This window comes from Schistocerca serialis, chromosome 5 (genome assembly GCF_023864345.2).
Source record: "Schistocerca serialis cubense isolate TAMUIC-IGC-003099 chromosome 5, iqSchSeri2.2, whole genome shotgun sequence".
Taxonomy (NCBI): domain Eukaryota; kingdom Metazoa; phylum Arthropoda; class Insecta; order Orthoptera; family Acrididae; genus Schistocerca; species Schistocerca serialis.
This window is the reverse complement of record NC_064642.1, coordinates 121,980,709-122,105,749: the sequence shown is the minus strand read 5'-3', so window position 1 is coordinate 122,105,749 and position 125,041 is coordinate 121,980,709. Positions and strand designations below refer to the sequence as shown.

The following is a 125,041-nucleotide window of genomic DNA, read 5'->3' as shown; positions in this document are numbered from 1 at the left end:
TGCAATAATTGCAATACCGAAGACAGCAGGTGCTGACAGTTGTATTACCAAACTATCAGTATAATGTCATGTTTGCAAAATAGTAACATTAGTTATTTACTAAAAGATGGTAGAAAGCAACCTAGATCAGTTTGGCTTCTGGAGCAATGTAAAAACATGTGAGGCACACTGGCTATATGACTTATCTTCTAAGATCATTCACAGTAAACGAGTCATAGGACGTGAAAGGAAGTCTGTAGTTGAGAAGGCCTGTGTTACTCAATTTTTCCATCGTGCAAACAATTACAGATACCTCGCAGAAATTTGGAAAGGGAATTAATGTTCAGGGGGCAGAAATAAAAACTTTGAGGTTTGCTGATAATGATATAGCAGTCAGAATAACAATGGACTTTAAATATATGTGGAACTGATGGTTTCTTGAAAGGAGGTTATACCGTGACACCAACAAAATTAAAACAAGGGCCAAGTGTGTTCGAATTAAATTTTATAATACTAAGAAAATAGACTAGTAAACAGAGCACAAAAAGTAGTGCATACCTTTTGCTATTTGGGTAGCAAATTAACTGCGTATAACAGAACAGTACATAAAATGAAGATGGGCAATAGCAAGAAAGGCTTTTCTGAAAAAAAGAGAACTATGTTAACATTGGAAATACAATGACAAGCCCCAGCATTGTGACCATCTGCTCAACAGTGTGTTGGTCAACATTTTGAATGCAATACAGCAATAACTCCGGATGACATTGATTCGAGAAGTCACTGGTGGGTTTGGAGAGGTCTGTGGCACCAGATGTATATGTACAGGTCACACAATTCCTGTAAATTATGGCCAGTCATTTGTGGGTGCAGAGCTGGCACCCAATAGTGTGTCATCAGGTTCAAATCAAGGGAACTTGGTCGGAATGCCATCAATGTTCATTTTCCTGCGCCTTCAGCCAGTGTACCACAGTTCTCACCTTGCGGCACAGATAGTTACCATGCTATACAATGCCGTCTCTGTCAAGGAAGACAATAAGCCTGAAGAGATGTAGGTGGTCTGCAATAATGTTCATGTAGTACACAGCTGTTATGGTGCCTTTGATTAATATCACAGGTCCCATGGAAGCACAGCAGAACATCCCTTACAGCATATTACTGCAAGCACGCACTTCTGTCCGTTGCATGGTTCCACATTTCAAATCACCATTTTCCTAGGTGAAGGAGTACGTGGACGCAACCACTGACCTGGTATAACAAACCACGCAGATTCATCTTCTGATACAACCAAAAACCTTATAGAAAATCTCAGGTACTTGTAGGCACATTCCCCAGTCAATGTAATCAACAGTGGTGATGTTAATCATACACACTCAACTGGAAAAATTAACAGTTTTGTGATATGACAAGATATCCCATGAAACATTTCCAAATGCTTTCTTTGAAAACTACCTAGAACAGATAGTTCAGAAACCCACTCATGATGGAAATACACTGTTGGAGAAAAAAAAATCTAATGGCAACAAATAGACCTGACCTCTTTCAGAATATCCACATTGAAAATGGAATCACTGACCACAGCACAGTTGTGGCAACAATGATCACCAAAGTACAACTAGAACAAGCAGAAAGATATATATGTTCAGTACATTAGATAAAAAAGCAGTAGTATCATGTCTGAATGAGGAACTTTGAATGAAAGCTTTGGATCAAGGTGGTCAAGTAGATGCATTATTTCTTGATTTCTGAAAAGCATTTCACTCACTCAGTACATCTACACTTACTGTTGAATGTACGATAAAATGGTGTAGCAAGACAAATCTGTGACTGGATTGAGGAGTTTTTGGTAGGGAGGACATAAAAGTTATCTCGGATGGAGAGTCATCGTCAGATGTAGACGTAACTTCAAGTGTGCCCCAGGGAAGTGTGTTGGGTCCCTTGCTGTTCATAATGTATATTAAGTGATCTTGTGGAATACAGTAACCTCAGATTTTTTCAGATGATGCAGTTATCTATAATGAAGTACTGCCAAACAGAAGCTGCATAAATATTCAGTCAGATCTTGATAAGAATTTAGAGTGGTGCCAAGATTGGAAACTTGCTTTAAATGTTGAAGAAAATATAGTATCCTATGATTTAATATCAATGAATCACAGTTTAAGTCTGTCAACTCATATAAATACCTGGTTGGAACACTTTGTACAGATATGAAACAGAATGAAAACTTCCTAGCAAATGAGAACTGTGTGCCGGACCGAGACTCAAACTCGCAACATCTGCCATTTGCAGGCAAGTGCTCTTGCCTGCGAAAGGCAAAGTTCCGAGTTTGAGTCTTGGTTCGGCACACAGTTTTAATCTGCCAGGAAGTTTCATACCAGCACACACTCCACTGCAGAGTGAAAATTTCATTCACGAGACAGAAAGATCACATAGGCTCAGTTGCAGGAAAAGCAGGTGGTAGATTTCAGTCTATTCACAGGATACTTGGGAAATGCATTCGGGCTACAAAGGAGAGTGACTCATGCAACCCATTTTACAATACTGCTCAAGTGTGCAGGACTTGTACCAAATGGGACTTACAGGTGATATTGAACATAAACAGAGAAGGGCAGCACAAATGGTCATAAATTTGTTTCACCAGTGGGAATGTGTCACAAAGATGCTGAAAAAAAAAAAAAAACTGAACTGACAGGTTTTTGAAGATAGACAAACTATACTGAGAAAACTTACTTGCAAAGTTTCAAGAACCATCTTTAGTTACAGACTATGTACATATGGGTACTACAACCCCCAATATATCACTTATACATGAATTGTGAGGAGATTAGATTCATTACAGCACGTACAGAGGCACTTAAACAATCATTCTATCCATGTGTCATACATATAGGAAGAAACTTAATAACTGGTACAATGGGGCATACCCTCCACCATGAACTTCAGAGTGATTTGTAGAGTACAGACGTAGATGAAATGTGATACATCTAACCAGGCGATACATTTCTATTAACCACAGTCTGATCTTGACAATCCCACGCCCACTGCAATCTTAACTCACAAAATCATTGGGCGGACATGGAAAAATATAAGGTTTATCTGCTGGTCACTTATGTCACTGTATTTCTCTGCTTGTGTACGGTATTATTACCAGTAACATTATCACCATTCATCTCTGCTCCACTATGTACTTTCCTTACTGCCAGTTGCATGCTCTGCCCCCACGCAGCAGCCATTCTCCCACTGAGCAGTGGTTGTAACGATTTTGCCTCAAGAGTGTAATTTAAATAATAGGAAGTCTTTCCTGGATGTATTTGTCTTGAAGAGTAGCTCCATATGGAACTGAAATGTGGATGATAAAAAGTACAAATAAGAGGAGATGAGATGCTTGGAAATGTGGGGGGATTATGGAAAAATGCTGAAAATTAGGTGGGTAGATAGGATACGATAACTAATGAAATTACCACAATATGGCTAGAAGAAGGGATAGGTGTACAGGACACATCCTGACATATCAAGTTACAGTTAACATATGGTGTGTGTGTGTGTGTGTGTGTGTGTGTTTGGGGAGGGGGGGGGGCAATTATTGTAAAGAGAGATCAAGGTTTGAATATAGTAAGAAGGTTCAAACTGATTTAGGTTGCAGTAGTTCTGCAGAGACCAAAAGACTTTCATAAGATACTCCAGGGTGGAGGGCTGCTTCAAACCAGTCTTCTAACTTAAGACTATATAACAACAAGACTTATTTCATTCCTTTTCCTATCCGATATAAGACTGGGTAAACAAAAACCTGGCAATGCCACTAATCAGTTAGCCTTTTAAAACAACAGCTGCAGCTATGTCAATTAAGGTCGCATTTATTGAAATGGTCTACATAACTAGACATCTATGTATTAAGTGAGAATATTACTCTTCAAATAGTTTAAAGCACTGAAATGAGCTTGAGCTGTTTGCCAAACTGTTGCTGAGCTATACGAAAAATGAAGCGGACTACACAAATCAGCTGGGGTATAACACTTCCCACAAAATACGCGGATATGTATGATGTTCTTGGTCCCTATTTAATCATACTGATTCATTTACTTTGAACGAATTTAATAGACTTATGTTATTTACAATGTGAGTTCTGGATGTAGACTGAGTGGAGCATAGAACAGGTTCAATATTTAAAGGAAAGCAGGAATGGTAACGCCAGTTCACAGATACCACAGATCCCCAATGCTGCAGAACTGCCATTCATTTACCAACTAATTAGTGAATGAGTATTTTTCAGTTCACTTTTAAGAAGTTTTGAAGATTTCTGTACTTAGTTTGTAAAACAAGCAGATTAAAATAACTCCTGTCTGAGATGGCAGCCACAGTACTATATCTTCACTCAGAGAAAGGTATTGCTGAGGTGGCATATGGGAGTAGCAGAATCACTAGAAACTGAAATTAGTTGACTGTCTCCAAATGCTTGCCAGCCACTATCAACTTCAGTTGGCATACAACACAGAGTATTATACACCTAGAACATCAATAAATAAAACTATTTTGAAATAAATTACAAAAACATTCAGCAGTCATTTATTTAACATGTCACTTCTGTTTTCACAAATGCAAAGCCACTAAAAACAGTTTGTCTGTTGATTCAGTTTGGCATCAAGCAGAGTGTGCTGGTACTGATTACCAACTTATGTCAGTCAATTTTCACTGATTCAACTATTACCATCAGTCAACTCGTCAAGAATCTTCTTCGAATTTGCATATGGTCAACAGCTGTAGGTTGTAGTTTGCTCTCAAGCCCATGACTGTTTTCACACAACATTCATTATAGTATCAGCACTGCAATAAAAACCAAGGAAAGTTTTTTATCAGTTTTTATTGACATGCCTTCTTACAAAAATATTAGATAATAAATAATAAAACATAAAGCAATATGTAGGAAGCGTGTCATTACCTGTTACCTTTGATGGACAGTCCTGTACAACTCTCATTAGAACTGACTCCCATGTCCAACGATTACAATTCTTCAACTGTTGTACAACATGACATTTATAATTCTGCAACTTGCACTATTAATGCATACAGAAAGTGCAAGACACACAAGTTCATATTTACACATTTACGTCAACACTTTCTGTAGTTATATCTTCTATCACTTTCAGAAATTTCAACCAGCAGCTTGATATTTCTAACTGTAGGCTATTGCACACATTTGTAAAATATGTAGTCTCTATAAATTGGTCTTTTGTTAACAGTTTTAATACTCATACACTTAAATAATTTAATCAACAAAATATCAAGGCACTGTCATGTATGACTGGTTCAAGAAGCTGATATCTTTTTACTACGATAATCGAATATATGAATAAATAGATCCCTATATAAAGTTTTTTCTGATGCAATTGTATTACAAAATAATTCCTAAATTATAAAAGAAAAATCTACTTACATCAACATGTACAAATTTTATAACAAACAGAGCCAATGAATCATTTTCATTCATCTTAAATAAAAACAGATCAAATATGCTCCAAGAATTATGAAAAAAATAGTAAATTAAAAAAAACAAGAAATATTTTACTTTGTCATTTTAGCGCCTATGTCTTAAGGTGCACAAATCTGAAGATATGGCATTTGTGATCTTTTGAAATTAACAACTAAAACATGTGTCAGTATTTTTCTACACAAATTGGTAATGTCAGTTTCTCAATGGAGAGGAGTATACATAAGACCATGGCACAGCCTGGCTTTACAAGCAACTCCCTATGCATATTATATTTTTCATCTCAGTCATGGAGATACGTTAAAACTCCAGGTTACATTAAAGTCACACAAACAAAAGAGCTATTTACAGTCCAATACATTGCAACTTGCCTTCATCTGGCTTACAGCTATATATTACCTAGCTATTGTACAAAAATAAGCTACTAAAATTTATAATACATGCAAGTCCAGACAAAATAACTGATGCACAAAAATATCTCTGCAGTACGCAGAGTTCATTTCAGCAATAAAAAAACAGCATCAGGCTTGAACTGAGAGTTGTGTCTTCACTACACAGTACAAACACAATTGACATAATCATTCTAAATCACCATCCTCATAGTCAAGTGAGATAAAATCATCAGCTCCAACATCTTCTGTGCTTCCAGAGGCAGAGGATGCAGTACAAGAATGTATTCTCCTCTTGTATGGCATAGAACTCACATCCACGGACACATTCAATTCGGGCAGCGTTGCGGACTCCCTGTAAAATTAATTTAAACGTAAACATTTTCTTCTCTCAATAAATATATGGAGGTTGTCCATGAAGGAAGTCAAAAATATGCTCTGTACGTAATGGTTTTAAGATAGTCCATACACAGTTATTTTATTCCTATTTTTAACTAAACAGCTAGCGACGTTCAGTAGCCATACGGAATGCTGCACTGAACTTCCAACAAGATCAAGCTCTTCCACGTTCTCCCATGAGTGTAAGACTATACCTCAAATGTACCTTCCCTTATCAGTGTTCGCTGTAGGGCCATTTCTTGAAAACTTAAACCAAGAAGGAATTTTCTTTCTGTAAGTGAAGGTCAGTATGTGTTAAATTTGAAGTAAAATGGACCTAACTCTGTGAAATTGTATAAACAACATGTGGAAACACTGTTACATATTTATTATTGTTATATTACTGCATGGTGACAATGATTACAGAACAGCAACGCCCTGTGCGAGATTAATGATTTAGTCAAGCAATTTTATCAAAGGCTCCTGGGAAGAAGGATACTGTGACAATAAGAGCAAATGAAGAATAGAGAAAAATTTTAGGAGAGATTTATGTACAAGACTATTTCAGACGCATATGAAATATTTAAAAAGGAAAACCCTGACAAGAAACTGGAGAAGTAAAAATCCTTTTCACTGTGACCAAAACTTGTCCTTCGAATCAGTGAAATACCTCACCACAGTTGCTTGTGTCACTATCATGAGAACATCAATTTGCTCTTGACTGTTCTATGTGGATATAAGGAGGATTTTCCTAAAATGTCATCAGAACTAATCCTACATTAGTATGCAATCCTGAAAATCATATCTCCATGTCAAACACATGTGGTAGTTGTGGTATCAGAAATCTGCTGTCACCTTAATTCCTTAACAGTTGATACAAATGACTTAGCACGGTTTGTTTGGAAAACTGTTACTGGAAAAACTGAAAAGTTCCGGAGGAAAACACTGTCTCTGAAGTATTTGAAGAACTTGTTGAAAAAATACCCCAGTTCTTAAAACACTGCTTCTTGGTAAGAACTCAGGGTACATATCTTCAAGACAACAAAGGTGCTGTAGATGGTAAAGCAATCTTAGTACAGATTGATTTCGCCAAAAACTACACAGCCAGATTTCAAATCAAAATTCAATCTGCATACTGGAACTCTCAACAGTTTACAAATCTTCAGATCAGTTGCCTGGATAAGTCCTGAAACGGTACAAAGCTATGCAACTGTTGGTTACGAAATATCACATGATAAATAGGCTGACTGCACATTCCTTCGAAGACTGATTTCTGTGATCAGGGAGAGGCATCAACAAAAAAAAAATTTTCAGACAGTGCTGCAAGCTACTTTAAACAGTGTTATTCTCTCTGTAATTTAACTCACCTTCAGGAAGAATTTGAAGTTCTGTTAAGATGGAACTTTCTAGCTACAGGTCATGGGAAGGACAGTGTTGATTGTGTTGGTGAGGAACTGAAGAGATTAGTAAGCATTCAGTATTAAGTGGAAGACATCTGGTTACCGATGCAGATTCATTTTACTAATGTGTCAAGAAAGTGTCAAAATCACTGGAGATGATATTTCGTTCTAAAGATGAAATGGATCAACAGAAACCACAATTTGATGCCAACGTTAAAGACATTAAAGTGATACCTGCACTCACTCTAAACACTACACTGAAATTGTATCCCCATATAATGTGACTGACAAAGAGCATGCTTTGTCCAAAAACATGTTTCAACTTTAATTTTATGATAGGCAAATGTGTCCAGATTGAAACACTGGAACTACATTCGAACATTCAAGTATGTGCTTTTATAGTGATGGAGTTTATGACAAAAAGACAGCTAAAAATGTCAGAGGACAAACCTTAAAACTTGACAATACTGAATGTGAAATCCGTTTTATGAGAAAAAACAACTCTGATCTCAAATTTGCACTCAAAAGCAATGAATGTCATCAGTTCCACTTTCTGACACATTGAAAGTACTTCCGGTTCCTGGTATTGATAATCGCCAGAGGTCTTCATTTCCTGGTGTAGACATCACTTATACATCATAATGTGAGTTCCGATAAAGAATACTGACACTGTGACACCAGTAATATAATTATTTTATATAAGTTTTCATTTGGTATCCGTCCCTTTCTGTCACACTGTCACCTTCCACCACACAAACAAAAAACGACAACAAAAAAACCAATGATTTCCGTATAATTCTCCATACATTAATACTTCATATGTAGCTATTAATTACTGAAATCACGAGACAGCGCATTTCTATAGTTTCATAGAACTTCAGAGATGTTTTAACTCAGACAAAAATTTCATTTTGTATGACTCCCTTTCCGTCACAGGAGTAGTATTTCAAATTTTTAGTTCAGTTAACAAGATATTTTACCTTTTACACTTCTTGTATCAGCCTTAGGATTGAAGTTATCTGTTAAGAACAAAAGATTTATAATGTGTTTTAAGTGTTATTTTTGTAACAATACAGAAGGGAAAAAAAAACCATCCAAATGTCCCATACCGTCACACGGAAAGGCCCTGTAACACCATTAGCTGGATAACACAAAATCTTCGTAACTACAACCATTAAAATGTACTGTGATCTGTTGCAAATGTGATGTATACAGATAAAGCATATAGAAAAGTAACACAATGCAGATTGGTAAAACCACTGACATTAAAGAACACTCATTTAATCTTTACCATCAAGAAGTAAGAATCCTCATATATAAAGGACAAAATTTGAATACCAATAATGGAAAACTAAATGGTAAATGGAAGGTCAAAACATGTCTTTATGAGAACATTACACAGAAATGATTGAATTTAACAGGTACATACATATGACGGCAAGTTAATATCCTACTTTAGAAACAGTAAATGTGGAAGTGGCATTGTACACAAAAACTGAAGTCAAGTCCCAGACTCTACCGGTTAGCAATATAGTGTTGAAGAGCTCTCAAAGTGATTTCAGAAATTTTTTCAGCACCCAACTCATTGATGGTACGTTTCCACGTATACCACCAAACTGACCATTTCATATTTGTATGCAACTTTTTGACGAGTAACCAAACCAATTTCTTCAAGTTTTTTTAGTGGTAGTTTTGTGTGCGCTTTCTGCTTCGATTGTTGAATTACTTGTAGCGTTACAGAAATAACAAGTCAGTCATTGAGTATTGTGTCCAAACAAGGAATAGTCTGGCTTTCAGAAAATCCAAAAGGATACCATCTGCTCAACTGAAATCAAATTATTGTAACCATTCAGATTTAATGACCTACGGAACCTTAATCTCTAAGACATGGTTGAGGTGTGTGTTCACTAGTTGGCTCTGGGAATAGCATCAACAGTGGAGCATTGGAATCTATTTCCATTCAACTGATCATCTTATGGAGAGCAACAAGAGTTTTTGTTCCCTCTTGTGCTGCTAACTAGTTTGCCTGTTTGTACCTGGTTATTTTCAAGTTACCTCTGACAAAAGTAATGTTAACCAGTACTAAGCAGAGTGTAAATTGTCTACTTGGATGTGATTAATGCCACTATATACTTCCAAACACTAGTTGAGGAATAAATATTTTATATGCAGCTTAAAATTATTTGCTTGAAAAAACAAAACAAAAAAAGTCATAACAATGGGAAGGACTATACTGTTAAACTGGCAACTGGATTTAACACACTCATACCATCACAGTGGTTGCTCCTTGAAGTGAATGTTAAGTATGTGATCTCTTCTACTACATGATCTTTGGTTAATGTTGTGCACTGAGAGCCTGATATTTAATCTTCCTCAAAAATTAGTAAGATAATTTTGCAACAGAAACTCCAAAACAATAACACACGCATCCATTAACAGTATTTAGCATTTTAAGAGATATTTTAAGAAATTTTTTAAGGTTATCCTTTTTGTATTGAGACAGATAATAAGAATCATTTCAAGATACCCTACAAAATAAAACAAGAATTTGAAAACCAGATCAAGTTCAATAGCAGCATTCTTTTCAGGAAGGGAAACAAATAATCTTCCTTGAACAGATTTAAATTTAAACAAAAACGTAATGGAGTCTTCGACTGAACTGTTAATTCACTGCTCACTACATCAGCTTGAAAAAACACAGCTACTGAACTTTGCCAAAGTTACTAAGTTGTAACCAGCAAAGTCAACTGAACAGGTTGGGGAAGTCAATATCAAAATGTTATTTCCAGGCAATTCACAAGGACAAAGCAAAATATCAATAATCAGTACACAAATTGTTGTGCAGGGATAACTGCAGCTGAGATTGGGAAAAACAGGTCGTAAATATAGATCCTCTCAGATGATTGTCAAACACTGTAATCATCAAATGTTTATTGCACATGGAAATAGTCACACACTGAGTTTCAAAACTCATTTCTTAAAAAATGATTTCTACCCACAGCCTAAGTTAATACAGGGAATGACCCATAGCAATTTGTTACTATTTTAAGAAGTAGATTAGGTGATACATACATACTTTATTTTACACTCTTGTGCATACAGCAATATACTAAGCTTAAGACCAGGAAACTGAATAGTGCGAAATAGTGAGCCAGTAACTGTGGCTGAACAACAACTTAATACAAATGTAAAAAAGAAAGGAACTGTAGTTATGATGGTGGTGGTGGTGGTGGTGGTTTGTGGGGCGGCACTCAACATCGTGGTCATCAGTGCCCATACAAGTTCCCAAACTTCCCTTTTCCAGTCTCGCCATGTCTCGAATGATGATGAGATGATGATGACAATACAGGTGATGAAAGGGAAAGCCACACCATACTTGGCAGGGTGCAACACAAATAAACCAGGAATGTGCTGAACTGAAGCTTGCCAATAACACAGAATGTGTTTGGCAACTGTGTGATCATTGAGTTACTTCTCAGATGGCACATAATTATGCAGCAAAATTTACTTGATATTATATTGTCATTTGAACTGAATAATATGAGTGATTTTCACTGAAAATCTGACATAAGGTTATCAGTTTATGAGTTTGATTCCAGTAAGATCATTCCACACAGAAATTGATGCATTTTTGCAGAAGTTTATTGAACATAAAATGTAAAAGAGAAATTAATCATCAATAGTTTATTCTCCAACACTGTCCAAAACAGTCTCATTATGCTCAGGTAGTTAACCAACTCCACGCTTGCAGGAACATATTGGTTCTGAATTAAAAATGTCATCGAGACAAATTTTAAGGCCCCCCAGAAAGAGGACTTCTTGATGGTTAATCGATAAGGAAAGGCTAGCATTTGAGATTTGAGGGCATAAGATCAGGAGAATAAGTGTGTAAGGGATGACTAACCCAAACGAACTCCTGGATACTTTTGTTTTTGAAACCAGCACAGTGCGTTGTCATAAAGCAACAACACCTGCTGCAGTTTTGTTAAGTCATTTTTCTTACACAGCAACTGAAAAAGGTCTCAGCTGTTGGCAATAAATACCAGCTGCTGTGGATATACACCTGGGGAGGAGTTTGTGGTGTACAAAACCTTCTTGAGCCACCAAATGCAAATTATATTATCTGCAGACACTGCCCTTTGCTTGGGAAGATGTCTTTTGTTAGAGTTCGGCCATTTCTTCCAAAAAAACTTTAATATTAAGGCACCATAGTTTGTCACTACTAACAATATTGCACAGGAATACTCAATGAATGAACAGTGACTTTAAAGAAGAACGCAGTAATAGTCGCCACTTTGATTTTTGTTGCTTTTAATTAGAGCATGCAATACCTCTACATGCAACTTATGAATCTGCCTACTGAAAGGAAATGTCACACAAAGGTTGAATAGTTACTGTTATTCATCGAACAGTCACATTCATTATTAAAGTTTTTAATTCCTAAACAAAATAATATTCAATACGCCCCTTATCTTTTCATATAATCTGACCCTCCTTCATACAGATTATAACAAGATTTTTGATGATAAGTACTGTAGCTACTGACAACATTCCTATAGACACATCAAGATTGGTAAACAAAACTGTGTATATACTTGAAGTTAAACTGTAAGGTTAATGAATGAAAACTGAATTTACGGTTAATAAAAGAAATATGAACTGTATTAACAGAGTGGAAAGATGTACACAATACACTCGCCATCAGTGATAAATTATTCTGTAAGTAACCCACAATTCCCAAAACAAGTATTTCGAAACTAGTTCAAATGTAAGTATTTGTAGGGATACAGTGATACACTGTGACTGCTGCTAAACATAGCAGTTCCTTTTCATAGCAGATCTTTTCAACACAGTGCCATTTGTAATATTGGCTGAAAAACGTCACATGTGATGGTTCGCTGCCATCTGCTGCTTGTATGCGGGGCACTTAAGAAAAATCAGTGGTCTTCCTGTGTATTTATGGGAAAACAGCTATCAGAGTTCCTCACAGAGACATGAGATTCTCTGATAGTCCCCTGCAAAGTTGCCTGAGACCTAGCATTTGCAGGATACCTAAATGACAACACATTTCAGTTATGATTAGGCTGAAACAACTGTAACCTGTACAGCTGTTCACACTGACATTTTTGGCAATACATTACTTTTAAATGTGATATTTGTCAAAAATAGGGAAAAAATTATTTAAAAAATAACCTTAAATGATAGTTAAAAGCCTGAGATGAGAAATATACAGCTTTAGAAAAAAAAAAAAACATACCATCCTTAACCTAACATGTAAAATGTTTAGTGGAGAACGAAATGCTCAATCATTTCTTGAAACTTAAAACTCTGGGAGCACAGCTTATACAAATATTACAAGTGCTATCTGAAACTTACTTGTCATCAGGAGTAGGGTCCCAAGCATGTAACTGTTGTCTCCAGATTCTCACCATGCCGTCCCAGGCACGTCGGCTATATTTTACGTGCTTAGGTGGAGTCCGTGGATCCCTGTTGGTACGCTTCTCCCTAAAGAGAACAAAGAAACAGAATCAACGCTCAAGGATGTGCTTTCATTAACTGCTATAAAGTGAAACTTCCTGGCAGATTAAAACTGTGTGTCAAACCAGAACTCGAATCTGGGACACACGTCTTTCACAGTCACGTGCTCTACAAGGGAAAGTCATTTGCAAAGGCAAGGGATCAAAGGAACAGTCTGATAAATGGAGTGGAAGGACAGAGAAATGACGTCTAAGAAATGGTCATTCACTGTTCCCTTCAGGTCGGTCTCACTCCAGTTCAACCATTCTTGCTTCAATCTCGTTCTTTTCTGTGTGGTCACTCATTCCTCATTCAGAGTTTACTGTTCGTCATTCATTTGTGCTCCCTTTCATTTCCTTCTGGGTGGACTCCACAGCCTCAATAAATTTGAGGACATTATTCCACCAGGCTGCGTTTCACTCACTGTGTTCACCCTTTCTTGTTTAATTTTATTTTATTTTTTATTTACTCATCAAGTTCTGTAGGACCAAATTGAGGAGCAAATCTCCAAGGTCATGGAATGTGTCAGTACATGAACTTACAACATAAAAGTAATAACACATAAAAATAAATGTTCATGAACCTGAAAAAAAGTTGTCCATAAGTTTAAGTAAACACTATCAGAAATACAATAAGAATCAGCTTAATTTTTCAAGTAACTCCTCGACAGAATAGGAGTGACCCATGAGGAAACTCTTCAGTTTCGATTTGAAAGCGCATGGATTCCTGCTAAGATTTTTCAATTCGAGTGGCAGCTTATTGAAAATGGATGCAGCAGTATACTGCACACCTTTTTGCACAAGAGTTAAGGAAGTCCGATCCAAATGGAGGTTTGATTTCCGCCGAGAATTAACCAAGTGAAAGCTGCTTATTCTTGGGAATAAACTAATATTGGTAACAAGTAACGACAATAAGGAATATACATATTGAGAGGCCAATGTCAAAGTACCCAGACTCGTGAACAGAGGTCGACAAGAGGTTCGTGAACTCACACCACTTATTGCCCGAACTGCCCGTTTCTGAGCCAAAAATATCCTTCTGGAATGGGAAGAGTTACCCCAAAACATAATACCATACGACATAAGTCAATGAAAGTAAGCAAAGTAGGCCAATTTACTCGTCGAAGTATCACTCACTTTTGATACCGTTCAAATAGTAAAAATGGCAGTATTAAGTCTCTGAACAAGATCCTGAACATGGGCTTTCCATGACAGCTTACTATCTATCTGAACACCTAGAAATTTGAACTGCTCAGTTTCACTAATCATATGCCCGTTCCGTGAGATTAAAACGTCAGGTTTTGTTGAATTGTGTGTTAGAAACTGTAAAAACTGAGTCTTACTGTGATTTAATGTTATGTCCATTATAATTATCTGGGCTGTTATGCCGTGGTCGGTTGATGAATTTTGTTATTTAATGTTAGTTTATTTTCTACACGCCATGAACTGAGGTCATGTACTGCACTATTTGAAACCGAGTCAATGTTGCACACAACATCCTTTACTACCAAGCTAGTGTCATCAGCAAACAGAAATGTTTTAGAGTTACCCATAATACTAGAGGACATATCATTTATATAAAGAAGGAACAGGAGCGGCCCCAATACTGATCCCTGAGGCACCCCCAACTTGACAGTGCTCCGCCCAGATCCCACATCACAGCTGTTACCAACATTGTAAATAATGACCTTTTGCTGCCTGTTGATAAAGTAAGAGGTGAACCAATTGTGAGCTACTCCCCTTATTCCGTAATGGTCCAACTTCTGGAGCAATACTGTGAGATCAACACAGTCAAATGCCTTAGCCAAATCAAAAAATACGCCAAGCGTTCGAAACTTTTTGTTTAGCCCATCCAGTACCTCACAGAGAAAATAGAATATAGCGTTTTCAGTTGTTAAACCACTTATAAAGCCGGACTGTACATTTGATAGCAAACCGTGTGATATAAAATGATCAATTAACCTTACATATACAGCCTTTTCAATAACTTTTGCAAATACTGATGGCATAGAAATAGGTCTAAAATTATCTACAGTATCTCTTTCTACCTTTTTATAAAACGGCTTTACTAGTGAGTACTTTAATCGCTCAGGAAACTGACCATTCCTAAAGGAAAAATTACAAATATGGCTAAAGACAGGGCTAACATGTGCAGCACAATACTTTAATATTCTGCTAGACACTCCATCATAACCATGAGAGTCCTTAGTCTTCAGTGATTTAATTATTGACTCAATCTCCATCTTGTCTGTATCACAGAGGAGTATTTCAGACATCAATCTCGGAAAGACATTTGCTAAGAAATTTATATGATTTCCTCTAGAAACTAAATTTTTATTTAATTCACCAGCAATGCTCAAAATGATTTTAAATACTGTACATATATCTGATTTATCAGTAACAGAAATGTTATTACTGTGAACTGACGTTCTATCATCGATCTTGTGCTGCTGACCAGACACTTCCTTCACAACTGACCATATGGCTTTAATTTTATCCTGTGAATTAGCTATTCTATTTGCATACCAAATACTCTTTGCCTTGCTAATAACATTTTTAAGCACCTTACAATACTGTTTGTAATGGGCTACTGTAGCTTGATTGTGACTACTTCTAACATTTTTATATAATTCCCGCTTTGTTCTACGTTATATCCTTATCCCACTAGTCAGCCAACCAGGCTGTCCATTACTGCTAGTACCCCATTTAGAATGTTCTAATGGCAAGCAACTCTCAAAGAGCATGAGAAATGTGTTATGGAAAGCATTGTATTTATTATCTATATTATCGGCACTATAAACATCTTGCCACTCTTGTTCCTTGACAAGTTTTAAAAAACTCTCTATTGCTGTTGGATTAACTTTCCTACATAGTTTGTAATTAAATATGACATTGATTTGAGTACAAAAGCCTTTTAGTGTTAAAATTTGTGCATCATGGTCTGAAAGGCCATTCATCCTTTTACTAACAGAATGCCCATCTAGGAATGAAGAATGAATAAAAATATTGTCTATGACTGTGCTACTGTTGCCCTGCACCCTAGTTGGAATAAACACAGTTTGCATCAGATCATATGAATTTAGGAGATCTGCCAACATCCTTTTTCTTGCACAATCATATACAAAATTAATACTGAAGTCACCACATATAACTACGTTCTGGTACTTCCTACAAAGTGAATCAAGAACTCTCTCTAGCTTAAGCAAAAATGCTCTGAAGCCGGAGATAGGAGACCCATAAACAACAACAATTAAAAGTTTAGTTTCACTAAATTCAACTAATGCTGCACAACTTTCAAATATCTGTTCAGTGCAGTGTCGTGATATGTCTATGGACTCAAATGAAATACTATTTTTTACGTATAGAGCCACTCCCCACCCCACAAGGAACTCCTTGAGAAACAGCCAGCTAATCTGTAGCCTGAATTATCAAATTATTTAAGTGGTGCTCTGATATACCAATAATTTCAGAGTTAACATCTATTAGCAGTTCACTAACTTTATCTCTAATACCTCTTACATTTTGATGAAATATGCTAATTCCTTCTCTACTTGGAAACACTACATCCTCTGACGGTGAGCCCTTTGTTAGAGGAACTTCCTTTAAGCAGGTATACCTATCAGCTGACTTCAACGTAAAAAAGGTGCAGCTCTAACACCAACTACTACAGGAATTTTTCCATGAGTGACACCACTACCACCACCACCAACTACACTGTCACCTATAAGCTTAGCCAGCCTCCCCTTCCCATACCTATTGAGGTGCAGGCCATGCCTAGTGAAACCCCATCTACTGATGGACCCAACTGGCACCACTGAGATGTGATCCATGCCCTCCGCCATCAGTGCCCTCGCCAGCCCCACATTAACATGCCTAACAGCCGCATTAAGGTGAGGCCGATCATGACGCTGAAACAGTTGCACGAAATGCACATTAGCGCCACCAGTTTGAGTAGCTATCATAACCAAGTCACCACTGCCATCATATTCCCCGTCCCTATCGAGACTGTTCCCTGCTCCACCCACCATCACTACCTGATCCTCCTTCATAAAATTCTTACATTACTCCCCTATGCTTTCAGTCACCTGAGCCAACCCTGCACTAGGCTTCACAATGCTGGTGACCTGGTACTCACTCCCCAACACTTCCTGCAACTGCTGGCCCACATCTCTACCGTGGGAACTACCTAGCAGCAGAACCTTCTTTCTGCTAGGCTTTGCAACTAACCTAGGCCTCCTAATTGCTGAGGACTGCTGCAAGTTCCCTACATCTACAGCTACATGAGGCTCCTCTCCACTCAACTCTGACAGTTGGTCGTATCTATTGTATGTATGCAAAGTAAAACTGTCTGAATACCTCCTCTTCCTACTTCTTGCCAACTGCCAGTTCCCATTCCCCACCACCCTCCACCCTCCTCAGCCAATCTAGTTCCTCCTTTGGGCATTGTAACTGCACCTGAAGGGCGCAGATCTTACGCTCCTGCTCCTCTATTAACTTGCTTCTACTACAGATTCCACATTCCCAGGAGAGGATCTCCCTAAAATGACCACTGGCTACCCCACTGCATTCCCCCAATAAAAATACTTTGAACAAATCCCACACCGTAATCCACTACTCACAAACCTATGACAGAGCCCACACTTTTCATTCACGGTAAAATTTTACAGTTACTGAAAAAAAACTATAGTCTATGTTACCAAAGTTCAGTTACACCAGTAGAACTATTTAAGAACTAACAATAATGGTCTCGAAATTCTCTGCCTACTAAGAAAGCACCTACTTGTATTAATACTACTACGACACAGCCAATACCAATACCAGCAAAAATTCACAAAATTACTAGCTAAAACCAAAAAGTTAAAACGGCCACTGTAACACTAAGTGAAGTTTTATTTTACTAGAAAGAAAAATAAATGTTAGTTGAAAACTAAAGCACGAAATTTACTAAACGACTTCAACACAATGAAAACTCTAAAAAACACAGCGAGTGATTACAAAAGTTTATTAAGTCGTTATTTCGCCACAAACGGCATGCAACACCGCTGAAATCTATTAAATTTAATAATTGTATTACAGAGCACAAATAAGTTTGTCACTACTTAGCTTATAACCGCTACAGCTGCAGTGCACGCCGCAAAATGTAAACACACTACTGAGGCGCGAGGCTTAGACGAACGACGAAAGCACACTCACAAATAATAGACCACTCGAGTCAATAACACAGGAAGAAAGACTGAGATTAATGAAAATCCACTAATAAGTTACTTTTATGGCAAATATTTACACAAATAAATGTTAAAATAAGTAAATGAAGTCTAAAATTTATAAAATATTAACGAGCTATTTCAATAGCAGTGCAGCACACGTGACATCACACCTCAGCATCAATGGCTGGTAATTTATAACTTTGCTGTACTTACACATTGTATTAAAATTAACACACACACACACACACACACACACACACACACACACACACAGAGAGAGAGAGATAAATTTTGGTAATCCTTTCAAGGGATTACAGGGTAGTCAGACTACTTGGAGTCCATCATTCAACTCACAAATTTTAGTCTGAATTTCTAATACCACTTGAGTTTCACATATATACAATGTTTACTTAAGACGGGAGCTTTACAGAGTAGCCCTCTTCAAAATTCTTGATATTTTTTGGAAGTATGGTGGAGTTCTCAAAAAGACTTTGTAGTGATTCGGGAATTTCTGTGTAAATTCTAGAACCACTCAGCCTTCTACCATCTCGAACACACGATATTCTAGATATAAGTGTGGGATGGTAGAATCCTACCTACTGTGCATCACATGTTTGTGCATGCAGGTTTACAATCAGTCGCGGAAGAAAGTAGACGCGGCTGTTGAAGGGCACCAACAAGTAGGTGTCGGGCAATCCATAAATGTGGTAGTGATTGTGTACGGAAGAACCATGGAGTTTATATGCAACTCTGTGCATATTGTGTCACTGACTATTGTTATGCGAAACAAGAATAGTACTCTTGTAGACTCTTGACTGCCTCGTTACAGGCAAGATGTATTTTCAGACTCTTTTTCTGAAAGTCATGGTGTCCAAGCAGACTTTCTTTTGAATGTAAAACAATTTGTTTCTAAAGCACAACTGTACGAGAGACTTGCTGTAAGTTACATATTTTGTTGAAAGTGAGAATTTGTTATTGTGCTTGAAAGTCAAATACATCGTTGATTGACGAAAAGTAAAGTTTATATGTCTACTTTCACACTTTAAGTCGTCAAAGCATTAGAACGTGGCGACCTGTGTGAAAGGACCAAAAAAACATGAATTTTCAGTTGAAAATGAGAAAAAAAGTAGTTGTGTGTTGCCATAGCAACCAAACACAATAAGACAAGGGACTTACCCTGAGACATTGGAATATGTTCAAGTATCCTATGGAGCAAAATTTGAATGTAAAATGGTGAAGACTTGAAAAATTCACAACAATAAAAACAGCAAAGAAGATTTTGACGTATTTGTCTAAGAAGAAGTTCGACTAGAACACTTCAACCAAAACAATCCAGTGTGGGGAGTATACAGCTCTCACACACATTGCGGGGACGCAGACACGGAAACCAACCTACATCCGACGCTGCCGGCACCAGCTGCTGTTCACTGGTGCTCACCTGCCGCCACATCCGCTCACCAGCACAATGAGAATTCTACGCCAGGCGAGTGTGAAACAAAACTCTATTACTTTAGTACGAAGTGATACGCACTGTTGAGTGGAAGTTTATTGTGTGATTACAGTATTTAAAGTTAGTTTTAAAGACTTACAAGGGGTAAAGCATACAAGAGTATGGAAAACATACAACTGGTTGGAGAAACTCAAGACCCAGCTACAACAATGAAAGTTAGCAAAGAAATACCTGACTCGGCTGAGTTGGTAAATTTAATCAAAGCTCAGGGTTAGATTCTAAGTTCGGTAAATTCTCAGCTAAATCCTCAGAATGCGACTAAGTAAAGAACCAGGTCTGTTAAACGCCAAAGTCGACTCTCAAAGTAAAGAATTTAGTAATCTATGCTGTAAGTACAAAAAAAACGAAGTCATGGGTGCTTTGAAGACTGAGTTCAATGCTGTAAGTACTAAAGTAGAAACTTTAAAAATGGACATAAAGAACGAGTTGAGAAATTCTTTAATTACTCATATAAATCATATGTTTACCGACCTTAGAATCAGAATGATACCTTTCAGGATTTATTAAAAAGGTTATAACTTAACATTGAGAACAAATGTAATAATGCAGAATCAGAACTTATTGAACGGTTAGGATCTTTAGAAAATGTGTACAATATTAAGTATAATGATGTAAGGCATGGGTTGCACACTTTGCAAGAGAGTGTAGATAAGCAGAATGAGTTAATGCCAATCATTCAGTCACAAATTACAGGTGTCAATACACGGGTAGACAATGTAGAAAGGAATTTCAAAGAGAAAATAGCTAACTCTGATATTGTAAATGTAATTAGTTTTGAGGAACAATTTGGGGAAACTATAGATCGGAAAGTTACCGAGGGACCGATGACCGTAGCAGTCTGGTCCCTTTAATCCCCACAAACCAACCAAAGTTACCGAAAGAATAACATCCGGGAATGTAGCGCCTATTCCTTCTTCTGAACTTAATGATACCAGGAAGGGTATAGATGACCTGTGGAAAGAGGTTAAGCTTATCCAAGATAAAGTAGAAAAAAGGGTATCTTTACCTAATGTTGTATTAACCAGTGAAACTGTGACTGATTTACAATGGGGAGCTAATTCAGGGTTATCCAGACAATTCCCAAAATTCAAGCCAGAATGAGATCTACATCTGACCCATTTTTTAAAAAGATGTAACCAAGCTTTATAAAAAAAATTGGGAAGATTTCAAGAAGATCGAATTTGCTGTGGGGTACATTTTAGGGGAGGCCTCAGAATGGGGAACAGTAAATATTGAGAATTTTTCCTCTTGGGAAGACTCTCAAAAGAAATTTAAAGAAAGTTACTGGTCTGCCAGTGTACAAGAAATGTTAATATCAGATCCATGGACTTGGGCAGAGTCATCTATCCCCCAGGGATGTTAACATTCTGAGTTAATGGGCAGAGTGACGACCGTTGGATCCTGAGTTGTTTTCGGTGTTTTTCAAAACAGTTTCCTGCAGTGAATTCCTTTAAAATCTAGAACTATCCTGTAATCTTATTGCTCGGAAAACCAGATATGACTACAAAATAGAGAACAACATAAGAGAATCACAGAAATAAAGTGATATCTAAATGAAATAAACTGAATAGAGAATTATATTTGTGGAAAATCTAATAAGATGCGACTAGCTGAACAACTATATAGATTTTCTATTTTGTGTAGAGTATTTTATAACTTTTATGAGATTTGATATAGATGGTAGGGTTTGTATAACTTTTGAAAGGGGTGGGTATTGTAGCTAAAAGCATCATTTCCTTCGGGGACCTCAAAGGGTGAAGGTGGGACAAGTCCATTCTGTAGGAGACGATTTAACACCAAACCTCCTCCGGCATCTCACTCAAGTGCCTGAGAGGTAGGGATCCTGGGGAAGGAGGGTGGGAAGGGTTTCCTGTTTTTGGGGCTATCTTCTTTCTCTTCTTCGATCCTAGCATCCATATCTTTTTTTCCTTTCTTACTCATCTTGAGGACCTGTATATCTTTTCCCTCTTTCCATATTCATAAACTTCTATTGCTGAAGTCCTTACTTATTTCCGTGGTTACTAATAACCTGCATCTTATCTTTAGATACGAAGGCCGAAGAACCAGACTACACAAAAACACATCCACATATACACAAATATACACTTCTACGCAAACAAATTATAAAAGACAAAGCCTGTCACGATGTAAGAACCGCCAGGTGTTGTAGGAGAAAAGGTGTGTACATAGGGAATTATGTACACATATATGGAGAGTTGTGATGGTTCTACATTGAATATATATAACACATACATAACGAATAACTATCAAATAGTAATGAGTAATGGATAAAAAAGAAAAAGGCATGAGCAATGTCAGTGCCATAAAACCTCTGATGAATTGAAGGATAGTGGAATGTAAGTAGTATATATACAGATGTAATAGCTATTGAAAGTTTAGAAGTAGATACGTAGAGGAGGACTGTAGGGAGTAAATGATATATTAAAGAAAGAATGCGAAGTTTAAGATAGATCTATAGCTTTACCAGAAGATACTTAATTATGGTATACAAAGAAATGTATACTAGGGTAATGAATCGTGAGACCTACTCAGAAAGGATAAGGGGGGCGTACCTGGCATTCACTAAGTATAAAGGGCAGACGTACCTATGTGGAGATAGGACGATCTGTGGCCTAAAGAATAGAGATGTTTTGTAAGGGGCGTGCGTACCTACCAGAACGGAAAGAGGAAGTGCTCTCATAAGGTCAACCCACAAGCAAGGAAGAAGTGCTGATTCTAGGAGAAGGGGACAGTATCGCGACAAAAGTCACAAATTTTATACGAATTATTCTGTTAAGTGTAAATTCTATGAACAACTAACATTATTATGTTTCATGAAAGTAAATGAATGTCAAAAGAACACTTTCATTTCAATGGTTATGATTATGTAACCATTGTTTTGAATCTCACTATTAGAAAGGTTTTTTAGTTTAATTTAAATTCCATATATATTAACAAATGGAAACTTTAATTTACAAATACTGAATTGCAACTTTTTAATAAAAGTAACACCTCTTTATCTTTTATTACTGGTCATATGAAAGTAAATTAAAACTTAATGCAGACATACACTATTACATAATTAGAAAATTGAAGGAACAGTGAGTAAAAATGAACAAGTCCCAAAAGGGGCCAGAAACCAATGAACTAGTTCCCAATTACAAATGAGTTTGCCTGTCTCGACTAGTTTACCGACTAAGCCACCCAGGCACAGCTTAAATTGTGCCCTCACAGCTAAAGATGGGAATGAAATCAACTGATCCAGTTGGAACCTGGAACACACTCGACTCATTCTTGTGTGTGTGTGTGTGTGTGTGTGTGTGTGTGTGTGTGTGTGTGCACGCGATACAATAGAGAAATGGTGTAAGGTGCTTTTCTTGGTATAAAGACATAAAAAAATGACAAGAGTGTTAAAATAACAGCATAGGGAAATGTGACTGGCTGACCAATAATAAAAAACTTTGTTGAGCCAGTCACGCCGTTACCACATTAAGAGCACCTCCCTAAAATCTTAGGAAACATGCTGGGCATATCATATCCATTCGAATGTCACTTAAAATAGTGGGCAGATCTGTAGACAAATCTTCCAATTCTCACTGGTCTGAAAACAAAACACAGTCTAGTAAAAGTGGCGCACAGTAATCTGTATGACACACCTTAGTGGGTCCTCTCATCAGAGGACGAAGCTGTGCAACATAGTGCTCTGGCCTATGTGACGACAAGTAAGGAGGACATCATCCCACCTGCGTGGCTGGCTGGAGAAATGCCACAGCCACACTGTGGACAAAGACACAGCTTACTGTCTGCCACTTCATCCACTCTCATTTCCATCGACACATGACTTTGTACCTCAACAGTGAGGTGATAACATGTAGGGGGATGGCTCACTGAACTGAGGATCACGACATGACCTCTTGGCTGCAGTATTATGTATCGGTTGAATTATTGATTCATTATTTTGAGAGAACTCAGTCTGTGGGAGCAAGCAAATGAAAACAATCAAGTGAGTTGTTGTTTTACCTAGTGTTCCAATTATTATTCATTCACTTCTTTTGAGTGAACCCAGCATACAGGTGTAACTGAATGAAAACAGCTGATACATTTGTTGCACTTTTGCATAGGGATTGAATTATTGATTCCTTCTTTTTCAAGTGAAACCAATCTTAGGTTTTTTCTGTTGGTTGAACCACATATTTGTTCCTTTAAACTGAAACCCCGCTTTAGGGTTTCAGCTGAATAAGCTATTCACTCATTCTTCTGAGTGAAACTAGTCTTAGGACTTTTATTAGTTTTAACTAAAGCAGTGGCATACAACCGAGGTACATATACCTCAGGAAGGTAGCCCTACATCTGGGAGCATGCCAAAGTTAAAATAAATATTACACACATTTATTTAATTATTTACTGAATGGACTAATTCTTCTTTTCATCATTTAAAACTGGTTAATGTATTGCTGTAGTTGTATCAGATGTAGTTAATTAAGCCAAAGTGTCATTGGGGCTGCAATGCTGAACATTAAAGTTCCCTTAGGAGTATTGTATTTGTGTAAGGATAGGCCAGACTTGTTTGTTAGTTTTGGATTAAAAAACTATGGTGCGCCATATAATTGAGATTTTTCCAGTCAGATCATAAATCGTCAATTTGAAAATGACCATTACACATATCTTGTGGGTTGAAATTAATGCCATTAGAAGTTACTGCAGTTACTTTTGTAAACCATCAAAGACTTAAGAAGAAAAAAGCAGAAACACTTACACCTTGTTCACAAATACAGCAGCTTTTTTTGAAAAATAAAAGCAACTTTGTTTCGCAAAATCACATCAGCTTGTTTGTTGGTACCCAAATGACCCATCAGCATCCAATTCTTCACCCTCACTAGATGATCCACAGTGCTGCTCGAGTCACTGTCACAAAGGCAGTCATCTTCAATCCCATCAAGAGTCTTGGAAACTTTTTTTTTTTTTTTTTTTTTTTTTTTTTTTTTTTTTTTTTTTTTTAGCTTTTCATGACTAGCTCCTCTGATAGTGCCCCGCCAGACAAAATCCAACAGTAGGCTTTGACACAGATGCACCTGGCATTTAAGTAGTTTTGTTCATGATGTAATTTCTATAGAATCGGTGGTTCATGGTGTGGGTTCCTGTAGTCATGTCCTAGTTCATGAACCACGGGCAACGTATGAGTGGCCAAGTAAGTGGTCCCGACAGTCGGGATACAGTTACTTTGGAATCAGGCTGGGCATCTCGGACATATTCTGAGTTGTGGTCACCTTTGTGCTCATACGGCAAAGACTACCAAATCCACCGGTTAGTCCCTCAGCCGTTAGGGGTAAAACCCAATGGGACTCAGGGCAAGTAAGGCTAGCAACCTGCTTCCCTTGTACTTTAAATATGATGCTGGCAACAATCAGAGCAAAATGCCTCGGACCTTTGGAGGTGACGGAGTCCCACCTCTAACTGACAAACCAGGGACTCCTAAGATACGACTTGGCAAACAAATCGTAATGAGATGGGGAGCTATTAATATCAACGGGGGCTACTCTTGGAAGAAGGTACAGCTGGCAGAGGCTGCAAGTAAGATGGGGCTGGATGTCTTAGCTGTTAGTGACATTCGGGTAAGGGGTGAGAAAGAAGAAGAAGTGGGAGAATACAAGGTCTACTTGTCAGGAGTCAAAGCAGGAATAGCACAATGGGGTGTAGGGCTTTACATCAGGAAAGAAATGGAACCCAGCGTAGTTGCAATAAGGTATGTAAACGAACGACTGATGTGGATAGATTTGACAGTGTCTAGCAAGAAAATTAAGATTGTGTCAGTATATTCGCATTATGAAGGGACTGATCAAGATAAGATAGATAGTTTTTATGAGGCACTCAGTGATGTAGTTGTTAGAGTAAAGGACAAGGACAGTGTTCTGCTCATGGGTGATTTTAACGCCAGGATTGGAAATCGAACAGAAGGGTATGAAAAGGTTATGGGTAAATTTGGAGAGGATATGGAGGCCAACAGGAACGGGCAGCAACTCTTGGATTTCTGTGCCAGTATGGGCTTAGTAATCACAAACTCCTTTTTTAACATAAGAACATTCACCGGTATACTTGGGAAAGCAGGGGAACCAGATCTGTCATTGACTATATAATAACAGATCAGGAATTCAGGAAGGCTGTGAGGGACACACGTGTATTCAGGGGATTCTTTGATGACACTGATCATTATTTAATCTGCAGTGAAATTGGGATTGTGAGGCCGAAAGTGCAGGAGGTCAGGTCCATATGTAGGAGGATAAGAGTGGAGAAACTTCAGGATAAGGAAATCAGGCACAAGTACATAACAGCGATCTCAGAAAGGTACCAGTTAGTTGAATGTAGTCAATTACAGTCATTGGAAAAGGAATGGACAAGGTACAGGGACACAGTACTAGAAGTGGCTAAAGAATGTCTTGGAACAGTAGTGTGTAAAAGTAGGAGGAAGCAAACAGCTTGGTGGAATGACACAGTCAAGGCAGCCTGTAAAAGGAAAAAGAAGGCGTATCAAAAATGGCTACATACTAGAACTCAGGTAGACAGAGAAAGTTATGTTGAAGAAAGAAACAAAGACAAACAGATAATTGCAGCATCCAAGAAGAAATCTTGGGAAGATTTTGGAAACAGGTTGGAGACATTGGGTCAAGCTGCTGGAAAACCATTCTGGAGTGTAATTAGCAGTCTTCGAAAGGGAGGTAAGAAGGAAATGACAAGTATTTTGAACAGGTCAGGAAAACTGCTGATGAATCCTGTGGATGCCTTGGGCAGATGGAGGGAATATTTTGAAGAGCTGCTCAATGTAGGTGAAAATACGATCAGTAATGTTTCAGATTTCGAGGTAGAATGGGATAGGAATGATGATGGAAATAGGATCACGTTTGAGGAAGTGGAGAAAATGGTCAATAGATTGCAGTGCAATAAAGCAGCTGGGGTGGATGAAATTAAGTCGGAACTCATCAAGTACAGTGGAATGTCAGGTCTTAAATGGCTACACAGGATAATTGAAATGGCCTGGGAGTCTGGACAGGTTCCATCAGACTGGACAAAAGCAGTAATCACACCAATCTTTAAACATGGAAACAGAAAAAATTGTAACAACTACAGAGGTATCTCTTTAATCAGCATTGTGGGTAAAATCTTCTCAGGTATTGTTGAAAGGAAAGTGCGAGTATTAGTTGAGGAGCAATTGGATGAAAATCAGTGTGGGTTTAGGCCTCTTAGAGGTTGTCAGGACCAGATCTTTAGCTTACGACAAATAATGGAGAAGTGTTATGAGTGGAACAGGGAATTGTATCTATGCTTTATAGATCTAGAAAAGGCATATGACCGGGTTCCTAGGAGGAAGTTATTGTCTGTTCTACGAGCTTATGGAATAGGAGGCAAACTTTTGCAAGCAATTAAAGGTCTTTACATGGATAGTCAGGCAGCAGTTAGAGTTGACGGTAAACTGAGTTCATGGTTCAGAGTAGTTTCAGGGGTAAGACAAGGCTGCAACCTGTCTCCACTGTTGTTCGTATTATTTATGGATCATATGTTGAAAACAATAGACTGGCTGGGTGCGATTAAGATATGTGAACACAAAATATGCAGTCTTGCATATGCGGATGACTTAGTTGTGATGGCAGATTCGATTGAAAGTTTGCAGAGTAATATTTCAGAGCTAGATCAGAAATGTAAGGACTATGGTATGAAGATTAGCATCTCCAAAACGAAAGTAATGTCAGTGGGAAAGAAATATAAACGGATTGAGTGCCAAATAGGAGGAACAAAGTTAGAACAGGTGGACGGTTTCAAGTACTTAGGATGCATATTCTCACAGGATGGCAACATAGTGAAAGAACTGGAAGCGAGGTGTAGCAAGGCTAATCCAGTGAGCGCTCAGCTACGATCTACTCTCTTCTGCAAGAAGGAAGTCAGTACCAAGACTAAGTTATCTGTGCACCGTTCAATCTTTCGACCAACTTTGTTGTATGGGAGCGAAAGCTGGGTGGATTCAGGTTACCTTATCAATAAGGTTGAGGTTACGGATATGAAAGTAGCTAGGATGATTGCAGGTACTAGTAGATGGGAACAATGGCAGGAGGGTGTCCACAATGAGGAAATCAAAGAAAAACTGGGAATGAACTCTATAGATGTAGCAGTCAGGGCGAACAGGCTTAGATGGTGGGGTCATGTTACACGCATGGGAGACGCAAGGTTACCCAAGAGACTCATGGGTTCAGCAGTAGAGGGTAGGAGGAGTCGGGGCAGACCAAGGAGAAGGTACCTGGATTCGGTTAAGAATGATTTTGAAGTAATAGGTTTAACATCAGAAGAGGCACCAATGTTAGCACTGAATAGGGGATCATGGAGGAATTTTATAAGGGGGGCTATGCTACAGACTGAACGCTGAAAGGCATAATCAGTCTTAAATGATGATGATGATGTCTTACATCAGCTTTGAATGGATGACGATACACGCATTCAAAGGCTGCAACATCCATGTCATGCTGACAGGAAAAATCACTAGGTACAGTTTCCTTCTTTGATTTTTTTGTTTCACTTGAACACCTGTGAGCCCACTACAAGTATCAACAAAAGCATTGATTTTTGAGTGATGAAGATCTTCTAGCCACTATTCCACTCTGCTGAAATCCAGTCTAGTATTAGTTCCTTTGTTATCCACCCACTGTCACGAACTCTTGCAGAATATAAGCTGGGAAGCTTTCTCTCTTGGGAAAGGTTTTCCAACTAGAAACCATGTACGGGGCAATTTTCGCCCATCAGCTGTCATGCTCAGAATTACTGTGCACTGTTGTTTTGCATCACCGCTTGTACGTACTTGCACACAATGTTCCCCTACATTGTTTACTGTAACATTGTTCAGCAAATCAAAATAGACCAGTGTTTCGTCTGCATTTCCTATTTGAGAATGTTAATAAACATTTTTGCATCAAAGTTGGATCACATGAAGCTGAAAAGATATCATATAGTGGAGATGCTGAGTCGCAAATAGGCACAATAAAAAGATTTTCACGCTTAAAGCTTTTGGCCAATGGCCTTTGTCAACAATGGACACACACACACACACACACACACACACACACACACACACACACACACACACACACGACTGCAGTCTCAGGCAACCAAAACCACACTGCGAGCAGCAGCACCAGTGCATAATGGGAGTGGCGACTGGGTGGGGGAAAGGAGGAGGCTGGGGTAGGGAGGGAGAGGGATGTATGTTGGGGATGGCGGACAGTGAAGTGCTGCACGTTGGGAGGTGGGCAGTGGAGTGGTGGTGGTGGGGGTGGATAATGGAAAAGGAGAGAAATAAATAAAAAAAAGCCTTGGTGTGGTGGTGGAATGACGGCTGTGTAGTGCTGGAATGGGAGCAGGGAAGGGGCTAGATGGGTACGTTTGTCAGTGGCATTCATGCGGACAGATAGCTTGTTGGTTGTCATGCCTACATAGAATGCAGCACAGTGGCTGCTGCTTAGCTTGTAGACCACATGACTGGTTTCACAGGTAGCCCTGCCTCTGATGGGATAGGTGATGTCAGTGACCAGACTGGAGTAGGTGGTGGTGGGAGGATGTATGGGACAGGTCTTGTATCTAGGTCTATTACAGGGGTATGGGATACGAGGCAAGGGAATGGGGCAGGGATTATGTAAGGCTGGACCAGTATATTGTGTAGGGTTGGTGGGCGGCAGAATACCACTGTAGGAAGGGGTGGCAAGGATAGTGGGCAGGGCATTTCTCATTTGAGGGCACGATCATCCTCCCCAACACCAGCTTTTCTGAACTGCGCAGGTGGGAACTTCCCTGCAATACATCCCAAGTTCCCATAACCCTCTTCGTTAGTCGCTGTCCTCACCCATCCAATCTCTTGCCTGGTCCCATTCCAGCACTACGCAGCCGTCATTCCACCACCACACCCAGTCTCTGTTATATTTATTTATTTCTCTCCTTTTCTGTTGCCCCCCACCCACCAATCCACTGGAATGATGGCTGTGTAGTGCTGGAATGGGAGCAGGGAAGGGGCTGGATGGGTACGTTTGTCAGTGGCATTCATGCAGACAGATAGCTTGTTGGTTGTCATGCCTACATAGAATGCAGCACAGTGGCTGCTGCTTAGCTTGTAGGCCAATCCAGCACCTCACTATCCACCATCCCCCCCCCCCCCAGCTTCCTCCTTTCCCCCACCCACTCACCTCTCCCATCAAGCACTGGTGTTGCTGCTCGCAGTGTGGTTTCAGTTGCCTGAGACTGCAGTAGTGCGTGTGAATTGCGTTTGCGTGAGCCTCTGTGTGTGTGTGTGTGTGTGTGTGTGTGTGTGTGTGTGTGTGTGCGCGCGCACACACACACAAAAATGTTGACAGAGGGCATTGGCCGAAAAGTGTAAGTGTGACAATCTTTTTGTTGTGCCTATCTGTGACTCAGCATCTTCGCTAGATGGTGAGTAGCAACTTTCCTTCTCATAATATTGTTACATTCCATCCTGGATTTTCCATTGTTTGAAAAGATATCAAGCTGTTAGCGCAAACTCGAGGCAGTTTTTGCACAACAGTAATTCTGTGACAAACAGATTATTTCATTGCATAAATTTCTGAAACACCCAAATGAAACTTTGAATTCCACTGGTGAAATGTTACTGTTTTATTTTGCAGTCTTCAATCTGAGTTATTTCAGCTGTCACAGCATATCCACATTTTCTGTTTTGAAATACAAAATCAAGCAAATCTTTTCCCACATCTGGATACCTGCATGTTTGCCCTTGAAATGAACTTCGACTTTTTGAATTATTTACACGTTTCTATTCACTTGCAAACCTCAGTGAATATTTTCTTCATCAACATGAAACCTGCATCCAGCTTCACGCTTTCCATGTTCTTTCACATAGCTGATATCTTGATGAAATTTTGCTATGTAACTGGCAATCAAAGAGCCAAATGATTAACTTTTCTCTCACCCTCAACCTATACTGTCTCTCAAATTAATCATGTCACCAGACCTACCAACACGCCAAACCTGTCCTGCTGATGATGAGTCATCCTCTGTTATAAGGTAGGTGAAGGGAGGGAGATAGACAGGCCCTGAGAACCATAAGGGCCTAAAGCACACTGTTCTTGTTTTTGAGATTGTAGCATGTATGCATGCTCCTGACATTGGTGAATCTTAAGGTGAACGAACTTAGTCTATACTGCTGGTCCACATTGTATATATGAACATTCATGAAAATCTGTCTCACAAATTTCTCTGATACTCATTTCCTCATGGGTCAAGGCACAAAGCATAATGTTGTTGGTCTGCATTGTTCAACTGTTACGGAGGATTGCCAACAAAATTAAGTGTCTGCATCATGTTAGTTGTAGCAGCACTTCATAATTGGAGGTATACTGTCAGTTTTATCTGAATATCAAGCCACGGAATGTGCTTGGTAAAAATTATAATGAGGACCATGAAGTGTTGGAATAGGTCATAACTGTGTGTCTGGTATGTTTAGTATCTGTTCTTTATGTTCTGATTCTAGTTTCTCATTAATTACAAACTTTACAACTGTCAAAACACACTACAGTCACTAGCCTTTATATGGAAATATTGTGAATTAAGAATAATAATAAATATAATCCTAAATATTAATTAATAATTTCATAACATGAAAGGGTACTTCATTTTTTCATAGCAAACAAAGGAAGTTGACACTTGGCTTTAAAAAAACGTATGAGACAGGTGGTTTGCCTACAAACTTTATTTTCACAAACAGTTCTTTTCCTCAAAAATTCATGTCTGTGCTTTGGGTCCTTATGGTTCAGTGCCTCAACTCTTTTCTATTTGAACTTACTATTTAAATCTGTCCTTTTAGTGATGACTCACCATTAGTTATGTGGGAGATGAAGAAGGGTGGGAGAAAGTACTATTTAATTGAACTTTTACGTAAATTCATTAGTGTGGCTTATATTCGAGATTTATTTTTTATTATAATCTCGTGTCAAAAATGTAGGTATGGCCTATATTCCCACGCAGCCTATATTCGCGCAAATATGGTATGTGAAGAAGAAAACAACAGCGTCTGACTTTAGTGACTGTTTGCACTCTGTTTTCCTGAAGAGGTGTGATGGTGTCCATTAATTAAAATCCATTTGAAAGTAGCCTTCAACCAGTTATTCAACAATTTGTTTGTGTGGAAGGAAAATACTTTATGCAGAAAATTATGCTACTGGTTACATATATACAAATTACACTCATTCACACAAACCTATTTACATTTTGCAGTGTTTGGAAAATAGCAGGGACAGTATTTCATGGATATTCAAAAGTACAGGTACCATTCATATTCATATATCGGTCCTTTAATTTCAAATTTTGACACCATGCTTGCACATCTCTGGACTGCTGACAGAGATGCGCTATGTCACTGACCAGGGCAGTGAAGAAGTTGTGTGTTTTGTCTGCTGCCTGTTAGCAGCAGGCACTCACTACCTCCTATGTTTGCTTGCTCTTCTGGATGACCAAACGGCCATGCAATCCGTTTGGCACGACATGCGTGCAAATTGCCAGAAAAGGGGGAATGGGAAAGTGTGAGTATTATGTAACCTACTCCTCATACGACGCGGCTCTCAACATATCTGCTCTTACAGTATCCAATAGTTGTCTACCCAGAATTCCTGTAAAATGACGTTTTCTGCCAAAAAACTAATACATTTAGAAACATACTTTTTAGTTACCTCTCCTTGAAATACGATATGATACTTGTCTCTAATAAACATGGCAACCTAGCCACGGTTCATATATAACAATGAAGACTACAAAATGTGTATGTGGAACCACTCAACTCAAGAGAATGAGTTAACACTCATATTGCTGGCAGGGCTACAGAGTCCTTTCATTCACTCAAAAAAACTGACTGAACGAAAAAGCAATCAACTAACCAACTGTTTGTTAAAACCAGTTGGTTGTCCCATCACAACTCACAGCTTTACTTCAACCAATACCTCTCTCCTACTTTCTGAACAGGACTGAGTCCCTGCCTGACACACAGTTTCAATCTGCCACGAAGATTCAAATGCACACACTGCTGCAGAGTGAAAACTGATATAGATACACACGCTTTCATAAATTTAGAAGCTGCATTTGGGGAAGGAAAGAAGATTATAGCAGCATGTCCAATCCTCAATGGTCTTTAATGAGACTGGGCAAGAATAGGAAATTGGCAAGTGTTTCTTCTCTGCTTGCATCCTAACATTTGCCTTAAAAATCTGTTTGGCCAACCAAGTATTTCTTTCCTACAACGTTATCCAATTTGTTCTGCAACTAAATTATAAGAATTGAACACCTTTTCTGTTTCTGTTGGCATGTACAATTTAATAATCACTGAAACTGGAAACCAAAGTAACAAATATGAGCAAACATTCCATTTACTGTGATTCATTAATTCCAAGACGAGCTTCTGAACTCCTGGGATGATTCTCCAGCATGCACTTGACTCTCACCACCCAACGAATCATTATTTCTACCATTTTCTTCCCCTCAGTGCATCAATCCTGTTCCACACCTTCCTTACTTCCATCTCTATTTACGTTTTGCACTGTATTTCTTTTGCTCCCAACCAGTCTCTCTCAATAATATTTATCACTTTCAAATTATACTTCCCCCCATCACCTTTCTTCTTTCACTCCCTCGCACCTCTTATCTCTCATTTTTTCTCTTGCTTTACGTCCCTTAGGTTTCCTACATTTATTTGTCTTCCTTGACCAATTTATTAATAATATTCTAGGATTTGAATGTCTGCTTCTGTAACTGAGGAGGGTTCAATTTCCAATACTGCCAGTGATTTTTCTTCTGTGGTAGGACTGGAGCTTTTTTCCCTTTTGCAACCATATATTTACCTATTTTATTTCCTGATTCTGTTTCAGTATGGAACAGGTGCAAAAAAACATGTAAATATCATACAGCAATACAAACCAAGACAAACAGCATTAGCTTTCATTATGCTCATGTGTGTGTGGTTTTTAAGCAGACAGAAATGTTCAGTATCTGAAATGTTACACTAGTTAAAATAACTGGTGACAACTTCATCCAGATGGCTCTCCCTAAACTTCTTAAAACAATGGTACACAAATATTTTAGGTTCATGAAATATCACTGTTTAATTATCTTTGTCAAATTGTGCAAAATAGAATTGCACTTCACTTTAGTTAGAAATAATTAAAAAAGATGCTAATTTTAAACAATGACACTGATGCCTGCTCAACGTAATGAAAAACTGTCTAGCAGATTTGTCCAATTTTGTTCTACCTATTCAACGTTATTATGGTTGCACCTTTACCTCATCCTAGTAATATTTTGAAGAATACAGTTTTACTCTGGTACAGTTGTTGTGGTGGTAGTGGTTTGATGAAGCTCTCCATGCTACTCTATACTGCACAAACCTCTTCATTTCTGGATATATACTGCACCCTACATCCATTTGAACCTGCTTATTGTATTCATGCCTACATCTTCCTCTACAGGTTACCCTCCACCGCTTCCCCTTCCATCACCAAAGTGACAGACTCTTGATGCCTCTGAACATGACATATCAACTGAGCCCTTCTTTTAGTCACGTTATGTCATAAATCCCCCCCATGAACCATGGACCTTGCTGTTGGTGGGGAGGCTTGCGTGCCTCAGCAATACAGATGGCCGTACCGTAGGTGCAACCACAACGGAGGGGTATCTGTTGAGAGGCCAGACAAACATGTGGTTCCTGAAGAGGGGCAGCAGCCTTTTCAGTAGTTGCAAGGGCAACAGTCTGGATGATTGACTGATTTGGCCTTGTAACAATAACCAAAACGGCCTCGCTGTGCTGGTACTGCGAACGGCTGAAAGCAAGGGGAAACTACGGCCGTAATTTTTCCCGAGGGCATGCAGCTTTACTGTATGATTAAATGATGATGGCGTCCTCTTGGGTAAAATATTCCGGAGGTAAAATAGTCCCCCATTCAGATCTCCGGGTGGGGACTACTCAAGAGGATGTCGTTATCAGGAGAAAGAAAACTGGCGTTCTACGGATCGGAGCGTGGAATGTCAGATCCCTTAATCGGGCAGGTAGGTTAGAAAATTTAAAAAGGGAAATGGATAGGTTAAAGTTAGATATAGTGGGAATTAGTGAAGTTCGGTGGCAGGAGGAACAAGACTTCTGGTCAAGTGACTACAGGGTTATAAACACAAAATCAAATAGGGGTAATGCAGGAGTAGGTTTAATAATGAATAGGAAAATAGGAATGCGGGTAAGATACTACAAACAGCATAGTGAACGCATTATTGTGGCCAAGATAGATACGAAGCCCACACCTACTACAGTAGTACAAGTTTATATGCCAACTAGCTCTGCAGATGACGAAGAAATTGAAGAAATGTATGATGAAATAAAAGAAATTATTCAGGTAGTGAAGGGAGACGAAAATTTAATAGTCATGGGTGACTGGAATTCGAGTGTAGGAAAAGGGAGAGAAGGAAACATAGTAGGTGAATATGGATTGGGGCTAAGAAATGAAAGAGGAAGCCGCCTGATAGAATTTTGCACAGAGCACAACTTAATCATAGCTAACACTTGGTTTAAGAATCATGATAGAAGGTTGTATACATGGAAGAACCCTGGAGATACTAAAAGGTATCAGATACATTATATAATGGTAAGACAGAGATTTAGGAACCAGGTTTTAAATTGTAAGACATTTCCAGGGGCAGTTGTGGACTCTGACCACAATGTATTGGTTATGGCCTGTAGATTAAAACTGAAGAAACTGCAAAAAGGTGGGAATTTAAGGAGATGGGACCTAGATAAACTGAAAAAACCAAAGGTTGTACAGAGTTTCAGGGAGAGCAATTGACAGGAATGGGGGAAAGAAATACAATAGAAGAAGAATGGGTAGCTTTGAGGGATGAAATAGTGAAGGCAGCAGAGGATCAAGTAGGTAAAAAGACGAGGGCTAGTAGAAATCCTTGGGTAACAGAAGAAATATTGAATTTAATTGATGAAAGGAGAAAATATAAAAATTCAGTAAATGAAGCAGGCAAAAAGGAATACAAACGTCTCAAAAACGAGATCGACAGGAAGTGCAAAATGGCTAAACAGGGATGGCTAGAGGACAAATGTAAGGATGTAGGGGCTTATCTCACTAGGGGTAAGATAGATACTGCCTACAGGAAAATTAAAGAGACCTTTGGAGATAAGAGAACCACTTGTGTGAACATCAAGAGTTCAGATGGAAACCCAGTTCTAAGCAAAGAAGGGAAAGCAGAAAGGTGGAAGGAGTATATAGAGTGTCTATACAAGGGCGATGTACTTGAGGACAATATTATGGAAATGAAAGAGGATGTAGATGAAGATGAAATGGGAGATACGATACTGCGTGAAGAGTTTGATAGAGCACTGAAAGACCTGAGTCGAAACAAGGCCCCGGGGGTAGACAACATTCCATTAGAACTACTGACAGTCTTGGGAGAGCCAGTCCTGACAAAACTCTACCATCTGGTGAGCAAGATGTATGAAACAGGCAAAATACCCTCAGACTTCAAGAAGAATATAATAATACCAATCCCAAAGAAAGCAGGTGTTGACAGATGTGAAAATTACCGAACAATCAGTTTAATAAGCCACAGCTGCAAAATACTAACACGAATTCTTTACAGACGAATGGAAAAACTAGTAGAAGCCGACCTCGGGGAAGATCAGTTTGGATTCCGTAGAAATACTGGAACACGTGAGGCAATACTGACCTTACGACTTATCTTAGAAGAAAGATTAAGGAAAGGCAAACCTAAGTTTCTAGCATTTGTAGACTTAGAGAAAGATTTTGACAATGTTGATTGGAATACTCTCTTTCAAATTCTAAAGGTGGCAAGGGTAAAATACAGGGAGCGAAAGGCTATTTACAATTTGTACAGAAACCAGATGGCAGTTATAAGAGTCGAGGGACATGAAAGGGAAGCAGTGGTTGGGAAGGGAGTAAGACAGGGTAGTAGCCTCTCCCCGGTGTTATTCAACCTGTATATTGAGCAAGCAGTAAAGGAAACAAAAGAAAAATTCGGAGTAGGTATTAAAATCCACGGAGAAGAAATAAAAACTTTGAGGTTCGCCAATGACATTGTAATTCTGTCAGAGACAGCAAAGGACTTGGAAGAGCAGTTGAACGGAATGGACGGTGTCTTGAAGGGAGGATATAAGATGAACATAAACAAAGCAAAACGAGGATAATGGAATGTAGTCGAATTAAGTCGGGTGATGTTGAGGGTATTAGATTAGGAAATGAGACACTTAAAATAGTAAAGGAGTTTTGCTATTTGGGGAGCAAAATAACTGATGATGGTCGAAGTAGAGAGGATATAAAATGTAGACTGGCAATGGCAAGGAAAGCGTTTCTGAAGAAGAGAAATTTGTTAACTTCGAGTATAGATTTAAGTGTCAGGAAGTCATTTCTGAAAGTATTTGTATGGAGTGTAGCCATGTATGGAAGTGAAACATGGACGGTAAATAGTTTGGACAAGAAGAGAATAGAAGCTTTCGAAATGTGGTGCTACAGAAGAATGCTGAAGATTAGATGGGTAGATCACATAACTAATGAGGAAGTATTGAATAGGATTGGGGAGAAGAGAAGCTTGTGGCACAACTTGACCAGTAGAAGGGATCGGTTGGTAGGACATGTTCTGAGGCATCAAGGGATCACCAATTTAGTATTGGAGGGCAGTGTGGAGGGTAAAAATCGTAGCGGGAGACCAAGAGATGAATACACTAAGCAGATTCAGAAGGATGTAGGTTGCAGTAGGTACTGGGAGATGAAGAAGCTTGCACAGGATAGAGTAGCATGGAGAGCTGCATCAAACCAGTCTCAGGACTGAAGACCACAGCAACAACAACAACAACATGTCATAAATTTCTCTTTTCCCCAATTCAGTTCAGTACTTCCTCAATTGTTATTAAATCTAACCATCTAATTATCAGCATTCTCATACAGCACTGCATTTCAATAGCTTCTATTCTCTTCTTGTCTGAACTGTTTACTGTCCATATTTCAGCTCTGTACATGGCTACACACCAAACAAATAATGTCAGGAAAGATGTTCTAATGCTATCCAGTGTTAACAAAAAATGGTTCAAATGGCTCTGAGCTCTATGGGACTTAGCATCGAAGGTCATCAGTCCCCTAGAACTTAGAACTACTTAAACCTAACTAACCTAAGGACATCACACACATCCATGCCCGAGGCAGGATTCGAACCTGCGACCATAGCAGTCGCGCGGTTCCGAACTGAGCGACTTAACCGCGAGACCACCGCGGCCGGCCCAGTGTTAACAAATTCCTCTTTTCCACAAACACTTTCACACTACTTTATAGCTTCTCTGCTTCATCCATCAGCACCAAAATCCATTGACTACTTTTAATCCTCATTTCCTAATCCATTTCCCAAAGCATAGCATGATTTAATCTGACTATATTCTATTGATATCATTTTGCTTTTGTTGATGATCATCTAATAAGCTCCTTTCAAGGCACTCATCTTTGTGTGTTTCCCACGCTGGTCTCGTCGTAAAATCATGGCTCAATCGTTGAAAACCTAGGTGGTTATGATTCCAAGCTCGGATGCAAAAAGGCTTAGGTTTTATTCCGCTATATTCAAAAGTTTTGTAGATGCGCTTCTCAAACCATTCTTGGAGCTTAAACCTTTCAAAGTTAGCACAATGGTGATGTAAAAAAAAAAAAAAAAAAAATAATCAGCACTCCAAATTTAAGTTACACTTCCTTTTAACTGCTTTTATTGCAATATCACATATCACAAAAACATCACTTCACAATACAAAACATACTTGAAAACATCTTCCTCACATTTTATAAGCCAACTACAAAATGCATCTTTCCAACATGACGTCCAAGACTTGACTTTCTCAAGGTTTGACTCTCTAACAACTCAACAACTAACTAACTATCGCTTACGAGCCCAAAAATCAGAGTTACAAGTACGTCAAAGATCATAGTGACAAAAGAAAGAATACACATAAGAATAATATCATTGCAATATAAACATATCGATGTATCACAAATGAAATCAAATCTGAATGTTGTCTCAGAAATATGTCAACTACTTTACAGAAACACAGTAGAATATTACTAGCATCGAGAGGTTCAGGTGAGGTGCCGTAATGGTTACGTAATTCAAGTACCATTACAACTTGCACTTGAAATGCAGCGAACAATTGAAACTAGCCAACAGTGTGAAATTAAACACTTCGTTTCAAACAAATTGACTGCCTCAGCGCAAAAGATTAATAAAAGCCAAATCTCTTTAGCAAACCGACAAAAATAACTTCATTGTCCTGCAAGGCGATTAATGCTTGACTGTCAGAAAGGTGGAAATAAAACCTGAAAGTAACAACATATTTTAGCCATCTGTAATTATGCGAATGTATTTTAATTCATCTGGTAGCTCCTGGCCACAGAAATCCATTTTGTTTTCATTTAATGTGAGAACAATAAACGAAGAGGAAACAGCAAAATCACTGGAGACTACCCACCTCCCCACTACAACTCAGACTGCTCTGTGCATCAGGTCCGGATCTACGATATTTCCGAACCGGAGCACCCAGCCACACATCTGTAGCCAGAAGCGGGAGAAGGTACTACTCATACGTGACTCAACTGCGCATGCGCAAGAGCCCTCCCGCAAGTGCTCAAATGAATCTAATGTAAACAGCTGTCACGTCATGCTCATCAGAGGCAATTTGTTGTTAGGAAGCACTACATATTCTTCCTAAAGCCTTTGACACATTTTGGTTGGTAGACGCTTGTATGAGCACTGTGTTTTGTTGTTGTATATGGCGCATTTCCTTTGCGACTTAAGTTTTATTTTCATTTTTTTTTTTTCCTCTCGTTCATGTTTTGTTGCTGCAGTAGTATTCTGCAGAAGCGGGATACAGTAATATCCTTTGTTAGAATATTGGTTCTTACCAGTCAAAATCACAAAAATTTAACTGGTAACTAAAACAATGAAAATTCCCGAGTTTTTCCCGGTTTTCTCCACGATGAAAAATTCCTGGGTTTTTCCCGGATCGTATACACCCTGTCTTTGCTATCTCTGACAGAATTACAATGTCACGCATAAACCACACAGTTTTTATTTCTCTCCCTGAATTTTCATTTCATTTCCAAATTTCTTTGTGCTTTCCTTCACAGCTTTCTCAGCGTACAGACTAAATAACATCAAAGATGGGCTACAACCCTATCTCACTTCTCCACTTCTGCTTGCCTTTCGTGTACTTCAACTTGTATAATTGTAGTCTGACAACTGTAAAAAACTTTTCAGCCACTGTATTTTATACCTGCTACCTACAAAACTTCAAAGTGCGTAGTCCAGTCAATACTGTCGAAAGGTTACTTTAAATCTAAAATTATATAAATGTTGGTTTGCCTTTCCTCAAACTATCTCTTATGACAAGTTGCAGTGTCAGTAATGCGTTCAGTGTTTCGAAACAATCCCCAGAGCCAAAATGATCGTTCCAGAGGTTGACTTCTACAAATTTTTCCATTCTACTGCAAAAAAATGTGTAAGTGTTTTACAACTATGCCCTATTAAACTGCTATGGCTTTCTATCAATGCGTACAGGTAAGTTTTCCATGAATACTCAGAACTTTTTAAGTCATCTGAACGAATAGGACTACCCATACTTGGAAATAATATATATATATATAAAAACAAAGATGATGTGACTTACCAAACGAAAGCGCTGGCACGTCGATAGACACACAAACAAACACAAACATACACACAAAATTCAAGCTTTCGCAACAAACTGTTGCCTCATCAGGAAAGAGGGAAGGAGAGGGAAAGACGAAAGGATGTGGGTTTTAAGGGAGAGGGTAAGGAGTCATTCCAATCCTGGGAGCAGAAAGACTTACCTTAGGGGGAAAAAAGGACGGGTATACACTCGCACACACACACATATCCATCCACACATATACAGGTGTCCACACATATACTGGTGTCTGTATATGTGTGGATGTGTGTGTGTGTGTGTGTGTGTGTGTGTGTGTGTGTGTGTGTGCGCGCGCGCACAAATGTCTGCTTGTGTCTGTGTATGTGTGGATGGATATGTGTGTGTGTGCGAGTGTATACCTGTCCTTTTTTCCCCCTAAGGTAAGTCTTTCCGCTCCCGGGATTGGAATGACTCCTTACCCTCTCCCTTAAAACCCATATCCTTTTGTCTTTCCTTCTCCTTCCCTCTTTCCTGACGAGGCAACCATTGGTTGCGAAAGCTAGAATTTTGTGTGTATGTTTGTGTTTGTTAGTGTGTCTATCGACCTGCCAGCGCTTTTGTTTGGTAAGTTTCATCATCTTTCTTTTAAGAGATATATATATATATATATATATATATACACACACACACACACACACACACACACACACACACACACACACACACACACACACACACACACAATAGAGGGAAACATTCCACGTGGGAAAAATTATATATAAAAACAAAGATGAGGTGACTTACCGAACGAAAGCGCTGGCAGGTCGATAGACACACAAACATACACACAAAATTCAAGATTTCGCAACCAACGGTTGCTTCGTCAGAAAAGAGGGAAGGAGAGGGAAAGACGAAAGGATTTGGGTTTTAAGGGAGAGGGTAAGGAGTCATTCCAATCCCGGGAGCGGAAAGACTTACCTTATGGGGAAAAAAGGACGGGTATACACTCGCGCGCGCACGCGCACACACACACACACACACACACACACACACACACACACACATATCCAGACACGACCTGCCAGCACTTTCGTATGGTAAGTCACATCATCTTTGTTTTTATATATATATATATATATATATATATATATATATATATATATATATATATATATATATGTGTGTGTTAAATAAGGAAGTCAACACAACTGCACGAAGACTAACAACAACACGCCTCTTAATTAAAACGTAAAGGAACGTTTGTATAAACTCTGATACTATGTCAGAGAAATTGATCCTGGGTCTGAAAAGGATAAATTGAAAAGAAATACTCCTCTGAGAGTCTTATGTCACTAGGCACACAAATATGACTAGTTTTACAGATATTTAAAAAATGTTACCCATTATGTTCAAATCCTGTGTATATTGTATTGCCTATGAAGTACTTACTTCGGTACTAGCTGCCTGTAGCGATCATAGCCTATTGTATTCTTCCCATAATCAATTTGTTTCTGCCTCCTAGCTAGAATTTCAGGGTCATTTTCGTACTCAACTGGCTTCTTCTCTTTACGAGGTGTCGTAGCATTGCTGCTGCGACCACTGCTACTACTGCTTGCAGATGGATCCCTGGAAATGAGGAAAGATTGATATTATTACAGTACATCATGCAACAAACTGCATCAGCTGTTAAACAGAAATCCTGGATCAATACACATGAAGGGTATAGGGGAAAAGCAATCAAAGTTTACTTTTCGTGAAATATGAGATCCTGGTAGCAATGGATTCCATGCTTGTAGCACTACATTCATGAAACTTCATATGAGGAAAAAAACCACACATAGCCCTTAAGAAATCAGCATATCAAAAAAAAAAGCATTAAAAAAAAACAGCATTAGAAAAAAAGTATCTAGGGGAAAAACAAGTACTCTGAGAAGTGGAAAAAGTCAGAGTCCACACGCATTTTAAATGAAACTAATTCTGTACTATTTCAGGAAAGTTTATTGTTTTAAATGTCAGTCAGCTTGGGTTTTTTTGAATTTGTTACATACCTATGCATTATTGTGGCTTATATTTTTACTGGTAGCAAACTGCATTATTGTTCAATGAAGTATTTGCCTGTGAAATGAGGAAGACCACGGAAACCAGAAGAAGATAGTAACCTCAGGGATCACTCTTATTCCTGTGAGGTACATTAACAGAAGGACTAAAAGTTACTGAAATTGTAGTTTGTTGCAATGCCTCCATGAGCGTTCACAGGTTAAAAAACCAGAATATGTTAACACTCAAGAAATATCTTTCTACTAGTGGTTATGCTCATACTGACTGGTGAGGTACATTCTATTTGACCAATGAGAAACGACACCTGAGGCCGCTGAAAATTTAACGAACCACATCAGTTCGCTGCAAGGCTATCCTTCTCCCTACAGCCCTCATGATGTATCTAAAATTTATCTACCTGAAAAATTAAACATTATAATATTGCACCAAGAGACATTTCCAGTATTTTCTCATTTCTTAAGAATTTAAATCAGAATACGTGACAATATTACGATAAGATTGCTACTCACCATCACTTCTGAATTAGACACACACACACACACACACACACACACACACACACACACACACACACACAGGCACACGACCACATCTCTGGCTATTGTCATTATTCCTGGATTTTTTGCTTTTTGATTTTGCCTTATCAGGATATATTTCAGACCAAATTTAATATTGCTTTTGGGTAACTCACGTCAGATACTTGCTCTGCTTGCAATGACTTCAAAGTAAAAAAGCAGTTTCTTCTTGCAAGGAAACTTAAATACACTGTGTGATCAGAAGTAGCTGGACACCCCCAGAAACAAATGTTTTTCATATTAGGTGCATTGTGCTGCCACCAACTGCTGGGTACTCCATATCAGCGACCTCAGTAGTCATTATACTTAGTGAGAGAGCAGAATGGGGCACTCCGCAGAACTCACGGACTTCTAACATGGTCAGGTAATTGGGAGTCACTTGCGTCATACGCCTGTATGTGAGGTTCCCACACTACTAAACATCCTTAGGTCCAATGCTTCCAATGTGATAGTGAAGTGAAGTGAAAACGTGAAGGGACACGTACAGCACAAAACTGTACACACGTACAGCACAAAACTGTACAGGCGGACCTCGTCTGTTGACTGACATGAAACCGCCGACAGTTGAAGAGGGTCATAATGTGTAATACACAGACATCTATACAGACCATCAAACAGGAATTCCAAATTGCATCAGGATCCACTGCAAGTACTATGACAGTTAGGAGGGAGGTGAGAAAACTTGGATTTCATGGTCGATTGGCTGCTCATAAGCCACATGTCATGCTAGTAAATGCCAAACGATGCCTTGCTTCGTGTAAGGAGCATAAATATTGGACGATTGAACAGTGGAAAAACATTGTGTAGAGTGATGAATCATGATACACAATGCAGCGATCCCATGGAAGGGTGTGGGTATGGCGAATGCCCATGAACGTCATCTGCCAGAATGCGTAGAGCCAACAGTAAAACTCAGAGACGGTGGTGTTATGGTGTGGTCATGTTTTTCAAGCAGGGGGCTTGCACCCCTTGTTGTTTTGCATGGCACTATCACAGCACAGGCTTACATTGATGTTTTAAGCACCTTCTTGTTTCCCACTGTTGAAAAGCAGTTCAGGGATGGCAATTGCATCTTTCAACACGATCAAGCACCTGTTCATAATGCACAGCCTGTGGTGGAGTGGTTACACGACAATAACATCCCTGTAATGGACTGGCCTGCACAGAGTCCTGACCTGAACCCTATAGAGCACCCTTGAGATGTTTTGGAACGCCGACTTCGTGCCAGGCCTCACCGAGCAACATCGATACCTCTCTTCAGCGCAGCACTCTGTGTAGAATAGGCTGCCATTCCCCAAGAAACCTTCCAGCACCTGACTGAACGTATGCCTGCAAGAGTGGAAGCGGTCTTCAAGGCTAAGGGTGGGCCAACACCATATTGAATTCCAGCATTACTGATGGAGGGCGCCATGAAGTCTTAAGTCATTTTCAGCCAGGTGTCCGGATACTTTTGATCACATAGTGTAGCAGTAGTGCAAAAGAAGTTAATGAAGAAACTAAGTGGCTGTAAGCTCTTGATTTATTACATAAGAAAGAGCTTTAAGTTTTTTACCAGGAAAACGTGAAGCCAAAATTAAATCTAGGCAAAATGATGAAAATGGGGCAATATGAATAGCTTTCATGAAAAATCTTCCGGTACCTAATATTACCTCTAATGATGTATACTGCAAGTGACAACTGTCTTTTTTTACACGTTTAATGTGCATGTTTTCACTTCCAGAGAAGTATACTTTTATGCCTATGATGAGACCATAGCCAAAAACAGAGCTGACGAAGTGTTGTTTGACTTCTGCTTTTATATTCTGGGCTCTTCAGTTAAACATTTGCACTTCTTACCCTTGCCAGAATAAAAATTGTGGTTATTCACCTCATCCATGCTATGGTTCATAACTACAACAGATCTGAATCAAAGTACCTTTCCCACTGAAGGGCACAGTACATGGAATGGGACAAAGATATGGGTTTCATAAATCAGAAAGCTCACATTTAATCAACCAGCAACTGGAATGAGCAAATGAAAAGATGCTGCATAAAACCAAGCCCCTTCAATGTCATCGAATGTTTCCAAGACAGGTTCAAGTAAAGAATACAGAAAGAAATGTCCAATGAAGGTAAGACAAATATGAGAAACGGAAGTTGCCAGAACTTTTTCTAGAACCACAACAGTCACACCACTTACAATGGCTCCCAGGAGCCCTACGTTATTGGTGGTGTTTACATTTTTCTACGACAAATAGCTATGTATAATGTAATACATTCCATAAAGTAAATAGACTGTGGTTGTTTTGTTTACAAACGTGTGCCTTGACTTTTCACTGTTAATTAACAGGACCCAATAACACATGACACTGCTAGAAAATATTAAAAAGTTGACCTTGATTCTTTACCCCTTGCACCTTTCACATTTAAGGGAAATATCCAAGCCTTGTTGAAATGCAAAACCTATTCAGAAGAATAATCTGTATGATGTCCTGAAACTGTATTATTTCTAGGGATTGTATTTGATTATTCAATGTTGAATAAATATTATTATTATTATTATAAAATAGATGTGTCACACTCAGTTAAGACTATGGAGCTGAGGAATTTTAGGAAATGTGCAAGGAATTCATTAATCCAAAACTGTTTTTGTATCCTGGAAGTATTCTATAAGCATAGTTTTTAATTACAGATTAATTATATTACAACTGGAAGCCAGGATGAAGTACAACAATGTGTATTATAGATAGATTGATACCCATTATGTAGAGGAGACAAGTTGCAGACAGTCACAACAGAAAGATTGCTACATATTTAAGCTTTTGGCCAAAAGGCCTTCTTCTGAAATAGAAAATACACACATTCACAAAAGCACCACTCACATTCATAGGTGCACTGTGTCTGATCGCTGCATATGTCTTTGTGTGTGTTCTACTTCAGAAGGAGGCCTTTTGGCCGAAAGCTTAAATGTATAGCAGCCTTTCCGTTGGGTGACTGAATGTCTCCTCTATGTCATGAGTTGCAATCTATCCTTTTCAAAATATTGTTAGACTAATGATATATGTATTCATTGTTTATTTTTGCATGTGCATTTATAGACATTGCTTAGGCAAGCTTTATACTTGTGCAAATGTTTTGTTTTTAGGGAATAAAATCAAGTCACTTCTCTTATAATTTCTCGCACTGTCTATCTCTTCCATTTCAAGTATATCTATAAGATGCCTTCTTCCTCGTATGCAAGCATAAACTCATTGGAACAACAGCACTTGTGAACACATTGCCTCACTGTTCACACAGTCTGCTACGCAACCACTTCTTTGTTTGGCAATTTGTGGTGTGTTGATTGTGATGAAATGTGACAGAAAAAGACGGAAGTGGCTGTGAATAAAATAGTTTCTCAATAAAAGAGGTACTATGTGCGAGAAATATAAAGTGACAGCAATGTTTTTTATTTGCAAATTTCAGAAGAATATTGTGGCAAGATTTTGACTTTGTGCTTGGAAAACAGTGAGAGTATCTCTGTTTGATTGTTATGCAAGACTGCTATGCTTAATGTATTGTCTGCAGCTACAAGGAAGGCAATAATATTCTGTTATCTAATAACCAGCAACTGTCATACCCATTTGAGCTATTTATTTCACATTTTAAAACAAATGCATTTCAGTGATTATTCCTGAAACCGCAAAATACTTAAGGAATGTTCTTAAACAGGCATTTGAAGGTTGAATGGCTTTCATTGCATAATTTTATTTTAGACAAAAAATTGTTTTCAAAACTTCAACAAAAAATGATAATAGATTAACATCGGACATTACAAATTCGGGAATGGCACAAACCACTACAAATGATGTCTTGCTATCAAATGTGAATATTTTGCTTCCTCCTCCATTTCAATTTCTAATAGTCTGTTGAGCTGTTCCACCTGTGTCATCTTTTTCAGTTGATCTGATGGCAGACTCCTCAACTATTATGCTGTAAGTCAGCAAAGCACGAATATTTGTCCACAGTTTTTTTCATGCACTTTACATAAATTTGTAGGCTGTTTCTTACGGTTGTCTGCTTTGAGCCTTATTTTATTCTTCGATATACTTCGCAGAGACTTTTTATTCTTAGTTTCTATTAAGTCAAGCACATAGTTAGAACTCAAGCCACTGCATCTCAAATTATTGTTCAAATAATCTTTGAAAGCAGACTTCCATATTACTTTTCTTTTTTTTGTTATCTGTACATGTTATACACTACTGGCCATTAAAACCGCTACACCACGGAGATGACGTGCTACAGACGCGAAATTTAACCGACATGAAGAAGATGCTGTGATATGCAAATGATTAGCTTTTCAGAGCATTCACACAAGGCTGACGCCAGTGGCGACACCTACAACGTGCTGACATGATGAAAGTTCCCAACCGATTTCTCATACACAAACAGCAGTTGACTGGCGTTGCCTGGTGAAACGTTGTTGTGATGCCTCGTGTAAGGAAGAGAAATGCATATCATCACGTTTCCGACTTTGATAAAGGTCGGATTGTGGCCTATCGCGATTGCGGTTTATCGTATCACGACACTGCTGCTCGCTTTGGTCAAGATCCAATGACTGTTAGCAGAATATGGAATCGGTGGGTTAAGGAGGGTAATACAAAACACCGTGCTGGATCCCAACGGCCTCTTATCACTAGCAGTCAAGATGACAGGCATCTAATCCCCATGGCTGTAACGGATCGTGCAGCCACGTCTCAATCCCTGAGTCAACAGATGGGGATGTTCGCAAGACAACAACCATTTGCACGAACAGTTCGACGACGTTTGCAGCAGCATTGACTATCAGCTCGGACCATGGCTGCAGTTACCCTTGACGCTGCATCACAGACAGGAGCGCCTGCGATGGTGTACTTGATGACGAACGTGGGTGCACGGATGGCAAAATGCCATTTTTTCAGATGAATCCAGGTTCTGTTTACATCATCATGATGGTCGCATCTGTGTTTAGCGACACCGCGGTGAACGCACATTGGAAGCGTGTATTCGTCATCGCCATACTGGCATATCATCCGGCGTGATGGTATGGGGTGCCACTGGTTACACGTCTCAGTCACCTCTTGTTCGCATTAGCGGCACATTGAACAGTGGACGTTACATTTTAGATGTGTTACGACCTGTGGCTCTACCCTTCATTCGATCCCTGCAAAACCCTACATTTCAGCAGGATAATGCACGACTGCATGTTGCAGGTCATGTACGGTCCTTTCTGGATACAGAAAATGTTCGACTGCTGCCCTGACCAGCACATTCTCCAGATCTCTCACCAATTGAAAACGTCTCGTCAGTGGTGGCCGAGCAACTGGCTAGTCACAATACGCCAGTCAACTACTCTTGATGAACTGTGGTATCATGTTGAAGCTGCATGGGCAGCTGTACCTATACACGCCATCCAGGCTCTTTTTGACTCAATGCCCCAGCGTATCAAGGTACTGATTTCTCACGATCTAAGCTCCCAAATTGCGTGAAAATGTAATCACATGTCAGTTATAGTATAATTTATTTATCCAATGAATATCCGTTTATCATCTGCATTTCTTCTTGGTGTAGCAATTTTAATGGCCAGTAGTGTAAATTAAAGCCCCACCTGATTTTCTGTTTCCAAATTATGAATAACCTCAGGTATTACTGTAGGGATTTTGATATGGTTTTCATTAACAGATAGACTGATTCATAAGGAAGGTTTATGTATATCACCACTTATTACAAACAAATCATCTGGCCGTAGATATTTAGTGCTACCCCGGTGAAGTCAGGGCAGGTCACTAGCCACCTCTGAATTTCAATGTACTTTCTTAAAGAGCCAACAGCCATCACTGCACATAATGCACCTTACAATATAACAACATAGAACACAATGAAACACACATGGCCACCAGCAGCCTGTCATCTGCTGAACAATGAAACACATTCCCACCAAATACAGGAAGTAATATGCCAAAAGGCCCACCTTCCATTTAAAACAATTTCTGTGTGCGTACTTACAGTCCTACAATTGCTGTTTGTCTCAGTTGGGAAAGTCTCACAGCATATACGGTGGGGATTGGTCGGTTTAAAAGAGCAGAAGGGGAGGGGGGGGCACACACGACCAAACTGCAAGGTCATCAATCTCTTGTTCCCGGTAAAATAATTACACAAGGGAAAGAAGAGAAAAGAAGGAGATGTACAGTACAATAACAGGAGAAAGGAAGAACCAGAAGAATGACAGGAGGACAACCAACAATACTATGGACAATGTACAGGAAAAGAAAACCACAGAGAAAAGCAAGAAACAAGTAGAAGGGGTAAAAACAAGAGAGCAGATGACCATGGCTGGCCGAACACGAGAATAAAAAGGAAAATCCAGCCACTCTGCGACACATTAAATTATCCCCCCCTAAAATAATTAGAGTGGAGAACACAAAGGGACAAAGGACATGAACTAAAACTTATATAGAATGATAATACCCACCGTCATGTATAGAACGTACATCTAAAATAGCCAATGAGGCTTTGTCAGCTAAAATTAATGGCAACGAGTCCCGTAACTGAAGAGTCCGCCACAGGACAGACAAAGGAGGACAATTCACCAAGATAAGGGCCACTGTCAGCCAGGTGCGGTACCTACACTGAGGTGGGTCATCATAGCCATGTGTCACGCAAGTGTGGCCAATGCAGAGCCAGCAGAGAACCACAGCGTCCCTGCAAGAGGCCCGCATGGAGGACTGCCACAAATTTGCAGTCTCCTTAATGGCACGCAGTTTGTTGTGCGTGCTGAGGTTATGCCACTTTGTCTCCCAAAGCCGCAAAACCCTGCAGCATAGTGCTGCACGCAGGTCAATTGCAGAGAAGCCGATCTCCACAAGCGGTTTCTGTGTAGCCTGTTTGGCCAGCCTGTCAGCAAGTGCATTGGCTGGATTCCGATGTTACCTGGGGTCCAGACGAGCACCACTGAACGACTGGACTGTTTCAGGGCATAGATGGACTCCTGGATGGTCGCTACCAAAGGATGACGAGGGTAGCACTGGCTGATAGCTTGTAGGCTGCTCAAGGAGTCAGTACACAGAAGAAATTACTCCCCAGGGCATGAACGGATGTGCTCAAGAGCACGAGATATATCCACCAGCTTAGCAACGAAAACACTGCAGCCAGCGGGCAAGGAATGCCGTTTAATATGTCCTCCATGGACATACACGAAGCTGACGTGAGCATCAGGCATCTACTCACTGGTGTAAACCACTTTGTGGCCTTGGTACATATCAAGAATAGAGAGGAAGTGGCAGCGGAGAACCTTGGAGTTAACTGATTCCTTAGGGTCATGTGAAAGGTCCAGGCGAAGCCATGGTCTAGATGTACACCATGGAGTTGTACGTGAATGGACCTCAAGTATAGGTGGTATAGTCAAGGTCTCCATTTAGGAAAAAAGGGATCGGACACTAACTGAATTTGGAAGCCCAGACCTGGGTCGCCGATGCCGAAGATGAACTGCCTGGTGTGGGAAAAGGAGACGGTGATTCGGATGCGCAGGAGATCTACGAACATGAGCAACATAATTGGCCAGCATTTGTGCACGCCTAACCTGCAACAGAGGAACTCTGGCCTCCACAAGGTCGCTGTTCACCAGACTTATCCCAAAAGCTCCTGCTGCTAGCTGAACGCCACAGTGGTTCACTGGGCCGAGTAAACGCAATGCTGAGGGCGCCGCTTAACCATAAACATGACTCCCATAGTCAAGGTGGGATTGAACAAGTGCCCTGCAGAGCTGCAGCAGCATAGAGCGATCTGTACCCCAGTTGGTGTTGCTTAGGCAACAGAGAGCATTGAGGTGCTGCCACCACTTTCGCTTAAGCTGACGGTGAGGAAGCAAAGTCAATCAGGTGTCGAAAACCAGTCCTAAAAATCGATAAATCTCCACTACAATGAGTGGATCGTCATTAAGGTAAAGTTCTGGTTCTGGATGAGCGGTAAGACGCCAACAGAAGTCCATAACACACGACTTTGTGGCCGAAAACTGGGAACTAGGGGCTAGAGTGCATGACTGCACCTTGTGGATGGCTCTCTATAGGTGCCGCTCAGCAACACCAGTACTGGTGGAGCAGTATGAAATGCAGTTGTCTGCACACAGAGAAGGTGAGACGGAAGGCCCTACAGCTGTTGCTAGACCATTAATAGCCAATAAGAATAGAGATACAACCAATACAGAGACCTGCAGGACGCCATTCTCCTGGTTATGGCAGGAACTATGGGAGGCACCGACTTGTACACAGAAAGTACGAAGCAACAGGAAATTTTGGATAAAAATCGGGAGTGAGCCTTGGAGACCCCACTCGTATAATGTCGCCAGGTCGTGTCATATCCTTTTCATAAATAAAAAAAGACAGCAACCAGGTGTTGGCGTCTGGAAAAGGCTGTTCAGATGACAGACTCAAGGGACACAAGATTATCGCTGGTAGAGCGACCCTGGCGGAAGCTGCTCTGACATGGAGCCAGTAGGCCACGTGACTCCAGGACCAAACCCAACCGCCAACAAACCATACGTTCCAGCAGCTTCTCAAGGATGTTGGTGCTCAGCCAAATGCTTCGCAATTGCTTTGGCATCGGTACATAACATGCCATTTACGTTAGCACTGGGAATACCTGTTTGGGTCTGGTACCCAAAAACACGTCTGATCTTTGCCCAGGCTTGGGAAGGTGACTTATGGCACACAATGGTCAACACATCTCTCTCCCAACGCTCCTGCTTCTGATGTTTGAGAAGTTGGTAAACGCGGGCACAGAGCCGTTTAAAGGCTTAAAGGCTATGAGGTGTTCCAGGGAAGGGTGCCACTGTAGTGCTCACTGACATTCTGTAATTGATTCAGTGACTTCCAGCGAGCACCATGGGACTGCCTTTCACCGGAGGGGGGGGGGGGGGGGGGGGGCAGATGTGAAAGTTTCCCAGTCTGCCTTGTTTAAAGCCCATCTGGGCAGGCGTCTGTGAGCAGTGACAGGAAGATGGGGAAATGGTCACTACCACACAGATCACCACATGCTCTCCGGTGGATAGATGGGAGAAGTCCTGGGCTGCAAACTGATAAATCAGTGGCCAAGTAACTACCATGAGCCATACTGAAATGTGTGGCGACACCAGTATTTAAGAGGCAGAGGTCGAACTGAGACAGTAAAGTTTCAACATCTCTGCCTCGGCCAGTAAGCACGGTGCCACCTCAAAAGGTGTTATGGGCATTAAAATCTCCCAAAAGTTGGAAAGGTTTAGGGTGACGATCAATCAGTGTCACAATTCCACTGGAGGATGACGTAATCGTGTGACTGGGAAGGCACGGAACATTCAATGTAGCAGTTTACACCTCAGGGTCACCTGCTGCCACCGACTTACTGCCTGAGCAGTATATATCCATTGTGTCTGAGGGTCCGGAGGTATCCAAGCTCTAAGTGGACGCCAGAATCTCCACCTCATCTGCAGACGAAGAGGTTGTAGGTAGCGGTGGTGTGGGTGCCAGTGCAATTGCCTTGGTCTTGGGGACATTATTTTTGGATTTCTCTTGCTGCTCCCTGGGTTTCCCTGGCTGGGAGGACTTCACTGATTCAGTCTCTGGGACTGAGAATGACTGTGAAGCCCTATGACCAGCTGCTTTTGGGCTCTTCAGCCACTGGCGGGTGTCATCTCTCCCACTAGCAGAAACCAGGGAAGGGAATGACTTAAGGGACCCATTTCTAGCGAGAGGAGCCAAAGAAGACTTATGCTTCTCCGGCTCAGAAGTGGGAACTGATATCCCTGATAATTGGGGGGGGGGGGGGGGAAGGGGGGGAGGGGTTGCTCCTGATGTAGGTAGCGCGGGAGAAACAGGGAGGGAAGTGCCACCCACCATCAAGGGAGTGGGTGTACGTCTTCTGGTTCTGAGAGGAGACAGGAATATGAGGAACCAAAGGGGCGACAACTGTTCTCGTAGCAGCAGCAGTGGTGGTCATAGCCACAGGATGTAGGTGCTCAAATTTCCTCTTAGCCTGTGTAGGTCAGTTGGTCCACAATCTTATATTCCATGATTTTCCTCTCTTTCTGTAAAATCCTGCAGTCTGGTGAACAATTTGAATGATGCTCTCCGCACATAACACAGATGGGAGGTGGCGCACATGGAGTATTGGGATGTGGTGGACGTCCACAATCTCGACATGTGAAGCTGGAAGTACAGCGGGAAGACACATGGCCGAACTTCCAACACTTAAAGCACCGCATAGGAGGAGGTATATGTGACTTGATGTCACAGCGGTAGACCATCACCTTGACCTTCTTTGACAATGTGTCACCCTCGAAGGCCAAGATGAAGGCACCAGTGGCAACATGATTACCCCTCGGACCCCGATGGACACGCCGAATGAAATTAACACCTCACCGCTCTAAATTGGCGCGCAGATCCCTGTGGAATATAATACCCCGGACCATATTTAAGCTCTTATGGGGTGTGATGGTAACAGAAACATCCCCCAACTTGTCACAAGCGAGTAATGCCCGTGACTGGACAGAGGATGCTGTTTTTATCAAGACTGACCCAGAGCGCATTTTGGACAAGCCCTCCACCTCCCCAAACTTGTCTTCTAAATGCTCCACAAAAAACTGAGGCTTCATGGACAGGAAAGATTCCCCATCAACTCTCGTACATACAAGGTACCAGGGTGAATAAGCTTCACTGCCATCCTTAGCCTGGCGCTCCTCCCATGGTGTGGCCAGGGAGGTAAACGATTTGGGGTCATTTCTTAGCATTGAAGTTAGACTTTGTCCACTTAGAGACTGCTGGCACCGGACCACTAGCAAGAGATGATGTACTACACTTCATGGCGTGTCATCTGCTCTGATGCCACCCATTCCGACCAGGGGCTCTCTCCACAGGCACCACCCAGCTGCAGCAAAGGCCACCTGGCAGGATGGCCATTGCCGGGAGTCCCGATGCCCCAGGGTGACGGGCATCTACTCCATAGCATATGTGGGAGTTAACGGTGCAGGCATCAGCAGAGCGATCCCTGTGTAGTCAGGCAGCTACAAACCAACCAGGGTACATGGCGGCCCCAACGCAACGGACTGGCTACCGTGCTGGATATGAGGTGCAAAGAATTCCATGGTCATCGTCGGCGCAGAAAAGACACTGGATAGTGGGTGGAGTAAAACACACCCAGGAAGGTGTCCTTGCGCATAAGATGCGAGGATGAGCAGAACTGCAATGCCTCAATGAGAAATCTGGGGTAAAGATCTCAATGCATGACGGACACGAAGCACATGTAAGGCACCCTTCCCCAATTGGCTCGTTCTTTGGGAAAATTTTGAAAAATGGGGGTCAAACCCCACAGAGGACCATCATATAACGGCCGAAAGGTGTGAGACTCGTTTTAGTCGCCTCTTACGACAGCCAGGAATACCTTGAGCCTATTCTAACCTCAGGGCCCACAGGGGGGCTGCGTGGAAAAAAAACTGCAACACTGTAGTGTTATCTTTGCACAGTACTGCAGAATGTGACATAAGTGTTAAGGTTTCATATTTTCCAGCCGTACTTTGTGGCAATTCTCTCAAGTGCCAATTTTTTGAGCTATTTTATTGTATGGTCTGACGCATCTGTTAAGATAATCTTTAAAACTGGTCTTCCAGAATAAGCTTGTAGCCAATGTCGAATCTGAACACACATTCTTTATTTCTGCAATGCATCAGCTAAAGAGACAAAGGAATAATGCTGTAGCACCTATTTATTTTTCAACTGTTTTTCTAAACAAATCTTCATTTTATCTTCTTATATCCTCTAACAGGCAGTTATGAATAGTTTTGTTCAATTCAACAATTTCAATTATGACCCTGTTTTTTTTTTATGAAAACTCTCCTCACTTCTTTAATAGTTACCTAACTCAATGGAGATTTCCAATCATGTGATGTTTTTGTATACACAAGTATCTATAAATCTCCCTAACTATTTACTAAAGTCTTACAATTAACATATATGAATTCTGGTCTCACAAATTCATTCCTTTCCCAACTTTATATCTTTCTTTCTGTCTGTTACTTGTCAGTGGTCACAGTTGGTAGCCCTGTGCCTGCTATACGGATGTCTGAGTCACAGCTCTCGTACAAGATAAGTAATTTAAGTAGTAATAAACTGTTCTTAACACTTTAAACTAATTTATTACGTTAATTATAGTGCTCTTCAAGCGTACCATTAAAGGTTTTTGTCTTACTCGTGTATTTTCACAGTAATCACATAAAGTTCGTTTTGTTTACATATCGCGGCCAGGCCAAACTTTTGAGCTTTCAGATGAAACTTCATACCGCAATTTTAAGTGCATTTACTGATAGTTTAGTGTGCTAAATACGTTTGCTGCCCCTTTATATCTGTAGAGTATCATCATCTCTTAAGTAATTTCCAGTAATAAACTTCTGAACCATTGTTTACTTTGTCGCAAATAGGCCTAATTTTTCGTACACGTATTTTCATTGTTTTCTGGTAACTTAATTGTCTTTCTGTCACTAAAATCGATTTGTACCATGAGTGTAAAGTGCCTGACATGCCATAGAATCGTTAGCTCCAGGGTCTGGTGTGATGGATGTAGTAACTTTTTTCATTGGGGCGATTGTAGTGGCGTGGGAATTGGGAAAATGAGCGAGACTCATCAGTGGTTCTGTAGGCTATGCAGTAGAGATAGAAAGATTGTGGAACAGGAGGGGAAAATTGCTGCCCTTCAGGCTGAGTTAGATGAAGCTAGGCGAGAACTGGGCAGGTTAAGGGGGGAGAAGGGTAAACAGGGGTGGGAAGTGGCAACAGGCATAAGGAACAGGCCAAGAAACTCTTCTGACAGCTTTGTTATTAATGTACAAAATAGGTTTGACCTGTTGCCTCAGTCAGAAACTGATGAGCCTCTCACAGAAGTAGATGTAGACAGGGCTCAACAAGCTTTCAGCAGCAAATTGAATAAGAAGGTAGGGAAGTCTGCAAAGAGAAAGAAAGTCTTGTTGCTAGGTAGTTCGCATGCTAGGGGTGTGGGCCAACTTCTGCAGGATGAATTAGGGTCAGAATACCAGGTCACAAGTTTTTTTCAAACCTAGTGCTGGACTGGGGCAGGTTACAGAGGATTTAGGTTCACTATGTAGAGGCTTTACTAAGGAAGATACCGTGGTTATTGTGGGTGGGCCGGGCAACAGTATTGACAGAGATCTGGGGTACAGCATAGAGTGTGACCTGGCAAAGATTGCATTAACATCGAGTCATACCAGTGTTGGGTTTGTGTCGGTTCTGGAGTGCCACGACCAGCCTCATTTGAGCTCTTCTGTCAGGAGAGTTAATTTGGAGTTGGAATGGCTATTTGGATCTGGTGCAGGGTCACACATTGGTGTGGTTCCTGTTGATTCACTCTGTAGGTGGGACTATACTAGACATGGCCTACACCTCAACAAGAAAGGGAAGGGTAAACTGGCTGGGCTGATAGCAGGAAATTTAAAGGGGGGAGGAACTACATCTCATGGTGGAACCTCTTTTTTAGTGTAAGATCAGTGTCCAGTGGGAAACTCAGCCAGGCAAGTACTAAAGATGTTAAAAAAGTTCAAGATACTCACAAAAGTAAAGTGAAAAATAACATTAATATATTTCATCAAAATATTGGGGGATTGAAGAATAAAATTGATGAGCTTCTGCTTTGTTTAGAAGATATAGAAACTGAGAATGTAATAGATGTACTATGCCTGTCTGAGCATCACATTGTCACTGATACGCAAAAGGTTAGCATCAATGGGTACAAATTAGCTGCACATGTAAGTAGAGATAATATGATGAGAGGAGGAGTTGCCATATATGTCAAAAGCTTCCACAGTGTCAAAAATTTAGAAACTAAAAAATTTTGTGTAGAGCAACATATGGAAGCATGTGCCACTGAACTAAAACTAAATGACGGCACTTTCATAATTGTAACAGTGTATAGGTCCCCCTCAGGGAATTCCCAGCTATTTCTAGAAAACTTGGATGCTTTGTTGTGCTATCTGTCAGACAGGGGGAAGCAAATTATCATTTGTGGGGATTTCAATGTTGATTCCCTGAAAGAGTGTAATAGGAAGAATGACCTTGTAGTATTACTCAGTTCTTTCAATTTGAGCTCCGTCATTGATTTTCCTAATCGGATAACAAAGAACAGCAGGACATTGATAGATAACTTTTTTATAGACCAAGATAAGTTTAAGGACAATGGTCTTTCAGATCATGGTGCACAGCTAGTTACAGTACATGACATAGCTCCATGCAATATATCAAATCAGAATTTCAAAGCAGTGCGTTCAATTAACAATATAAATATTGCAAACTTTAGGGAAAGCCTAAAGCAGCTAGACTGGGATGAAGTGTATAAGGAACCCGATGCAAACTTGAAATATAACTTATTTCACGATACATTTTTAAGGGTATTTGAAAATTGTTTTCCCAAGAAAATGATTAAACATAACTCCAAGAAAACATATAAAAAACCTTGGCTAACTAAAGGAATAAGAATATCTTACAACCGTAAAAGAGAACTGTATCTAACAGCAAGAGGGAGTACTGACCCCGAAATTGTTCAATATTGTGCGGTACTAAGAAAAGTTATTAAAAAGTCCAGAAGCATGAGTATCATGTCTGAGATCAGAAACTCTGATAATAAAATTAAAGCAATTTGGAATATTATTGAAAGGGAAACAGGGCAACCAAGAGCACAGGAAGACTTTAGTACCATAAAACTGAATGACAAGTGTACTAACAAACAATCAGAAATTGAAAATATTTTCAATAATCATTTTTTAAATGTTCTGGAGAAAATAGGTTCTAGATCTTCACTAGAAGACGCAAGGCTTCTAATAGAAGAGGCCATATCTGTGCAGTTTGAAACAACTGTATTTCCACCAACCTCTCCCTCTGAAATCAGTAAAATAATAAACTCACTGAAAAGTAAAAGCTCTTACGGAATTGATGGCATTTCCAGCAAAATACTTAAAGCTTGTTCCCCACAGATAAGTAGGATTCTCAGCCACGTATGTAATAGCTCTTTGGAGCAGGGTGTTTTCCCCGATAGACTGAAATATGCCATTGTAAAACCACTGCATAAAAAGGGGGATATGTCGGATGTCAACAACTATCGCCCAATCTCTCTCCTGACAGCTCTATCGAAATATTTTGAGAAAGTAATGTATTCAAGAGTAGCCTCCCATATTTGTAAAAATAAAGTGCTAACAGAATGTCAATTTGGTTTTCAGAAAGGCTTTTCAACAGAAAATGCTATATACGCTTTCACTGATCAAATATTAAATGCTCTGAATAACCTGACATCATCACCCATTGGCATTTTTTGTGATCTCTCAAAGGCCTTTGATTGTGTAAATCATGGAATTCTTTTAGATAAGCTAAATCATTATGGTTTGAGGGGGGCAGTGCACAAATGGTTTAATTCATACTTAACTGGAAGAATGCAGAAAGTTGAAATAAGTGGTTCATGTAATGTTAAAACAACAGCTGATTCCTCAAACTAGAGGGCTATCAAGTACGGGGTCCCACAGGGTTCGGTCTTAGGTCCTTTACTGTTCTTGATATACATTAATGACTTACCATTCCACATTGATGAAAATTCAAAGTTAGTTCTTTTTGCTGATGATACAAGTATAGTAATAACATCCAAAAACCAAGAACCAAGTGATTTAATTGTAAATGATGTTTTTCACAAAATTATTAAGTGGTTCTCAGCAAACGGACTCTCTTTAAATTTTGATAAAACACAGTATATACAGTTCCATACAGTAAATGGCACAACTCCAGTAATAAATATAAGACTTTGAACAGAAGTCTGTAGCTAAGGTAGAATTTTCAAAATTTTTAGGTGTGTCCATTGATGAGAGGTTAAACTGGAAGCAACACATTGATGGTCTGCTGAAACGTCTGAGTTCAGCTACGTATGCTATTAGGGTTATTGCAAATTCTGGTGACAAGAATCTCAGTAAATTAGCTTACTATGCCTACTTTCATTCACTGCTTTCGTATGGCATCATATTCTGGGGCAATTCATCGTTGAGTAGAAAAGTATTCATTGCTCAAAAACGTGTAATCAGAATAATTGCTGGAGCCACCCACGGTGATCCTGCAGACATCAATTTAAGGATCTAGGGATCCTCACAGTAACATCACAGTATATATATTCACTTATGAAATTTGTTGTTAATAATCCAACCCAGTTCAAAAGTAATAGCAGTGTGCATAGCTATAACACCAGGAGAAAGGATGATCTTCACTATGCAGGGTTAAATCTGACTTTGGCACAGAAAGGGGTAAATTATGCTGCCACAAAAGTCTTTGGTCACCTACCAAACAGCATCAAAAGTCTGACAGATAGTCAACCAACATTTAAAAATAAATTAAAAGAATTTCTAGATGACAACTCCTTCTACTCATTGGCTGAATTGTTAGATATAAATTAAGGGAGGGGGAAAAAAATCAACTTAAAAATTTATGTCATGCAATATTTTGTGTAATGTAATATCTTGTACAGACATCTTTTATTAACCTGACACGTTCCACATCATTACGAAGTGTCGTATTCATGATCTATCGAACAAGTATTAATCTAATCTAATCTGCAATTTGAAAGTAGTTTAGGACCATCCTGTAATACTTCTTTATTGTGTGATAAAATCAGTTGCTTATTTAGGTGCCTGTGTTTGCCAAGTCTATTTTTTTTCTTCTAGAACAATTTCTATATCTACATGGATACTCTGCAAATCACACTTAGGTGCCTGGAAGAATGTTCACTGAAACAGCCTCACAGTAATTCTCAATTATTTCAATCTCGAACAGCGCACGGATAAAACGAACACCTGTATCTTTCTGTGTAACCTCCGATTTCCCTTATTTTATTATGATGATCGCTTCTCCCTGTATAGGTCGGTGTCAACAAAATATTTTCACATTCGGAGGAGAAAGATGATGACTGAAATTTCGTGAGACGATTCTGCCTGAAAGAAAAATGATGTCAACCCCAAATTATGTATCATGTCAGTGAGACTCTCTTGTTTGTTAAAGTAAAACATGCTCTTCATGGCAAATTCTGTGATCTTGGGAAAATAGCATCATTTCTGTTTTCACACCTTTTTTTCCAATGAGGAATCATTCTTTAGTTTTTGTTCCGTTACTGTATTCGAAAACCCCTTTATTGTCTTGCAATGGGATCGGCTGTTATTTACCAGTTCCTGTAACTACATTATCAGAATTATAACATCTTGTTGCATTGACCTGAATTAATTCCTTAGAATATCATTTATTCAGTCTTTAAACAAGTCCTGTTATTATGTTGAAGATTCCTTCCATATATGTGACAATAATTTTAGTTTTCTTCAAATACAATATAGCCTGCACATTAGTTTCCTCCTTGTTCAGTTCTTTTGTAATAAAAAAGATCTAATTTTAATTACATTCTGCTCTACTATTCCCTCCATAATTATAACTATACTACATTCCAAGGTGCATTTCTAGGAGTCAAGTTATTGTTTATTCAGCCAAACTTAAGAACAGCGAGGAGGGTGTGGTAATTGTTGGGTGTGCCTAACGGCTTCTAAGGCACTACTGAAGTTTCAGTCTCCGAACCTCAATAAATTTTCTCTTGGGGTGGAATCCAAATTTCACAGGAACTAGCAAATGGAAGGGGGGCCAATGACAAGCCTATCCAAGATGCACTTCTCTACCATGGTTCCTAGTGTTTGGTGAGAAATGTGAACAGCACTAAACCCCGTCTGGGCTAAGCTCACAGCAATCTCTATCAAAAACGAATTCTTGTAAATGTCACAGCATAGGATCGATACTATCAATTTTCTTGTTTATCACTTGATAGCATAGACCTCTGTTAATACTGTCACTTAGCAGTGTGTCAGCATATCATGCTTAAAATGTTGCAGACACTGACTCACCACACTATGATCTATATGGTTGATTAATGAGCAGTCCATCTATATTTATTCCCCACTAAGCAGTGCTACAAACTGATTACTTTATGGGTAATTGGGGCCTGAAGAGAAGGGCTCTACCAACTGTTCTTAGAATTAAATTTTTACAGCCAGAATCATGAAATATTTCAGAGGGTCCCCTCCCCAATACTGGAAATGGACTATAACATGATGAAGTGGTATCTGTGTTCCTGATTAGTAAGTGTTCAAAAATTTTACTTAATGTGTTACACGCGTTCAGTCATAACTGAAAAGTATTTGAAAGCACACAAAACCTTTTACGCACTAGGCCCCTAATGCCTTAAACTATTTTTTTTTGGGTACGTAAATGGTGCTGTTACTTTTGAATAGTTTTTAGCATAATATATGGATGTGGAACATATTTAACAGGAAATTATTAATAAAAGTAACTAAATTAAACCAAAGAAATTATTACCACCAACCTGCAAGAATATTTCCTCCTGTTGTTTCCTACATTGGACGAACTTTTCCTTTTACGAGTATTTCTATTTTTCCTTGGTGAAGTCTGTGTGCTAGTTGAAACATGTCTCGTATCATCCATCTTATCAGAAGCTTTATGATCACCATTAACCATTGTTTCTGGGTGTACAAATGTGTGTGTTTCAGTTTCCTTAGCTACACTATTTGCACTGCTCTCTACAATGAGACTGTCTTTACATTTCATAACAACATTATCTTTTACAGAATCACTAATGCCAACTTTTACAAAATCACTAACCCTGTCTTTTACGGAATCACTGTTTTCCTCTTGTACATTGAACAGCTCATTTTCCATGAGATCCAGTTCTTTTGAAATTCGATCATTATCATCATCAATTTCCTCAACTTCACTTTTTATCTTTATAGTACACACATTTGTCTCTTGCTTGATACCAGCAACTAAAGCATCCCCATTGCATCTAATGTGAGTGCCTGGCTCAGTCTTGATTTTATCATTTGGCAAAATAGCTTTTGTAGACAACTCATGGGTTGAAGAAGCTTCCATTTCTGTTTTCACTTTAATATCAGAAACTTCAAGTTTTCCCTTCAATTCAGTTCTGGAATGCTCTTGTACATCCAAACAGCTTTCTTCATGCAGCTTTTGTTCTTCACTTTTCTTAGTCACCTCATCAGCATCAAAACTTTCTTTTTTAGCTTCTAGCCTTTCTCCCATGGTATCCAAGTCGTCCTCAGCTAGAAGCCTCTCTTCCTCGGATAATTCTTTATCCCGAGATTGTAGTTCTTCTCCTGAGGTTTCTTCCTCTTCCTCCATTAACTCAACCCAGCTTTTGCCTGTAATATATTCTTTGGCCATTTCTGGAGGTGAATGACTGTTTCTGAAAAGAAAGATAAATCAAAATTCTTCAAGCATAACACAATACTTTCATTACAGACTGAACAGGTAGAATGATAAAGACTTTAAAAGTCCATAATGATCACAATACATACTTATCAGGAGAACGTATCTCCCAATGTATCTTAAAATGAAACACAATTACAGTTATTAAACATGTAGGTGAGTGTTGTTATTTTAAAAAGTAACTTAAGTGGAAAATGAATATCAAATTTTTATTTAACTTCAGCAATCTCCCAGACCATGTGACAGATACTGTCAAAAGTACACTTAATGCCACAAAAATAGGCCAGAGAATATTGCTGCCCCAATTGAAGTCCAGTCCAATACAGCAAATTTATAATGGGGCACCAAGAAGAGGTAACAGTTCTTGAATATTACACATAATTTGCCTGTCACTATTCTACAGATACTGAACTGAGGTGGCAAGTGTGTGTGGTAATTTGTCTGTTGCTAGTGGCCTACAGCTGTATGTTCAACATCCAAGCTTTCGATAGTGCCATCTTGACTACAGGTTACAGTACCTCTCATCCCTTTTTGTGTACAAAGATAAACTTCCTTCTGATTACACAACTGCACATCTATGATGTTCTTACACATCTGCATCAAACACAACCACTGGATACGATGACATCCAATTAACATCTCACAGCATATGTGGTAATGATTATTTGATTATACAGCAGTTATTTCAACTAATTTCCAGAATGAGTGGATCAGTATTAAATGTGTGCGTAGATAGTGAGTCAAGTAAGACTCAACACCTCTTCCGGTTCACTAACAGTGCAAGATGTCAAAGCAAGGTTTTTTAGCAAATGATAGTATGCAGAAGGGCGTGTAATTTTGTTGCTATTTAACCATTTAAACTCTTGAATCAACTGTGATATCAAAGTACATATATTTTTTTTTTGATTAAGCAATATACTACATTAAAGCACTCAATCTCTTATGATCAAAGTGATTATAACTTGTTCATGTTGGTGTTGGAACTTTCTGCAAAAGTATCTAAGAAATGTACAAAATCTGAAAAGAATGGCAACAAACTACACTCTAGCCCTACTTTTTATCCCACCGAAAATGAATGGATCAAGATAAATAGATGGTGCAAGAATAATAACAAGACCCGATGACATAATCTTGAGAAGATCTATGGAATTTCATCCCAACTGCCCACCAAATGGCAAAAAAAGAGTGACTTTATTTCTATGTCTCAGACTGTTTCATACATGATGCAAATGGACAGTGAAGTTGAAGGCCGTTAAATGACATATTAAGTAGTGAATAATGACATGCTATTCCCATTTGTTTATTTATTCATCCAGGGATCATCTTTCAATGATACTGGAGACACTGTAATACAATGAAAATTAATAACTGAAGAACATGCATACATACAGTATATATAAATATGCTTTGTAAAGATAGGACAGATGGTCGGCCTTTATGATGGAACTGTCCTAGCATTTGTCTGGCATGATTTACGAAAACCACAGAAAACCTAAATCAGGATGGCCAGACAGTGTAAATGCCAACCTCACAAATATGAAGTCATTGCTTCATTTGGTAGGAATCTACAGTACAATGTTCTTTGATTTACACACAACCTGCTCGAGACAACTTATAACATGAAACACAGTTTTGCTCTTCATTACCGAACACCCACTGGTGAGTCCTGAGACATGCCACATGAACTAATTCTACTCTGCTTAGAAAACTGATTCCATCCCTCTGCACGTGTTCACGTCCTCCCCTCCATCAATCTGAATGTTTGAGTCAGCATCCCCCTGATGAGAGAGACGGTGAACTCAGGAGAATTACAAGGGATTACTATCATGCACTATTGATCATGGCACATGATTTTCTTGTGAAAGCAGTAAACAGTTATCATAAAGCATAATGTGACAAGGTGTTGTAGTTATATCCTTTCATTACTAACAAATACTCTGAGTCCTCTAAGTAATCTTTAACTTTGTAGTATGCATTACTTACGAAGAATATTTTAGCCGTCTTTTTAAACACATGTATTCTAGTAACTTTTTTCATCTTCTTGGGCAGTTTATTGTAAGAAATTTTTGAGAACACTTCTTGTGGAGAACAACAGCCTGGCAAAAAGTAAATTAAAAATGAGGACAGTCTCGGCCACAAAAAACATTTACTTTGTGGTAACCAGCTTCGGTCAGTTTTTGAAATTCTTCAGACCTCATACCATGATGGCAGGCAGTGGCAGTGAGTGGAGCTGTTGTTATAACAGTCAACTGATGTTTTTATTGCGCGTTTGTGTCATTAAAAAATTGTGTGTGTTTTGTGCCTTCAGTGCCCGGAAGAGACTTTCACAACTTAGAACTGAGTGTATGCAGGAATATTGGCTGTTACAAACTTATGATAGAATGCTAGGAGCAAAACACAGCGATGACATTTTTGCCAGTACATTTGTTTGTTCATTCCTTATTAACGGACAATATTCATCTTTAAAAGCTTTATGTTTGTCACACAACCTAGAGGTTTATCATGTATGCCTATTGCAGTAGAACTGTTTTCCCTTTTCATGCCGAAGTGCATACGGTTTGTTTTCTTAGTGTTCAATGTTAATTTATTACATGCCGCCCATCATGAACACATCCTTGAGGGTTTTATTTGCTTTTCCTCATAGGAGTTCTGGTATTTAATCAGTGACTATGGTGTTACTGTCATCAGTAAAAAGAACTTTTCCCCTGTTTATTATAACTCTCTGGAAAGTCGTTGACATATATTAAGAACGGAAGTAGACCCAATACACTATCTGAGGGTAAAAAATATCTTCACAAAAATTGTGAGAACTTTTATCTGTTCTTTTCATACCTGCTGTAGATTAAATAAAACAGCACAATAAAACCAACATTTTAACCATATCAATATTTTTACTAAACAGCCAAGTAACACCCATCCAACCTCCTGGTCTAACAGCTGTTCTGTTCTCGATTTCAATTACTCCACTGGACTCTGTAATCATACACATCAGATGATTACTTTTTAGAGTACTGCACTAAATCCTGTAAAATGATTATCCCTTACATACCATCATAGCATTACACTACACATAGTAAATATTTCAGACTTGGAACAAATTTTCTGCTGTCAAAAAAGTGCTTCCATTAATGGATTAAATGGGTAACAAATGTGAAAGGATATCCAGTTGCTTAGAATCAATAAAACTGTGAAAAATGCAATATTAAGTTCCACCACTTACATGTTAAAAACAACATATACACTATGAGATAAACACAATTAGTTTAACATAGAAATCTAATTTAAAAACAAACATAAGAAGAACAGGAAAGGCAGCTACTGGGATCACCCAAAGAGATGCTCAAGAAAGTTTTTCTTTTTTTTTCAGGTGAAGTGCATATAGAGAAAAATTAGCAATGATTTGCCAGATCATGAGCCACAAATATTAATGGGAAAGAATAACATTAGGAATAACATCAGTCATGTCCCAATATGGTAAATGCTGTATTAATGTGGTTGCTGTGGTCTTGAGTTCAAAGACTGGTTTGATGCAGCTCTTCTTATGGGTCGCGCGCAAGCCTTCATCTCTGGTTAACAACTGTAACCTACTTCCACTTGAAACTGCTTACTGTAATCACCCCTTGACCTCTCCCCACAATTTTTACTCTGAACACTTCCCTCCATTACCAATACGATTCCTTTGCACCTCAAGAGGTGTCCTACCAACGTACCCTTCTCTTAGTCAATCTGTGCCATAAATTTCATTTTATCCCAATTTGATTGGATGCATCCTCATTCATTACTTGATCTAACCATCTCACCTTCAGCATTCTTCTGTAGTTCCACAAAGATTATATGTCTACTTATCTGAAATGTCGTCCATGTTCCACTTCTGTACAAGGCCTTACTCCAGACAAATAACCTCAGAAAATGATTTCTAATCCCTAAATTTATATTAAATGTTTGAAATTCCTCTTTTTCAGAAGTGCTGTCCCCCATAGTTTGAGCATCATCAGTTACTTTGCCGTCCAAATAGCAAAACTCATCTATCACTTTCTGTGTCTCCCATTTCCTATTCTTAATTCCTTAACCAGTACAAGATTGAATTCCACTACATTTCATTACTATTGTTGATGTTCATCTTGTAACCTCTTTTCAAGATAATTTCCATTCCATTCAGCTGCTCTATTAAGTTTTTTGTCGTCTCTGACAATAACAATGTCCCTATATTTCAATTCCCTTTCCTAATTTCTCCTCGTTTTTCTCCACAGCTTGTTCAAGGTACAGATTGAACAACACTGGGTATAGGCAACAAAACTGTCGCCCTTTCTTCTCAACTTCTGCTTCCCTTTTAAGTCTTTCGATTGTTATAACTGCAGTCTGGTTTCCGTAAAAGTTGTAAATAACCTTCCACTACGCTATGTTGTCAGTTGTGAAAGATATATCAGTGTAGAAAGTTACTGTTCCACACACCTCTCTTTTTGTGGGTAAAATCAAACAATGGAAAGTCCTGGTTGGAATATCAACAATTGCTAGTCACTATAAAAATGACACAGTGAGTTGTAGACAGGCACAATGAAAAGACTGTTCACACCACACTTTCGGCCAATGCATTCCTCAGAAAAGAAAGGAATCCCTATCTCCTGCTCCTCTGGCCAGGCTGCGAAATCCTGAGTGGGGCAGGGAAGGGGGAGAGATACCAGGGTACGGGTGGGGAGAAGAGCAACGTCTGGCGGAGCGTGCACGAACTGGGAGGCAGGAGAAGACTGCCAGGCACAGTGTCTGGCAGGTGTTGGGGGAGAGGGGCAGAGGGGGGAGGGAGCAGGGAAGGAGAGGGGCAGAGGGGGGAGGGAGCAGGGAAGGAGAGGGGCAGAGGGGGAGGGAGCAGGGAAGGAGAGGAGCAGAGAGGGCAAAAGACTGGTGGGTGTGTGGCAGAGAGCAGTGCACAATGAGAGTGAGGGGATGTGAAATGGGAGGAGGTGAGAGAAAAGAGTGGGCAGAAACTGTTGGGTGAAACGTGTGAGGAGTCAACAGTTTCCTGAGCAGCAAGATAGGGTTCCTTTCTTTTCTGAGACTGATTCTGGCTGAAAGCTCAGTTTGTAACAATTTTTTTGTTGTAACTTCCAGGAACTAAATGTGTCTACTTTTGAGGGTAAATATAATTATTAGTCAAGTACCACTAGAGCTGTGTAATACAACTGATAATCAAACCAATATTAATTTGTCTCTTCTCTAATAGCCTTGTCCTCCGAATATACTTATGAATAACTTCTGCACTGTCACATGTACAATGTATTCTTCAAAGTGAACTGTTTACAGACAAATTAGAAAATAGCAAAATGTAAAACTATAAGAGAAATTTATAGAGTTTGGACAATTATTGGTAAATTTACATACCGCCAGCAGTTTCAATTTTACTGAAAGGATTTTGTGTAGGTAAACAATTAAGTACCCTGTCCTTTGCACATTATACTCGTGCCCTGATGAGCCAAACACGCTCAAAGACAAAAAAGTGATGCACCACGGAGGAATTATCTGAACAGGATGTAAATCGGTAGATGTGACATACACGTAAAGACAAAAAAATGATTATGATTTCAGAAAAATTGGATGATTTATTCAATAGAAAGTGCTTCACAAATCGAGCAAGCCAATAATGTGTTGGTCTACCTCTGGCCTTTATGCAAGCAGTATCCAACTTCAAACCGATTGATAGAGTTGTTGGATGTCCTCCTGAGGGATAACATGCCAAATTCTGTCCAATTGGTGCGTCAGATCGTCAAAATCCTAAGATAGTTGAAGGGACCTGCCCATAATGCTCTAAACATTCTCAGTTGGGGAGAATACCGGCAATGTTGCTGGCTAAGGTGGGGTTTCACAAGCACGAAGACAAGCAATAGAAACCCTCACAATGTGCAGGGGGGCATTATTTTTCAGAAATTAGAACTCGAGATGTCTTGGCAAGAAGGGCAACTAAATGGGTTGGTCGGTATAAAGAGGGTGGGGGAAGGGACCAAACTGCGAAGTCATTGGTGCCGTGTTCCCAGTAAAGTAATCATACATGGGAAAAAAGAGAAAAAAGGAAAATGGAAGAACCAGAAGAATGACAGAACGACAACCAACAATACTATGGACAAAACAGGAAAATAAAACCACAGAGAGAAGCAAGAAACAGGCAGAAGGGTAAAACCAAGAGAGCAGATGACCATGGCTGGCCGACCACGAGAATAAAAAGGAAAAGCCAGCCACTCTGCAACACATTAAAACATCCCCCCTAAAAGAATTAGAGTGGAGAACACAAAGGGGCAAAGGACATGCGCTAAAACTTGATAAAACCCACCATCACATATAAAATGTAAAACTAAATTAGCCAATGACGTGTTGTCAGCTAAAATTAATGGCAACGAGTCCAGTAACTGAGGAGTCCATCGCAGGGCACACAAAGAAGGACATCTCACAAAGATATGGGCCACCTCCAGCCAGGTGCCGTACCTACACTGAGGTGGGTCATCATAGCCGTGTGTCACCCAAGTGCGGCCAATGCAGAGACGGCAGAGAACCACAGAGTCCCTGCAAGAGGCCCGCATGGAGGACTGCCACAAATTCACAGTTTCCTTAATGGCATGCAGCTTGTTGTGTGTGCTGAGGTTATGTCACTTCGTCTCCCAAAGCTGAAAAACCATGTGGCGTAGTACTGAACGCAGGTCAGTTGCAGAGAAACAAATCTCCATAAGTGGTTTCAGCGTAGCCTGTCGGCAAGTTCATTACTTGGGATTCCAATGTTACCTGGGATCCTGACAAACACCACTGAACGACTGGACCATTCCAGGGCATAGATGGGACTCCTGGATGGTCACTACCAAAGGATGACTAGGGTAGCACTGGTCGATAGCTTGTAGGCTGCTCATGGGGTCAGTAATACACAGAAGAAATGACTCCCCAGGCCATGAATGGATGTGCTCAGAAGCATAAGATATAGCCACCAGCTTAACAGTGAAAATACTGCAGCCAGCGCGCAAGGAATGCTGTTCAATATGTCCTCCATGGACATATGCAAAACCGACATGACCAACTGCCATCGAGCCATAGGTGCACAACACTTTGTGGCCTCGGTACACGTCAAAAATCGAGACGAAGTGGTAGTGTAGGGCCTTGGGGTTACCTGAGTCCTCAGGGCCATGTGAAAGGTCCAGGCGAAGCTGCGGCCTAGATTTACACCATGGAGGTGTACATGAATGAACCTCCAGTATAGGTGGTAAAGTTAAGGTCTCCAGTTCGGAAAGAAGGGATCGGATACGAACTGCAACTGGAAGCCCAGACCTGGGTCGCCGATGTGGAAGATGAACTGCCTTGTGTGGGAAAAGGAGATGGTGATTCGGATGCGCAGGAGAACTATGAACGTGTGCAACGTAGCTGGGCAGCATTTGTGGACCCCTAAGCTGTCACCAGACTCGTCCCAAAAGCTCCTGTTGCTAGGCAAATGCCACATCGGTGCAATGGGTCGAGTAAACGCAACACTGAGGGTGCCACCAAACCATAAACCAGACACCCATAGTAAAGACGGGATTGAACAAGGGGTCTGTAGAGCAACAGCAGTGTAGAGTGATCTGCAGCCCAGTTGGTGTTGCTCAGGCAGTGGAGGGCATTGAGGTTCTGCCAGCACTTCTGCTTAAGCCCACGAAGGTGAGGAAGCCAAGTCAATTGGGTGTCAAAAACCAATCCTAAGAATCGATATGTCTCCACTACAGTGAGTGGATCATCATCAAGGTAAAGTTCTGGTTCTGGATGAACAGTAGGAAGACGACAGAAATGCATAACATGACTTTGTGGCTGAAAACTGGAAACCATGGACTAGAACCCATGACTGCGCCTTGTGGGTGGCTCCTTGTAGGCGCCGCTCAGAAACACCAGTAGTAATGCAGCAGTATGAAATGCAGAAGTCGTCTGCATACAGAGTAGGTGACACGGACGGCCCTACAGCTGCTGCTAGACCATTAACTGCCACTAAAAATAGAGAGACACTCAATACAGAGCTGTGCAGGACCCCATTCTCCTGTATATGGTGGGAACTATAGGAGGCACCTACTTGGACATGGAAAGTACAAAGCAACAGGAAATTTTGGATAAAAATCAGGAGTGGGCCTCAGAGACCCCACTCGTATAATGTGGCAAGGGTATGATGGCGCCAAGTCGTGTCACATGCTTTTCGTAAATCAAAAAAGATGGCAGCCAGGTGTTGGTGTCTGGAAAAAGCTGTTTGGATGGCAGACTCGAGGGAAACAAGCTTATCAGCGGTACAGCGAACCTGGCGGAAGCCGCCTGACATGGAGCCGAGCCAGTAGGCCACATACTCCAGGACCCAACCCAACCGCCGACACACCATATGTTCCAGCAGCTTACAAAGAATGTTGGTGAGGCTGATGGGCCGATACCTATCCACACCAAGCGGGTTTTTACCGGGTTTGAGTACCAGAATGATGGTGCTCTCCCGCCATTGCGATGGAAAGACACCATCACACCAGATCCAGTTGAAGATGACGATGTTGCTTGTAGTCAGATGAGATATGTTTAATCAACTGACTGTCGGTCCAATCTGGCCCAGGAGCTATGTCAGGGCAATGTGCAAGGGCACTGAGGAACTCTCACTCTGTAAATGGGGCGTTGCAGGATTCACTGTGGTGTATAGTGAACGAGAGGACTTTCCCTTCCAGCCGCCATTTGAGTGTGCGTAAGGCTGGGGGGGTAATTCTCCAATGCAGAGGCTCAAGCATAGTGTTCAGCAAATTGCTCGGCAATCAAGTTTGCATTGGTACATAACAGGCCATTTATATTAACACCAGGAACGCCTGTTGAGGTCTGGTACCCGAAAACACGTTTGCTCTTTGCCCAGACTTGGGAAGGTGACATTAAGCACTCAATGGTCGAGACATATCTCGACCAACACTCCTGCTTCCGACGTTTGATAAGTTGGTGAACATGAGCATAGAGCCTTTTACAGGCTCTGGTGTGCTCCAGGGAAGGGTGCCACTTATGCCACTGTAGAGATCACTGACACTCCTTAATTGCTTCAGCAACTTCCGGTGACCACGAAGGGACTGCCTTTCACCGGGGGCACCCTAAAGAGCGAGGGATCCTGTTTTCTGCCACAAAAACGATTTTTGTAGTCACCTGCTCAACCATCACATCAATGTTGCCGCCTGGGGGAGATTCAACAGTGATAGTAGAGGTGAAAGTTTCCCAATCCACCTTCTTTAAACCCCATCTGGGCAGGCGTCCGTGGGCCTGACGCCGGAGCTGTGACAGGAAGATGGGAAAGTGGTCACTACCACACAGGTCATCATATGCTCTCCAATGGATAGATGGGAGATGTCCTGGGTTGCAAACTGATAAATCAATGACCGAGTAACTAGCATGAGCCACACTGAAATGTGTGGCAGTCCCAATATTTAAGAGGCAGAGGTCGACCTGAGACAGGAAAGTTTCAACATATCTGCCTCAGCCAGTAAGCACAATGCCACCCCACAAGGGGTTATGGGCGTTAAAATCTCCCAAAAGTTTGAAAGGTTTAGGGTGTTGATCAATTAGTGCAGTTAATTCATTCAGGGATACTGCACCATTTGGAGGAAGATACACTTTGCAGACAGTTATTTCCTGTGTCATCCTTATTCTGACAGACACAGCTTCAAGAGGGGTTGGAAGGGGTTCAGTTTCACTACAGACTGAGTTTAGGACATAGTCAGGAACCATGTTTCCTGGACGGCAATGCAGAAGGCAGATGCAAAGCTTAACAGTTGCCTTAGCTCAGTCAGGCTAATTCCACTGGAGGATGATGTCATCGTAAGGCTGGGAAGGCATGGAACATTCAATGAAGCAGTTTACGCCTCAGGGTGATCTGCTGCCACCGACTTATTGCCTGAGCAGTCTATATCCATCGTCTGAAGGTCTGATGAGCTCAAGTTCCTCAGCGGACGCCAGAATCTCCACCTCGTCCACAGATGAAGAGCTTGTAGGTAGTAGTGGTGTGGGTGTCACCGCAAATCCCTTGGTCTTGGGGACTTTCTTTTTGGATTTCTCTTGCTGGTCCCTGGATTCCCCGGCTGGGAGGACTTTACTGATTCAGTCTCTGGGACTGAGGATGAGTGTGAAGCCCTACGACCAGCTGCTTTTGGGCTCTTCAGCCACTGGCGGAATGACTCAAGGGACCCCTTTCTAGCGAGAGGAGCCAAGGAAGACTTATGCTTCTCCGGCTCAGAAGTGGGGACTGATATCCCCGATGGTTGAGGGGGGGGGGGGGGGGGGGTTTATGCTCCTGAAGTAGATGGTGCGAGAGCAACAGGGAGGAAGTGCCCCCACCATCAAGGGGGCAGGTGTGGTCTGCTGGTTCTGAGAGGTGACAGGAATGCGAGGAACTGATGGGGTGACAACTGTTCTTGTAGCAGCAGCGTAAGAGGAGGTCATAGCCACAGGATATAGGTGCTCAAATTTCCTCTTAGCCTCAGTGCAGGTCAGTCGGCCCAGGGTATTATACTACATGATTTTTCTCTGTTTCTGTAAAATCCTGCTGTCTGGCAAGCAAGATGAATGATGCTCTCAGCAGCTGAAACAGATGGGAGGCAGGGCACATGGAGTATTGTGACGTGATGGACGTCCACAATCTCAACATTGACGGTAGAAGTACAGCGGGAAGACATATGGCCAAACTTCCAGCACCACATTGGGGTGTATATATATATATATATATATATATATATATATATATATATATATATATATATAGACACACACACACACACACACACACACACACACACACACACACAGAGCTCGTTGTCAGACTGCAAAAGAAGGTCCCTGTCGAATATAATACCCTGGACTATATTAAGCTCTTATGGGGCGTGATGGTAACAGAAACATCCCCCAATGTGTCACAATGAGTAATGCCCGTGGCTGGGCTGTTTTCATCAAGACTGACCCAGAGCGCCTCTTGGACATGCCCTCCGCCTCCCCAAACGTGTCTTCTAAATGCTCCACAAAAAACTGAGGCTTCATGGGCATGAAAGATTTCCCATCAACTCGCCTACATACGAGGTGCCGGGGCGAATAAGCTTCACTGCCATCCTTAGCCTGGCGTTCCTCCCATTATGTGGCCAGGAAGGGGAATGATTTGGGGTCATATTTCTTAGCACTGAATTTAGACTTTGCCCGCTTAGAGACTCTGGGTTTGTATGCGGACCGTGCACAGTCATCAACAGTAACTGTTCTTTCAAGAACAAGTTACTGTCTTCGTATATATAGTTAAAGTCTACCCAGCCATTGACCTTCGTCTGTGCGTATGCGCACAGGTTGCCCAAACTCTTACGGGAATCGCCAAAGCGTGCGCGAGTAATGAGTGGGTGGGCAAATGTCTATAAGGTACAATTCGTATGTAGAATTGTGGACAGTTGGGAATGTGAGTCTCACGGGAAGCGTGCAAGGGATAAGTTCCTGCAATCGCGCTATTCATTTGTGTCCTCGGTGGCTCAGATGGATGGAGCACCTGCCATGTCAGCAGGAGATCCCAGGTTCGAGTCCCGGTCGGGGCACACATTTTCAGCTGTCCACATCGAGGTATATCAACACCACCTGTCGGCAGCTGAGGTTGTCAGTTAGTCATCATTTACACCAGAAAAATGTTTCTGCGTAGGATCTGGCTGCTTGTAGCTACTGCTGATACAGCTCGTGTCTAGTTACCTAGGATACAGCTAACAGCCGCACTTCAAGTAGCCAGAAGTGGGAGAGGTGTTGCTCACACACGACTCAACTGCGAATGCGCGTAAGCCCACTGGCAACTGCTCAAACGAACCTAATGTTAACCGTTGTGACGTCACGCCCATCAGAAGCAGTTTGTTGTTATGAAGTATTGCATAGTCTTCGCCCTAAAGCCTTCGACACATTTTGCTGTTGGCAGATGCTTGTGCACACGCTGTGTATTGTTGCTGTAAATGACTCATTTCCTTTACAACTTAAATTTTATTTTTTTTCCTCGTTTATGTTTTATTGCTGCAATATTACAATGCAGTAATGGGCTAAAGTAAAATTCTTTATTAGGTCTCAGTTCTTACCAGTCAAAACTACAAAAATTTAACTGAAAGCTAAAACAACGAAAAATTCCCCAGAAGTCTTAAAAATTCCAGGGTTTTTCCCTGTTTTCTCTCGGATGAAAACATTCCCCATTTTTCCCAGTTGTCCTGGAGTGTATACACCCTGAGACTGGTGGCGGCAGACCACCAGTAAGATATGATGCACTATGCTTCATGGCGTGTAATCTGCCCTGATGCCACCCACTCTGACCAGGGACCCCCCCCCCCCCCCCCCCACGGGTGACACCCAGACTCGGCAAGCATCACCTGGCGGGATGGCCATTGCCGGGAGTCCCAATGCCCCAGGGAGATGGGCATCTACTCCATGGAATACGTGGGGAGTTAACGGCACAGGCATCAGCGGAGTGATCCCTGTGTTGTCAGGGGGCTACAACCAACAGGGTACATGGCAGCCCCACAACAACAGACTGGCTACCGTGCTGGATATGAGGTGCTGAGAAGTCCATGGTCATCACTGGCGCAAAAAGTGACACTGCACAGCGAATGGTGGAAAACGCACCCAGGAAGGTGTCCTTGCCCAAGATATGTAGAATAAACGGGGCTGCAATACGATGACGAGAAAGTGGACTAAATATCTCAATGCACGATGGACACGATGCACCATGTAAGGTGCCCTTCCCCAATTGGCTTGTTCTTTGGGAAAATTCACAAAGATGGAGGTCAAACCCAACAGGGGACCATCATATAAAGACCAAAAGGTATGAGACTCCTTTTAGTCACCTCTTACAACAGGCAGGAATACCTTAGGCCAATTCTAACCCCTGGGGCCACAAGGGGGAACAAAATGGGGTATAGAATAATGTCAACTTACTGCTGTGCTGTATGGGTGCCGTGTTTGACAACCAAACGGGTCCTACTGTGAACTGAAATGGCACCCCAGATCATCACTCCTCGTTGTCAGGTCACAAAGGGGGTAACAGTCACACAGGTATTCCATTGCCGCCTATGGTTGTCTCCAGACATGTCTTTGTTGCTCGGTTCGCAGTGGGACTCATCCCTGAAGACAATTCCACTCCTGTCAATGAGATTCCAGGCCCTGATGACCAGCCAAGATGTGCTTGGAGACGGCCTGGACGGTGGTGGGATACCAACCTGACTATCACATGATCTAACAGCTCAACAACCAGGAGTGATGGTCTTGGGTGGCATTTCATTTCATAGCAAACTCTTTTGGTTGTCATCCTCCACAGCACCCTTACAGCACAGTGGCACGTCAACGATATTCTACGCCTCGTTTTGTTGACCCTCATGGCAAGCCATTCTGGGCTTATATTTCAGCAAGATAATGCCTGCACACACACAAGGTAAGAGTTTCTACTGCTTCCCTTTGTGCTTGCAAAACCCTACCTTGGCCAGCAAGATTGCCAGAGCTTTCCCCATTGAGAATGTTTAGAGCATTATGGGTAAGTCTCTCAACCACCTTGGGATTTTGATGTTCTGATGTGCCAGTTGGACAAAATTTGGCACAATATCCCTCAGGAGAACATCCAACAACTCTGTCAATCAGTGCCAAGCTAGATGACTGCCTGCGTAAGGGCCAGAGGTGGACCAACACATTATTGAATTGCTCGATTCATAAAGCTCTTTCACTTGAATAAATCATCCAGTTTTTCTGAAATTGTAATAATTTGTTTGTCTGTGCCTGTGCATGTAAGTTACATCTACAGATTTCCATACAATTTGGATAAATTCCTTCACGGTGCATCAGGGTATATTAAGACTGTCGGTTTAATAACATGATTCATCTTTGGAATGCAGTATATCAACATTTCTGTGTAGCATGGATTTGGTCGCATCAGATTACCATCTTTCTTGCTTTCCAGAATAGGTAGGCCTCTGACATCCACATTCTGTGGTGAGGTATGGACACCTTGTCGCCTACTAGCAGTTTCAGAAATTTTGGTTTTATGAGGTACTTTCGCAAAACAGGATTGACTTTTTGGACACATCTTATATGACATAGTTTTCCATGTAATAAGCTGACAAATCATATACCATTATAAAATTATACTTGGATGAATAAATTACTAACAGATAGAATTTGTGAATTTGCTGCAACATAATACAGTGCATACAATTTCTTTCACCAAATTCCCACAAAACTGAAATTAGATTACTGTAGAATTATCAAACAATAATTAGAAAATTTAAATTCTTTAAGCAGAAATTAAATGAAAAATATTTTGCAAGTGCCATATTCAGGACCATACTCAAAAAATGGGTGGTGCTGCACAGGGCTCCTCTATTACAGAATCATGAAAACTTTTGTACTTTGCTTATTTCCACTCTCTTCTGTCCTAAAGCATCATGGGGCAACTCATTATATTCACCAACAACACACTTAGCTCACAAAATAATGGATCTGAAAGATATTGGTGCCCGTTCATGAACTTGCCAGTTGTTCTCAAAACCTTCATATTTAAATCTGCATCCCTGAGACCATATTCTCCCCACTGGACTTGTGCTTAATGATATGGAATTATACAGACGGAAACAGCAGCATTTATTCAGTGAACACTAGACAAAAAAACTGCATTTGGTAAACACTTCCTTAAGTTTTGTAAAGTAAAGTGTGCACAATTCAGCAGCATCCATTTACAATGGGTTTTCAATAAAACAGAAAAACATGAGTGACAAACTAGATCTTTTGGTGTGAACTGAAAACTATCTATTTAAGACTGTCCTCCTATTCTGTACAGAACCTCTAAACACACAGTTTTGATGTTTTCATCATAAGGCATTACTTATTTATGTATGTCATCCCTTTTATCCACTATCCACACTTTTTCCCAAACTTCCTATTTGTTCCTAACACCTCTGATAAGCATTCTATGAACAGAGTAGTGATTCGCCTCACAATGAAAGCTGCACATTTGGCGCATATGGTCTCTTAGAAACAGAAGGGTGACCCGATAGAGAAATAGAGAGTGAGAATTGGGACTTCCATGACGGTGGTACTGGTATAGGCAGTCTTTACACAAAAAAAGTATGCTAAACATACCAATACTTTAAATTAAAACCAACCAGAAAATATTAATATTTTAGGATTTGTGAGGACCTCAGTCATGGCCTTTCAAAAGAATTATTTCATCATCCACTTTAAATGATTTAGGAATATTACAGAAAACCTAAATGTGGATGGAAGGACGACTCAAATATGAAGCCAGGGTCTTGACATGGCACAGCCTCATTTGTTGGGAGCATGGTTCAAATATAACCGAACTTAACTGTGTTGATTAGGTCTTGTGTAATTCCCTTAAATAATGTCACGTGAATTCGTTAAAGTTATGTAGTCACATGAATTCGCAAAAGTTATGTAGTGGAACTCCTTGCATTTTATGTAGTTTATGGGAAATACATGTGCATAACACACATCGTAATACTAGAGTATTGTATGTTTTCTGAATTTACCTTGATGCTTCATTTTTCGTGATGCACAGTGTGTTTAAATATGGCGTGCGCACCCACAAATTAAGCCATGCAACAGGTCAGTCTATTACCACAACCTTTATTTATAACATTCACATTCGTTAGCTTTGTCAACTCTCAACAAAATATCACCTTCCCCTCTTTTCCAATAATGTTATACTCTATGCCGTGTGTGTGTGTGTGTGTGTGTGTGTGTGTGGGCACGCGCGCGCAAGTTGCATGTGTATGAATATATATCTCTCTCTCTCTCTCTCTCTCTCTCTTCTGTGTGTCAGTCTCCCTCCGTACAATGCACAATGTGGTGAAGTGGTTAGCACACTGGACTCACATTTGGGAGAATGATGGTTCAAATCTTTGTTCAGCCGTACCAATTTAGATTCTCCGTGATTTCCCTCAATCGCTCCAGGCAAATGGGAAGGCAGTTACTTTGAAAAGACGCGGCCGATATCATTCCCTGTCCCTGAAACAGTTCTGCACCACCTCTAACAACTTAGATGTCAACAGGACATAAAACCCTGATCATCCTTCCCTCTAACTATTTTCCAGCTGTGTATAGTTTTAAATGCACCTGCCTGTTGCTCAATGCCTTTTCTTTCAGGTAAGCATCAGTGCCATCATCTACGGAAGGTACAGGCCTAACAGTATAACACTAAATAAATATAAGAATATTACGATATATTAAACTAATACTCATTTAAATATATCTACAACCATTTTTAAGATAATGACTTATCATAATTATTCCAGTAAAATTATTATTTGTGATACTAGAAGTTTCTGCAAAACATAAAAACAGTCAAGCTGTTTTGGATTATGAGTAACCTCTGAGGTAATCAATACTCACCTAATGTGACTGACAATAACATGTAATCAATCATAATTATGTGGACCATATTCTTCTTTGCCATTGTAGCCCTTGATGGGCCTTGAATTCCTCAATAACCTGCTTCTATACCTGTTCTCTGCTTTTCTCTTTCATTTTGCTACTGTCACCCAACATGCTATATTGATCTCTGCTGGTTCTTCTGGTTCAATAATAGTCTAACTAAACACTGATCACCTACAAGTCTTACAGCATTTCGGAACAAATTTCTACTGTTCCCACCTACCAGTAATTAACAGTCACCTGTGAACTGTGGCAAGACGAAGTACTTAATAGATGCTATGAATATTAAGTTTTCTGTCACTGATACTGAAATGCATAAAATACTAGTTTGCTTGTAATGAGATTTTTTGCTTGTGTTTATAAAGGAACACTGTACCAGTGGAAGTACCACTAAAAAATTCCTTTTGTTGTTATACAACTTACAACTATTCTTCAGTTTTGCAGATGTACTTCGTTATGGTAGCATTTCTGCATCCTTACAAAAATAAAAACTATTACCACATAATTCATTTTACACTCATCAATACTTATGTCTGTCACATAACTTAAGCTAATATAATGTAATTGCCACACACTATGGTCAATTCCGGGATAATGCTGAAAGGATAAAAATGCCTTTATAACACTAGTTTCTTACTTCATACTTCTTTGCTCTTTACTAATTATTCCTTGTCTCCGTACAGTAGCAGTTTCCTATACGGTAATGCCTAAATGCATCCTAACTTAACTGCACTTCTTCCATCTATGCTGCAAAATGTTTTAAGTTATCCATTTCTGTACAACTCAGAAACATTTGTTCCAGTATGTTATCAATTGCCATAAAAGTGTCATGAGTTCAAACGACGATGGTAATTACTTACTCTCCCATGCAGTGGGATCTTACGAACGACGTCAAGAAAGGTACTGATGTGCCACAAGTAGATAGTACGTAAACAAACAATAATGGCACAATGAATCCTTACTGATGTTTTGTGTCATGTCTGTCGTATTGTACCACGAATGTTGCATCTGATCGCACGTGATATCAATGTGTAGTCGCAAGCTTTACATTAGCGTACTAACAGATTTTATAAAACGACTAACTGTGCCACAAAATTATAATTTTTAGTCTTATTCTGATTTCTCCCAATGGACAATTTATTATATCTATAATTTACGGCGGTCATATATCGACTTTCTGCAGATTCGTTTGTGATGCTGCAATGTCGTTATCAAAACATTAGTTCAGGGGACTCGACTACAGTAACAGAAGTGCTATACACAATGGGATATTAGAGGTAACGACGTCATTATGAAGAACAAGTCAAATATTTCAAGTGTAAAATTAAAGACTCACACGAAACACCACAGAAAAAAAACTGCAAAACAATTACCTTAAGAACTTCTGGCAGTACTACTACATTAGCCCTAGATGTCATAAAATTAATAAGGTCTACAGTTACCTGCAGAATATATCAGCAATTCACGTGTACTGTTGCACAAGACACCACGTCGTAAATATTATTACATATTATAAGGATACTGTTTGACGTAATTCACTTTGTTTATGGTCCGATTTCTCAACTCCAATTTGGCGCGAAAGAAGTCAGTCTGCTCCTTGTTCTCATCTTTGATAAAAGCTGTATACAAAGATTTTACATTCCGATGTGAATCAGTAAATACGGAAGTGTGTACGAGGGCCAAATAAAATGATAATAAAGTAAATACGCAGTTTGCGTTGCTAAAGTTCAAAAGCGCTAAAGGTTAATTATTTAAAACTTGATGAATAAAAAAGTTTCATCAATGACTGCCTTCCCACACACACATTATGGACCCATTATATTTGGTCGTAAAGTCGAGTTCATACACGCAACTAAAGTGTCACCTACAGTTAATTGCATGCTGCAGTTGCATGTGTGAACTCCCAGTGTTCAGTGGCGCAAATCACGAAACGCAATTTCTGTCATGTCGCTGTAAAGTGCAACTTGGCTTTACTTTATTACGCCGTTTTCCATCCTCGACTCCTCCCTAGTAGCTCTATGCCGAAACACGAGTATTCTGTCTCAGTTATCTTGGTGTAATTGCTGCTGTACCTACTCGATTAGTATGTGTTTTCATTTTATTACTAAGAAGATCAAAACATACACTTTCGCAGCTTCTGGAACGGCAAGAAAGACACTCTAAAACCAGTTTTTAATTTTCTGTAACAGTGTGTGTGTGTGTGTGTGTGTGTGTGTGTGTGTGTGTGTGTGTGTGCCCAATATTTGCAACCTGATGACGTAGGCCCACCCCACAATCTTGAAACATTTTTGGATAAATAAATAAATATACTTAATAAGTAACTAAAAAAGCGACTCGTAAAACTTGGTGAGTTGTGAACCAAGCACTATATAAATTGTTGATTAAATGGGGTAAATAGCCCTCGACTATGTTGTGGCAGCTGTTAAACTAAGAATTAGTTATTCGAAACGCCTCGAGCAAAGAATACAATAAGATTCTAAAATCTTAGAAGAGTGGCTTGTCTGTAGATTAGATTTACATGTCAGCTGTTGGTTAATCTGCCATAGCAGACAGCATTTTCGTCTTCGAGTGTTATTTTTTTGTAAATGTGTTTCTGATCCCCGATTTATCCTTGAGTGAAATCTATTTTCTAATCTAACATTTTGGTTTAGTTTCCCTGGTATTTTACTCTTGTCATGGCTCTAATACCATAAACTGCATTTTACCTGCCCATATGATTTCAGCTGACCAGTTGACACCATGCTGAAAGATGTGCAACAATGTAGAATTTGTAGTGTCCTGTGTGGATGTTGGTTCATGGTGCCTCTACAGATAACCACAAGCTATAGTGTCACATTAGTTGCATGTGTGCACCCACCTTAATGTTCAGATTCTCTTAACCACATAATATTTACTTTTATACACTTGCATGAATAGTCAGCTTTTGTTATGCATCAAGAATGTTATTGTACATTGTTGTGAACCGGTTTTGTCTGCAGCATCCTCTGGTAAAGTTTAGCTTATGGATTCAGTTCACTAGTTCACTTTGTTTCAAAGTTCAATGTTTGTTCAGGTATGTACCCCTTCACTTCTCAAAACTTTTAGATGGGTAAATACGCCTTATGATATTTATACTTCTATGTTTGGCTACATTGCACTATGTATCTTGAAGGGTAGGGGGAAAAAATCGATCGAAAAACAAGCACCTCCATTTGGGAAAGGTTCCTGGAGAAACCTGAGCTAAAGACCTGGACAGAGTTGCAAGACTTATAGTTCACATTTACTTTACAATGACATACATAATCAGTTATTCATCGAAATTTTTATTTTCAGAAAAGTTCTGTTTAAAAGAGAATACTACATCAAGAAAATTGACTTTGTATTACATTTTGATTGAATTTTCATTAAATTGCATAAAATAAGATTTTTTTCCATGAGCATCCATAAGCATAATTCTATTTTCTTTTAGTTTCTGGTTATGTTGTTCAATTAAAAGTTCATATGGCGCTTTTGACACTTATGTTAATTATGCATGGATAATGTTCAGTTATTTAGGTATAACACAAACTACTATTCATTCAAAAAGATTGGCTAATTAAAAGCCTACACATTAACACTTAACAACGATTATACACATTTTAAGGATACTCAAAAAATCAGTCACAAAATCTGTTCTCATACATGTATATTATGCTTACTTCCACTCTACATTACAGTATGGAATCATATTTTGTAGATATATTTTCAAAATGCAAAAAAAGGCAATATGTAACCTAAGACATAACGAATTTCAAAACAAATGGCTTTATGACACTGTCCTCTGCTTACATTTATAATATCGTGTCATTTGTCAAGTCATACCTGTTAAACAATGACTGCACATTAAAATTCAATGGAGATATTCATAACTATGCAACAAGGCGGCAATCTGACCTACATATGATTCAGTCCAGAACTACCTGCTACCAAAAAAGTGTTTTAAATGTTGGGATACAAATATATAATAATTACCAAATGAAATCAAAGCAACAAAGAACCCAAGAGCCTTCACACATCAGTTAAAAAAATATCTCTTGCCTATGCCGAGAGCCAGAGGCAGTAGGTTAGCCAAGAGGTAAGAGGATTGCACATGTATGGAATGTGTCGTCACGCAGGGGCAATGACCTGGTTACACACAGCAGGCGAGAGTGAATTGCTTAGGACCCGGGTTTGTGTTAGACAGAGACTTTCGTAGAGTGCAAGACAGAGGTATAGTGTCAGCTGTACTGCATTTCACAACTTCGCATAAGTCTGCCGTAACAACATGTAACTCTGTCGCAAGGACACCTAAGGGGCGAATACGACAGACGAATCAGCAGTATAAGTGGAACGAATGCGTTCATTACAAACGAGCATGACGTCAGGACGTCGCTAATGCTTCCTTTAAATACGCCAGCTTTATTAGCATCAGCGCACTCGCAGTTAGACTTGCAATTATATGTGTACTGGGTCGCTGCGTAGCGCTCAGCTTGGTGATCAACATGTTAATCTTTATTAAGGAGATGTTGCAGTAAGGCCAGCCCATCCAGCAGCAGAAGTGAGGGGACAGTACCAGCTCAGGTCCTCTCTGCTGCCGCTGTCAATCATCAACCCAGGATTAGCAGACATCGCGGCAGACTCGATCGCTGCCAATGCTGACCACATGAGTGAGCCGTCGTCGAGATTGTGCGGGGCCTAGGCCCTGTGCATCCGCCATCGCAACCGGGTGAGCTGACGATGCTGGGGGACTGCAGCCCGTTCCGCCTGTCCACCACGGACCAACCACCAGGAGGAGCAGGGAAGAAGACGGGGTGGGATAGAGTACACTCCGCACTATGAGAACGCCTCTCATGCCGATAGCGCCGGGACTCCAACCCGGAACTCCCCATGTGCAGCGGCTTGCTGTCAGCAGCCGATCTGGCTGGCCAGCCGGGTGCCACCAGCCACGCGCGGCCGAAGTACGAAGTAAGGACATTCCTTCACTACGTCACAGCACGCGACGATGCGCTAGCAAGACTGTTCGGCCTGGAGCTGGTGTCATCGCTACGAGCCAGCGAGGACTCGGGGAAGGTCGTTGATATCACCAAGCTCAGCCAGCCTGTGTTACGTGGGCCACATTGTACTCGGCAGGAATAAAGGTGTTATGAATTAATAATGTTTCTTTGGCGTTTCTGACGCGTCCACAGTCATTTCCTAGCATCCTGACAACTGGAGAGGTCACCGCTCGGCCATCCAGTCCACTGTAGGTGACTAGGACCACCGGGGCGCCTACAGTTCTCTTGACCTGTGCAATATCATATGTACAACCGTACAATTCTATGATTTGTATTGACTGTTTCGTTTAAGATAGATAATTTCCTTGCTACAAAATAATGTAAAAATCAATTTGTAAAAATTACTTGTAAATATGCTCTCTTGACCTATCCAATATAATATGTGCAACTGTACAGTACTATGATTGCCTGGAACAATAAAATACAATGCAATACAATACAACACTTGTATTGCGGCAAAGAGCTCAAGACAATCTATGACTGCTAAGTCGGAGATATTTAAATGGTACTCAAGTTACTAAATAAAACAGTTCACAACACAAAACTTTAGTACTCTCCCTTATTTAATAACTTAAATACTCTCATGTTATTGCACAGCTGTCATAGTCAGGCAGCAAATAATGGTTTAGTTAACATATAGACAAACTGATTCTCTAAACTTAGTCTTGAAATACTAATTTCACCTACTATAACTAACCCTCAATATATTTTGTACGCTGGTGAAATTTAGGATTTTGTGCGAGTCAAACAGCAACTTCATTGTCCACACCTAGGCAAGGTTTCGAATCCCATAGTTGGTAAAGTTCAGTCACTAGTCTCTTAATCCAATCAATTTCTTGTGCTGCTTCACCAGCCACTACAACTTCAACTTCTGTAGTAGAGATTGCCACCAAAACTCTGTCACTGTCCTACTGACAGAGGAACCATAGTATAGTGGAGGTAGATCATCCAGTTCCTAAATCACCTTTAAGACTGACACCACTGTAACATTCAAGAATGCCTTTGTCTTCGCCACTTTTGCAAAAAAAAGTCCGTAGCCATATGATATGCCCCATTGTGAAGGATTCTTTTTACTCTTATAAAATCATGCTCCGCAGATTCTCAAGGCTTTTAGATTCTACTACAACAGTGTATGCTATGTCTGGTCTTGTCCCAGATATCAGGTATATTAGATTCAATTTTCGTTCCATAGACCCAAAAATGAGATGATTCTTGTAGGTGTGGAGCATGTCAGGAATCCAGCTGCTCACTGTAAGGATATTCATTGCTGATAGGGATTTATTCAAAAATGGTTCAAATGGCTCTGAGCACTATGGGACTCAACTGCTGTGGTCATCAGTCCCCTAGAACTTAGAACTACTTAAACGTAACTAACCTAAGGACATCACACACATCCATGCCCGAGGCAGGATTCGAACCTGCGACCGCAGCAGTCGCACGGTTCCGGACTGCGCGCCTAGAACCGCGAGACCACCGCGGCCGGCGATAGGGATTTATTCCATGCCATTATCTTTGATCATTGCATTTATAACAGTTCCAAAATTACTCATGCCGAAGTGCTTCAAAATCTTCTTTGTGTAGTGACTCTGACTGATTTGAATGGATCCATCTTCTTTTCTATCAGTTTTCAATCCTAGGAAATACAACGCCAAGTTTGTTTTTATTTTGAGTTCTCTTTCAAGATCTTAAATAAATTTTTTCTGTCTCATAAAAAGTAAGGGATCAGCTTCACTTCTCTAAAATCATAATTCCATAATGTAATTAGTGAATCTCTCATTCCAGCAATGGGGTGCCTGTTGCAGGCCATATAAGTTTATCATTAATTGATATGCCTTCCTAGAGCCGTCATTATAACCCATGGACTGTGTCATAATATCGTTTCCTTCAGGACACCATAAATAAAAGCAGTAGTCACATCAGTTTGTGCAATGTTCATCTTCTCCTTGGCGGCAACGATGAGTAATGTCTGGGTAGTCGACATCTCGCCATAGAGCTGAAAGTTTGTTTGTAATCAATCCCTTTCTTTGGAGCAAATTCTTTGATGATTAATCTTTATTTGAATCTGTCAACCAATTCATCAGCATTTTCTTCAGTTTGTAGATCCACTTATGCAAATCGAAGACATTCGCGGAAAAACTGGCTGACCCACAGTACGAGGTGCATTCAAGTTCTAAGGCCTCCGATTTTTTTTCTAATTAACTACTCACCCGAAATCGATGAAACTGCCGTTACTTCTCGACGTAATCGCCCTGCAGACGTACACATTTTTCACAACGCTGACGCCATGATTCCATGGCAGCGGCGAAGGCTTCTTTAGGAGTCTGTTTTGACCACTGGAAAGTTGCTGAGGCAATAGCAGCACGGCTGGTGAATGTGCGGCCACGGAGAGTGTCTTTCATTGTTGGAAAAAGCCAAAAGTCACTAGGAGCCAGGTCAGGTGAGTAGGGAGCATGAGGAATCACTTCAAAGTTGTTATCACGAAGAAACTGTTGCGTAACGTTAGCTCGATGTGCGGGTGCGTTGTCTTGGTGAAACAGCACACGCGCAGCCCTTCCCGGACGTTTTTGTTGCAGTGCAGGAAGGAATTTGTTCTTCAAAACATTTTTGTAGGATGCACCTGTTACCGTAGTGCCCTTCGGAAAGCAGTGGGTAAGGATTACGCCCTCGCTGTCCCAGAACATGGACACCATCATTTTTTCAGGACTGGCAGTTACCCGAAATTGTTTTGTTGGTGGTGAATCTGTATGCTTCCATTGAGCTGACTGGCGCTTTGTTTCTGGATTGAAAAATGGCATTCACATCTCATCCATTGTCACAACCGACGAAAAGAAAGTCCCATTCATGCTGTCGTTGCGCGTCAACATTGCTTGGCAACATGCCACACGGGCAGCCATGTGGTCGTCCGTCAGCATTCGTGGCACCCACCTGGATGACACTTTTCGCATTTTCAGGTCGTCGTGCAGGATTGTGTGCACAGAACCCACAGGAATGCCAACTTTGGAGGCGATCTGTTCAACAGTCATTCAGCGATCCCCCAAAACAATTCTCTCCACTTTCTCGATCATGTCGTCAGACCGGCTTGTGCGAGCCCGAGGTTGTTTCGGTTTGTTGTCACACGATGTTCTGCCTTCATTAAACTGCCGCACCCACGAAAGAACTTTCGACACATCCATAACTCGATCACCACATGTCTCCTTCAACTGTCGATGAATTTCAATTGGTTTCGCACCACGCAAATTCAGAAAACGAATGATTGCACGCTGTTCAAGTAAGGAAAACGTCGCCATTTTAAGTATTTAAAACAGTTCTCATTCTCGCCGCTGGCGGTAAAATTCCATCTGCCGTATGGTGCTGCCATCTCTGGGACGTATTGACAATGAACACGGCCTCATTTTAAAACGATGCGCATGTTTCTATCTCTTTCCAGCCCGGAGAAAAAAAATTGGAGGCCTTAGAACTTGAATGCACCTCGTATTTAGAAATGGAGAAAAATGGGATTGAGTAAATGAGGCTAGAAAAAATATACCAAACTATTTTATTCTTACTTTTTAACGGAAATTCTATAGTGTGGACCAGTTACTGTTTCTAATATGTCACATGTTTTATATTAGAAAGAAACACGAAAAATAATAATTAACAATGAAGAACAATAATATCTAAAGATTTGTTTTGTACCTTATCAAGCATCCACAGCCACAGCCACTGTAGTAAAGAGTCCTGTAAGAGGGAAAATTGGCGATAAAACATCTCATATGGCTGAAGAAGATCTAGCCAATGGCCACTATCATAGTCTGATGTCACAAAAAATGGCACCCATTGATGAAAGCAATGACTATAACAGATTTACAAGTTTTTAAATATTCTGAGTCAATTTTCAGATTTTCATAGGCAGTGATAGCCTGCATAAAATGGAAGTTCAGTTTTTCGTCTAGTTGTTTCTTTTTCTGACCGTTTTTCTCACATGAAATTTGAGTCTCTGCCACTACGTGGTTCTATAAAGCCAGTAATGAAAAAATGATAAAATATTTTACAATACATGCCAACACTAAGAGGTACCTTGTTGCTGTCTTTGCACTTATCTTGATGAAGACCGTACATCTTGCTAATGTTTCGATCTGCACACAGATACGTCGTGTTGAGATTCTTCTTCCTGGAGTAGTGACTTGACTGCGTAGGAGAGCTATTTAGTTGTACACGAGTCCATGCAAATTCCTGGTCCTTCTTGCCACATTTATTTGGGCAAGTGTTACGTCTCCCCACTTATCCACCTTATATAAAATATTTAGCTTTTAATGTCATGTTACAGATAAATCTACTGTTGTGAATGTACACCTAGTGTTTTGTTGCTTGATGATACACAGCAACTAACTTCAAGAGTTTCAGATTTTTCTTTTGTTGACTCACATGGGATAGGTCTCTGTTGCTTGTACTGAATACTGCTAGAAAGGATTTCACACAAATCTGAACGTCTGCTTCACCTACAGTAACATTGTAAATGTTGATTGTATGCCATCTACACTTCTCTGTGTCTTCAGTATATCTCAGCTTGACTCGATTCATATTTCTACATCCAAATATTTAAGAATTTTCAAGATGATTGTTATTTAGATTTGGGAAATCACAACGTAACTTCTCCCATGTACTAATAAATACATTATCGAAGCCTTTTCTCGTATAGGTTCAATCTGCTTTTCTGCTATACCCTTATAATAAGTTTATTCTTTATCATTGTTTCCTTGTTTATCTCAACTTCTTTGCACCAGCTCTGTGGATTACGCTTCCTCTTTCGATAATTTCCGTTTATTTTTCACACTTTCGTCAACTTTTCCCATTTCTATATCCACGATTTTCATTACCGGTATTTGTATTCTGTACTGAATGAGCCAACTCAACAGTCCAAAAACTCTAAACTAGGTTCATAAAGTGATTAATATTACATATTAGAGAAGGATTATATATGTCATGTTTACACTTTTATTAATTCCAATGTAATCTACCTCAGCCCCCAAACCTTTTCAAATTACAGTCAATTATCTGTTGCCCGTTTATTATATGGCGCAGTACTGGCCATCCTGTTTCTTAGCTATTCAGGTTCTTTCCACTGAAGGTAAGCCAGAGTACAGTGGAAGGTTAGCCAGTTTTGGACATTATAGAAATCATATCAAGTGAAACGTAAGAAATTCTCTGCACTGTGTTACACCCTAATGTTATATTTAGGAGTGAGACCAATGTCGCTTTTGATAGTTCCTGTATCCAGCATAAGATGGCAGCCCTTATCTCTAAGTTTTTAAATTAGAGGGTTAGCCCATTTTTCTGCGCATGTCAATTCCCCTTTTTCCAGGCGATGAGTCCAAGTTACATTTTCTTGATATGCCACGATTTCTTAGACCATTGCTGCTTTCCAGTCATCTCATTAACTCATATTCATGGGGTCACAGTAAGATTCTGATTCCTCAAATGTCATTAGCCTCAAAGTCCTTTTTAGTGTTAAATGTTCACATAGCTATGGATCAGTCCTGTCATCATCAGACTCAGTGTGAGTTTCTCTTTCATTCCATCCATTTGACTGCAGAGTGTATGACATAGTGAAATGCTGGATTTTTTATGCCCTCCTTCTGTAGTACCATCCTTTTCTGTTTATGAACTATCCTCCATTTTTGCTTAAGACACTTGTAGTTACACGCCCAGAAGTCCTTATTTTGATTATAAATTGACTTATTTTATTAAGAACTTCTGACTTTTCCACGATTAAGTAAACATCTCGAAATTTACTGTAACCATCTTTGAACAAAACAAAGCAACGATATCCTGACTTAGACTTTCAAAACGACCACTGACATCTGAATGAATCAGCTCTCCCAGTTCAGAATCTCTCTTCCAGGTGCCAAATGGAAGTTGATGTGCTTTATGATACATGTAGCCTTCACAGTGTCCAGGGTACAATTCCAAGTTTATGCCTAAGATCTTGTAGATTAACATCTTGGCATGTCTGTTACTTTGATGTGCAAATATTAATTCATGAAACATCTTTAGTTAAGTTTTCTCGACTGATTTCATTTGCTTCAGCAGGAACAGGAGGTTTGATGATTCTCATCCTCAATTTATATAGTCTTCCATAACGATCAAGACTGCAGCTAGTTTTGTGACGTCACCATTTTTAAAATAACCCCTTCCTGTTGTGGATAAAATTGTACTTTTTGGGTTTTTATCTTATGCCACTAAAACAGAAAATAGATTCTTTTTAATTTTTGGTACATTACATATGTCCCTCAAAGTGATTTTGTCCAACTTACCGTTTACTTCTGCTTCGATTTCTAAGGTGCCCTTGCCAACAGTCTCAATACTATCAGCGTCTGCTGATATAACTGTATGTGTTGAAGTAAATGGTTCAAATGTCTTGAAAAAAAGTTAGTATTGTGATGTGACTCGTTGCACCATTACCTACAAAGCAACTGCCAGTATCACACTCAGATGACAAAGCAACCAACATTTTAGCAATGAGAACTATTTCCATATCTGGAATTTCAGCAGCTTCCAGCACATCACTTTTCTGAGGCTTCACAATCCACATTCGGCATTTCTTGATCACATGATTTGGCTTCTTACAATAATGACTACAATTTTATTTCTCCACTGTGGCTAATAAATGAGTTACTTACAAGTGCCTCTTGAGATGTAGAATCTCCTCCTTTACTCGACAAAGCTTTCTCATAGGCACAAAGTTGAGTTGTCAAGTTATCAACAATCCTATCACTTTTTGACATAAGCATTTAACTTGATTCAAATGAAAAATACCCATCTGGTAGTGACCTAAAATTTTACAAATTAAAAATAAATTGGGTAATTCTGGATTATTTTCTCCCTCTTTGGCCATTTCTTGCTTTAATAGTAGATTATTTTATAAATCTAAAAAATCTTAAACAAAGACTTATAACCTTTATCTTCAGAGAAGCTGTAAAATAATTTCCGCAATTCTGCTCATACTTCTCATGATGTTTGAATATGAACTATTCTCTTCAAGTTTCCTTTGTGATCGTATTCAATACAATTAAAGCTTTGCTGCCAGCCTTAAGATAATTATTTAGTTTGTTCATATATGCCTCTTTTACTCAAATAGTAGCATCTTCCACAGTTTCTAAAGGTTTAACCAACCGCCCTTCGATAACATCAAGCACTATTTACTTTGTATTTCGATGTATTCCAATTTGACTGTCCCCCATTAAACCAATCCTTAACATTTTTGTCAGTTCCATAGTCGAAATTCACAAACTGACTCTAGAAGTTAGTCCAACATACAAAAGTCGCAATAAGCTAATTTCAAAATTTATACTTCGTTTATGTATGAAATTTACTACTTGCGTTTCTTCAGTTCACTTTAAATTATGCAATAGCACACTGGGCCCATAACCTGTTTGATTATTGAGGAATAATACAAGTTTTCCTTCGTTCAAAAACACTGAATTATTAAAAGTCTACACATTAACACTTTACAACAATAATAAACACTTTCATTGTGGTGATTGTGTGGTAAGACAGGGATATTTAAATATCATGCAGGTTATTAAATAAAACAGTTTGCAACACAAATCTTTAGAACTTAATGCATCATTTGATTAAAGAAACTGAAAATTATGTAGGAAAGCATAATTTGTATGGGAAGACAATAATTACCAAACTTAAACAACCTTAGTCATCCAATTTTAAATAACTATTGATTAGTAATCTTAAAAAATGCAGTACATAATTAATTTTGGATTAAGAATGTTGAAAGCAAGGTGTTTCACACTCGTGCTTTCATCATTCAAGGGGGCTGTGTGGCGACTCTTTTCTAGATTTGTTATTTTTTTGTATTTTTATTCATGTTTTCTTTCCTATGAAGAAGAAATCATAATTAATGAAGGGGTAAGGTGCATGAGACAGTAAAGTTACAGAGAAAAGAACTGTAAGTTAACTAGGTGCAAATGGTTTAATTTGTAAAAATGTAAATGTGATGAAACAACACAACAACTAAAAACATCCATTCCTCTTTCAGTTCTTACTGAGATTGCTATTCTTATTGCTCATTGCTGGTTCATGTAAGTATATTGAAGTTGAAGATATAATTTCAAAGCAAAATGTTATTAAGAGTCATGTGCATTATTTGGATATCCTGAGTCATGTCACATTTTCAAATAATTAGTAAAAATGACCTTCAGGAATAATTGAAGCTGATGTAGTAGAAAGTTGTAGTTGGCTTCACCAACAATCAGTGAGTGAATTTTATCAGCAAAACAGGATCTGCATCTCTTCGAAATGACATTAAAAAAGTCCCATAGAGTTAGTGCAGGAGACACCGTGATTGTTCATTCGATAATTTCAAAGAAATACCACATAACAAGTTTCCTCAACTTTAGCTTGGGGTTGACCTATTAGGAATAAAAGTCCATAACTTTCATAATTCTATGTATAGAAATACAGTGTGAAAACAATGATTACTACTCAGAACTGTTATGTATTTTTTATTTCGTTAAGCTTTAAGTAAGAATGGAACAGCACAGGGTTTAGCAGTATCTCCACCATACTGTCAGAGCTCTAACCAAGTGACCAATGAAAAGTCTGAGTGGGAAGGCCATCGAAAAGCGCATACTTCACTCACTTACAGGTTTATATTTTAAACTAAGTTACACAAGCTTTGTATTCTCTCTTTGATTTTTCCTGTTGTGTCTCGCATCTAATTCAGCATGATTAATTTTAGTGATAACATTGTGGATGAATAAAAGAGTGAAACAACTTGAATGAGTGGATCTCGTGAATCACAAGATATCTGCAACAAACAGCTAAATATTTGTGACAAAGAAGAATATAAATGTCATTTAAGCTGTGCTTATCAGTTCGCCAGTGCACATTCTGTCTATGGAAAAGTTTTTCAATATTCTACGTTTTTCGCCGTTTCTACTAGATACTAATGGGTAAACATTTCAGCATATATCTATCCTTTAACAGTAAGGTCTATGTTTAATGATTATGATTAAGCCATTTGATGTAGATGTTTTGTTTAGTAATTATTCCGTTAGAAAATGTAGGCTTTAGTCACGTAAACTTGACCCCCTGAAATTGTTTAAATTGGATCCATTAATTTTTCATGTTTAAAGTCTGCTGGTATTAGAGCACACTCTTATTCTCTCGGAATTCTCTTGCTGATTTCAAGAGGAAAGCAGGGAGAATTGCTCAAAAAAGTCTATTTAAAATGACTAAAGCTGTTGATGCAGTTCAAACGCAGGTAAGTTGGAAGGAGGTCAATAAACAGTTTAATGTTCCAAAATCAACTCTTATAAGGGTGTCCAATATGAAGTACAGTACACCTGAGCAAGCAGCAACAACAAAAAGAGAGACTCCTTCAACTTTGGGGCAAGATCGTGAAGAAGAGTTTGTTTGGTATTGTCATGCTATGGAAGCTTCTTTCTTTATGCTTACTCGCAATGACTCAGAAGAGAGAAATGACAGAACTCCCTTCAGAAGACGAAATTACTGGGAAAATTTGCATCAGTTACAAAACCAAAACGTCAGGAAGGACTTCTACAGTTACATCACACAGCAGAACTCTTGGTCTCAGCATGTAGCAGGGCTCTCCGGTTCAGGAAGGAAAAGGCAGAGGAATTTTATAACCTTCTGGTAGATGTTGTATTATACCTACTTTGAAACTAGATAATGTTTTCTTTGATTTAATACCTTTCTTCTAATTTTGTTTACTGTTATTTTGATTACTTTTGCAAGGAGTCCAGTTTTGACAGTCTTTACTAAGCTCACTAAATGTAAAGTTCTTTTTTAAAATAATTTTTCGTAATAACTTTTTGGTACACTTTCTTTTACTAAAATATAAATGGTGCATGGCATTGTAAAGTAAAATTACATGCTTTTAAAACGTACTATTTTACAATTTACTATTGTAACAACGAAATAGGCGTCTGCCTTTAGGCACCTTCCTTCATAAATTTAATTGCTGCTCGTTCACTCACAGTAATTTAAGCAGTACTCTTAGATTCTTGCCTCGCCACACCCATGGAAATCTCGACATAGTCGGAAAAAGCCTTCAAATATTTGTGACAACACAAAAATCATTGCTAGTCTCAGACTCTGTCACTAATGTGAAAATGAAAAAAATGAAGTTTGAGCCTGCAACCTTGAACCTGTTTCTTTTGACATGGAAGTATGATTCTTTTAACCACATGGCCACACCGAACAGTGTGGGATTGTAAGAAAGTTGTAGCTCATGCTAGGATCTCCTGATGACTTTTACCACCGATGCACTGTCAAGTCATATTTAACTGTAAGAAATCCTACCAAGTGTGAGACATCTGTGATAAAACTTCAGTGTTACAAAAACAGCTTTAGTAATAGAATGAATATAAACCTGCATCCTGACGAAATATGGCGCTTTTCGATTTGTCTTACAGTTCTGACTTTTCATTGATCGCTTCGTTAGAGCTCAGAGAGTGTGGTGGGGATACTGCTAGATCCCGTGTTGTATATGTTCTTGTCAGTTTTAGGATACCCAGACATCATATTTACACATAAAAGAATAAGTGGTACATAACATTATAAAGTAAATATTACATACTTTTAAAACATAATATTTTACTATTTTCTATTTTCTAAAAAATCAAAACCAAACAGGTGTCCACTTTTGGGCAGTTTCCCTCATAAACTTCATTGTTGCTAGTTCACAGACAGCAATATCTACAGTCTCCCACCACACAAGACATTTAAGAAGTAGCATAATAGTATGTTATTTGAATTTTACTTAGTTACAACACATGCAAGTGCAATACAACTGCAATATGCCACTAGTCGTGGCGACACTTTTGTTGAGTGTGTGAACCTGGCTTTAGTCTTCAACTAAGTAAAAGTGGCAAAGTGTCCCTAAACAATGCGTTAGGAACATCTTTCTTACATTAAGCAACTCTTTATAATCACTCATTCCTAACACAATAACACAACACTATTTGAACTGATGAAATGGATTAGAAAGTATTGTAACTGAGATTATGAACTTACTGAGGTTCATAATACTACAGAACAGTCAATACTGTAAAGGTATTTTTTTCATTTCAGTATAATGATAATTATTTTTTTCTTTAGTCATTGAGTGTGAAAATCATGTAGAAATGAAAATTTATTTGTGTCTTTGGAGATTTAAAACTAGTCTTGATCCTCATTGAAGCCCTATGCAAACATAATAGTGTCCATATTGGCGCTGTCATTGAGTAACGACTGTTCTACACAGTGGTATGAAGCTTGGTTGCAAAATTAAGTAATGCGCTGGTGAAACAAACCTATATTTCCAACACCTGTGACCTGTCAAAACCTGGACTAACCCAGAAATAAAAACCAAACTAAACTGTTCAGACAAAAACCTTACTTTTATGTACCTTCAGTGTATTGTACAAAAAATAAAAATTTAGGAACCATGGTCTTCAATGTGCATTATATATATTACTTTGACTCAAGTTGCTAGATATTTTAATGTTACTTGTAAATTAATGTGAGTTGGCATGGCATCTTGCATAAGTGTATTAGACTTTTGTTCAGAGCCAAAAATATGGCTCAAAAAGATTTCAAAATTGCTTTTACTCGTCCTCAGCAGATAACTCCCTTTTGCTAAATTACTCCACCAATAATTTCGCTTGTCGCCATACCGAAAGCCGCGTAAGTAGTGTTTCCAACTTCGACATGTCGAAATGCTAGCGTGCATGTAAGTGTAGTGGTGGAAGGATGTATGTGTAAGGAATTCAAGCTAGTGTCGGAAGTTTAATGCGGCTTTTCGCGGATGATGCTGTAGTATACACAGAAGTTGCAGCATTAGAAAATTGTAGCGAAATGCAGGAAGATCTGCAGCAGATAGGCACTTGGTGCAGGGAGTGGCAACTGACCCTTAACATAGACAAATGTAATGTATTGCGAATACATAGAAAGAAGGATCCTTTATTGTATGATTATATGATAGTGGAACAAACACTGGTAGCAGTTACTTCTGTAAAATATCTGGGAGTATGCGTGCGGAACGATTTGAAGTGGAACGATCATATAAAATTAATTGTTGGTAAGGCAGGTACCAGGTTGAGATTCATTGGGAGAGTGCTTAGACAATGTAGTCCATCAACAAAGGAGGTGGCTTACAAAACACTCGTTCGACCTATACTTGAGTATTGCTCATCAGTGTGGGATCCGTACCAGATCGGGTTGACGGAGGAGATAGAGAAGATCCAAAGAAGAGCGGCGCGTTTCGTCACAGCGTTATTTGGTAACCGTGATAGCGTTACGGAGATGTTTAACAAACTCAAGTGGCAGACTCTGCAAGAGAGGCGCCCTGCATCGCGTTGTAGCTTGCTCGCCAGGTTTCGAGAGGGTGCGTTTCTGGATGAGGTATCGAATATATTGCTTCCCCCTACTTATACCTCCCGAGGAGATCACGAATGTAAAATTAGAGAGAGCGCGCACGGAGGCTTTCAGACAGTCGTTCTTCCCGCGAACCATATGCGAATGGAACAGGAAAGGGAGGTAATGACAGTGGCATGTAAAGTGCCCTCCGCCACACACCGTTGGGTGGCTTGCGGAGTATAAATGTAAATATAGATGTAGATGTAGATGTAGACTTAACAAAACTGTAACTGTCCCAATTTATTATTGGGTGATTGCAGTATGTCACAATCATACTGTACCTTATGTACAAGTTACATCAGTAGGTGTGTCTAGTGGTCGGTAGAAGGAGCCAGTTAAAATTTTATGCCCACTCTTGGTACCAAGTCTTGCCCAAACAAACTCATATGCAGCTTCAATTTCTATATCAGTGGATTTGAGTTTCTTGTCTACTGTGAAAAATACATCACCTCAATTTTCCATTAGCATGTCCGTTCGATATACACTTAAAATGTTCCCAAAATTCTCACTGCTATCAGCTTCAGGTTTTAACCAGCTTTCTGTTCCTAGTGTTTAGTGGTAGACTGTGACAAGACATCCTGTTAAACATTACTAAGCTCCTTCTCTGAGAACCACTTAGAACAGATAGTTCGAAACCCACTTATGATGGAAATATACACTGAAGCCAAAGGAAACTGGTATAGGCATGCGTATTCAGATAGGGAGTTGCGTAAACAGGCAAAATACGGCGCTGCGGTCGACAAGACAACAAGTGTCTGGCGCAGTTGTTAGATCAGCTACTACTGGTATAATAGCAGGATATCAAGATTTAAATGAGTTTGACTGTAGTGTTATACACTCCTGGAAATGGAAAAAAGAACACATTGACACCGGTGTGTCAGACCCACCATACTTGCTCCGGACACTGCGAGAGGGCTGTACAAGCAATGATCACACGCACGGCACAGCGGACACACCAGGAACCGCGGTGTTGGCCGTCGAATGGCGCTAGCTGCGCAGCATTTGTGCACCGCCGCCGTCAGTGTTAGCCAGTTTGCCGCGGCATACGGAGCTCCATCGCAGTCTTTAACACTGGTAGCATGCCGCGACAGCGTGGACGTGAACCGTATGTGCAGTTGACGGACTTTGAGCGAGGGCGTATAGTGGGCATGCGGGAGGCCGGGTGGACGTACCGCCGAATTGCTCAACACGTGGGGCGTGAGGTCTCCACAGTACATCGATGTTGTCGGCAGTGGTCGGCGGAAGGTGCACGTGCCCGTCGACCTGGGACCGGACCGCAGCGACGCACGGATGCACGCCAAGACCGTAGGATCCTACGCAGTGCCGTAGGGGACCGCACCGCCACTTTCCAGCAAATTAGGGACACTGTTGCTCCTGGGGTATCGGCGAGGACCATTCGAAACCGTCTCCATGAAGCTGGGCTACGGTCCCGCACACCGTTAGGCCGTCTTCCGCTCACGCCCCAACATCGTGCAGCCCGCCTCCAGTGGTGTCGCGACAGGCGTGAATGGAGGGACGAATGGAGACGTGTCGTCTTCAGCGATGAGAGTCGCTTCTGCCTTGGTGCCAATGATGGTCGTATGCGTGTTTGGCGCCGTGCAGGTGAGCGCCACAATCAGGACTGCATACGACCGAGGCACACAGGGCCAACACCCGGCATCATGGTGTGGGGAGCGATCTCCTACACTGGCCGTACACCACTGGTGATCGTCGAGGGGACACTGAATAGTGCACGGTACATCCAAACCGTCATCGAACCCATCGTTCTACCATTACTAGACCGGCAAGGGAACTTGCTGTTCCAACAGGACAATGCACGTCCGCATGTATCCCGTGCCACCCAACGTGCTCTAGAAGGTGTAAGTCAACTACCCTGGCCAGCAAGATCTCCGGATCTGTCCCCCATTTAGCATGTTTGGGACTGGATGAAGCGTCGTCTCACGCGGTCTGCACGTCCAGCACGAACGCTGGTCCAACTGAGGCGCCAGGTGGAAATGGCATGGCAAGCCGTTCCACAGGACTACATCCAGCATCTCTACGATCGTCTCCATGGGAGAATAGCAGCCTGCATTGCTGCGAAATGTGGATATACACTGTACTAGAGCCGACATTGTGCATGCTCTGTTGCCTGTGTCTATGTGCCTGTGGTTCTGTCAGTGTGATCATGTGATGTATCTGACCCCAGGAATGTGTCAATAAAGTTTCCCCTTCCTGGGACAATGAATTCACGGTGTTCTTATTTCAATTTCCAGGAGTGTAGTTGGCGCACGAGCGATGGGACACAGCATCTCTGAGGTAGGGGTGAAGTGGGGATTTTCCCGTACCACCATTTCATGAGTGCACCGTGAATATCAGGAATCCGGTAAAACATACAATCTCAGACATCGCTGCGGCTGTAAAAAGATCCTGCAAGAATGGGACCAACGACGGCTGAAGAGATTCGTTCAACGTGACAGAAGTGCAATCCTTCCGCAACTTGCTGCAGATTTCAATGCTGGTCCATCAAGAAGTGTCAGCATGTGAAGCATTCAACAAAATACTATCGACATGTGCTTTCGGAGCCAAAGGCCCACTCATGTACCCTTGATGACTGCACGACACAAAGCTTTACGCCAGTCTTGGCCCGTCAACACCGATATTGGGCTGTTGATGACAGAAACATGTTGCCCAGTCAGACGAGAGTCGTTTCAAATTGTATCGAGCGGATGGACGTGTACGGGTATCGAGACAACTTCCCTGAATCCATGGCCCCTGCACGTCAGCAGGGTACTACTCAGGCTGGAGGAGGCTCTGTAATGGTGTGGGGTACGTGCAGTTGGAGTGATTTGGGATCCCTGATACCTCTAGATACGACTCTGACAGATAACATGAACGTAAGCATCCTGTCTGATCGCCTGCATCCATTCATGTCCTTTGTGCATTCCAATGGAATTGGGCAATTCCAGCATGACAATGCGACACCCAACACGTGCAAAATTGCTACAGAGTAGCTCCAGGAACACTCTTCTGAGTTTAAACACTTCCGCTGGCCACCCAATCCCCAGACATGAAAATTATTGAGCTTAAATTGGATGCCTTGAATGTGCTGTTCAGAAGTCTCCATGCCTTCGTATTCATGGATTTGCGGACAACCCTGCAGGATTCGTGGTGTCAGTTCCCTCCAGCAGTACTTCAGATATTCGTCGAGTCCACGTAATCTCCTGTTGAGGCACTTCTGCATGCTCACATGGCCCTACACGATATTAGACATCACCTCAATTTCCCATTAGCATGTCCAGGTTGTCGACGTGATTATGATCGCACAACGGTAATTAACAGACTTTGAGAAGAAAGTGGTAGTTAGAGCTAGACACATGGGACTTTCCAGTTCAGATATCGTGAGGGAATGCAACATTCCGAGATCCTATTTGTCAATACTGTGCCGAGAATACCACACTTCAGGCATTACCTCTCACCACGACCCCATTCACTTAACGACCAAGAGCAGCAGCGTTTGTGTAGAGTTGTCAGTGCTCACATACAAGAAAAACTGCGTGAAATAACCGAATAAATCAATGTGGGACGTATGACGAAACAATCTGTTAGGACAGTGTGGTGAAATTTGGCGTTAATGGGCTATGGCAGCAGACGACCGACGAGAGTGCCTTTTTGTAACAGCATCGTATCCCCTGCAGCGCCTCTCCTAGGTTCGTGACCATATTGGTTTAACCATAGACGACCGGAAAACCATGGTCGGGTCAGATGAGTCCCAATTTCGTTTGGTAAAAGCTGATGTTAGTGTTCGAGTGTGGCACAGAACCCATGAAGCCATGGAGCCAAGTTGTCAAGTAGAAACTGTGCAGTCTAGCGGTGGCTCCATAATGGTGTGGGCTGTGTTGACATGAACTGGACAGGGTCCTCTGGTCCAAATGAGCCGATCATTGAGTGGCTATATTCGGCTGCTTGGAGACCATTTGTGGCCATTAACGGACTTCACGTCCCGAAACTACAATAAAATATTTGTGGATGACAATGTGCTATGTCACTGGGCCACAATTGTTCACAACTGGTTTGAAGAACATTCTGAAAATTAGAGTGAATGATTTGACTACTCAGATCACCCAACATGAATCCCATCGAACTTTTATTGGACGTAATAGAGAGATCAGTTCATGTACAAAATCCTGCACTGGTAACACAGTTTCGCAGTTATGGACAGTTACAGGGACTGCGTGGCTCAATATTTCTGCAGGGGACGACTTGTTGAGCCCATGGCACTTCAAGTTGCTGCACTATGTGAGAGGTTGGTTGGTTGGTTGGTTTGGGGAAGGAGACCAGACAGCGAGGTCATCGATCTCATCGGATTAGGGAAGGACGGGGAAGGAAGTCGGCCGTGCCCTTTGAAAGAAACCATCCCGGCATTTGCCTGGAGCGATTTAGGGAAATCACGGAAAACCTAAATCAGGATGGCCGGACGCAGGATTGAACCGTCGTCCTCCCGAATGCGAGTCCTGTGTCTAACCACTGCACCACCTCGCTCGGTATATGTGAGAGGAAAAGGAGGTCGGACACGATATTTTTTTCGAGGTTTCCTATGACTTTTCTCATCTCAGTGTATTAGATCTAATGGCAACATACATGGCTGACCTCTTTGAGGATGTCCTCTTCAAAACTTGTACGAGGGGCGTTTAAAAAGTCCGTGCAAAGTCCGAGAGATGGCATCACCGGTGCGTATCGAGGTCATGTTTAGTTAGTAGCATCTTTGGAAAGAACTCACTCCAAGTTTCAGCAATATTGGTCTAGTTCTTTGCGTTTGGCATTCGCGGGAATGAAGGAGGTCGAGTGATTGTCAAAAAAATGGACGAAAAAGAATTTCTTGTGGTGATTAAATATTACTTTATGAAAGGCAAAACGCCTCAGGAGTCTAAAGAGAAGCTTGATAAACATTACAGTGACTTTGCACCTTCGGTTAGAATAGTTTATAAGTGGTTTCAAAATTTTTGGAGTGGCCATATCGGCACAAGTGATGCTGAACATTCTGGACGCCCTGTGGAGGTTACGACTCCAGATATCATTGATAAAATACATGATATGGTGATGGATGACAGAAGAGTTAAGATGTGTGAGATTGCTAGTGCTGTGGGCATCTCGAATGACCAATTACATAATATTTTGCAGAAACATTTGGACATGAGAAAGCTATCCGCAAGAGGGGTTCCGCTATTGCTCATGCTTGACCAAAAACGGAATCGTGTGAAGTGTTGCAAGGATGGTCTGCAGCTGTTCAGGAAGAATCCGCAGGATTTTAAGCATCGTTTCGTTACTGTGGATGAAACATGGATACATTACTATACTCCTGAGACCAAAGAACAGTCTAAACAATGGGTTACCAAGGGAGAATCTGCACCAAAAAAGGCGAAGACCATTCCTTTGGCCGGAAAGGTTATGGCGACTGTCTTTTGGTATTCGCAAGGGATAATCCTCATTGACTATCTGGGAAAGGGTAAAACTATTATAGGTGCCTATTATTCGTCGTTATTGGACCGTTTGAAAACCGAGTTACAAGAAAAACACCGGCGATTGGACCGCAAAATTGTCCTATTCCATCACAACAATGCACCAGCACACACCTCAGCAGTTGTGGTCGCAAAATTAATGGAAATAGGGTTCCAACTCGTTTCACATCCCTCCTATTCTTCAGACTTGGCTCCCTCGGACTACTATTTGTTCCCCAATTTGAAGAAATGGCTTGCGGGACAAATATTTTATTCAGACGAGGAGGTGATTGCAGCAACTAATAGCTATTTTGCACACTTGGACGATTCCTATTATTCGGAAGGGATCAACAAAATTGAACATCGTTGGACGAAGTGTATAAATCTAAAAGGAGACTATGTCAAAAATAAAAGAATGCTTACCCCAAACACGGACTTTTCAAATGTCCCTCGTATCAGCGACTGTGAGGTGGTTGTGGCAAAAATCGTTACCAAAGTACAAAGGCCAAGAAAAACAAGCTAGAAGCTACATAAAATGAGGAAAAAAATTGCAGCATCAAAAAATAATTAAAGTAGACTAATGAAATTTCGGGGTTACATTTGTCTAGGTAACATATTGAAATGATTAATATTGCAAGATCACAGGTTAATGTAAGTGCGAAATGAACTTTTGCAACTGAGAAATGCTGGTACACTAATAACCAATGTAACTGCCAGAATGTTGAACGCAACCATTCAGATGAGCTTGTGTTGTACAGTTGCTGGAGGTCAGTTTGTAGGATGGAGTTCCACGCTTCTTGCACTTGGTCGGTCATTACAGGAATGGTTAATGCTGTTTGTGAATGACATTGGAGTTTCGACCAATGATGACCCATATGTGCTCGAATGGAGACAGATCTAATGATCAAGCAGGTCAAAGCAAAATATCGATACTCTGTGGAGTGTGTTGGGTTTCAGCAGCGGTATGTGGGCGAGTTATGCTGTTGGAAAACACTCCCTGAAACTCTGTTCGTGAATGGCAACACAACAGGTCGAATCACCAGACTGGAGTACAAATTTTCAGTCAGTGTGCATGGCATAAGCACGAGAGTGCTCCTGCTGTCATACAAAATCAAACCAACATACAGCCATTACTGGCACTGAGACAGAACAGACCTCCATCTTGGCCTCCAATGAGTTCTCGCATGACACCATTGAAGTCGCAAATGGCGGTGGTTTGGGGACAGCGGAATACATGCTACAGGGTGACTGGCTCGAGTCTGTCCTGGAAGTAACGGATTTGTAATAGTTCGTTGTGTCTCTGTGATGCCAACTGCTGCTCAAATTGCTGCTGCAGATGCAGTATGATGTGCCAGAGCCACATGCCAAACACAGTGGTCTTCAATCTTGGTAGTGCCACATGGCCATCCAGAGCCCAGTCTTCTTGCGACTGTACATTCTCGGACCACTGCTGCCAGCAGTCATGTACAGTGGTTACATTTCTGCCAAGTCTTTCTGCAGTGTAGCAGAAGGAACATCCAGCTTCTTGTAGCACTATTACAAGACCACGTTCAAACTCAGTGAGGTATTGACAATGACATCTTTGTCATCTTAAAGTCATTCTTGATTACCATCAACTCACCACGTCCATCCTCAAAGGTAACAAACGCTCACGACCGTTAGAGCATGTTTTCTAAGCAAACCTGATTTGCATTCTCATAATGGCGCTATTAGCACCACTCACTCTTATGAGCTATTAGCGCCACTCACTCTTATGGGGCTGGGGTGAAAGTTTAATAGATATCATGTTTCAGATGTAGAAACACGCCTACCAACTTTGGTTTATGATGCATAGCTCTTCCTTGGTGTTGCGCCTCTGGCTGAAGCCATCAAGCATATCATCCACAACGAGCGCCTCGGATCCAAACTTCAGTGACACCTCCATTCCCTCATTGATCCTGAACACATGCCAGACATAGCCCTGTGAGCTTTGTGGTTTTAAGAGCTCTCATGAGCTGCAACTCCAGCTCTTATCACATGCATTCGAGCCTGACGAGAAAAGCTCTGCTTGACTGACCAGGCCCTGAGAATTATAAGACACAGGCAGCTTCTACTGGCTATCGCTTCAAGGGTGGGAACATGGTTGGTAACGATGTGCATCCTGACCCTCTGCTTCCTTGATTCAGCAGCAGGACTTTTGTAAGGTCAGCTGCACAACAACAGCACAGCGTGCTGCCACTTGGTGGCCACCAGCTCGCGCTACCAGCACCAGAACCCTGACTGCCACTGACTCCACACGAGCAGACACCCAAAAGTGTCATGACTGCTAGGAGATGTGAGGAGGACAATACTGCAGGTACACTCCACACTCCTTATAGTATCATCGTCATTAACAGTCAGCTAATACATCCATCAGACCCAGTCGACGACTTTTTTCAGGACCTTGTATCTAGCAGGCACTTCCTTATTGATACTGGAGCAGATGCAAGTGTTATTCTACCTCATCTTGCACCCTCACAACCTCTGCCCACTAAACTGTTATTATGTGCTGCCAATATGTCCCTCATCAATGTGCTTGGCGCTATTGGGCTTCGTGTTGCTTCACGCTTGACAAAATGTTTCAGCAGACATTCCATGTGGCCAACATTAAAGAACTGGTCATAGGCATCGAATTCCTTAAAAACTTTTGTCTGTTATCAGACCTATAAACTGTTACTTTACTATACTATGATACCAGTTCACATATACTGGATCCTTTGGCCACCCTTCAAAACTGTTCCTTCTCTTTATGACACATTCCTGTCCGTGCTTTCTGAGCGCTCTCTTTGAATCATTGCTTGGGTTTCTTACTTGTCGAGCTCTCCCGCAAGCTACTGGAGGTCTACACCCTGTGAGCTCAAAATGGCGAACTCACAGAGATGATCAACACCATGACGGTTAACCTGACATGGGGGTGCCGGACAGTATGCAATCTCAGTGGCTCACCCTCCACATGGCATCACCTCACTGACTACTATTTATGCACAGTGATGGAATCTCAGCCACCGGGCACAAAGGTTTGTGACATTTCCTCTCCCACTCCCGTCTGATCGATAGGTAGCCCCTAGCGAAAACGTATTGCTCCATGTGTGTGATGGATGTATAGGTAGGAGCGATCACTGACAGTACCTGCCATAGGATAAACACTATGGAGGGTCTTCTGTGCTCCACCCAAAAGCTATTGTTAACAGACTTTATATCTGCTGGGATTGTGCAACCATTAGACAGTAGCTGGTCTTCGCCTATTCACTTATGCCTAAGTAAGATGATTCATTCCATTTGTGTGTGGTCTATTGCCAGTTGAATGCCCACACTATCTTTCACAATTATCCTACCTCTCATATTTAGGATTTCATGGATCTCCTTCACGGGGCACAAGTGTGCAGCGTACTGTATTGTCGGAAGGTATACTTACAGATCTCCATGTTTAGCAATGACATTCCCAAAACAGCAATCATTACTCTGCTCAGGCCTACTGAATTCTGTTTTATGCCACACGGTCTCAAGAATGTGGCCCAAACCCGGCAACACTTCATTGATTCCATCTTGTTGGGATACTCGCATTGATGGCGTATCTTGAGGACATCCTTACAGTTTCTTCCTCAATTGAGATAATAAACAACATGTCAATCAGGAATGAGCTGCCCTATCTGCCAACAGCGACGAAATAAACACTGACAAATATCGGATTTGACGTAGTAAGCACCTACCACTCACTGTCTCCATTCAGGTGGGCCAGAACACTTCAAGAAGTGTAAGGTTCTACAGTCAGAGGAAACTGTTCAGGCATTAGGCAGTCTGAAAATGGCACTAGCAAACACCATCATGCTTGCATACCTGATACGAGTTGCTTCATTTCCATCACAGCCGACGTGAGCGACATGTCGATCACCGCTGTACTTCCACAACATGTAGGAGACTCTACTTAACCCTTTAGGTTCTTTTCGGAGAAACTTACCTCCTATCAACATCAGTAGTCAACATTTGGCAGAGAATCACTTGCAGTATATGAAGCAGTGAGATACTTCCGCGATGATATTGAGGGCATGCTGTTACGCCGGCCGCAGTGGTCTCGCGGTTCTAGGCGCTCAGTCAGGAACCGCGCGACTGCTACGGTCGCAGGTTCGAATCCTGCCTCGGGCATGGATGTGTGTGATGTCCTTAGGTTAGTTAGGTTTAATTAGTTCTAAGTTCTAGGGGACTGATGACCACAGATGTTAAGTCCCATAGTGCTCAGAGCCATTTGAACCACATCACATGCTGTTACTATTTATACAGATCATAAGTCACTCGTCAATGCAATCGAAAGCCCAGTGCAGGCCCTTCCTCTAAGGAAATTTTTGCCCTATAGACCTTATCTGTCAATGCTCTATGGACGTCAAACATATATGTGGGGCAGCCAACGTGGTAGCGGATTATCTCTCCAGGACCAATGCAATCACTAGCTCACTCGACCTGGATGAGATGGTTAAATTACAAGCTGACGACGACGAACTACAAAATTTGCGCCGATTTGCCAATTCAGTATTACACTTCGTGTCTCGTCAGCTTCCCGGTTCGCCCTCCCCTGTTTGGTGCAATTCCTCCACTGATAAACTCTACTCATTCGTCCCAGCCCCCTATGCCAGACTGTTGTTTAGCCCTACATGACCTCGCACACCCGGACTTCAAGGCCACTAAACATCTGGTTGCCAAACATTTTGTTTGGCCTGGAGTACAGAAGGACTGTCGGTTTTGGGATAGGGCTTGCATTCCATGCCAACATAGTCATGTCAGACTACACATAAAACCACCATTGTGCGCTTTTCACACCACGAAGGCCTGCCTACAAAACGTTTACTTCGATTTAATGAAGCCCCTTTCAGATGGGTAAAAATATATTCTGTCTGTGATTGATCATACTACCAGGTGTGTTGAAGCAGCTCCTCTGGCTGCCATTCCTGCAGACTTAGTCGCCCAAGCCTTTGTGTCTGTGTGGATTGCACACTTTGGCTGTCCCTCTTCCATTACAATGGAGATTCAATTTGAATCTCTACTGTTCTCCAAGTTGTGCACTTCATGTGGCGTGGACAGATTCCATACCATGGCTTATCACCAACAAAGCAACAGGCTAGTTGAAAAATAGCATTGTACACTTAAAGGAGCCCTAATGTGCCACAGACGTTCATGTTTAGAGGGTTTGCCCTGAGTCCTAATGGGAATTCGCGCAGCCCATAAAGATGATTTAAAGGCTTTCCTCGCAGAAGTAGTCTATGGCGAGTCGTTCGTTTTTTCCGCCAAATTCGTCTAAGAGACCCCTATACTACCTGAGCTAGTCAAATGCATTTGTTCTCACATTTCAAACATTGGTACCTCAGCCCCGCGTGCACAAATGCTCACACGAGTGTTTGCTCACAGTGACTTAGTGCATTGCGAATACATTATGTTTTGCGACGACACCATTCAGTTGGTGCTTCAACCTCCCTCTTCAGGTCTCTACAAGGTTCTCAGCCGTTCAGCCAACGCCTTAAACATTCTTCTAAACAGAAAGCGTCAAACTATCTCACTCAGTAGAATTAAACTTGCATGGACATTGGATGATGAACGGCCTCTAGGCAAAGACACTGCTCTGGAGGGGATGGCCAATGATAATGCGAACTTGTGTGCCGCTACTCTACTAGTGATACCCTTTCTGGTTTATGAGTCGAGATCGCCTCTAAGAGTGACACCCCCTTCCAGGGTGTGGAGCTACACAAGTGCCTTTAGACCATTGACTCCCGCTGGCTTCCTAAATACCAGGATGATGGTAGCATCGCAGCCCACTTCACTAAGGACAGCTACCTTCATGTCACCGTCCCATCATGGGCTACTGCACAGAAATGAAGTACCTCAATGGGCCTCTCATGCTCTCGTGTGGGCCAACGTTCATGCCCACCTGTTTGGCTGCATGATTTTGTCCTGGCGGATACACACACATAAGACAACCTCCAGTCTCCGAGAAATGGTCCAGTCATTTCTCAAGCAAGTGCCAGTCCCAGCATGACAGGTTACAGGCACACTGATGTATCGAAAAATGGTCCAGCTGTGCCTTCTGAGTCCGCCTGTTTAGCTGATGGTAACACACTTGCCTACTATGCAGCAGTCCCAGGTGCAGTTCCTGGCTGGGTTGGAGATTTTCTCCACTTGTGGACTGGGTGTTGTGTTGTCCTCATCATCATTTCATCCTCATCACCAGCACGCGAGTCGCCCAATGTGGCGTTGATTGCAATAAGACTCACACTCGGCAGCCGAACTTCCCAGGATGGGGCCTCTCGGCCAGCAATGCCATTCGGTCATTTCTTTTTTATGCCTTCTGAAGGAATCACGGCTGGTCAGGCAAACATGCCTCGCCACCTCGCCGACGCCATTACGACTTATGTGGCCTCACTCTGGCCCAAGTTGTACACATCCTTTCCCATGTGCTCTGGCTGCAATCGACAGTTGATCGACTATCTACGTCGCTAACTCGAGTGATCTCTCAGAGGTTGGCTGTCTTTGAAAAATTCTTTCTTGACTGACTTAATATGTGCGTGCTTTTACTCTGTTCTATAATCCATCGTTAATAAAACGTGTTTATCCAAACTGCAGTATTTCTGTTATACATCAACTCCGTATAGTACTTGAATACTCAAAAACACTTAATTTTTATTTATTTTCAGTTGTGCATTTAATAAGTCTGACAGATTCTAAAGTTTATCCTTTGGTGTTAATTTTTTATAGTCAGCTACCCATTATGTTCAACTTCTCATACGAATCATTCCAGTTATTTCCATCATTTTAATATTATGCCATCACAATAAGGTTAGCATTCAAAATTTACATACCAAAAGTACGTCAGACACACAAAGATTTTCAATCATTCCTCAACATGATCCTAGATCAAAAATTACTTCAACGGTTAGTATAAACTCACTTTACCCTTTTCTCAAAACCATACACTGCATACTGACATGTTGTTGTTGTTGTGGTCTTCAGTCCTGAGACTGGGTTGACGCAGCTCTCCATGCTACCCTATCCTGTGCAAGCTCCTTCAACTCCCAGTACTTACTGCAACCAACATCCTTCTGAATCTTCTTAGTGTATTCATCTCTTGGTCTCCCTCTACGATTTTTACCCTCCACGCTGCCCTCCAATGCTAAAGTGGTGATACCTTGATGCCTCAGATCATGTCCTACTAACCGGTCCCTTCTTTTTGTCAAGTTGTGCCACATACTCCTCTTCTCCCCAATTCTATTCAATACTTCATCTTTAGTTATGTGATCTACCCATCTAATCTTCAGCATTTTTCTGTAGCACCACATTTCGAAAGCTTCTATTCTATTCTTGTCCAAACTATTTATCGTCCATGTTTCACTTCCATACATGGCTATACTCCATACAAATGCTTTTAGAAACGACTTCCTGACGCTTAAATCTATACTCAATGTTAACAAATTTCTCTTCTTCAGAAACGCTTTCCTTGCCATTGCCAGTCTACATTTTATATCTTCTCTACTTCGACCATCATCAGTTATTTTGCTCCCCAAATAGCAAAACTCCTTTACTATTTTAAGTGTCTCATTTCCTAATCTAATTTCCTCAGCATCACCCGACTTAATTCGACTACATTCCATTATCCTCGTTTTGCTTTTGTTGATGTTCATCTTATATCCCCCTTTCAAGACACTGTCCATTCCGTTCAACTGCTCTTCCAAGTCCTTTGCTGTCTCTGATGTCATCGGCGAACCTCAAAGTTTTTATTTCTTCTCCATGGATTTTAATACCTACTCCGAATTTTTCTTTTGTTTCCTTTACTGCTTGCTCAATATACAGACTGAATAACATCGGGGACAGGATACAAGCCTGTCTCACTCCCTTCCCAACCACTGCTTCCCTTTCATGTCCCTTGACTCTTATAACTGCCATCTTGTTTCTGTACATATTGTAAATAGCCTTTCGCTCCCTGTATTTTACCTCTGCCACCTTTAGAATTTGAAAGAGAGTATTCCAATCAACATTGTCAAAAGCTTTCTCTAAGTCTACAAATGCTAGAAACGTAGGTTTGCCTTTCCTTAATCTTTCTTCTAAGATAAGTCATAAGGTCAGTATTGCCTCACGTGTTCCAATATTTCTATGGAATCCAAACTGATCTTCCCCGAGGTCGGCTTCTACTAGTTTTTCCATTCATCTGTAAAGAATTCGCGTTAGTATTTTGCAGCTGTGACTTATTTAACTGATAGTTCGGTAATTTTCACATCTGTCAACACCTGTTTTCTTTGGGATCGGAATTATTATATTCTTCTTGAAGTCTGAGGGTATTTCGCCTGCCTCATACATCTTGCTCACCAGATGGTAGAGTTTTGTTAGGACTGGCTCTCCCAAGGCCATCAGTAGTTCTAATGGAATGTTGTCTACTCCCCGGGCCTTGTTTCGACTCAGGTCTTTCAGTGCTCTGTCAAACTGTTCACGCAGTATCGTATCTCCCATTTCATCTTTATCTACATCCTCTTCTATTTCCATAATATTGTCCTCAAGTACATCGCCCTTGTATAGACCCTCTATATACTCCTTCCACCTTTCTGCTTTCCCTTCTTTGCTTAGAACTGGGCTTCCATCTGAGCCCTTGATATTCATACAAGTGGTTCTCTTTTCTCCAAAGGTATCTTTAATTTTCCTGTAGGCAATATCTATCTTAGCCCTAGTGAGACAAGCCTCTACATCCTTACATTTGTCCTATAGCCATCCCTGCTTAGCCATTTCGCACTTCCTGTCGATCTCATTTTTGAGACGTCTGTATTCCATTTTGCCTGCTTCATTTACTGCATTTTTGTATTTTCTCATTTCGTAAATTAAGTTCAATATTTCTTCTGTTACCCAAGGAGTTCTGCTAGCCCTCGTCTTTTTCCCTACTCGATCCTCTGCTGCCTTCACTACTTCTTCTACTGTACTTCTTTCCCCCATTCCTGTCAATTGTTCCCTTATGCTCTCCCTGAAACTCTGTACAACCTCTGGTTCTTTCAGTTTATCCAGGTCCCATCTCCTTAAATTCCCAACGTTTTGCAGTTTCTTCAGTTTCAATATACAGTTCATAACCAATTGATTGTGGTCAGAGTCCACATCTGCCCCTGGAAATGTCTTACAATTTAAAACCTGGTTCCTAAATCTCTGTCTTACCATTATATAATCTGTCTCATACCTTCTAGTATCTCTAGGATTCTTCCATGTATTCAACCTTCTTTGATGATTCTTGAACCAAGTGTTAGCTATGATTGAGTTATGCTCTGTGCAAAACTCTACCAAGCGGCTTCCTCTTTCATTTCTTAGCCCCAATCCATATTCACCTACTATGTTTTCTTCTCTCCCTTTTCCTACTCTCGAATTCCAGTCACCCATGGCTATTAAATTTTCGTCTCCCTTCACTACCTGAATAATTTCTTTTACCTCATCATACATTTCTTTAAGTTCTTCATCATCTGCAGAGCTAGTTGAGATATAAACTTGTACTACTGTAGTAGGCGTGGGCTTCGTGTCTATCTTGGCCACAATATAGCGTTCACTATGCTGTTTGTAGTAGCTTACCCGCACTCCTATTTTTTTATTCATTATTAAACCTACTCCTGCACTACCCCTAATTGATTTTGTGTTTATAACCCTGTATTCACCTGACCAGAAGTCTTGTTCCTCCTGCCACCGAACTTCACTAATTCCCACTATATCTAACTTTAACCTATCCATTTCCCTTTTTAAATTTTCTAACCTACCTGCCCGGTTAAGCGATCTGACATTCCACGCTCCGATCCGTAGAACGCCAGTTTTCTTTTTGCTGATAACGACGTCCTCTTGAGTAGTCCCCGCCCGGAGATCCGAATGGGGGACTATTTTACCTCTGAAATATTTTACCCAAGAGGATGCCATCATCATTTATCCATACAGTAAAGCTGCATGCCCTCAGGAAAAATTACGGCCGTAGTTTCCCCTTGCTTTCAGCTGTTCGCAGTACCAGCACAGCAAGGCCGTTTTGGTTAATGTCAGTCAATCATCCAGACTGTTGCCCCTGCAACTACTGAAAAGGCTGCTGCCCCTCTTCAGGAACCACACGTTTGTCTGGCCTCTCAACAGATACCCCTCCGTTGTGGTTGCACCTACGGTACGGCTATCTGTATCGCTGAGGCACGCAAGCCTCTGCACCAACGGCAAGGTCCATGGTTCATACTGACATAAACAAGAGTAAAATAAATTTCATACCAGGGACAAATAAGTCCTCTACATACCTCCTTCGTAACATCAATATAATCATCACAGAATACTTCACAAAACTTCATCTTAATATCTCTAGTGTAATACCGCAGCCGCTTTCGCCAAGTCGCAGCGAGCAACCGTGGAGAAGGAAGCGGCCGGACTCCTTGGGGCGAGCCACCGGGTGCAGTCATTCTGCGAGGACACAGCGGGATGCCGGGCCGACATCCTCGCCTCACTCAAGAAGGGAGACGATGCGAAGGGCCCGTCTGACAACGCGAAGCATGCCGAGAGCTGATGGACATCTGCAGCTATTAGGATGGAACGCCAAGAATGCAAGCGCGAAAGCATCTGAGTTCTTCTGGCCTTGCGACAGTCATTGTACCTGCCCTAGAAAACAGGGATGTGCCGACAATTCCAGCACCCCACGGATACAGGGAGCAGCATGAAGAAAAGCGCGGGGAATCGGCGCAGGTAGGCGAGTGAAAGAAACCAGCATTCTTAAGAAGATGTTTCCTTGCAAATGACAGACGCCGGCAGATTTTGAGATGGAGCCCAAACATGAGTCTGTCCAGGGCTCACGCAGAGAGGGCGGTGATAAAGGAGTGCTGTGTAGCTGCTCTCCCAACAGCCTCGGAATGCAGGAAAACATCTTAAGAATGGTGAAATCGAGAGAAGGATGCCAATTGACGAGGCCCACGCCAGATAGATAATTTCCACCCTGCATGGAGAGGCGTGGCGATGAAATGGCGATCTGTCATTGGGCTACATTGAAGATTTCGTCCGCCAATGACAACGCCGAAAGGAACAATGTTTCGAAGAGGAGTTGAGCTGCGAGATGGATGAGAAGTGAAAGGGGGAGTGGTGGAGACACCGCGGAAGCGAGAGGACATGGGCGCTCTTCCACACAGCGCGAACATCCGCCTTCCGACACCGTGACAGCACAGCTTCGGCCACGCAACCGACGGTGGGCAGACAACGCGGAGATCGTACCTGGGCCCCGCCGCAAAGCCGCGATTGCTGATGGTAGTCAACCCGTGCAGCACAGCTCCGACGCGTCGTGCCGCACCGACGCAGAGCCTGCCGCCGACAGCAGTACCGATGGACGATTACAAGAATGGTGAGACGATTCGTTCCCTCCTCCTTCCCCTTAATAACTGAGTCGTGTCCACGTGCAGTGAAATCGGCCCTGAGATTTATAATTTTGTTCTGTCATGTGTAAACAGCACGAAAATAAATACATTTCTTATATTCGTACAAGAACCCTTTAATTTTGCGCCCTTTGTGTTTGATTTCATTTAATTTCTCGAATTCACTACAGTTTTGGCGCCCAACTGGGGCGACCGGTATCTGATGTCACATCAATTGATCTATACCAGGAGTAAATCTAATGATTGTCTCTAACTAGAAGTCTGTAAATATATGTGTATACGAATCAGCTTACTTTAAATTGATCTAAATTTGTAAATACTTTGACATGTCCTATATCCTTGCAAAAAGAGATGTACGGATGAATAAAGCTATTACTACTACCACTTCTACTACTACAAAATAATTTCCCGAGTTGATCACTACATTTTTGGCGCCCAATGTGGGGCGACCAGTATCTGATGTCACAAAATAATTTCACGAGTTCACTACACTAGTAAACTTTATTAGCTTCATCACAATACCATATATACCACAAAATACTTCAAAATATCTCCACAGTACCCTAAAAATCATTGCATTACCCCTAATTAAAAATTGGCTCTGAGTATAATTCATATACCTCACCCACGAAACACAGTACTTGTTCCGAACCAAGAGAAAACGTACACAGTAACTGGCCTATCAAGCAATATGTCATAATTATATAACTTCCAGGTTTCATAATTCATTTTGCTTTTATGATTTTACAAAACCTTCTTCTCAAGTAACATTTTTCTATCTCAATGATGTAAATAGGCACACAATGGATATGTTTTAAGAAAATAGTTTCACTATTTTCATTTCCCACCATCATCTTCCGCCCACTACAATTTTAGATATTTTAATTTTATTGGTAACAGTTGCTGGTTATAATTACTATACAACAAGAAAAATCGTTTTCGAGTCTGACTTCCCATTCCCGAAATATTGGTATTTCATAGCTGCTTATCTTTACTCTTTCAAGACAGCAAAAATACAGCACACTATAACTTCGTTTTAATAGCACTGATCAGAAGTAAATTCTGATAAAATTCTTTTGAGCTTCTAGCTGTGTCAAGTGGTTTAAAATCCATGGGCTTTGGGCTGAGCACTCCTCGGCCATTGTCAAGTGATGACTATTTTTTGGTTATCCATCCTCACATACTCGCACTGCAATCTGTGTCGCTATTGGTGCCCATTTCAATGGTATATATGGTAATGTCTTTGTTGTGCGTCCACTTCGATGTTGTGATGACTGTGTCACAAGCCATGCTTAGCCGTAGGCCACCGTCTTTTACTGAGGGTGTTGTCACAAATTTTTGTCTCAATCGCTTCTTTAATTACGCTATCCCAGAAACTACTAGTCCTCATAATAACTGATGTCTCTTCAAAAGCAATACAGTATCCTTTTTCTAGAGTATACTCCGCGTCCGCAGCTCGTGGTCGTGAGGTAGCGTTCTCGCTTCCCGCGCCCGGGTTCCCGGGTTCGATTCCCAGCGGGGTCAGGGATTTTCTCTGCCTCGTGATGACTGGGTGTTGTGTGATGTCCTTAGGTTAGTTAGGTTTAAATAGTTCTAAGTTCTAGGGAACTGATGACCATAGATGTTAAGTCCCATAGTGCTCAGAGCCATTTGAACCAGCATACTCCGCTACCACTGATTTCTCAGAGTACTGAAGGCGAAAGCATCTCTCCTGTTCTACGAAATGCTGTTCGATAGTAGACACAGTCTGTCCGACATAGAACTGTCCACAACATGTGGTATTCTATATACTACCGGCGTTCTGAGCTCCACATTGTTTTTCACAGGCCTCATGAGTTGCCAAATTGTTGTTGGAGCCCTGAAGACAGCTAAGCATGGCTTGGGACCCGGCCATCAGAAGATTGAAGTGGGCGTGGCAGGCGCGCAATGAAAGCATTGCCTTACATGCCGTTGGATCAGGCACCAGTGACGTCACAGAAGTCAGCGTGGCTGTCCATGAATTAAAATAATTTCTAGCACTAAAAGTACTAAATATTGTTTCTTCCACTATAACAGGAAAATGTTTTTGGTTTTAGCATCTGTATTTTAAAATAGTATTTTCTGGTACTGTAAGGTTATTTTTATTTGTATCCTAAGACATCTAAGCATTCATAACGTAATTTTTCTACAAAATAGAAGAAAATAGGATGACAGTGGAAGATAACTGTGAAAAATTGATGAACTGGAGGAAAACATGCCATCAGTAAAACATAATTTCTGAAATAATTCTGCACAAGCAATGAAGCTATCGATTTGTTGTCCCTATGTCACAAAAATAGCTTCTGACACATTGGGAGTGTCATTGCTTCAGTTCTACATCAGGTATTTCCTGGTTACCTTTTGTTTCAAATATTGTCACTGATTCATTTGCAAGCCCTATTTGCATCACATTACTGTTAAATACTTTGATCACATGTTGCCTATAACAATACTTAAGCTTTCTTCTTTCAGAATTTGTTCAAAATATGTAGCAAATCATAGTATTAACAGCATTGGTAATATATGCAAAATCCCATTTTCCAACTTTCAAGTTTCTCCAAATATTATCCAAATCAAAATTCTCACAGTAACCTGCTATAGATGAAGTCTTACTAATGTGCATGTTTGTCAGCTTAAAGATACAGACTTCAATTGTCCTACAAACATTTGCCAAACACAGTTCCGCTTTTACTTCACTTTTTCCTCTGATTTTACTTCTTTTGCTAAATTTATTATTGTGGTATAAAGATTTATTACATTCAACCATGTGTACGCTCATCGATAATGGGATTGTGCTCACACAGGATTCCTATACAGCAAAAGTACTACTGTATGTTTCAATCACACGTTCCTCTTGTATGACAGGACTGATTTTAGAATTAGTCCCTTCTGTTATCCTATTCAAAGAAGTATTTGTTTCTATTAGTTGGTGCTTGTTAGCTCACTACACTTTTTCATCTCATATCTTAGAGTTATAACTGACTACTATTCTAGAATCTAATTCAATTCCGATTTTAAAGAGTCACTGTTGGTTTTCACTGTCGATTCTAACCTCTACAAACTACCTTCTAAACAGTCATAACCGAGTTTCAATGTAGTCTTTATGTCATCTAATTGAGATGAAATTGCATTCAACAGTTCACTTTTTATCATTTTTGGTAATGTAATCACAAACTATTTGACCCAACACTGAAATGTTTTGATTTTAGTATATTTATTTTAGTTTCTGTTCCAGTTCATTGTTTGCAAGTCCTCTGTTATCCTTTTTTTCATTCATCATTATCCATTATTCTTGAAACCAGCATTGTTTACAATAATGTACTTCCAGTTGAGAGTTTTTACGTTTTTTTTTCATGGTGGAATCTCATTTTTTAGTAAATATAACTTTGCAATATTTTTTTTCTTGTTATCTGATACAAAACGGCGTTAGTGCTTTCACAACAACAAAGTGCTCCCAGCACAACATCACACATTTATACACCCCATCCCATTAATGTAATTAACAGTCAGATAATAAAAATCATGAAGTGTAACTTTTGTAACATATGTTTGTTAGTTCAATCTGACACACAAATGTATGACATTTGATGGGTAACGGCACTGCAGAGATTCAGTTTAAAACGGTTCTTATACGAAGTATAAAACAATGGAGATACTCATCATGATTTTCTTGTAGAACATGTGATTCAGATGTCATCCACTAATTTGTTGGGGCATGATCCATTTGAGGCCCAAGCCTGGTAAGTTTCTAAAAAGATATCAAGTTGTTAAAGAATAAATTGTCATAGCTTATATTATAGTTTCTTCACAGACAATAATTCATTTCTCATTGTTATTGTACAACAAACTGGATGGAGATGGTTAACTTTTGAAAATAAACACTGGTTTCCAAAGCGTTTCACATAGTTGATGACATAAATAAGTTAAAAACTGGAAATACGAACTTTTCCACATTATTCAGTTCACAAAATAAAAGTTACATCCATCTTACATGACAGCAAACTGCAGACTTGCTTTATCACCTGTACCCTCTACCAGGACTCACCAAAGACTACTATAGTCACCCAACCAGTAAACAAAGATAGCATGACTCATTGGTGCAATGAGCCAGCAACAAAGACTTACAGAAAGCTTAAGTTGACATTTGCAGGAAAAATGATGTTCAAGACATAAGCAAATTTTATAGTAATAACTTAATTAAATAATCTTGTGTATAATTTTGTAATGAAGCTTTGGTTTCTTAATAATGTTAAATGCTTAAATATCTGCCAGTTACTGATGAAAGAGGAAGATGTAACTTTAAAGGATAATTAACGTTTTTAAAACTTCGAACCCTCCATGAACTAAGGACCTTGCCATTGGTAGGGTAGCTTGCATACCACAGCTACACAGATAGCTGTTCTGCTGAATCAACTACGATGGAGGGATATCTGTTGAGAGGCTAGACAAACATGTGGTTCCTGAAGAGGAGCTGCATTCTTTTCAGTAATTGCAAGAGTATGGGTAACTGACTGATCTAGCATTGTAATATCAACCAAAATGGCTTTACTGAGCTGGTGCTGTGAATGGCTGAAAACAATGGAAAAAAACGGCCATGACTTATCCCGAGAGCTGGCAGCTCTACTGTATGGTTAAATGATGATTGCATCATCTTGGCTAAAATATTCCGAAGGTAAAATAGTCCCCCACTCAGATCTCTGGTCAGGGGCTACTCAGAAAGACGTCATCATCAGGAGAAACAAATCAGGCCTCCTACAGATCGGAGGGTGAATTTTAGATCCCTTAATCTCACAGGTAGGTTAGAAAATTTAAAAAGAGAAATGTGTAGCTAAAGGTATTGGGAATTAGTGAATTCGGTGGGAGGAGGAACAGGACTTCTGGTCAGGTGAATAGGGGGTTATAAGTACAAAATCAAATAGTGGTAATGAATAAGAAAATACGAGTGTTGGTGAGCTACTATAAACAACATAATGAAAACATTATTGTAGCCAAGACAGAAACAAACTAGTTCTAAGAAAAGAAGAGAAAGTGAAAGCTGGAAGGAGTATGTAGGGGGTCTATACAAGGGAGATGAACATGAACACAATATTATAGAAGTGGAAGAGGACGGAGATGAATATGAGATGGGAGATATGATACTGAGAGAAGAATGCAACACTGTGACGCTGGAATGTACAATAGCAGCACTGAGGAAGAGAGAGACAGAGATCGGCACTAAAGTCTCCAGCAGCAAGCCTGTGAAAGACCTGTCGGACATTATGGCCACATCGTCATGTGACAGCTTATAAATAGGGCCTTCGCTCTGTCCTGAACTAAAAAAGTCCTAAGCCACCCCCCTCCCCCCTGTACCTCAGGAGGATGAGGGACTCGTAGCAGATCTTCAACAGTATCCTCATATTAACAAAGGATCCCCAAGCCGCCAGCTTGCGGCAAGCCAGAAATGGCGGCATCGGAAGCTTCTGTACAATATGGGGAATGCACAACCCCAAATAGACAATGGCATATCGCTTTCGTTGCAGGGTGCCTAGCTGCTGCAGACAGTGAGCACATACCCCTGCTATTATTTGGTTTAATAGACGTCTGCAATTGAGGGCTACATCGGGCAGCCCCTTATCTAAACACGGAGCATGAGATTTTTGGACTATACCCGATGCCGCGCCGTCGGTCGCCACGGACATCATCGCCGCCATGAAAGAAGAGTACAGAGGCAGTGGAACAAAAAGTGTGTGCGTCGATTGTTATCCACGCCAAGCGCTGTTGGAGGCCTTTGGAGGCCACAGAGCAGCGTCTGCAAGGTGAAGGCGTACAACATCGCAGCCAGCCCTGTCCCACTGAGCGCTGGATCAAGATCGGCTGCATGACATGCCTGTTACACAACACCCTCGACATTGCCCAAAAAAGAAGACTCATCACGATCTCTACAATGGTGTCACAGACCCCAGTTTGTCGTAGTAACGCCGCCAAAAACGCGTTCTCCACCCTATTAAAGGTCTGACTGAAGTCGATGAAGGCCAAGACGTCAGGCATTTGGCGAGCCTTGGCGGGAGCAATCATATCACGATACCGATGGAGTGCAGTGCGGATGTTATTACCTCCTAACGCTGCCTGGTACTGTGAAATGACATAAGAACTGTCCAGTTGAGACGTGCTGCCAGCAGTAAAGCGAAAATGATCATGTCACTGTTAAGTAAGGTCAAGGGGTGATAATAGCAGACCCTGGAATTGTCTCATGGTTTATGTATGGGTACAACAATCCTTCAAGGAAGGCCCCAGGAGCTACACTATAGGAGACAGTAGATCATGGCAGATGACGCTCAGGTCAGCGCCAGCAATTGTTCGAAAGCCCAGTAGAACTCCAGAGGGAGGCCGTTGGGCCCTGTCGACTTACGAGTGGATCCCATCTGTATCTCCTCAAGGACCTTAGATCTTCCAAAAGTTAGCTGTGAGATCTCTGCGATCGCCTCTGGGGATGACAATGCTCTGAATACAGCCTAGTGTAGTTGGCATGAAGGGCGTTTCCTATATCACACTGAGTATCTAGGCGCCATCCATCATCTATCATAGTGATGTAGATCAAGGCTCGTCGCTGGTATTGTCTTTCTGCAGTGATATGATACAGTGACGGTCCCACATGAGCTACTCAGTCTTCAGTGCATTCCCTGACAATCGCTGCCTCGAGGTGGCAGCGTTTGAGTGTTGTGATATGGGCTTTGGAACGACTCAACATCGTCTGCCATGGTGGAGAGTGTGGCAATAAGGAACATTCCTGTAGAACACTGTAATAGAAGTCCATGAAAAGTCGCCTTCATGCAGTCAGGACTCTACCATAGCCAATCAAGCTCTTCCAGACAGCAGGCTTGGTCCAGAGTAACCACCATGAAACGGCAGACTAGTACGTGCTGCATTGGCAAGACCAGTAGTCCCACATTGCTCCTTGGCTGTCTGGACACACTTCCCTTGCCCCCCCCCCATCCTCAATCTGACAGGACAACCCCACACAACACACACACACACACACACACACACACACACACACACACACACACACACACACACACACATATATATATATATATATATATATATATATATATATATATATATATATATACGTGCTGACATAAGGAAAGTTTCCAACCGGTTTCTCATACACAAACAGCAGTTGACTGGCGTTGCCTGGTGAAACGTTGCTGTGATGCCTTGTGTAAGGAGGAGAAATGCGTACCATCACATTTCCGACTTTGATAAAGGTCGGATTGTAACCTATCGCGATTGCGGTTTATGGTATCGTGACATTGCTGCTCGCATTGGTTGAGATCCAACGACTGTTAGCAGAATATGGAATCAGTGGGTTCAGGAGGGTAATGCAGAACGCCGCGCTGGATCCCAAGGGCCTCGTATCACTAACAGTCGAGATGACAGGCATCTTATCTGCATGGCTGTAATGGATCGTGCAGCCACGTCTAGATCCCTGAGTCAACAGATGGGGACGTTTGCAAGACAACAACCATCTGCACGAACAGTTTGACGTTTGCAGCAGCATGGACTATCAGCTCGGAGACCATGGCTGCGGTTACCCTTGACACTGCATCACAGACAGGAGTGCCTGCGATGGTGTACTCAAAGATGAACCTAGGTGCATGAACGGCAAAACGTCATTTTTTTGGATGAATCCAGGTTCTGTTTACAGCATCATGATGGTCGCATCCATGTTTGGCTACATTGCGGTGAACGCACATTGGAAGCATGTATTCATCATCGTCATACTGGCGTATCACCTGGCATGATGGTATGGGGTGCCATTGGTTACACGTCTCGGTCACCTCTTGTTGGCACTGACGGCATTTTGAACAGTGGACGTTACATTTCATATGTGTTACGACCTGTGGCTCTATCCTTCATTCGATCCCTGCAAAACCCTACATTTCAGCAGGATAATGCACGACTGCATGTTGCAGGTCCTGTACGGGCCTTTCTGGATACAGAAAATGTTCGACTGCTGCCCTGGTCAGCACATTCTCCAGATCTCTCACCAACTGAAAACGTCTGGTCAATAGTGGTTGAGCAACTGGCTTGTCAGAATACGCCAGTCACTACTCTTGATGAACTGTGGTATCGTGTTGAAGCTGTGTGGCCAGCTGTACCTATACACGCCATCCAAGCTCTGTTTGACTCAATGCCCAGACATATCAAGGTACTGATTTCTCAGGATCTATGCACCCAAATTGTGTGAAAATGTAATCACGTGTCAGTTCTAATATAATATACTTGTCCACGAATACCCGTTTATCATCTACATTTCTTCTTGGTGTAGCAACTTTAATGGCCAGTAATATATATATATATATATATATATATATATATATATATATATATATATATATACGAGGTGCAACAATAAAGTAATGAGACTGATTTTCTTTGCAAGATGTAACAACCCTGCAGGCTTGCGTAGGCACAATATCTTTGACCTTGGTCTATAAGCTGCTTCTAGTCCAAGTGACACGTCGATGCAACTGCTCAAACTGCTCAGTCATGAGTTGTGCTGTAATAAGTTAACACCTGTTTGTGTCTCTCATCACGGAAATGGAACCACTTAATATTCCGCAATGGTATGCCATTTCTTTTTTACGTTAAATTGGCTGACAATGCAACGACAACTTACAGTCATCTTCAGAAGGCTTTTGGGGAGGAGATTACGTGAAGATCTCAAGTTTTTCGTTTTCATAAAATGTTTAGTGAAGGCAGAACGAATATTGAAGATGAAAACCACAGTGGACAAGCATCAACCTCATGGACGGATGCCAACTAGGCCAGGATGCATGAACTTGTACGATCTGATCGAAGACTATCTGTGAAAATGATTGCAGAAGAACTGAACATCAATCGAGAAACTGTTCATCTAATAAAAACTGAAGATCTTGGTATGAGAAAGATTTGTGCAAAAATGGTCCCTAAAAATCTCACACCACAACAGCAAGAAACACGGTAAAATGTGGCAGCCGATCTGTTAGAGCAAACGGAAATCAATCCAGAATTGTTGAGCCGTTTTATCACTGGTGATGAAAGTTGGTTTTTTCAGTATGATCCAGAGACAAAACGCCAATGTTGACAATGGTGCTCAAAGGGATAACCCGGACCAAAAAAAGCTCGATGTCAAAGTCAAAAGTGAAATGCATGCTTGTGTGCTTCTTTGAGTCCAAAGGAATTGTTCATAAAGAGTAGGTACCTCCTGGACAAACAGTTAACCAATATTACTGCAAAGAAAGACTTCGTAAAACAGTTCTTCGTGTCCGTGCCAGCATTGCTGATACTTGGATTCTGCATCACGATAATGCACCATCCCATACTGCTCTGTCAGTACAGCAATTTTTAACCTCAAAACAAATTTAAGTACTACCACAGCCACCTTATTCACCAGACATCGCTCTGTGCGACATTTTTCTATTTACAAGAGTCAAAATGGGGGTCAAGGGACATCATTTTCAAACGCATGTTGTGTTGCAAACCATTTAAACAAGAATATTGTCTCTGTTACTGATAGCATGGGGTTGGCAGGTTCAGTAAATAATTCAATGGAATATCTGAGACCAGTGCACACAAGCAATCTCAGTAAAATGGAATTGACACTTACTTCAGCCAAAGAAATAGAATCCATCATAAAGTCCTTGAAGTTAATAAAAGAGTGTTCATGTGAGCTTAGTCATATCTTAAGTTATTTTTGTAATCAATCACTTGTCACAGGAACATTCGTGGACTGGCTTAAATATGCTGAAGTTATACCTCTCCACAAGAAAGGGGACAAAGAAACGCCGTCAAATTACCGACCGATCTCACTTTTGCCAGCTTTTTCAAAAATCTTTGAATAGGTTGTGTTCCAGCGTCTACTTAAGCACCTTAGTGAAAATAACATACTGTCGAAGTCACAGTTTGGGTTTCTTAAGGGTTCTGATATGAGAAAGCTATTTACACTTACAGCAAAAATGTCCTTAATTCATTGGACAACAAATTAGAGGCAACTGGCATATTCTGTGATCTGTCAAAGGCGTTTGACTGTGTAAATCACAGCATTCTTTGTCTTGCGGTAGCATTCTAGCTTCTCGCGCACGGGGTCCCAGGTTAGATTCCCGGCGGGGTCAGGGATTTTCTCTGCCTCGAGATGACTGGGTGTTGTGTGTCTTTCATCATCATTTCATCCTCATTCACTCGCAAGTTGCCGTAGTGGTGTTAAAGAACTTGTGGAGCGGCGGCCGAACCGCCCCGCGAGGGGTCTCCCAGCCACCAAAGACATACACTCATTATTACAGCATTCTTCTAAGTAAATTAAAATTTGGCATCACTGGTAGTGCTGCAAAGTGGTTTCAGTCATGTCTTACTAACAGAAAATAAAGGGTGTTATTATGTAACGCTTCAGCAGTAGGCAACCAGACATCATCTGTCTGGGAAGAAATTACATGTGGTGTTGCCCATGGTTCCATACTAGTTCCACTACTGATTCTTGTGTATATTAATGACCTGTCATCTGTTACATTACCAGATGACAAGTTTGTCTTATTTGCAGATGATACAAACATTGCAATAAATAGTAAATCAAATATAAATTTAGAAAGGGCAGCTAATCAAATTTTTACTGACATTAATAAGTGGTTTGTAGCCAATTCATTCTCATTAAACTTTGAAAAGACCCACTGTATGCAGTTCAGAACTTCCAAGAGATTTCGTTCTGGTGTGTGTATAAAATATGATGACATGGAAATAGGATAAGTTGAGAATGTAAAATTCTTGGGATTACAACTTAATAATAAATTCAGTTGGGAGCAACATACTAACGAACTGCTAAAGCGCCTAAACAAGTCTGTGTTTGCAATGCGAATGAGGTCAGACACAGGAGATAGAAATATAAAAAACTGGCATATTGTGCTTATTTTCACTCCATTATGTAATATGGTATCATATTTTGGGGTAATTCCACAAGCACAGAAAAAATTTTTAGAGTACAGAAGCGTATAATAAGAGTAATGAGTAGTGTAAATCCAAGAACATCATGTCGAAATCTATTCAAAGAATTGGGAATATTAACCACAGCATCTCAGTATATTTATTCCTCAATGAAGTTTGTTGTAAATAATACATCTCTTTTTCCAACTAACTGCTTACTCTTGCCCAGAAAGGAGTCCAGTATTCAGCAATGCATATTTTCAATAAGTTACCAGCAACCATTAAGAGTTTAGTTCCAGACAAGGCAAAATTTAAACATAATTTAAAAGAGTTTTTGGTGGCCAACTCCTATTCCATCCATGAGTTTCTCAACAAGTGCAGTAGACCATTTTAATGAAAATTTATTATACTTTAATTTTTGACAATACTTGGTTGTAACAGACAAGTAACTACCTACTGCGTGAATGATGGATGTACGGTAAGCAGATGTAAGTCTTAAGTCTGCAAATAGTGGAAGTTTAATTTCAAATCTTGTACATAATCTGACTGTTCTTAAGTGAGGATCACTGAAATGAATAAATTACTTTAATTTTTGACAATAGTAGGTTGTAATAGCCAAGAAACTAGCAAATATCTGAATGATGGATTTAATGAAAGCAGATGTAAGTATTAAACCTGTAAATATTAGAAGTTTACATCTAATTCATGTACATAATTTTACTGTTTATTGACTGAGGATCATTAAAAT

General features: G+C 40.7%; 1 protein-coding gene across 2 annotated transcripts; it reads right to left on the bottom strand.

Moving 5' to 3' along the window:
- Positions 1–4,512: 4,512 nt before the first annotated feature.
- Positions 4,513–80,615, bottom strand: LOC126481414 (uncharacterized). 2 transcript variants are annotated; one of them, XR_007587554.1, is made up of 6 exons: positions 80,436–80,615; positions 61,643–62,536; positions 42,045–42,221; positions 13,005–13,133; positions 4,913–6,205; positions 4,513–4,797 (listed from the first exon to the last, which is right to left on the bottom strand). XR_007587554.1 is itself a non-coding variant. In XM_050105152.1 (5 exons), exons 2-5 carry the CDS (start codon positions 62,512–62,514, stop codon positions 6,040–6,042), a joined length of 1,344 nt encoding a protein of 447 aa, XP_049961109.1. In that variant the 5' UTR covers positions 62,515–62,536; positions 80,436–80,615; the 3' UTR covers positions 4,817–6,039. The 2 variants fall into 2 exon arrangements, 1 of the variants encoding a protein (XP_049961109.1); XM_050105152.1 differs by lacking the exon at positions 4,513–4,797 and having other exon boundaries at positions 4,817–6,205.
- Between the last annotated feature and the right edge of the window lie 44,426 nt (positions 80,616–125,041).

What these genes read in the sequence shown, in the direction of transcription:
- LOC126481414 (XM_050105152.1), bottom strand. Translation starts at nt 62,514, where the DNA reads ATGGCCAAAGAATATATTACAGGCAAAAGCTGGGTTGAGTTAATGGAG. An exon ending in TACAGGCAGCTAGTACCGAA is followed by an intron (nt 13,134 to 42,044) that starts GTAAGTACTTCA and finishes TGTTCTCTTTAG; the next exon opens with GGAGAAGCGTACCAACAGGG. An exon ending in GACCCTACTCCTGATGACAA is followed by an intron (nt 6,206 to 13,004) that starts GTAAGTTTCAGA and finishes TTAATTTTACAG; the next exon opens with GGAGTCCGCAACGCTGCCCG.